Source organism: Labeo rohita, chromosome 1 (genome assembly GCF_022985175.1).
Source record: "Labeo rohita strain BAU-BD-2019 chromosome 1, IGBB_LRoh.1.0, whole genome shotgun sequence".
Taxonomy (NCBI): domain Eukaryota; kingdom Metazoa; phylum Chordata; class Actinopteri; order Cypriniformes; family Cyprinidae; genus Labeo; species Labeo rohita.
This window is the reverse complement of record NC_066869.1, coordinates 31,287,084-31,401,621: the sequence shown is the minus strand read 5'-3', so window position 1 is coordinate 31,401,621 and position 114,538 is coordinate 31,287,084. Positions and strand designations below refer to the sequence as shown.

Below are 114,538 nucleotides of genomic sequence, written 5' to 3'. Positions count from 1 at the left end.
TGCTGTACCGACGTGATCTGATAATTCGTATGTATTTTACGTAAAAAATGGTTCTATAAAACGTTTTACTTACGGTTATCCAGACACTAAAACGTACAATACTGACGTATTTACAGCATTTAAACGTGAAATACTGACGTTGACGACACCTAAAAACGAATCCTTATGAATATTAAAATTGCGGTATTAATTTCATTATTATTATTGTTTTTAGTTGTCATATCAATGGCCTTATGTTTTCAGTTTCATTATTAAATTGTTTAATCTTTTACTCAATAAATAATAAATTTTGCTATATGTTCTGTGTGATTTCTGCTACCAGCTTGTTTCCAAGATGCATGACACTTAAAAACCTTAAAATAAATAACATTTCTGCAATCGTTTAACCATTCATGTAATATTTACTTTGTTTTCCGTGGGGTGACACAAAAGGCGTTTTCTCCGACATGCTGTGACTATAGAACCATACAATACACCAAAACGCAACATAATTACAAAATTAAGCGATTTTATTTGGGGATTATTTTGGGTATTAGCGACTATAAATATATTTTATGTTATATTGTTACTAAAATTTCCGTGCATATTTTGGTCAGTTTTGTTTTATATAATTTTATATTAGCTATAAAATGGGTAGGTTTGGGGGTAGGCTGAGGGGGCTAAAAATCTAAATCGCTCATTGATAAAATGATTTAATAAAAAAAAAGAGAAGGAGAGATGACTGAAAGACCATGCTGGAGGATTTGCTGCTCAGTCTTGTGCTCAACGACAAACATCCTTTACACAGAGTGCGCGTTAATCACGAAAGCAAAAGTGAAAGTAAACAGCGATTTCAATACCCTGCGTATTGATAGCGCGAAAACTATATACAATATTAAAATGTTGCGGGGCGCGACCGGTAAGAAAAAAAAAGACAAATTAAAATCTAGCTCAACTGAATATCGCTCCAATTTTGTGATTGGCTGATAGGCTATGTAGTGTGCCAGGGTGGGCCAAGCTTCTGATTGGGTGGGCCAGGCCCACCCTGCCAGCCAAAGCACAAAGTAAACGCATAATGCGATCGTTATCACGCGCTCCAGATCTCAGCCTAGAGTTATCAAATTTCTGCTATTCGGTTTTAGACAGTATACGTCTTTTAAAGCCAGAGGGCTTAAGTCCAAGTCTCGAGTCATTTTTGTCAAAGTCTAAGTCGAGTCGCAAGTCTCTTTTATTAACTCTTTCCCCGCCAAACACAGAATTTACCGTTGTCATCCCTGGTGAAAAAACCAGCTATGTTTTGATGCTGGGATGCTGGTTGAGTATGTTTTGATGCTGGTTTAAGCTGGTCCTTTGCTGGTCTATGGTGGTCCTTAGCTGGTTTAGACTGGTCCTTAGCTGGTTTATACTGGTCCTTTGCTGGTTTATGCTGGTCCTTGACCAGCAACATGACCAGCTTAAACCAGCAAAGGACCAGCATAAACCAGCAAAGGACCAGCATAAACTAGCTAAGGACCAGCTTAAACCAGCATCAAAACATACCTAGCCAGCATCCCAGCATCAAAACATACCTAACTTTTTTTCACCAGGGATGAGACAACGCTTCTCAGCCAAACACGGAACGCAAATTGTAGCGCAATTGTTTTACCGTTTACTACACTTTATGCGTGTCACACATTACCAACGTGAATGGCTGTGCAGCAGCTAATGAACTGAAGTCTCGCAAGGATACAAGTCTTTCTTTACAAGAAAACTGAATTTAAAACCAGAATATATATAGAATATATTGAAATAAATTAGGTTAAATATTTCAATCGGGTTTCCAATGTTAAGGGTATGTTGGTTAGGACAATAATTAAGTGTATACAATTAACCAACTATATATTTCTTTAAAATATAATAACATACACAATAGCAAGCGCTATTAAAATAATACATACATATATACAATAAATAAATAAAATAATAATAATAAAAAAATAAAAAATAAAAAAGTATAGGGTCCTAGAAATGCGGTCCTAGAACTGCAGCCTCCGGTTGTGCAGGAATACCCTTCTCCAATTTTCCGGGTTTCCGCGTTCTCGCTATTATACACTCGGGGGCGCTGTTACACATCCCCTGAAAAACTCTGGAATGTGCCGATAAAAAACACAAATGAGGAAGACGCAGAAACAAGCGGGTTTCTGAGCTTTTTGCTCAAAATGTTGCTTTTTTATGAAACTACCTACATTCAAGTGTTTATTAAAAAAAAAAAAAACATGCTTGAAGCTAAAATAAAACAGTTTTTTTGTTTGTTTCTTTAAAAGAAGAGGGCCTGTTATTTATTTTGATACATTGCATGTTCAAATATTCATACAACAAAATATTCTTGTGGCCATGAAATTTTAGTGAAAATCCTCAAAAGTGCTGGCGGTGGCTGGCAACTTTTTTTCAAAAACGCTGGCGGGGAACGAATTAATACATATGAAAAAGAAAGGAAAAAGTTTGCACAAGAACCTATAGGATAAATATGATACAAAATCTAATTTGTTCCCCTGGGCAAGAAAAAATATTACATTATAGAAAATATATAATAGAAAATATTACGCTATCTTAACACAATCAGTTAAAAGGACTTCAGTAGGATGAATTCAAATTGAATAAGGTTTATATTTTCTCTCCTCTCTATCAACGCTTCACACTCCTGTCCAGTTGGTGGCGGTAATGCGCCGATTTAGCTGGTTTACCAAACGCCATAAAAAAACAAAAGAAGAAACAGAATGGGCCATTATATATCATAAACCCGTTTCGAAGAGAAGAGAAGAGAAGAGAGCAGAACAGAACAGAGCAGAACAGCATCACTGGGGGAAAGCTTTCTTAGATAAACAAGGTAATTACAGTACTGACACATATTTAATTTATATGAAGGTATGTGAAGACGTATTCGAGATTCAGCACATGTGCATGCATTGTTTAGTCACGTGTTGTTTAGTGAGTTTGTATTTACTATTCTGGCACAATAATTATGTTGGTTATAGAAAGCCAGCATACTGGTATTCTACATAAGATTGTTAAAATTATTATTATTACTATGCTTACTTTTTGTTTGCGTATAAGGACTGGTAAGGATCATTATTTGCGTATACCCACTTTTTTTTTTTTTTTTTTTTTTTTTTTTTTTTTTTGCAAGTCTGTGGGTGTGCAGGTGCGCAGCAGCAAATTGAAATTATTCACCAACTTAAGAATATGATTTTTTCCCCACTGCAGCCACATACTGGTTGTAATAACCAGTGTTGGGCAAGTTACTTCCAAAATGTAATACATTATATATTGCTTATTACTGTATTTTAAAAGTTATCAGTTACATTACAATATTACTGTCTCAGATTTGTAATGTGTTACACTACTTTTGGGTTACTTTTGAGATACCAAAGTATCCACAGACTAGGCTTTCTAAAATGCTGCTCATTTGCCTATACATCCAGTGGAGGGTGATGTGGTAGGCCTACCATAGCATACAATTATAAAATCATATTTAGATACTGGTATGTTGGCCTTAATGTTACATGAATTATTATTTGTAATAACACAGTAGATGGCATAGACATGGCCTTATCTATTATGTATATCAGTGGTGTTTATTTCAAACACTTGACTGATGTTGTGAATTAAAAAGTTATAATGTTTTTTATAACTTTTGTTTTTATAACTCTTTTGTTGGACAACAGGTTTAGAAAGGCTTATCATTGAATGTCATTAGAAGGGAAGATGCTCTGCGTGTGAGGCATTTTCTCATTTTAGCATGTGAAATCACGGGCATACATACAGCAAATTCAGAGAGAAATAAAACAAAGTTATTTAAATGCAAAACTGAAAAAATGCAATTCAGAAGCCCGTATAGAACAGTGGACATCGTACTGAACGGTTTGACGTTATATTGAGAATTGTGACATTACTAAAAGTACAGTCGTGGCCTAATGGTCAAAGAGTTGGACTTTTGTTCGGGTTCGATTCCCAGGTCCGGATTGTAGGTGGAAGGAGTTAAAGACCAGTGCTCTCTTCCATCCTCAATACCACAACTGAGGTGAAACCCTTGAGCAAGGCACCGTACCTCAAACCTCCAGCATTGGCTGCCCACTGCTCCGGGTGTGTGTGTTTGTTTGCTACTCACTGCTGTGTGTGCGCTTTTGGATGGGTGAAATGCAGAGCACAAATTTTGAGTATGGGTCACCATACTTGGCCACACATCCTTTCCTTTCCTGAACTGAACTGAAGTAATACAGAATGATTACTTCAGGTTATTGCTGCTAAAAGTGGAATTACAGGCAATTGAAACATAAGGTGTCCTAACTTTGTCACACATGGTTTTTCCGTCTTGGCTTTATTTTTGCTAATTACAGTGCACAGCATAAATAAGTACACCCCCTCTAAAACTTAACAAATTCAGCAATTACTCTTTAATTAGATGACATGTTAGGATTCTTTGGAGATATAATGTTCCAACAAGCCTGCTTGATTAATTACCAAATAAGATTTGATGGTAGCACTTTACTTGAAGGGGTGTGCATAAGACTGACATGACACCTTCATAATCATGACATTACACATGAATATGAAGTAGGTTTTATGCATGTTTATGACAACTGTCATTAAGTGTCATTCGCTCAGTTATGTCATTTTTAATGCAAAGATGACATTGTTTGAGATGCCTTTATGACATCTTGACATAAACCGATACATCATAACCTGTCAGTGTCTTTGTCATGACAACTTGACATTACCAAGACAATGTTGTACTATATGACAGTAATATATGTTATATACTATATATGTATATGACAGCTTTTGTTCAGAAAAATATGAAAGTGAACCAATCTTTTGTTGTAAGGAAATAAAATGATGAAAATGGAAAAACATTAAGAAATAAAAATGCATTTGCACCTGTTGGGCAATTATTTGTTATCAGGCCAGATAAGAAGGATCAGTCTATTAACTGTTCAAGAGGAATGGATTTTAGTGATAAAAAAAAAATAAATAAATAAATAAAATAATAATACACAACAACCATGGTGAATCGCTCTGCAAATGCAATAAAATACAATTTTATCCATTTAATTATTATTATTGGATGATTGATTTTATTTCTCTAACATCTGTTCATCTTTTTTACAACATTTGAAATTGTCTATTATCTGAGCATCTGTTGGAGGAAACTAAAAAAACATTATGAAATGAAAAATATTCATGATGCTGTTGTAAAATAATTTGACTATTAACACTTAATGACATTTTAATGACAAGTTCAACTTGTACCACTGTATCTGAGGTCAAGAAAAATATTCATGACACTGTTCATAAAATTATTGACAGAGTATTAGCACTTCATGACATCTTAATGACAAATTTGACAATTTGTACCACTATAAAAAAATATTAGAAAAATATTAATGACACAGTTATAATGGCCTCATGACAGCCAGTGTCCAAACCAATCACATGACAGTTTAATGTTAACCCACAAAGCTAAGTACTTTATTGTTTGATAATTAATCTGCTATGTCATGTTTATTACAGATTTATGACAGGTTATTTTGTCTTGGTAATGTGAAGTTGTCATGACAAAGACACTGACATGTTATGATGTATTGGTTTATGTCAAGATGTCATAACAAAGGCATTTTAAACAATGTCATCTTTGCATTAAAATGACATAACTGAGCGAATGACACTTAATGACACTTGTCATAAACATGCATAAAACCTCCTTCATGTTCATGACATGTCATGTCATAATTATGAAGGTGTCATGTCAGTCTTTTGCACACCCCTTCAAGTAAAGTGTTACCGATTTGACAACGTTGTGTTGCAAAAATGAGTACACCCTCCTGAAAGTTACTAAATAAAACTAAAAAATATATATAATGTGTAGGTGTGTAGGTTTAAGGCTATTTTTGATCAACAGGTAAGTGTATGGAACCAAAACTTTTAAAGACAAGTAATTTCCTGACAATTAAAAGCGTTATATAGCCCACTGAATCATACTCTGGCCCAATGCTGGCAGTAATGGAACCACTTGGCAAAGGTGGCAGGTGACTTATTTCTTAGCATAAAATAGGACAGTGGTACAAGAGAAATACCAAATTATTTTTTTAAATGTGAAAATATAGCAGAAGTAGCACAGTAATGGACTTGTGAAAGGGCTCCTGAAATAATCAGGTATTCACTTTAAGTTTTCATTTAGTGGTGAGTTAATTTTTGCTTGAAAAAGAGCAGTAGAATACCATGCAAGTGTCTCAGAGCCGGTAAAACTATGAAAAGAGTGACGCTTTATCTCACAGAGTACAACGTAACCTGCAGAAGTGATTTGGTTGTTGTCACCACTAGAATTACCTACTGTGGCCGAAGCACAAAATTGTTTAACCTCTTGCAAGGCCCATATTTACAAAATATACATACTTCTAGGAATCCATACTCTGGTTTTAAGAGACCAAGTCAATCATTTCTTATCCAAAACCTTCCAAAATGTTCTGGTGTTGCTAGAGGAGGAGTACAGTGAGAAGCTCCTGGTAGTCACAGTGACCTTCAGTGGTAGTAAAGCTCTTATATAGGGATGTATGAGTGCTAAAGGTGTGAGGGAGTTGTGCTTTATCAATGCTGTCATGAATTCACACAACACTGTGTGATGTAATACAAAATCTTGTAACAGAAGATGCTACCCTTCCCTCATTCCCTGCATTACTGGGCATTTTTTTAGCATGACAATGAAGATATTCATTCTCCCAAGGTAAAAATCCTTCAGTGGACATGTATTTTACGCAATCTTAACGCTCTTGAGCAGCTGTGGTGGATTCTTTAGAGACGAGCTGAGCAAAACTCCCCATTAAATACCAGGGCCCGTATTTACAAAACATCTTAAGGCTAAAAGTAGCTCATAACTTGCCAATTTAGGAGAAAATCTTAAAAATAATGGGCGTGTCAGTCCTAAATCTGTGAAATGTTAGGAGTAGTGAAGAGGACTCAGTCATTAAGACCAAATCCCAACTACCCCAAAATGGCTGTTGTTAGCAATCTGCCTTTGAACTTAAACGTTTTAGAAACACTCTGCATTTATCTGCACACATATGTTTTCTCATGCAACTTTTTTGGTTTTGGAGGTTATACCAACTCCACATTTTCCTTTGATTGTATCCTTGTTGTCATTAACACGTAGGGCAAGAAGTAACAGTTGTTCTTGCGGCTCATTTGGTTTTTTTTTACGCTTGCATATCCTACTATCAGCCATGATTAGTCTATTCTGTTAATAAAAAGGCTGTTTATATGCATATCAGCTAATTGTTTATGAGAAGCACACATGTAAAAGGCTGACAATCAGCTGAACATATACTTGTTTAATTAGTGACACTTAGCCTGCATTAAAAAAAAAAATTTGAATGTGGCAACAAGTAGTTTTTGGCTAAGAGTTCTCTCTTAAAACCTATTCACAAAGCTGCTGAGACAAACTTTTACTAAGGAATAAAGAGAAGTCTTAAGCTAAGAGTAAGGAAGGGGTTGACCTCATTGCTACAGATGATGTTAGCATGATTACTAACTATGCCCACAGTGATTGGCTGATAGGGGATCTCTGTCAGAGATTTAGGCCTATTCATAGAAATATTGTAGAGTGCAATATTATTTTGCCACATTCAAATAAAATACAAATAGTGGGGCTGGGCAATACGGCAAAAAATTAAAATCCTGATTGTAAACATGGACACGTTTGGCTGTTGCACTCGCGTTTCTTGCAGCGTCTCATGCATGAAACGGCATTACAAAATGCTGCAGTTAAGCTAAAAGACGTTCACTCCCATCTCCTTTTGGTTTTTCCTATTCCACTGCCCGCGTCACATCTTTGTCAACACAAAAGCGCATTCTGTGTGAACGCGTTTCGCGTTCGGATGCTTCTTGATATAAGCACGTCACACGTGAGCGGTTAATCACATGCGCCGACATGCGGTTGGATCTTTCTTTTCTTTTTACGGTCACCATTGGCATATTGTCAAAGTGTCTAATTCTAAGGTTTTGTAATATTTGTATTCAAAATCACCATGTTGTGAGGCAGATAGCTGGCAACAGCCATTTTAGGATAGTTTGTGGCTTGGTCTTAGTGCCTTAGGATTCCTCTTCACTACTCCTAATGTTTCACAGACTTAGGAGCTAGTTTTAGTGCTAAAACGCTTTGTGAAATACTCTTAGAACAAAAATATAGAAGTCCTAAATTTAGGACCGACATGCTTACTATTTTTCTCCTAAATCAGCAAATTATGAGCTACTTTTAGCCTTAGGATGTATTGCTAATAGGTTTTATGGGAAAACTTTTAGCTAAAAACTTTTGCCGCTATTTAAGAGAAATCATAGTGGTAAGATAAAATGTTTAAAACAGTAATAGCTAGCATATAGGCCATGTTAGTTCTCCTCGCTTCACAACAAATCATTTAAAAGTAACGCTATTAAGAACAGAACAAGAATGACAAATATAAGTTTTTAAACAAGTCAAAACTAATTACTAATTTAAAGCGAAACTGAAAGCAAAACAGCGTTGTTCTCACACAGCCTACCTCTGTCATTTAGCACAAACCAGTAAACCAGGCTTTGTACTTTAATGTGACTTCCGCAAAAAAAAAAAAAAAAAAAAAAATCATCCTCTTCACATGAGAAATGTGAAATGAATGAATGATGGCAACAGTGCCAAAAACTGGTTATGGTTCTGTTAAAACTTATATGCTTATTTGCTATGTTATTTTGCATCACATGTGGACCCGGTAGATATTACTCATTTCTTGAAATATTTGCACGTTTGTTGTCTGACTTAAGAGGAATGACTTTATGGTAGGGCCAAATTTAAAAAAAATCTTATATTTGAGGGTGTTTTATTTATTTATTTTTTCAATGCCCCCAAGCCACAGTGACTATAGACTATTTTTTGGCAGCTTTTACAGTAACATTTAAGTATGTATTCATGTGTGTTTGCAGACATGTATTTTTGATCATAGGACTTGTCTACATTATGGGGTTCAGTCCAAAAGTCTGCACATTTGAGAAGTGATGTATTCACATGTTTACTTCATATTTCTTAAGATAAAATAATTTCTATTTGCTTTCCATTAATTATTCAGTCTGCTGAGAAGTGGCTTCAACTACTTTCTGTTCTGACTCTCTGTATGATGAGTTGCAAAAAGACTCTTCTCTGCAGGTCCTTTAATGTTGTGTGATCATAATTCCCACCTTCTGGTGACGTTAAACTTCTGTGTGCTGTTTCTTTATATAACTAACACTGTTGATACTTGAAGCTAATAAATATGATTATGATAATATATGATTTATATGGGTTTTTTTTAATGCATTTTAGTTTTGTGTTAAAAAGCTACATCTAATACATTTAAGCGTCATTATTTTACATACATAATCTACAATAGAAAGTTAATGCAAACACTTGAGTTTTGAGGTGAAACGCTGTAATAAATCTCATGCTGCCACGTGTAGCTTTCACTCTAAAATAGACATTTTGGAAAAACCCTGAATTAGGACACCTAAACCAGGATCACAAGTTCCAGACGGTGTTTTGGTCTGTTACACAAGTGGTAAGAGTAAATTGGAGGAGTTACAATACATTAACTATTGGTATGCAGAATTCAAATATAGATCAGTTAAGTAAACATTACATTAAAAAGATCAAATGAAAAGTTTGTAATACAATTAAAAAGAGAGATTACCCAAAAATGTTTTTTTTTTTTTGTTCCAAATCTATTGTAAACCTGATTTTTTTTCTTCTTCTTCTTTCTTCTTTTTTTTTTTCCATTTCTTCTGCTGTTGAATAAAAAAGATGACATTTTCAAGAATGTGCATGTAACCAAACAGTTTCTGGTAGCCACTGACTTTCGAAGTATTTTTGCCAAATATGGAAGTCAGTGGTTACCAGTGGTTGCAGTTCGGTTATCAACATTCTTCAAAGTAACATCTTTTGTGTTCAGCAGAAAAAAAGAATCTCATACAATACAATTTTTTATTTTATTTTTGGGTGAATTAACCCTTTAGAAGCAAACACATTACAGGTAACAGAACAAGTGTCAGGCTATTATACTTAAAATATATATATATATATATATATATATATATATATATATATACATATATATATATATATATAGTCACGGGGTGAAGAATCACTCGACAAGGCAGGCTTAGTGAAACAATTCCCCGGAGGGTGGATTTTTATTTGCAATGGAAAAACGTGAGAGAAGTGAAGCTGGTAAATGGTGCTTGACGTGATAGGAGCTCTTCCGTGGTCAACGTCCAGATAGTGGGTGTCCAAAACGTGCTCCAAAAGAACTGTGGGCTGTCGGTCACTCGCTGCTGTCTGGGGGAACAGAGAGATACGTTAGTCAAGCGATACATACGGCTTGAGACCAGAGTCTGTCTGATGTTCAGCGTTTGCAGTCTTTATAGCTGTGGGCTGATTGATGGCAGCTGTGACCGATCAGCCCGCGGTGAGGACGTGCAGGTGAGTTGCGTTTGTTGCCAGGGCAACGCTGATGAGTCCGGAGGCGCTTGTCACTATATATATATATATATATATATATATATATATATATATATATATATATATAGTGTATAGTTCAAATCTATTAAAATATTTACTGACATATTGCTTGAGACTTAATGGTATAAGAATTATAATTGCACATTTCTTAATATTGATTACTTAAAATTAGTTCTAATTTAGCAGACGTTGAGTACACCAGTTCAGTATACCAAAATTACAATTGCAAGGTATTGCTATTACATTGCATATACAGTGCAGCATAAATGAGTACACCCCATCTGAAACAATATAAAAGATGTATGTTCTTAGTGATCACTAATATTCAATGGAAAGATGGCAAAATTTAAATGTATTAAACATGTACTTAATAAAACTACAAAATATATGCCAATATTTTCTGTAAAATAAGTAAATTAGCCAATTTTGTTTAAATGAAGGATTGCAGAAATGAGTTCACCTTAGATGTAATTGTAACGAATAACCATTCATCCAACCGCCAGAGGGAGCCCTCTCCCGAATACTAACTGCTCCTTTTCCTCTTTGGTTACTTCCTGTTTGGCATCATATTTAAATGGGCCTGTTGCCGGTATTCCCTGCGAAGTATTGCCAGTTTACTGACTTACCAAGCGTTCTATCTTTCATGTTCTGCTGGCTTTATTGTTATGACCATTGTGCTTGTTTCCTGACTACTGTCTTGTGGATTACTGTTCTGTTTTGTTTGCTTGGTCTGGACTGCTATCCTGGTTTTGTGACCCTGCCTGTCTCACGTTTACGATTTCGCCTGCTGTTTTGGATTTGTCTGCCTTTATAAATAAACCTACCGCAATTGGATCTAACCGCTCTCATGTCGTCACCTCCGACATCGTCACAGAATACTTCGCCGCACAGCGATCCAGCGAAGGTTTCGCAATTGCAAGCAGCATTGGCCTATCAGAGCGAAATGCTTGCTGGATATCAGGAACAACTGATGCAGCTCAGGAGTGCCAACGACAGTCTCACACAATATATCCGCTCTCTCCCCGCTCCTCACAGCACGCTGGTAAGACCTGCTTTACCTGATAAGTTTGACGGTTCACCCGAGCTGTGTAGAGGATTTATTCGTCAGTGTAAAATCTTTTTTGATAGTCAGCCAGAGGCTTACGATCAAGATATAAAGAAATGTGCGGTCATGATGTCACTGTTAACCGGACGAGCTTTAGATTGGGCGTCTGCAGTTTGGGAGAGTGATGTTTGCATACGATCGTCGTTCGAACATTTCCTTGCTCAGCTCCACGAAGTCTTTGAATATCCCGAGGGGGGACAGGATATTTCAGATCAACTTCTTGATCTCAAGCAGGGAGATCGTACCGCGGCAGACTATGCCATTGAATTCAGAACGCTGGCAGCTCAAAGCAAATGGAATGAAGTAGCACTCAAGGCTGTGTTTAAAAGAGGACTCAATACTAAACTACAAGTGGAGTTGGCCTGCAGAACTGTGGATACCGCCTTAAATGAGTTCATTACGGTAGCCATTAAGATTGACAATTTGATGCGCAACACACCCAGATCACGTAAACTCATGTCAACCAGTCCTGTACAGGCCCATTCGCATCCTGATTCTTATGAGCCAATGCAAGTCGCTTCCACACGCCTCTCTTCTGAGGAGAGATATCGTTGTCAGCGAGAAAATCGATGCTACTATTGCGGAGAGGAGAATCACCGCAATGCCTCCTGTCCCCACAAGACCAAGAAGAACCCTACACCTCATTACAGTGTGAGTACCATTGAAATTCCTCATCCTAAGCAATGCAGTTTTCTTCTAGAATGTGAGCTCTCTGTTGATACTGCTATCCAATGTGTTTCAGCATTAGTAGACTCCGGATCTGCAATCAATGTCATCAACCAGGAACAACGGCATAGACAACGGCACCATCAGTTCAGGAATCACTGCTACCACACAACCAGTTACCCTTCGTGTTGGACTATTCCACAAAGAAACCATCCCTTTCTACGTTTTACCATCATGCAAATACCAGGTCATTCTGGGCCACCCTTGGCTAGCTGTACATGATCCCAACATTTCCTGGAATAGTGGTGAACTCACTAAATGGTCAACGTACTGTCTGAACAACTGTCTAACCAAAACCCTGTCATTTCCCTGCCTCTCTACCAGCATTGAAAGTCCCGACACCCGAGTCCAAACCTCACTACCCAGTGTTTACTCAGAATTCGCTGAGGTTTTCAGTAAGTCGAAGGCCACACAACTTCCTCCACATCGACCCGGTGACTGCGCTATTGAATTGTTACCTAACATGTCCCCGCCTAAAAGTAAAGTTTACCCCCTGTCACATCCGACCTTCCACTTCACCAGCTGCCGCTGGATTCTTCTTCGTAGAGAAGAGGGATGGTGGTCTACGCCCCTGTATTGACAAATCGAGGGTTAAATAACGTCACGGTTAAATACCGCTATCCTCTACCATTAGTCCCCTCAGCACTGGAACAACTACGTGAGGCCCGAATCTACTCCAAGCTCGATCTCAGAAGTGCCTATAACCTAATCCGCATCAGGGAGGGGAACGAATGGAAAACCGCCTTCCTGACCACTAGGGGTACTACGAATACCTCGTTATGCCGTATGGGCTAGCCAACTCTCCCTCTGTCTTTCAAGCCTTCATCAATGATATCTTCCGGGACCTTTTGAACAGGTGTGTGGTCGCCTACATTGACAACATTTTGATATATTCTCCTGACTTGAACCAACACATCAAGGATGTCAAGACCATTCTGGCACGTCTGCAGCAACATCAACTTTATGCCAAACTCGAGAAATGTGAGTTTCACACTAGCAAGACAACCTTCCTGGGATACATTTTCAGTCATCACGGAGTTGAGATGGACAAATCCAAGATCCAAGCAGTCACCGAATGGCCACTTCCTAAAACAGTGAAAGAACTCCAACGATTTCTTGGGTTTGCTAACTTTTATCGTCGATTCATTCGTCACTACAGTTCCATCGCAGCCCCCCTCACTTCGCTTCTCAAGAACAAACCCTCCAAGCTCAGGTGGAACCCGGCAGCAGTCAAAGCCTTTGAATGTCTCAAGACCAGTTTCACCACAGCCCCCATCTTGAAACACCCTGACCCGCAACTTCCCTTTGTCGTAGAAGTGGACGCCTCAGATTGTGGGATAGGTGCTGTACTATCACAACGTCATGGCAACCCTGGTAAGCTACACCCATGTGCATTCTTCTCTCGCAAGCTAACAGCAGCAGAAAGAAATTATGATGTGGGCAATAAGGAATTACTCTCTATGAAGGCAGCATTAGAGGAGTGGCGCCACTGGCTCGAAGGAGCCACTCACCCCTTCCAGATAATCACTGATCACAAGAACCTTGAGTACATCAAAGGAGCCAAACGAATGAACCCAAGGCAGGCTCGTTGGTCTCTGTTCTTCACCCGTTTCAATTTTTCAGTCACTTTCCGACCAGGCAGTAAAAATCTCAAAGCGGATGCACTCTCCCGTCGACATGACACGAATCCAAGTGAGCAAACTGATGTTCCCATCCTCCCACCCTCAGTAGTCGTTGCCCAGATCAGCTGGGATCTTATGGAAGAGATCCAACGAGCACAACAAGACGAACCAACCCCTCCAGAATGCCCCGCTAACCGACAATATGTCCCCCAAGCCCTCCGCCATCGGACCCTCCAATGGATCCACACCTCTCTGGGTTCAGGCCACCCAAGAATCCATCGGACCACAACTTTGGTATGTAATGCTTTCTGGTGGCCATCCATGAACAGAGACATTGCCAACTTTGTGAAATCATGTACCATTTGTGCCCAAACTAAGACCCCACGAGAACTTCCCGCCGGGCTGTTACAACCTCTACCCATTACACACCGCCCCTGGTCACACTTATCCATCGATTTCATTATGGACTTGCCTAATTCTCAAGGTCACACAGCCATCCTGGTTATCGTAGATCGCTTCTCAAAGGCTTGTAAACTAGTACCATTGAAGGGGCTCCCCACGGCTATGGACACGGCTCTCGAATTATTTCAACATGTATTCAGAAACTACGGTATTCCACAGGATATTGTATCTGACCGGGGCCCCCAGTTCACCTCCAGGGTATGGCAGGCTTTTTGCAAACAGCTAGACATAAATATCAGCTTAACTTCTGGTTATCATCCTGAGGCGAATGGTCAGGTCGAGAGGCTAAATCAGGAGATTGGACGTTACCTCAGATCCTACTGCAGCAGGGAACAAGACAAATGGAGTGATTTCCTCCCATGGGCGGAATACGCTCAGAACTCCCTCACGCATTCCTCCACAGGTCTCACCCCCTTCCAGTGTGTGCTGGGTTTCCAACCCCCTATGTTTCCTTGGTCAGGAGAACCTTCCACGGTGCCGTCGGTGGACGAATGGATCAGGCGCAGCGAACGGGTGTAGGACAGCGCTCATGTGAGGCTACAAAGAGCAATACGATCCCAACGGATCCAAGCAGATTGCAGGAGACGTCCCCACCTCAACTATCAACCCGGCCAGAGAGTCTGGCTTGCCACCCGAGATCTCCGATTATGACTGCCGAGCAAGAAACTTGCTCTAAGGTATGTCGGACCTTTCAGAATTCTTAAACAAATCAATGCAGTCACATATCGCCTTGAACTGCCTGCTGATTATAGCATCTCTCCTTCATTTCATATCTCCCTCCTGAAACCGGTCCACCTGGCAACTGACCCCGGCACCACGGTTCCCGAGCCTCCTCCACCCTTGGAGATTGATAGCGCCCCAGCCTACTCGGTCAACGAGATCTTGGACTCTCACCGCCGTGGGGGTCAGTTGCAGTATTTGGTGGACTGGGAGGGCTACGGACCTGAGGAGAGATCTTGGGAGGCCGCCAAGGATATACTGGACCCTTCTTTGATCCAAGAGTTTCACCAACGGCATCCTAACCGCCCAGCACCACGTCCAAGGGGTAGATCCAGGAGGAGAACGCCCGGAGGCGTTCGTAGAGGGGGGGGTTCTGTAACGAATAACCATTCATCCAACCGCCAGAGGGAGCCCTCTCCCGAATACTAACTGCTCCTTTTCCTCTTTGGTTACTTCCTGTTTGGCATCATATTTAAATGGGCCTGTTGCCAGTATTGCCAGTTCACTGACTTACCAAGCGTTCTATCTCTCATGTTCTGCCGGCTTTATTGTTATGACCATTGTGCTTGTTTCCTGACTACCGTCTTGTGAATTACTGTTCTATTTTGTTTGCTTGGTCTGGACTGCTATCCTGGTTTTGTGACCCTGCCTGTCTCACGTTTACGATTTCGCCTGCTGTTTTGGATTTGTCTGCCTTTCTAAATAAACCTACCGCAATTGGATCTAACCGCTCTCATGTCGTCACCTCCGACATCGTCACAGTAATTTAGTAAATGTATAATATTCTAGTACTTAGTAAGGGTGCTCCGATCAGGATTTTTGAGGCCGATCGCCGATTTGCCGAGCCGATCACCGATACCGATCTTTTTAAAGCCCTCTATTAATCATGTAGAATTATTTATAGAAATACTCCAATCAGGATTTTTAGACATTTATTCAGGGCTTGATGTTTTTTTTTTTTTTTTTTTTTTTTTTTTTTTGAGAGAGGAGTTTTCATTCTGTGTTCATATTTACCGCAAACGATGCGCTGTCACTTTAAATTACGTGTGAAATTACGGCTCACATAAAAATGTTTTGAAATGACTTTATATGTTATTTAATGAAGAACTATTAATTGTACCTCACCTTCAGCATTATAATTGTTTTGCCCGTGCCGAAGTGAGACTGAGAAGGTGCCGCTGCATGTTGAACCAAACCTCTCACAGCAGGCACCGCCGATTAAACATCCCCAAGCGATTATCGGCCGATAGTAGGGATGTGACGTGATCTCGTGACGATATCCTCGCAAAACATTTTGCAGCGTTTATGTTAGAGCTGCACGATTGATCCTTAAAATATTGAGATCTCGATTCAAACACCCACGCGATCTTATTCCTGAATGACAACGATTTAGCTATGTCTATTAGGACTGTTTCACATGCCAGTGTCAGTGGAGCATGAGAAACACATTTTGTTGCTGCCCATGTTAATGAATTAGAGGGTTGGGGTAAATGTGAACACAGAAATAGCAACATAAACAGTTTTTTCAACCAAATTATAATCATTGTTTCTGTGTTAGAGACATTTAAATAATAGAAGTACTGGGATAAAAGTTTATAGTTTTGGTATAAACACTTATTATCTACAGTAGCGATCAAAACGGAAGTATCTTAACACTTGTATGTATTGTAATGCTTATCCTCTTCCTTCAGGTGATTTCAATAGTCAAACAAGTCTTAATGAAGTGAGACACTGACTCCTTCATTGAATATTTTTTTGTTGTTGTTGTTGTTGTTGTTGTTTTTGTTTAAATGAGTAATATGTTTTTAAAAAAACACTAGTAAATTGTTATTTTGTTTAGTTTTCTTTCTTTTTTTTCTCTCCAGAATCGTGAGAGAATCATGGTCTCCAATTTATTAAAAACAACTGGGATTCTCAATTTATCCAGAATCATGAAGCTCTTGTTTAAATGTTGTTTATTACTGCATATAATTCATTACATTGGAAGTTTAATGTCATAAAGTTCAAAATGCACCGACATTTTTTTGCATTTTGTCTTTTTCAGTTGAATAAAAGACTATTTTCCCTATATATTTCATCATTTGAGGATTTCTTAGGAAAAGTTTAAAAATCTTGTCTCGTCTCGTTCTCGTGAACCCAGTCTTCATTGTCATGCTGAAAAAATGCCCAATAATGCAGGGAATGAGGGGAGAGTAGCATCTGCCGTTTCAGTTTTTTGTACACACAGTGGTGTGTGAATTCATGACAGCATTGATAAAGCGCAACTCCCTCACTCATACATCCCTGTAGAAGAGCTTCACTACCACTGAACGTCACTGTTGGTAACGGGCACTTCTCACTGCACTCCACCTCTAGCAACACCAGAACATTTTGGATGCTTTTCGATCTGAAGTTATTGACTTGGTTTCTTGAGACCGGAGTATGGATTCCCAGGAGTCTATATTTTGTGAATATGGGCCTTGGAAGAGGTTAAATGAGCTTATTGTGCTTTGGCTACAGTAGGTAATTCTAGTGGTGACAACAACCACGCATGTCACTTCTGCAGGCTGTGTCATACTCTGTGAGATAAAGTGACACTCTTTTCATAGCTTTTGCCGGCTCGGAGACACTTGCATGGTATTTCTCCAGCTCTTTTTGTAGAAAAAAATTCACTCATCACTAAATGAAAACATTAAGTGAAGACCTGATAATTTCAGGAGCCTTGTCACAAGTCCATTGTTTTGGAATGTTGGTGCTACTTCTGTTATATTTTCACACTTAAAACAATAATTTGGTGTTCCTCTTGTACCACATTAAGTCTGAGTATGATTTAGTAGGCTATAAAACACCTTTAACTTCAGGAAATTACTTGTATTTAAAAGGTTTGGTTTAATATACTTACCCGTTGATCAAAAATAGCCTTCAACTTTGTTTTTTGTTTTTTTAGTAACTCTCAGGAGGGTGTACTCATTTTTGCAACACAACTTTTTATCACTTTGATAAGAAAATCTTATTTTGCTGAATAATTTTGACATTCTTCTTTGGTAATTGATAAAGCAGGCTTGTTGGAACATGATATCTGCAAAGAACCTTAACATGTCTTCTAAGTAAAGAGTAATTGCTGAATTTGTTACGTTTTAGAGGGGGTGTATTCATTTATGCTGTGCTCTGTACATACGTAAATGTATTTGTACTTAGCATAAAATAAATGTATTTCAAATACATTTTAGTACATTTATTTTTCACTAGGGTAGGTGTTTATCTAGGTGTTTGTGGGGAGTGTGAAGGCTATAGTGCCTTTTTTCCCCCACGTTTTATGTTGTTGGCTTATTTTAAACTACTTTTAAGTTACCTGTTGTCATATCAATCTACATAAGAAAGGGGGGGGAAATAGAAAGAAAAGAAAGGGGTATGAATACTTTCACAAGACATGATTACAAGATGCATGGTTACTGCATGACATGGAGGCTGAATCATTCGAAATATGTTATTCAAAACTATAAAGGATTTAGTTTTACTTTTGTAAAATACTGAAAATAAATATCATTCACTTTCTGCCATCTGCGGTTTCCATGAACAAAATGAATTGAAACTCAGCATATAGCCAACTTGCCTCACAAACATGAGAAATATATATAAATATATATATATATATATATATATATATATATATATAATAAACTACATTTTGGAAGTTCAAAATCAGGGACACTATTGAAGTCCCTTATATGAAGAAAAATCCTAAAATGTTTTCCTCAAAAACCATAATTTCTTTACGACTGAAGACCAAAAGACATGAACATCTTGGATGACAAGGGGGTGAGTAAATTATTTGTAAATTGTTGTTCTGGAAGTGGAGTTCTCCTTTAATCAAACACAACTGATTCAGATTATCAGCTCATTAGTAGAGACTCCAAGACCTGAAATGGGTGTGTCAGACAAAGGAGAAATGCAGAATGTGCAGTGTTGGGGGGGCCTCCAGGAACGTGGTTGTGAACCAGTGGTCTATGGCATCAACAAATTTCTGCGTCTGAGGCTATATTAGGGCTGGGCGATATGATATGACCTAAAATCAAAACCTTGATTAATTGAAAACTTTACCTTGATTACAATTATTTTTGTATTTATTTATTTATGGTCTCATAGTTCATTAAAGGTTTGTACTGTAAATATACTCAGCTTTTAAAGGTGATTTTTTTTTTTTCTAATGAAAGAGTGTGTTTCTTTGTGATTTTAAAATAATTGAAGAAAACAAACTATTTATGGTTATTTGTTGAATATTCAGAACAATTAAAATCAAAGCCTGCTTGAAAAGAAGACATCTTATGGGGGAAAAAAAAAAAAAAGCAAGTTTCCTAAAAAATAGAAAAGGCTTTCATTTTTTGCAAACAAAATAAATGAATATTGCCTTGTCAAAAGTAGAAAATAACCAGCATCTCTTGCAAACAAAATACATTTTAAATATTGTCATGTGAAGTAGAAAATAACTTTTATTTTACATTTCTTGTAAATGAATATTATTTTAAATAATGCAGTGTGAAAAGTAGCAAAGAATAACTTGCAAATATTTTAAATAATGAAAATACAAGCACTGTTGATTAGGAGAAAGAACATGGCACCATCTCAGTGATTTTGTCCTGTCACTCTATATGTGCAAGAATTTACTCTAGATACGAATATAGACAGCGCTGTGCTTCTATTCTGGTGTGCGACCGCCTTTTAAAACGCGAGACGTAGCGCTCTGGAATGTTTAAAAATAAAAAATAAAAAAATGCAGTACCTTCACCACGTTGCAGTCAAATACAAAAGTTGCTATGCCAACCTGCTACTGTAAACAAAAGCTCGCAACGCTTGCCCTGCCGCCGGGGTCTTTGGATTGGTCTACTGTTTTGGAACTGACATTAATGAGCAGCACTGCTCGTAAAAGTTTAAATTCTATTAATGCACCACTCACATGCAAGACGGCAGATGGTAGTGAATGCCGTGATTGACATTTGGTCGTTTTTGGCTAGCCTCTAAGCTAATGCCTACAACGTGCCTGTTATGCATCGCTCCAGTACAGTTATTGTAAGCCAGTTTGATATTACACCGTTTACACACAACTCTTCCGATTCCTTCTATTTCAAAATAATCCCACACCTTGCTAGTCTTTCGCGTGGTCATGAGGTCTCTATAAGGGCATGCGAGGTCTGAGGTAAAATCGTAGTTTTCGCCCAGATACACTTTTAGAACAATGTGTTAATTTTAACTTATTTAAAGTGCATATTGCAGGTTAGTTGATGTATAGAAAAATAATGTAGTAACTAGATTTTCTTGAAACTATATTTTAAAATACGATATTAAGGCTTCTGGAGTCGTTTTTGTGAGAGAATTTTAGTTCCGCATCTGAAAACCACCAAAACCGGAAGTGACGTAACGAGAGGGAGTGCAGTCAATGTAAACGATAGAAAAAAAATGGATTGCAATGATCGTGCCGGACACGGAGGAAATTTTTATTTTTTATTTACACTCGTATGACGGACCACACATACAATTATGAGTCTGCTATGTGGCCAAGAGAGCAGGGACAGCCCAGGATTAGACAGAACAACGGTCAGATGAGACAAATTGAGTTGTGGTGTGAGGAGAACAGGGAAGATGTTTTGGTGAGAGACCAGTGTTAGCTTAGATATAACGTTACACACGTTAGCAAACGATATGTAATCAGGCTAAAGCAAAGCTAATATTGGTCATCTACGAGTATTGATACTACTTACCCGTAACAGAAACTAATAATCGTTAATCAAGCGCATCAAACTCGTTAATATCCACTAACGTTACGTGATGTAGCAGTTTCTCGTCAAAGCAGGAAAGAGAGAGAGAGATGAACACGTTTCTGTTTCATTATATTCTTGTGTGGGAAACCCTTACCTTCTTGTGTTGTGTCAGTCATGAGTAGACAGTTTAAAGAGGAAGGGAGACTTTATAAAGGTTTTGAATGGTCCCATTTTGGTGACAATCAATAAACAATAATCACAATCACAAATTGTCTTACTGTATAAAAACCTGTTTATGAAGTTCATATCACATATATATATAAAGCAGATTTGCATTTACGGTTCAATTCAGTTTTATTTATACAGCACTAAATCATAAATATTGTTTCATAGCACTGTTAATACCCAACTCAAAACACAACATTGCAACTGTTAATATATACACACACACACACACACACACACATATATATATATATAGATATAGATATATATAGATATATATAATATACACACACACACATATATATAACACATGTAGATGTACCAAACTATACTACTGAAACAAAAATATACCATCTGACCCATTTAAAACATTTAATCTTTCAGTGTGGGTATCACACTAATGTGTTGTTAACATGTTAAATTGTGAATGCTGTGCTAGATACACGCCAACAGCTTCATTTTGTTGATCCTCTGGAGGGATCTGGAACGGGGAAGCAGGTGTAGTGGAAGACAAGACAGTGCTGCGTTCTCGTAGAGCCTTTGGTGACCTGCAGTATTCCACTATCATTCATTGCTGACCATGCTTTTCCACTTGGCCTCCATCACATCTGCATCTCCAATAGGAGTGGAAGCTGCAGTCCAGTAGAGGTGGTTAATAACAGCTGGCCTCCACTACTTCAGATCTTCACACACCGTCATGTCTTGCAATGTCTCCCAAAGCCTGATAAACACACCACATGAGAATAAATGACCAATTAGTTGTGCAAACAATGTCACTAAGCTGTAAACTAGACCTGATGGTTACAATATTAAAATAAGGTTAACTTACCAGTTATGCCTTCTCAAATGGTAACGTTTTTACACGGTTTTATTATATTGCTAATGCTTGCAAGCTAGCCGCAGTGTTTTACAACAACTTATACACATCCCATGTTGAACTCCATCATATCGCTGGGACAATAATCCTCTGTAAAGATGTAAACTGAACGCTACACACCACCGCGTTTTTCTAAGCAAATGCATTAGTAAAGGCCTGTCTATTCACCTTTTTTTTTCCTGCTGTTGTTTTCAGTCGACTAGTAGGAGCTGTTCAGTTTAGTCGACTGGCGGGGGGGTTGGGGTTGGGGTGCATTCCCTTCAAAAACAAAAGTAGGGGAGCACCGATACCAATAATGGTATCAGTATCAGGCCCAATACAGCACTCCTGTACTTTTACTCATACTTGTTAAAATGTGCCAATACCACACACCGTGTAAACAGTGCCATGTTCAGACTAAGAAACACAGAATGGAATTATTAGAGATTAAGGATGTCTACAAGATATGTAATTAATATAATGTTAAACATTCAATATTTACACCTGTATAGCTGATGTGCGTGAGCTGATAAGCAAAGCAGACTGAGTGGATTGAGCTGGCTTGTCGAGTGAATATCCCTTTCTCACAGACATCACTATAAAGTTTGTAATTTGATCAGATATGTCAAAAACAAGTGAGTAAAACAATGCACAAGTTACTAAACAATAAGGAAGGAGAGAGAGAGCGCACTTCTGTTGTGTGATCTTTATTGCTGTTCATTTTAGCACACAAATCATTTAGATTAAAACCAAGTCATAAAAATAAAACAAAATTTTTAGGGGCATTCACTATAAACATTTATTTTAAACATCAAGCATACACAACTTTATGGCGAAAATGAAATGCGCTAGACTATAACCTCTCATTCTGCACCAGTACAAATGTGTGTGCTTGTTGCACATTTTGCTTGCTTCATGAGTGTTCTGCATTACATAAATTGCTCTGGAATATAATTCGCAGCATGTTTCAGATGAAAAAAAAACATGACTTACATTTCTGATGTTCAGTTATTTTTCTGAATATGTTAATCACAGTTACAAGCTTTATATATATAATGAGTGGTTCCCTGCATTATTACAGCAAAGCGTCTTGTGATTACAGTAATCTAATGCTATTAAATTAAAGATGATGTACCATAGAGAAAAAAAGAACAGTGAAAGTAACAAAAACTTGTAAAACACATTGTAATGCACATAATGAACTGAAAATAACTGAGGGAAATATTCTTTTTCTATATGAGCTAAGCCAACTAACATTATACATGTTCTTTTGGGTTCTGTACCCAATATTTTTAAAAATTACAAATGCAATGAAAATACTGGTATCGGAACTCCGTATTGGCAAGTACCCAAAAATGAACATATGGCTACCTGCCTAGTTCTGGAAAAAGTGGTAAAAGTGGTTTGGGTAAACTATCCCTTTAAGGAATGCTGCTGTGTTGTGATGAGGTTAACGTGATGAAGCTAAATGGATGAGTGGTATCTTTATGGAAGAAAATTAATGACAAATGTCTTTTAAAAAAAATAGCATGTTGAGTTGCACTAACTGAAAAAATAATGCATTAAATTAACGGTGCAGAGTTGTTTATGTGTGAATATTTCAATTCAAAATATTTTCATTTTAAAAAAAAAAAAAAAAAAAAAATCATAATCACCGTCCAGAATTCACTTCCCAAATATTCAATCTGTTTAAAAATACAATGTATTATATTCGACAGGCAAATTTCGGTCCATTTTATTTCACTTTACAAATTTGCTTCCACAAATTCAGTGGTTAAAATTCGGCAGAAAATTTGGCATTTCACATCCGGGAGCTGCAGGAATAGCAGTAGAGCACTGATGCACAATCTCCAGCTGCTATCAGTTGCTCACCAGCAGGTGGTGCAAGCGGCTGTTGGTGAAGGCCAAAGCAGTAGTAGTCAAGTTGAGCTTTATTGTCATTCTGCTACATGTTTGGACATATAGTGGAACGAGATGTCGTGTCTCACAGGACCACGGTGCTACATACTAGTCAAGCATAATATAAACATACAACAGTACACGAATAAGAAAAGCAACTATAGACTTATGCAACAGTTAACCATCTGACTATACATATACTATAAATATTATAACTATAATAAATAGTTGACTACACATTCAAAACTGAGACAACAAAAACTTTACATAAGTACTGTACATGACGTTTTACAAAACACATTTGTCAATGAAATTGTGCAAAAGAGATATTTTGTGCATTAAATTGTGCAGAAGAGAGATTTTAAGGGAAGCAGCACATAGTGCAAAATGATTCATAGTGCAATGCACAAATAAACATAATCCTATTGAGTCTTTGTAGCAGCAAGTGTTTATAGAAAGTGTCTAATGGACATAAGTGTGTTACTACAGGTGGTTTGTGTAGCCCACTCATCTGTGTGTAACACACTCAGAATTGCACTTTGGAAGATTGTCAGCAGTTTTAATGAGTTGGGGAGAAGGGGCTGAGGTTTTCATGGTTTCATAGGGGGACAGGGAGATTGGAGTTAAGGACTCTCACAGCCTGGGGAAAAAACGCTGTTGAAAATCTGACAGAGCGAGCTTTGAAACTCCGATACCTTCTACCGGATGGCAGGATCTGGAAGAGATTGTGGGAGGGATGGGTGGGGTCCTTCATGATGCTGGAGGCCTTGCTGGAGCATTGTGCAAGGAAAATATCCAGGATGGAGGGGAGAGGGGCACCGACGATCTTTGCAGCTGTGTTCACTGTCCGCTGTAGGGTCTTGCGGTCAGCAGCACTGCAGTTCCCGTACCAGACAGTGATGCAGCTGGTCAGCAGACTCTCAATGGTGCCCCTATAGAAAGTGGTGAGAATGGGTGGAGGGAGACTTGCCCTTTTCAGCCGGTGGAGAAAGTGAAGGCGCTGTTGGCCCTTCTTGTTGAGCGACGTGACGTTGGTGGTCCAGGTGAGATCCTCTGTAATGTGCACCCCCAGGAATTTAGTGCCGCTGATTCTCTCCACAGTCGAGCTGTCGATGGTCAGTGGGGGGGTGGTCAACAGAGTTTCTTCTGAAGTCCATCACAACCTCTTTTGTCTTACCCACGTTGAGGGACAGGTTGTTAGCGCGACACCATTTAGCCAGCTGTGCCACTTCCTCTCTGTACTGTGTTTCATCGTTGTTGCTGATGAGGCCTACCACAGTCGTGTCATCAGCGAACTTGATGATGTGGTTGGAGCTGAACTTGGCAGTGCAGTCGTGGGTCAGCAGCGTAAAGAGCAGTGGGCTGAGAACACAGCACTGTGGGGCACCTGTGCTCAGTGTGGTAGTGCTCGAGGTGTTGCGGCTGACACGGACTGACTGGGGTCTACCAGTTAAGAAGTCCAGGATCCAATTACAGAGGGAGGTGTTTAGGCCCAGCAAGTTTAGTTTGTGATGAGCTGCTGAGGGATTATTGTGTTGAATGCTGAGCTGAAGTCAATGAACAGCATTCTAACATAAGAGTCTTTCTGTTCCAGGTGAGTGAGAGCTAGGTGGAGAGTGCTGGATATTATTGCATCGTCCGTAGAGCGGTTTGGACGGTATGCAAACTGGAATGGGTCCAGCGTGTGTGGGAGACTGGACTTGATGTGATGCATGACTAACCTCTCAAAGCACTTAATCATGATTGGAGTCAGTGCTATGGGACGGTAGTCATTCAGACAGGACACAGGTGACTTCTTTGGAACTGGAATTATGGATGTGGATTTGAGACACGTGGGGATGACTGCCTGGCTCAGCGAGGTGTTGAAGATGTCTGTTAGGACATCTGTCAGCTGTGCAGCACGGTCTCTTAGTACACGGCCAGGTATGTTGTCAGGGCCCGCAGCCTTTCGGTGGTTCATCCTGGATAGGGTCTTCCTTGATAAAGTCAGAGTACCTGGTCGTTTGAAGATGTGTGGAGTTTCTGTGCAGGAGGGTTGTTCTGTATCTCAAATCGCGAGTAGAAGTGGTTGAGTGTGTCTGGCAGGGATGTATCATCGTCACTGGCCTGTGGCAGGGGCTTGCAGTCAGTGATGGTCTGAATGGCTTGCCACAGGGACTGAGTGTCTTTACTGTCGCTGAAGTTATTGTTGATTTTCTGAGCATATAGATGTTTTACATGTGCAAGTCATTGCAGCATTGCAGCTTTCTCTAAAGCAAAGGAGATTATAATGTTGTTTTACCTGACGCTGTTGTACACAACTAACATCAAATCTGATAAAGACATAAATTGTTTTCGGTTACTTAGTTTCCTTAACTTTGTATCATGGCTTGTGTGACGCTGTGCTAAATACTGTAAAGTGTTTCCCTCATACGTCTCACTCCCCCCCCCAACGACGCGGAACGCGCCTCAGTGAACTAATGCAGTGGTAAGACCTTAGATCTCAGAGTACACTTTATTGATGATATGACCTATGTCATATCATCAGACTACAGTTAAGCAGATGTAGAGCATGAATGAACGCGCAAGGTTTCATGCTGTTTCTGTAAAAAAATAAATAAAATAAAATAAATTAAATGCTTCACGCGGCTCAGTGGGCTCACACAATGATAGCCATTAAAAGATCAAATTCATAATACACCAACCTCACTGATGATGCAAACTATATACAGGCAGATGAAATCAGAATATGAACACAAGTTATGCAATGTGCACGTTAAACACATTTCCCATAAAGGACCCGTAATTTTTTTTTTTCCTCTGACACCTGGACGCATAGGCGGATTAACAATTGGGCAGGTGCCCAGGGGCACCACGCAAATAAATTTTCTCATGTAAGACAAGCACTGTATTCTCAAAAGCAAGCGATGTATTCTCAAATGTCTATCTAGCTATGGCCTATACCCTTTCGCCAGAAAGTAGCCTACCCTGAATGTTTTGTTAAAAGTTTTTTTTTTGTTTCCTCCTCACTGTAAAATGTGATTTGTTAGGTATACTTAATTAAATTGTGCAAACTCGTTGCCTTAATTCAATTAAGTAATCTTAACTCAGTAGGATTAAATGTAATTTAAGTCGTAGTTACTAATATAGGACAAGTATTCCTTACTTATTTTGAGTCCTGTCTACTTAATCCATTTAAGTTTAGTTAACTTAATTTAATCTGTGATCTGAGGAACACTATACCTAGTTAAAATTCACTGCACTAAAAAACAGCTCTGCATTCATTGCATTTCAAACATTTATTTTTTTTAAATGCATAAAACAAATGTAAATCAGCATTGTAATTTTAATAGATGTTCATTTTAATACAAATTTTTTTCAAAAAAAAGTTAAGAATTAAGAACATTTAAGAAGAATATTTTGAGCAATACACCAATACTCAATTATCAGTTAAAGGCAGTTCATCATTGAATTCAGTGTTGTCATCCAGTTCAGTCGGATATCGCTGGAACTTGTGTCCCCAATAAGCAAGCCAGAGACGACGGCGGCAAGGAACCAAAACTCCACTGGTGACAGAAATGGAGAAAAAAAACCTTGGGAAAAACCAGGCTCACTCAGGGGGCCAGTTCTCCTCTGGCAGCACAAACCAGCAGTTTAATCCCAGGCTGCAGCAAAGTCAGACTGTGCAGAGGACTCATCTGTGGTCTTGTGCCGATGGCCATCTAGGTGATGAGGTCCCCACTGGGGATCTGTTTCTGGGGCTCCTCTAGTTGACATGGTCTCCACTTGACATTCAGGGCTGTAGAGGTCATCTCTAGATCCTGATCCACCATCTGGACTGGATACGAACTGGATCTGGGTGGCTGTGGTGACCTTGGAATATGAAACAAAACAGACTAATATTACATACAGTTCTTCTTATGATGTAGCAAGTGTGTTAGTGTGTTATGTGTAAGCCAGGTTTAAAGAGATGGGTCTTTATGAGATAAGATGAGTTTGTCTGCCTCCCGAACAATGTTAGGTAGAAAACAACAAAAAAGAATGCATACTCAATATACTTAGTTACAAAAACATTTGTTGCTCATATTGTCTAACTTCCTTGACATGTTTTGCGATGTTAACTTGCATCAACAAGTAAACAAAACAGCAGAACCAAGAGAAAACAAGAAAATAAACAAGGCAGACCTTTCCTCTCACTGTTGTGCCCAAGCAGGACAGAAATCCCATGGAGAACTACAGTGTGTTGAAGAGTAACCTTATTTTCCTGAAAAGAGAGTATAGTATAAAAAATGAGATTCCATGTTATTCTGTATATGTAAAGAATGTCTATTCATTGTTTTTAATTTGATGTGTATTTCTTTCTTTCTTCAGATAAATACAAAAAATATTTTTAAGAAAATCTCAGGGAGTCCATATTTGATGCTTAAAAAACACACACACAGCAATTGTGACAGTAATTCATATTAGCCCAGTGGATGAATAAATGTCTACTGAATCTTCACAATGTTTCTCTCATTAATTGTTTATAAAAAAAAGTAGACCCAAAACCATTGATTTTTGGTTACAAAAAGTGAAAGATACTAGTATTTAAATGGCTTTTAACTTTTAAGCATTAACTTTGAGGGTCCCATCCTCTTGCATTATATGGATTATTTTTTTTTCTAAAAAAAAAAAAAAAGTTGGTTTCTGTCGATCTGAAGAAAAAAAAAAAAAAAAAAAAAAAAATATATATATATATATATATATATATAATAATAATAATAATAATAATAATAATAATAATAATACTACATTACATATATATATATATATATCTCACATACATCTGGGACAGTATAAGAATTATTAAATGATCAGATAATTTTCATTTTTTGGGAGGAGTATCTCTTTAAAACACCCTTTTTCTACCAAGCAGAGTCATCACATACCTTCTCCAACTGCCTTGTCTGTTTTTCCTGGCAGGATTAAGAGATTTTGAGAAAAAGAACAGTGATTAGTGATTCAAAAAACACATGTCTGAGATTATCATCTTTAACATAATTTTCACTCATGCAGTTTGTAGTATATATTAAAAAAAAATAAAAAAATAAATACTAACCTCATATATTGCTTTGGAATCACCATTCGTATCTCCCCAAGTGCATATTAAACCAGCAGGTACTGATCTGTAATATAATGGTGAAAAAAAACTCAAACTCATAAACAATTCATGAACAACAGCAGATACAAATCTAACTGAACATAAATAGCCTATATAACAATATACAAAATTGTAAGCACTTACTGTTGTGAGGTGCAACATCTCTGTTGTGCAAAGTCGTTTGAAAAATCTCTTTCCTAAAAAAGACAAGGATAGCCATAACTAACTGGACAGAGGGAAATAATTTGGTCCACAACCAAATTTGTTTGCGTTCATTTTAGACATAACCGAATGGCAAGATTGGTATTTTACATAACTGTGGGTTTATTTAAACATAAAAATGCCGCGAAACAGAACACATTTCTGTTCTTTAATGCCGACAGGCGTCTAAGTGCGCGAGTGCCGAACTTTCATGTCTTTTAAAGTTAGTTATCAGTCAAGCACGTCCTGTTCTGTTTTCTCATTCATCCGTGCTTCATCACTGTAATGTGTCATTAATTCGACTGCTGAAAACTGTGCGGATATATTTTCGTGGCATGACATAGACGGTATAACAAAATATAATATACAATGACACTTTATATTACCTCAAGAATATACTATATGAACGATGGCTTGTTATTACAAGACTTATATTTTAAATAAGAAGGTGTACATTAGTGACTTTATTCTTAATTTACTGCTAAGTATAATCTCTGCCGATGTCTCTGACTATCCTTTAAAAAACAAATATTCGACAAAACACATGCACTAATCCATTAATTTGACTTTAATATCTTACCATAAAGTTCCTTAACATTAAACACTAAAAGAATATGTATAAACACTCACCAGTTCTATCATTTATCAGCCGAGGTCTTCAACCAAACAAGATGGCCGTTGATCAGAAAATTCTCAATCCAAACCTTGATGACGTCAGTGGTCACATGACTTTCACAACACTCAAACAAATCATGTAACCTTAACTAAGGACATTTGAGTAACTAGTACTTTTAACACAAATTGTAAGCTTTAATAGATTTACATCAGTAAAGTAAACAAACACTTTAAGTAAAGTCATCAAAAATAATTAAATTAGCACATTTGTTAGATTTTACAGCGCTGCGTGAATCAGTGGATGTGCGATCTATCGCCGGATGTAGACATAGTAGGTGAACCAGTGCGCTTTCATTTTGACGCCCATATATTACTCAAACAGATTCTAGGAGCATGGTGTGCGGTGTTACGCAATTCCGATCTCTGCAGCTGAAATGAAACTGCCTCACTCATAGATGTGTGAATCTGAATCTGCTACAGAGCGTCAGCCTTGCGCTTTTTCAAGTTGTAGTTTGTAGCCGTCTCACCCATCCGTGCCCTGTAAAGGAGGCCTAGGAAGAGACCAGAATCAGATATGACAGGGAGCCACCTCTAAAAGACTGCACAGAGAGCAGTAGCGTCCCCAGCCCTCGGGCTGTGTTTCAGGTATTCTCTTAAGGAGGCAAAAAGCCATTCTCACCCCACACAGACCTGTGCCCATCTCAATGGAAAGCATAGGGCCCCGCTCTATCAAGGCCCGCAGAACCTCGAGAACAAGGGCCAAAAATGTAGCCAAAGGCTCCTCGGAGCCCCCCAGAGAGTTTCCACAGAAACAACTCTGACTCGTGAGATGGTGAAACATAGCGTGATCAAGCCCACTCTTTGGAGGGGCGACTCGCTAGATCACCAAAATGGCATGAGAATAAGTCTGTATGATAAAGGTGGAAATCCAGAAACAGAAGGCCCCTCAGGGCGGGATGCAGATAGAGGGCCTCAGCCTAGGTCCATGTGTCTATCCAAGGATGTCCAGGAGCTTCCTGCAAGAAAAGATTTCCGAAGAGCTTACCTAGAGGTAGGACCATAGCCCTAGATGTAGTGCTGTAGTGGGGACCTGAAAGTTTCCCAATCGATATGCCGAAGGCAGATCCAGGCAAGCAGGCCATAACCATGGTCAAAGACCAGAGGGGGGTGCTCGAAGAGGACCTACCAAAGGAAACACACAAGACAGGTCCCAGAAATACAGCATGGTTAGACATATAATAAGGGATCGTACTCACCCACCGTGGTTCCCACGCCCGACAGCAGGCAATGGAGACCCATGTGGAAGGGACAGGTTAACACACAGCTAGCCTCAGAGAGCTGCACTTAACCAAATAATAGATGCAAAACTATAATCATCCTCAGATGGATCCTTTTTATTTTCTGTCCATACCCCCGAGTATGGTATGGGATTATTTTTGTGCCAATAAGAATGAACGTAACTTTGTAAAACTGAACGTAACTTTCCAAGAAACCATCAAAAATATGCCACTGCAAAAGAAGAAAAACACAATGAAAATGAAAAAATGAACTCAGTCGCACGAATTTAACATGCTCTTCAAATATGCTTCATTCTTTGTTAATGATTTTCAAAGAATCGTTTTCGCGAATCATGGATTCTGAATGCGTTGCCACAGCTTTCGCTTACACTTCGCAAATTTTCGTTTGCTGTTTTGGCACAACCCTCTCGTGGGGGCGGGCTTAACAGCGATCTACTCTGATTGGCTAATGAGCTTTTGATGGACAGTTGCCGTCTGACCTGGAATCACAGACGGTGACGTCAGTGGCGCGCATATTGCGGTGTGCAATACGTCGTGCTTTGTTTATATTAAGTATTAATGTTATTAGTATTTCACCTACGGTCATCTCTTGGTTTCTAAAGATGAGCTCCCAGGAGAGACACGGAGTGGCATCATCTTCCACCTCAGCTTGTCCCTCAGGGCAGCTTGAAGTTCGTTCGTGTTGCTAAAGTAATGTTAATCAATAACATCGATAAAAGTTTTATTCATGTACAGTGTGCAACAGTTCTGATAGTTTCTATAAACAAAGCACGACGTATTGCACACCGCAACAACTTTTCAATATGTGCGCCACTGACGTCACCTTCTGTGCTTCCAGGTCAGAGAGCAACTGTCCATCAAAAGCTCATTAGCCAATCAGAGTAGATCGCTGTTAAGCCCGCCCCCACGAGAGGTTTGTGCCAAAACAGCAAACGAAAATTTGCGAAGCGAAAGCTGTGGCAACGCATTCAGAATCCATGATTCGCGAAAACGATTCTTTGAAAATCATTAACAAAGAATGAAGCATATTTGAAGAGCATGTTAATTTCGTGCGACTGAGTTCATTTTTATTGTGTTTTTCTTCTTTTGCAGTGGCATATTTTTGATGGTTTCTTGGAAAGTTACGTTCAGTTTTATAAAGTTACGTTCATTCTTATTGGCACAAAAATAATCCCATAGTATGGCAGAAAATTAACACCACAATCACAACGTGCAGCATATGTTCAACCCCCTCGGGAGCTGAACACGCTCCGCCCACGCGCCAGATTCCCGCAGGAATCAAGCGGAACGGAGCCGCTGCCGCCGCGAATTTGCCCGAGAGGCGAACACACTCATGCAAATTCGGGTATAGAGAAGACTCACCTCCCTCCTTTGCGAATGCATCGTGATTAGCACATCCAGTTCTCTCCCGAGCTGGACGCGCTGCTCCCGACCACACACAAACAGCCCGCGAGCTTCGTGCAAGCAGCTACGAGAGCACGCCAATTCATCGCAAGAAATAAGCACTGAATGCGACGACCGCATTCAACTCCCTCGAGAGCTGAAGGCGCAGCTGGCTACCGCACACACGGCCCGCGAGCCCTGTGTAACTGTGCGTTCACACCGCCGCCGGCGAGAGCGTCAAAATTCGCTCTGGCAGCTCTGCCAACAACGCTGTAGAAAGATTCGTTGACGCTCTGACGATCGAACGCTTGGTCTTGTATTTAAAGCGGCTGCAAAGCAAACAAGCATGTTGATCTTGTGCAGACTGACCACAAAATTTAAGAAATTGTAAGAAAGTAAGAAATTGAATTGAATTGTAGTTACATGCAGTGGTGTAGTGATACCTGGAGAAGTGGGTATATGCATTAGTTATACACATGTATATACGCAAGCTTTTAATTTCCTGACATCTGGACGCAACTCTCCGCAATCCCTGACATGAACAGGCAGCATCTGGGGTGGAGGAGGACTGAGCGGGCGCGGGCGCAGCAGGCTCAACACCGGCGTCTTTACTGGGTGTTTTTAGCGAATACTTGGATTTATTCACATATGACTGGATGTGCCGGACTGTCATGGTTTTGGCTAATGCAGGACACTAGCTTACTGAATGATGCGCAGAGGGATTTCAAAGGTATACGCACAGCCGACTAATAAAATGGATATATGCCGTATAGCTGCGTGTACCCTCCACTACGCCACATGTTTGCTAACAAAATAAACCAATTAACTATACAGCCACTGTCTGTATATATTTAAGCCTAATGACATTTATCATTATTTTTTTTCCGCTATTGACAATACCACCGGGGAGACCAGCTATAGAACACTTGTTTTTACTTGCAGAAAAAAAAAAAAATTAGGCAGAGGTGACTGCTTTTATTTTAAAATATGTGACATACACCTCGTCTCCATCAGATGTCACAATTTTCGCCGCAGCTCTCTACAACACCTATTTTTCGTTTAATCCAACATGTATAGATATGTCAGAAATATTTTTCAGCAGCGACACTGTTTTGCATGCTCTGGCACTAAAGTTAGCATATGCAATTCTCGCTTATTTACCGAAAATATATAACGTTAATGCACATCAGGAACATCAACAATCTCAGACACCTTGGTCCACGCATCATTTTGCTTGGGAACTAATGTGGTCGGAACCAAAGTTTTACAGGACCGCGTTCTCTGGAATCCTCTCAAGTGGTGGACTTTTACATTCCGATTGGTTGCCGCCGAACCGCGTCATAGCTCATTACCATAAAGTTGACCTGACTTCAACTCTTCCTGACGCCCACACCGTCCAAAACGCGCCGCGCCGCGCCGCTTCTCACCGGAGCTCGCCGCCGACTCACATTGAAAATGAATGACTTCCGGCCACTTTGACACTCTGGCCAGCGGCGGCGTGAACGCACAGTGACGCCGTATTTCCACTACAGCGTAGCGAGTTGAGCGGAGCGGAGCGTTTTCCATTCATTCCTATGGAATCTAAGCTTAAACGCTTGCGCAGTGCATTATGGGATTGAAAGCGGCGCGGAGAAAGCGTCGAGAGCGGCTTTTTACCAGCAATTTTACACGCCCCAAAGCAGCGGCGTTATAGCGTTGCCGGCGGCGCTGAGCGTGGATTTGACGCTGTAATGGAAATACACCGTAACGCTGTATTTCCACTACAGCGTCAAATCTACGCTCAGTGCCGCCGGCAACGCTACAACGTCGCTGCTTTTTTTAATTGTTTTCTATGAGCAGTGAGCGCTCCAACGCTTTCTCCGCGCCGCTTTCAATCCCATAATGCACTGCGCAAGCGTTTAAGCTTAGCTTCCATAGGAATGAATGGAAAACGCTTCGCTCCGCTCAACTCGCTACGCTGTAGTGGAAATACACCGTAACGCTGTGTTTCCACTGGCACGTAGCGAGCAGAGCGGAGCGGGTGTTTTCAATTAATTCCTATGGAAGCTGAGTTTAAACGCTTGCGCAGTGCATTATGGGATTGAAAGCGGCGCGGAGAAAGCGTTGGAGCGCTCACTGCTCATAGAAAACAATTCAAAAAAGCAGCGACGTTGTAGCGTTGCCGGCGGCGCTGAGCGTAGATTTGACGCTGTAGTGGAAATACACCGTTACGGTGTATTTCCACTACAGCGTCAAATCCACGCTCAGCGCCGCCGGCAACGCTATAACGCCACTGCTTTGGGGCGTGTAAAATTGCTGGTAAAAAGCCGCTCTCGACGCTTTCTCCGCGCCGCTTTCAATCCCATAATGCACTGCGCAAGCGTTTAAGCTTAGATTCCATAGGAATGAATGGAAAACGCTCCGCTCCGCTCAACTCGCTACGCTGTAGTGGAAATACGGCGTAAGCGGGTATGAGAGCGTGTCTACCTCTCGCTGGAAGTGACGTCATAGGCTGTCGCCGGCCAACACTGTTGTAGTTTTTGTATATAAGCTTCAGACACGGGTGGGGTGTCATTGCCCAGGTGCACCAAAGAGTCTTAATCCGCCACTGCCTGGACGTGACTCTCCGCATTCTCTTCTGAAATTGGTCGGGTTTTCTCTGTATTAGAGTCCTTTTGAAGTTACTATTTGAGTGCATTCGTCTACTGGATCCGTGGACTGAAAAGTTTACAGCGGTTCACCGGTTTAAGAAATTAATTATCTGATCCTAAAAACCTGTTTCCTATTAAGGTATTGTTTTCGTTACTGATTTAAATCAGTAATCAATAATAATTATTATTCTACAACTCTGCGCGGATCCCCCTTTTTGCGAGTGAACAGACAGCATCTGTCGGCAGGCGCGTTTCCATTAGGCCTATTTTCAGTTCGCAATTTAAATTTGCGCATCTTGAAGGGTAATGGAAACGCAGCTACTGTCGGTGTCCTCTCTGACTGGAGTGCGGGAGATGGAGTGGGCGCGGGCGCTTCAGGCGCAATCATAAAACATTTCTCAAATCCCTGACCGCATCATTACTGTCTTTACTGGGTGTTCTAGCGCATATTTGCATTTATTCACATATGACTGGATGTGGTGTAATTTTTGAATTTTTAGTAATGAAAATGTTTGTGAAACATTTTGAATTGAAATATTCACAGCTTAAATAAACAACTCAAAATCACAAAAAAACTTAAATTTCAGAGCCTAGAAGTGCAAGCCCTGAAAATACAAGGCATTAAAATGCAAGCACTGGTAATTGAATGCATTATTTTTTTCAGTAAGTGCAATTCAACATGCTTTTTTGTTTCAAAGACATTTGTCATTAATTTTCTTCCATATATTTTAAGGTACAGAGAAAGACAATTAATGGATTTTTTTTTTGATATGTCTCAAAGGAGGTGATCCATCTGTCTTGACATGGCTCGGGATTTCAAACCTGGCGATCTGATTTTTGCTAAAATGAAGGGTTATCCCCACTGGCCAGCAAGGGTAAGAAAACACTAATTAGTGAACTTTATCATTATTATTATTATTGTTATTATTATTATTATTATTATTATTACACTCAAATGCTACTGTCTGATTAATGTTTAGTGCTTTGTTATTTATTGTTTATGTGTGCTGCTGTTTCATGTTCAATATATTTTGCTGTGCCATTTCAGATTGATGAGATTCCTTATGGAGCTGTCAAACCGTCAAATATAAAGTTTCCTATCTTCTTTTTTGGCACTCATGAAACGTAAGTAGAGATTCGTCAAAATCTTTACTTTAGTGATTAATTGTTGTGGAGCTTCAAATGGCCAAAATCCAAATGGCAGGCTCATTCAAGTCTTGATTCTGTAGTTGAGTTGTGGTTAAGTAGATGCAATGGTTATGTATTATATGCTTTCTGTTTAACATTTTAGAGCATTTTTGGGTCCTAAAGACATCTTTCCCTATTTGCCTAATAAAGACAAGTATGGCAAACCTAACAAAAGGAAGGGCTTTAATGAAGGCTTGTGGGAGATTGAAAACAACCCTAAAGTGGAGCTTAACGGACATAAGGTACTGTTGTCTTGCTGTGTTGTTTGTTTGTTTGTTTGTTTGTTTTTTCCCACATGGAGTGAAAGCTGTCAAAACCTCTCACAAATGCAATAGACTCACATCTGTGTAAAGCAGTGCACAAATGCATGCAAGAAATCCACATACACACTATGTGTGTCACCGTATGAAAATTTTCATGATAATTGCTGATGCTTTTATCATGCCTTTTATGATGCTAATGCATTATCAGATGCCCATTTTTTACAAGGTGATATGATTCTTTAGGGTCTTAATGAAAAGTCTATAACATACAGGTACATCTCAATAAATTTGAATGTTGTGGAAAAGTTCATTTATTTCAGTAATTCAACTCAGATCGTGAAACTGGTGTATTAAATAAATTCAGTGCATACAGACTGAAGTAGTTTAAGTCTTTGGTTCTTTTAATTGTGATGATTTTGGCTCACATTTAACAAAAACAAATGAGAAAATTAGAATATTTCCTAAGACCAATAAAAAAAAACATTTTTAGTGAATTGGAAAGTATGTTCATTTACTGTATATGTACTCAATGCTTGGAAGGGGCTCCTTTTGCTTTAATTACTGCCTAAATTCGGCGTGGCATGGAGGTGATCAGTCTGTGGCACTGCTGAGGTGGTATGGAAGCCCAGGTTTCTTTGACAGTGGCCTTCAGCTCATCTGAATTTTTTGGTCTCTTGTTTCTCATTTTCCTCTTGACAATACCTCTATGGGGTTCAGGTCTGGTGAGTTTGTTGGCCAGTCAAGCACACCAACGCCAACGGTCATTTAACCAACTTTTGGTACTTTTGGCAGTGTGGGCAGGTGCCAAAGCCCTTTAAAAAGCTGGTCAGCAGAAGGAAGCATGAAGTGCTCTAAAAATTTTTGTTAAACGGGTACAGTGACTTTTTTTCAAAAAACACAGTGGACCAACACCAGCTGATGACATTGCACCCCAAATCATCACCCACTGTGGAAACATAACACTGGACTTCAAGTAACTTGGGCTATGAGCTTCTCCACCCTTCCTCCAGACTTTAGGACCTTGGTTTCCAAATGAAATACAAAACTTGCTCTTATCTGAAAAGAGGACTTTGGACCACTGGGCAACAGTCCATTTCTTCTTCTCCTTAGCCCAGGTAAGATGCCTCTGACGTTGTCTGTGGCTCAGGAGTGGCTTAACAAGAGGAATACGACAACTGTAGCCAAATTCCTTGACACGTCTGTGTGCGGTGGCTCTTGATGCCTTGACCCCAGCCTCAGTCCATTCTTTGTGAAGTTCACCCAAATTCTTGAATCGATTTTGCTTGACAAGTCTCTCAAGGCTGTGGTTCTCTTGGTTGGTTGTGCATCTTTTTCTTCCACACTTTTTCCTTCCACTCAACTTTCTGTTAACATGCTTGGATGCAGCACTCTGTGAACAGCTAGCTTCTTTGGCAATGAATGTTTGTGGCTTACCCTCCTTGTGAAGGGTGTCAATGATTGTCTTCTGGACAACTGTCAGATCAGCGGTCTTCCCCATGATTGTGTAGCCAAACTGAGAGACCATTTTGAAGGCTCAGGAATTTTCTAATTTGTTGAGATAGTGAATTGGTGGGTTTTTGTTAAATGTGAGCCAAAATCATCACAATTAAAAGAACCAAAAACTTAAACTACTTCAGTCTGTGTGCATTGGATTTATTTAATACAGGAGTTTCACAATTTGAGTTGAATTACTGAAATAAATTAACTTTTCCTCGACATTCTAATTTATTGAGATGCACCTGTACTTTGGTTAAAATTTCTCAATGGTAGTGTAAAGAAAACACCCTTTTTGCCTTGTCAAAATCGGCTCTGCACACAGCAACCTGTTTTGTTGCATGCCTCTTTAAATGCTAATGAGCTCTGCTCACCCCGCCCCTTTCTTCTGTGGGGTTACGAGCCGTTCTGTTTACTTTAACTGCATTTAGCCACAAAACCTGCTAACTAGCACATTATTAGGAAATTGCAAAGATTCATAAAAAAACCTTATACTTACTACTTCTGTAGGCGAAGCTGGATCAGGAATGATTTGCACAAACATAGATGCATTTATGTAGAATGCCCCCGCACATTCCCTTCAAAAGCAAATGTAATCCACTGCATCTTCAGTTCAGATGTCAGGAATAAATGATGACCGCTATGCTCATTATTACATCCAGCAACAGAACACCTCAGTCGCTTAGGAGACATTCTTGTCTTCCCCTGCACCGGCATCATCACAATGGCGTACTGTTCACAGCTCATTCAGGGTTGGTCTAAGGTAAAACACCAGTGTGACTCAACTATCATGGGAGCCGCCTTGGCCTGTGTAATGTACTTCTTGCCAGAGTCTGGGAATGGCTTGATTTAAGAAAGGGATAATGGTTTTGGTGAATTTAAAAAAAAAAAAAAAAAAAAAAAAAAATGGATTTTTGTCATTATAGGGTGGTTGTGTACACACACTGCCAACACACATTTATGTTCAAACACCATGAAAAAGTGAATTTTACATCTGATCTCCCCTTTAACAATGAGAAATAGCTATATTGGCTGGCTGGAACTTTATAAATGTTGTGCATTGTGGTGACTGACATGTCACCACATGATATGATAGCATGTCTGAGATACAGTGTAGTGTTTATTGGGCATATTCTTCACTTAAAGCAAATTATTGGCATATCGTTTACTATTCACTACTGAGTTTTGGACTCAAGCAAAATGATGACTTCTAGATCTCCTCGATCAAATAATGTTTTTTCTCACTGAGATATGGGAGATCATGTAGCTGTCATAGTCTCTCTGCTTGATTGCAAAGGTCAGTGGATGGCTGTAGAATTGAAGAGAGACTACTATTCTGAAAGGCAATGCTTAATCGCTCAAATGAGGTCTTGCATCTCTGGATTTTGATTGTAGGGCTGTTTGGAGGGCCTAATCAAACTGGTTTAACTGATGTAATGAGGTGTGGATAGAATTAATCTGTTGCAGAGGTAAGCCCTGTAGATTTGCTCTGTAACTCACCAACTGGATGTCTGGCCAACCCTAGTGGTTCAGCTGTAAAAGCTTTGTGGATTTTAAAAATCTTTGTTTATAAGGCAGCAGAAACTGTTAAAGACACTGCAGCATCTTGTAGAGTGTGAAGGTCTTGTCAGACAGTACACAGAACTAGTCCCTCAGGCTGACCAATTCACCCAAGCTACTGAGCTGCAGACTGAAAGGAGTATTGTATATTCAGCCCCATCATCTAATATGTCATAATTCTCCAAGCAGTGGTCTTGATTTCTCAAGAGCACTTTATGAATCTTTAGAAGGATTTGTGGCTTTCTGGGGGATGATCTAGGTACAGAGTCTCTGTGGTAGTGTTTGTGAGGCAGCTCTCCGAGGGTTCAGTATTTGGATGCTTACTGTCTTTGTGGAGGCTCGATGGTTAACCTAATAGAGAATAAAGTGTCTGTGATTTACCGCTCTCACAAAGAGATCTGAGATTGAACTGCTGTTTGGTGACCTCTCCCACAATGCCAACAGCGAATGAATCCACTTCACTTTCTGATCTCTGTTCAGCTGCATAAAACTGGGACGGACATTCAAAAAGTGATGAAGTGATTGTCAATGTTCAGTAACCTTTACTGGCACATCACTTGTGTCAGTGCATTTCATTGTACCAAGGAATATATTTATTGCTGTTTTTTGTTTTGTTTTCTTTGCATCTTTGTTCATGTATTGGATTTTTTTTTTTATTTTATAATAGCTCATAAAAATCAGGATTTACCTGATAAAACAATTATTGTAACAATTTGTGGTAGTAAATTTTAAGTAAGTTGTAATGCTCTAATATGAAGTACAACTTGCTTGTTATGATCACGTAAAATTTACTTAATGTTGAACTTTACATTAATACATGTAAAAGTAAAAAATTAATTAATTAAATGTAATTTAGAAGTTATATTTAAAGAAATTAAGTAAAGTTCATTATTTTATAGACGGGAAATTTATAATTTAAAGTGGATTCAAACCTCTTTTTTTAGTTGATAGTGTCTCAGTCTACATTACTTCACACTCTGTTTCCTGTAAGTGGTTTTACTATGATTACATAGAGCAGCAGCAAGCGCATTAGGTCGCCATTGCAGCCAGATACATTCCACTTTGCACTGTCTAATTTTGCTGCACTAGCAATAAACATGTCAAATAGAATGCACTATAAACATGTTTGTCAACAGAATTGCAAAGTAGACTTTGAACCAATCAATAAGTGAATTATCTGCTGCTTTAAAACCGATATTGTTGGACATGTTTCAAGTTAAATGCACAAGATCAGGCACTCAAACATTTAGTAATATTAAATCTTACTGAAAATGGGTGATTAAGCAGTTCATATTCTGAAATTTCTAGATTTTGTTCAAGAAATTGCCTTTGGATGTAAATGGTCCTTTTCCTGACATGAATGTAAAACACTAAACTGCTACGATGGAGCATCTTGCAGATCACCCTTTTGAGATTGTCTGGGTCTGGAGTCATCAGGCATCTTAATCTGATTTTTATTTTGGTTAGGCCCAGATTCCTCTGTAGTTGTTGTATGTTGTAAAAACACGACCCATTTACACCATGCAACAGGCAAACAGTATATAACATGCTATTATCCGCCAAAATGTAGATTCATCATGCGACAACTGCTTAGGCAAATAAAACCTTTTAGTGAGGTTGATTTTTATTCATTAATTTATTTACGAAATAAAAATTTAAAATGTATTAAAATATCTACATTATGTACATATTTACTTTTGAGTTTAAAACATTAATAATTTAAAACATATTTAGTAAAATCTTTCTTTGGGCAATGTTCTGTTGGGAAACCTTGGGTCCTGCCATCCATGTTACTGATGTTACTTTCACACGTACCACCACCTACCGAGTTTGAGGTGTTTACTTGGCCTCCAAATTTTCCCAGATCTCAATCCAGTCGAGCACCTGTGGGATGTGCTGAACAAACAAGTCGAAGGCCCCACCTTGCAACTTACAGGACTTATGGGATCTACTGCTAACATCTTGGTGCCAGAAACCACAGCGCACCTTCAGGGAGTGCTCATGGGTCAGGGTCAGGGCTGTTTTGGCAGCAAAAAGGGGACCAACACAATTTTAGGAAGGTGGTCATAAAGTTATGCCTGATGGTGTATTAAAAACACATTTCATAAACAGACAGAGCTAGACAGTATTGATATAACCCAGTGGTTCCCAAACCAGTGGTCCCTCCACCAACAAAGCGGGGAAGATGCATGTGCATTACTGGGGTCAAAAAACTGCTTTTTTTTATTATTTTGAACTCTTTTTTTGAGGTCTCCTTATACAGTTATCAATTTTACACCAAAAAACATCATTTAAAAGTCATATTTTCTGTCCTGTTTTTAACCCCCCTTATCAGAATGCACCGTTTGAATGGGCATGGCAGAGTGTAAGCACTACTATCATTGGCTAACAGGTTTGTATGTTTGACAACTGACATTCTTAAAGGGGTCATCCACAAGTTGATATGTTTCTTTAGGGTCTTAATGAAAAGTCTATAATATACTTTGGTCAAAATGAGCTCTGCAATAATCATCCCATTCTGAGGGATTGTTCCTTTAAATGCAAATGAGCTCTGCTTGCCCCACCCCTCTCTTCTCTCTGCTGCTCTGAGAGATTGTTTACTTTAGCCGCATTTAGTGTGTTTAGCCACGAAACTTGCTAACTAGCACGTTATTAGGAAAGGTATGAAAAAATCCATGTTCTGTTTAGCACTTAACAAAAAGCGTGTGAATAGGTTTGACCATAGATATAGATATATAAATTTATATATGTCTATGGGTTTGACAAGCGCGTATGCTAGCTCTCTTCTTTTTCTGTGTGACAAGCAAGTGTGCCATCTTGTGTACAGAGGTATTTCTGTTGTTTATTAAGCGCCATGCAAGTGAATTCGCCAGTGAAAATCGCATGGGTATCCTGGCGAAAAACGTCTCAAAAAACGCTGACGAAATGCGCGCACGATATTCGTCCCGGTGTGTACAGGCCTTGAGACTGATTGTTTTGCTTCATAAGACCTCGATATCATCAGGATCCACGGTATTTGCATTTTAAGAATCACCAAGGACCATGGTTTTAGCTAAAAAACTTCTTTGCTATTGTACTGAAAAAAAATTTGGTAGCGTTAGCTTGCTAGCAGTTACAATGTTAAATAATTTCCAGTCGCTTTTTATGTTGCTGTCTGAATAACAGTATTTTGTAAGCTTATATGACAAAATTGTCATTTTTGGGTGAACTATCCCTTTAATGCTCATATTAATCATCTTAAAAATCTTGTTTACTCGCCCCTATGTCTTTCCAAACCTGTAAGACCTTTGTTTATCTTCAGAACACAAGATATTTTATGAAATTCGAGAGCTTTCTAACCTTCCACAGACAGCAATGCAAGTGAAATGTTCCCAGATCCAGAAACGCAAGGACATCAGGGGAGAAGAATTGTTAAATAAAGTTTAGGGCCCGAACCCTAAAAGGGGCGAAGGCCCTATTGTTTTTCTAAGGATTATTATTAGGGCCTGAGCCCTAAAAGGGCGAATTGGGGATGCTAAATTGCGGAGGGATTTCTGATATCTCGAGCAGTTTGGCCATGGCAGGGCGACAAAATTATGGTGAGAAATGAAAAACAGGAAATGGCTAATAACTATTGCACACATTGTCTGATTCTGATGAAACTTTAATTTTACTCTATTTGCTTCAAACTTCATTAGAATAATGTCAAAACACGGCCGATGAGAATCTGTAAAGGGGTAGTTGATACATTAAATGCTGTTGCCATGACAACGTGTCAAATTTTAAAGGGGTCATCGGATACCCATTTTCCACAAGTTGATATGATTCTTTGGGGTCTTAATAAAAGGTCTATAATATACTTTGGTTAAATTCTCAATGGTTGTGTAAAACAACACTCTTTTTACCTTACCAAAATCAGCTCTGCAAAAATCATCCTGTTCTGGTCGAGGCTGCTTTAAATGTTAATGTGCTCTGCTCGCCCCGCCCCTCTCTTCTCTCTGTGGAGTGACGAGCCTGTTTCCTTTAGCCGCATTTAGTCTCGTTTAGCCGCTAAACTTGCTAACTGGCATGTTATTAGGAAAGGTGAATGCAGAGATTTATAAAAAAAAAAAAAACCTTATACTCACTTCTGCTGTAGGTAAAGCTGGATCACGAATGATTTGCGCGAACATAGACGCATTTATGTAGATCGGGAGGCGCATTCCCTTCACAAACACACTTAATCCACTGCATCTCCAGCGGCTCAGATGTCAGGAGTAAATGACGACCACTATGTTCATTATTACATCCAGCAGCACAACACCTCAATCGCTCAATCTGAGATATTCTTGTCTAACTTACATCCCTGCTCCAGCATCGAAACAATGGAGGTCAGACTATTACAGCTGATCTGAGGTAAGACGCTCATGTCAATCGACTATAGTGGGAGCGGCCTCTGTCGGAGTGACGCCACACCAACAGGCATCTGAGAATGGCTCGATTTGAAAAAAGGGGATATTATTTTTACAGATTAATTAAAAACCACTGCATGGATTTTTATCATTATAAGGTAGATTTGTACATACACTGTCAACACACAATTAATGTTCAAACAACATGAGTTGCAAAAGTGAACTTTGCATCCGATGACCCCTTTAACAATAGTTATAGCTACAGACACCAAACTCGGAATGTATATTGTTCTCATCAAGCCGGACAACTTTCTAATTTACACCCATTAGCTGCGATCAACAGGAAGTCTGCTATTTTTATTTGAATGTGGATTTTTGGAAGACTATAGCTGTGAATTAATGAATACTACTCCTACAAAAAACAATGAATTTACAACAAACTTCATCAGCATGTTGCCAAGATAGGAAAGATGCTAAATTGCGGATATTGGGAAATCTTGAATGGTTTTGACGTGGTGATTTATTAAAGTATCAGTAATTTTCTTATATCTTTAAAGTTCAGCATCCAAACACTTGAAAACTTTTTACATATACAGAACTAGTCATTCTGAGAAATAAATACTTCGTTCCATCGATATAAAACAGTCTACTAAAAATAGAAAATTTAAAAAAAACTAATAAACATCTGATCTCACTCGAACTCTCTGACTCTCTGTGTGTGGGGAGGAGGGGTGCTGGTGTGTGTTAAGTGTGTGTGTTTAGAGTGTTAGTGTTGAGAGTGGGTGTGGGTGGGTATGTGTGTGTGAGAGAGTGTGCATTTAAAGTACATTATCCTAACTCTTCACAACTTTTCACATATGAAAAACAAGTCATTCTTAGGAAATATGTTTATTGTGTTTTCAGGGACCGCAAAAACATTTAAAATATCACACATGTAAACTGGCAGATGAAGACTGTAATACCGAGGATGAACACAAGATGACCTCATAGGATAAGGAAACATTTTTTAACTAATCCTATCCGCTAGTCTCATTATATCAGAATGACTTAAAACCATTTTGCTTTTAACCCTTTCATAGCTGTAACTTTTCAATCCAATCTGCCACAGGGTTACTGTAAATGCATGTGCCCGCTGGGCACAGTTTCTTGACGGCACCAGGGTGGCGGTTGCGCTGGTGCAAGGGCCGTCATCGCTGCTTGCAGCTATATTTATTTTTGTTTTCTTTGCACACACAAAGTATTCTCGTAGCTTCATCACATTATGATTGAACTACTGATGTCACATGGATTTTTTTTATTGATGCCCTTACTACGTTTCTGGCTCTGGGAATATTTCAGTTGCATTGCTGTCTATTGAGGGTCAGAAAGCTTTTGGATTTCATCCAAAATATCTTAATTTGTGACATGAGGATAATTAATGACAGAATTATTTTTGGGTGAGCTATCCTATTAATGTATATTGAGTCAAGTAAACAAAAATCAAACTGTCAAAATGCACATGAACTTACAGTGGTTAATTTAATATATAATTCACTGCACCACAAAGTTTTTTTCTTTTTTTCCTTTCAATGTGGCTTCCTGCTTGTTAACAGGATAAGAGTATTTTCTTGGATCTGCAGCTCAAAATCTAACCAGGCTGATAAATCAAGCAAAGAAGGAATTGGAACTCTGTGAGGATGGATAAACCGTCTGAAGCTAATTGCAGATCAAGCTTACACTGTGTGCAGAATTATTAGGCATGTTGATATTCTGGTCATATTTTTTTTCCAAACACATTTTACCAATTCCAAACCACATCAGTCTTAGTAACTACTGTTAATTTTGTATTTAATCATTTATATGTGATGTATAATTGTCCGTGAAGGCTGGAAGTGAAAAACTCCTTATATTCAGGTGTGCAGGATTATTAGGCATGTTTTCGTTTACAGCTAAAATGAGCCAAAAAAGAGATTTAACCCAGACTGAAAAGTCCAAATTATTAAATGCCCATGAGAAGAATGCAATACTAATGCATTACAAGAATTTGCAAAGTTAAGGCTTGACCATTGGACAGAGAAATGCTTGTTGAGTCTGCATGGTCAGAAAAAACAGGTGGAGAAGAAAAGATGCATGTTAACTGCAAAAGAATTAGGAATTAAGGGAAGAATTAGGTGTGACACCATCAGGAACCGTTTAGTCTCCAGCGCCACCATTTTCCAGAACTGCAACCTACCTGGAGTCTTCAGAAGTGCAATGTGTCAGGTTCTCAGAGACTTTGCTTGGTAAAAAATCCTAAAAAATGCCCCTTACTTAATAAGAATAACAAGCTGACGTGTTGTGAAATACATGAAGACAGTTTTTTTATATGCTTTAGAGACAGATAAGTTGAGAGTGACTCTTGAAGGACAAGCATCACATCCTCTTGTACCTCTGATTCAAGAATTTATCTTCTAAAATCTGGCAGTAAGTTTTGGGAGTTCATTTTAGTCCATCTCTGCAAGTCAGACTTTTCAGGATAAGAGACTAAACATGAACTCCCAAAACTTACTGCCAGATTTTGGAAGATAAATTCTTGAATCAGAGGTACAAGAGGATGTGATGCTTGTCCTTCAAGAGTCACTCTCAACTTATCTGTCTCTAAAGCATATAAAAAAACTGTCTTCATGTATTTCACAACACGTCAGCTTGTTATTCTTATTAAGTAAGGGGCATTTTTTAGGATTTTTTACCAAGCAAAGTCTCTGAGAACCTGACACATTGCACTTCTGAAGACTCCAGGTAGGTTGCAGTTCTGGAAAATGGTGGCGCTGGAGAACTGGAAACGGTTCCTGATGGTGTCACACCTAATTCTTCACCTTAATTCCTAATTCTTTTTGCAGTTAACATGCATCTTTTCTTCTCCACCTGTTTTTTCTGACCATGCAGACTCAACAAGCATTTCACTGTCCAATGGTCAAGCCTTAACTTTGCAAATTCTTGTAATGCATTAGTATTGCATTCTTCTCATGGGCATTTAATAATTTGGACTTTTCAGTCTGGGTTAAATCTCTTTTTTGGCTCATTTTAGCTGTAAACAAAAACATGCCTAAAAATTCTGCACACCTGAATATAAGGAGTTTTTCACTTCCAGCCTTCACGGACAATTATATATCACATATAAATGATTAAACACAAAATTAACAGTAGTTATTAAGACTGATGTGGTTTGGAATTGGTAAAATGTGTTTGGAAAAAAAAATATGACCAGAATATCAACATGCCTAATAATTCTGCACACAGTGTATATAGCAGCCTTGACACATGGGGACTGCATCCTTAATTCCACGTAACATTTCCTTCCCAGCTACTGAAGCATATTGACTAAAGATGCACTGTAAAAAACAAAACAAAAAAAAAAGCAGTGACATTTACAGTAAAATACAGGCATCTGTGGTTGCTAGAACTTTTCCTGTAAAAAATATGGTAATAACATTTTTGGTTTTACAGACTCAGCACAAGCTGAGGAGGGAATGCCAGTGTTATTCAATGAAATAGTAAACACCATCATGGTAACACACATGACACTGAAATACTGCAATAAACATTCATTTATCAACAATATGTCAGATAAGATAAAACCCTAATGTACATGTTAGGGAGAGTTAAAAGGGCTGTATATAAGTTCTGTTGCCGGGTCTTATTTGTTTGGCAATCACTCCCAGATGGCGATCAGGACACAGATTCTGGGAATGTCAATTGACTTTTTTTCACTACACATTATACAATGACTTGTTCTTTTTCACTGCCAAAAGCCATGATTTTAACAGCACTTTACTGTAAAATTACATTAAATGTAATCACAGTTGTGGTTCTTATATAGTACAGAAACTTAGTGTTAACCAATTAACAGGTTTTTATGGTAGCATTTTTACTGTTAAAATCATGCTCATTTGCAGATTCTTAATGTCTGCTGCTGATGTTCAGGCAATCCATAAGCTCCACTATTCTCTGAAGGGCCAGCTGGTGGGTTGTCCATACTGTTGATTAAGTTCTTCCACAGTATATACGAATGGGTTTCTGTAATTAAGCAGGGCTTCTTCTAATTTCAGGTGGTCAACAAGAATTTGACATTTGAATCTCTCTGTAATGTCACCTGGCACAGTGTTCTCTAAAGAGGTTTGTAGCCTAGGAAATACTCTTGGTTCTGGCTTTACAAAGTTTGAGATAGTGGGAGCAGGTTCCCCTCTAAGTGCTGTTGTGGAGGGATCATCTCAGTCATCTCTAGCCGTTTCAGCCTCTGATCTAAGTCAAAAAGGAAGTCATGTCTGGGCTGATCTTCAGCACTTTTTCAGTCACTCAATTTCTCAGGCAGCTTTGGTTATATATATATTCTAAAATGTATTTAAAATACATTAATTCTGTGCGAAGTATACTACAAATACATTTACAAATTTATGGGCTTAATACAAATACCCTGCAAATGTACTTTTGGTATACTAAACTGGTATACTTAAAATCTGCTAAATTGAAACAACTTATTTTGTGCTTAATGCACTTTAATTGTGTAGAAGTAGTGCTGAGGTCCAACTAAAGATATACTTAAGTATATTTGATTGTGTGTGTTGATGCAGATTGTCTGTCGTTCTTACTACCTTGAGTAATAATATGCGTTGAGCAGGATTTTGATTTACAAACTGTAATGTTATATGAGTAATTCACGGTAGTTAGATGGTGGTTATGTTTTTACATAAATGAAAGTTGGTTTGAGCTAAACCTGTAACAAGGATAGACTAATGACACACTGCGGGAACTACAAGCCTAATGCTCTAATGCTAGAATGCTCTGGTTGTGTTCTGGAGCCATCTGGACCAGCTCACAGGTACTTAACATCATACATCAGTTTCTGAACAATAATGATTTTCTCATAATACTGCAGCCCTATCCTGTGATTCTTTCTTTTTTTCAATTTCATGATTTATATACTCTATTTTGGCCATTTATATAACGCAATGTTATGTGCAGTCCAGACAGGTGATCCATTTTGAACCACGAAACGTGTTTTCTTTTGTCACCCTTTTTGTAGAATGCTAGCACATTTTTTATAGCACAGTAACATGTAGTTAACATGAAATAAAACATAATTTGCCACTAATGTAAAGTGCTGGAAAAGCTTGAAAAGTAGTTGAATTTGACTTAAAAGGTGTAAGAACCCTGGGTCAGGCCTAAGGAAATACTAGACACCACCCCCTTGATATGTAGAGAATCAACAGCTGGCTGAGGACCTAAATGTGTTTTAATACAGGTTTGAAAATCCCAGGCTCACACCCCACCCCCACTTCACATTTCGCACTTCTGGTGTTGGCTCACCTGTAGGATATCACTGGATCCCCTTCAAAAATAGGTCTGTGAATGATGCAATCAACATGACTACATCCTGCATCCTACAACATCTTAGCAGACCTAGGACTTACACAAAGATCTTATTTGTGGATTTCAGTTTAGCTTTTACTACAGTCATGCCTGATCTTTTCTCAACCAAACTGACCCAGATCTCGGTGCCATCCCAATCTGTCAGTGGATTACCAGCTTTCTGACAGATGGTCTTCTCTCTCAATATATGAACAACTGCACTGCAAAGGATCCCTCTGCCAAGCTCCTAAAATTTGCAGATGACACTGCAGTCATTGGCGAATGACGAATCTGCATGCAGAGATAACAAAGTGATAATCTCACTATCGTGAGCAGCACTTTAGTAACAGTGGAGCAATTTGAGTTCCTGGAAACTGCCAGGACCTGAAGTGGAACTATCACATAGGCTGCGTTCCAGTTCATGTTTGTATGGCCTTCACTTGCTAACTTCCCTTCATCTTGTTTACTTGGATGCAGTGATTGATTACATTGCATGAGTGCCCACTACTGGAAAAACTTTCGCATTGGGCTGAATTAGAACATCTTAAGCACTTGATCACTTTAAATCCGACATGGAGTTGATTAATTTTTCCCGTTTTTTCCCTTACAAATTTGTTTGATTTTATATGTACAGTTGAGATCAAAAGTTTACACCCCCCTTTCAGAAGCATTAAAAATGTTAATTATTTTACCAAAATAAGAAGGATCGTAATATCATTGCGCCTGGTGCACCCATGGTACGGCAGCAAAGTTCCTTGATTATTACAGCGGAATGAGAGTGTAGTTCCTAGCCATATCAGCCTAGAAAATCAAAACTTTTCATTTTCTGTCAGTCTTAGTACACAATGTAACTACAGAAGTGTCAAGTTTTAAACAGGAAAAATATTGTCATTATATAGTCATTTTTGAGCGAGATGTTATCTGTCTAATCAGATTCAATGATCTATGCTAAGCTATGCTAAAAGTGCTACCGCCAGACCTGGAGATCAGCTGAATGGATTTGAAAATGGTAAAACTCAACTGTTTAACTCTAGGGGGAGTTGGACAATGAGCCTGTTTTAAAAAAAAAGTGGAGTATTCCTGATTGACTAATGTTTTTTATACTTTAATGTTTAGCTTCTTTTGCATGTCTTTGCCTGTGGGATATTAGGAAAATTAATATTAGTTCAGTAAAGTTATGCATTGATTTGAAAAATCCTTGAATGAACCATTAAATCCTTGAACGAACCATTCAGACACTAAGAATTGTTGCAATGTATTATTTAAAAAAAAAAAAAAGTTTTTTTTTTTTTTTTTTTTTTTTTTTTTTTTTTTTTTACCTTGGATGCACATAAACCAATTGTAGGAGACCTCAAAAACAAAATTAGAAACCTTTAAAACAGCTTAATGAAACAACATTGTATGTGGAATTAAAGCTACAGACACAGTATTTATAGATTCACTTGTGAACAAAGACAGTATTGTTTATGTATATGCATTCTGATTGAGTGTGTTTGTGAGTGGAGTGAATTTTTGCCTGCATTTGTGTATTGCTTGTGTGGTTGTAGACTGCCTTGTGTGTTCTCTTGCAGGAATTTGTGGACTGCAGTGTGCAAATTTGTGTGAGGTTTCTTATTGTGTTTATTACATATTTGTGTACAAATTGTTGTAAAAAAATGGTTCATATTTTATTTCCAAAACTCTTATCTAGATAATGAATGCTGGAGCAGGTTCTGTTAAGGACTTAAGCAGCAGCCAAGAGGGGGATGATGAGAAGAGGAGAAAGTCTGCTCAAGTATGTCTCTGTCAATTTCTTTAAAAATTGTGTCCTCTTAGTCCATCACATGTGGACTGGGCTGTCTTAATGGCACAAACTGGCATGTTAATTTATGCATGGTGAGGCCCTGTGTGTTTGACCTTATGCAGGTGGCTGGAAGTGAGGTCGAGGTGGAGGAGGACGAGGAGGGGGAGGAGGAGAAGGAGGAGAAGGAGAAGGATGATTGTGGTGACATGGAGGTTTCTGATCAGGGTCATATGAAAGATGAAGTATGTACTCTTACAGTGTCGATGAGGTGCAGACTCCCTGTAGTGGGAGTGTTTTACATGCAAAAAAGAGATGCTTGCTGCAATGGAAAAAAAGTACAAGATAAATTCTTTAGTCAGCATATTGTTTATACACACTTAATGCCCACTTTATTAGGTACATCTGTTCAACAGATCGATAACTGAAATATCTAAACAGCCAATCACATGACAGCAACTCATTGTATTTAGGCATGCAGACATGATCAGTATGATCTGCTGATGTTCAAATCAGAATGGGAAATAATGGTGATTTAAAGTCTGTGTAAAGAGTGTAAACAATTCAGTGAATTGTTTCTAAACACATTATAAATGTTAGAAATGTATTGCAATCATGTCGACAATACTGCCGGAAATTAAGCATCCCCAGCTAAGCAAGCTAGAGGTGACAGTGGCAAGGAACCAAAACGGTGAAAGAATCGGTGACAGAAATTGAGAAAAAAAAAAAACCTTGGAAGAAACCAGGCTCAGTTCTTATCTGGCCAGGCAAAATTAGCAGTTTAATTCCAGGCTGCAACAAAGTCATATTTTGCAGAAAACTCATCTCATTCCCGTGGTCTTGTCCCGATGTTCGTCTAGGTGATGAGTTCTTCACCGGGGATCTGTCTCTGGGTCTCATCTAGTTTGCATGGTCTCCTGGTGGCTGTAGAGGTCGTCTCTAGGTCCTGATCCACTATTACTGCTTTTCCACTGGGGCTGGTATCAGAGCTGGAGCCCGATTGGGAACCGGGGCACGCTTTTCCATATTTTGCCAAGAAACCTTGCTGGTCTCGAACAAGGGAACCTATGACGTCAGTAGGTGGACCTTCCACAACAGACCACCACTTGAAAGGAACCATTAGGCTTGTTTGAGATGCATCGGTGCTGTGCAGATCAATCAGCATATGAAATCAATGCACCGCATGAGCAATTAGAGAGCAGATGACTCTTTATGCTTTTGTTTTGACTCTTTATGCTTTTGTCTTTATTGCTCTCACGGTTCTTTGATTTGATACACTAATCAGTTTGCACGGCGCCGATGCATCTTGAACAAGCCTATTTTTAAAAGCCTTCAGAGTTCAGTTAAATTAACAACATTAAAACAATGTTGGCAGAAGAGAAAAATTTTAATTAAGATATAAATAGATTAGTTGTACATTAAATATTTTAAAACACTAATACAAAAAGGAAACAATAGGCATTGACTTTGGTGTAGGCCGAATGTTCACACAAAGTTCATTCTGACTATCTGACAATTAAAATGCATACTGTGTCACAAACACACTCACACTGAGAAGGAGACGAGAGGTGAGTGGCGATCCAATCCAATGTTTTATTAAACAGCTTGAGTGGTGAACAACATGGTAAAAAGCAGAATAAAGAGTTCTTAACTGAATGGTTATGTAGCGTTGAGATGACACAGTCCAAGTATTGAGCCATGCCAATCTCCAGAACACAATGTAGCAGTCCACGTGGGAACAGCATAGAGACATGAAAGTTAGCATGTGAACAGTAGATCAGACAATGAGAGTGTGCGTGAGTGTCTCTTAAATAGGGCGTGGCTCAATGAGGTCCAGGTGCAACAGATTAGAATTCGGGTGATGATGAACGAGTGGGCGGTGCTACCGGAGGTGTGGCAGATGGAGGTGGCTGTGGTGAATGCCTGACACTACCCCCTCCTCCAGGGGCGGCTCCCAACGCCCTTACACAACGCCGAGGGCAACCACGACCGCGAGGGGCAGGACGATCCGGGTGACTCCTATGGAAATCCAGAAGTAAGGTGGGATCAAGGATGTCATCTCTGGGTACCCAGGACCGTTCCTTGGGTCCGTTCCCCTCCCAGTCTACGAGGTATTCTAGGTGGCCCCCTCGATGCTGTGAGTCCAAGATCTCGTGAACCGTGTAGATGGAGGGTTGGTCCAGGACTTCTGGAGGAGGAGGTTCCGCTTCAGCTCTCGGGGTTTCTGTGGCAGAGGGATAGAAGGGTTTAAGGAGTGATACATGGAACGTGGGGTGTATGCGGTACCTGGGAGGGAGCTGAAGCTGGAATGTGACATTGTTGGTTTGCCTCAGGATCTTGAACGGACCAATATAGCGGGGACTCAGCTTGTGGCAGGGCTGACGCAGACGAAGGTCACGAGTCGATAACCAGACCTGATCCCCATGTTGGTACGCGGAGGTCTTCTTCGGACGTCAGCAAACCTCTTATGTTGTCAAACAGCCCGCTGGAGATGGTGATGAGCTGAGTCCCACACGCTCTCCCGAAACCAGTGGTCAACAGCTGGAACATGGGAAGTTTCCTCCGTTCAGGGGAACAGCGGAGGCTGGTAACAGAGTACGCACTGGAAGGGTGTTAAGCCGGTGGTATCTTGGCGTAGAGAGTTCTGTGCGTACTTGGCCCACGGGAGGAACCTGCTTCAGCTGTGCTGGTCCTCGTGACAATATGCCCGGAGGTAACGTCCCAGCTCTTGGATCTTTCTCTCTGTCTGGCCGTTGGTCTGTGGATGATAACCGGAGGAGAGATTAACAGAAACACCAAGCAGCCTGAAGAAAGCTTTCCATACATGAGAGATGAATTGAGGTCCCCAGTCCGACACGATCTCCTCAGGCAAGCCGAAGTGACGAAACAACTGTTGGAACAGCAGTTCAGCAGTCTCCATTGCCGTGGGCAACCCCCTTAAAGGGAAAAACTTGCACATCTTAGAGAAATGATCCACCATAACTAGGACACAGGTATTACCTTCGGAGCCCGGGAGATCGGTCACAAAGTCCACTCCAATATGGGACCAGGGCCTCTGTGGAATGGGTAATGGTACCAGTTTACCTGTGGGAAGTTGATGGGGAGAGGTAGACATAGCACAGACAGAGCAGCTCTGGACGTACCTGATGGTATCCCGGCGCATACTGGGCCACCAGTATTGGGTTTGAAGGAGCGAGAGGGTCCATTGGCTACTTGGGTGTCCAGAGCCTGGAGACTGGTGAGCTGTGCCCAGAAGGGCGAGTCGTTGGGATTGAGGAACAAAGATTTTACCTTCTGGGCATTCCGGCAGAGCAGGCTCCTGGAGGGTGGCTTGCCTGATGTTGTTGTCCTGCTCCCAGAGGATGGGGCTGATGATTAGGTTGGAGGGTATGATGGGTTCCAGTTAAGCATGGTGGTCAGCAGAGAACTGTCGTGAGAGAGCGTCTGCAGAGATGTTCTTGGAATCGGGTCGGTAGGTGATCTTAAAGTTGAAGCGTCTGAAGAATAATGCCCATCGTGCTTGTCTGGGGTTGAGCCGTCTTGCCTCTCGAAGGTATTGGAGGTTTTTATGATCCATGATAATGGTAAATGGATGATTTGAACCCTCCAACCAGTGCCGCCACTCCTCCAGGGCTAGTCTGATGGCCAGGAGTTCTCTATTGCCGACGTCATAATTCTGCTCCGCCGGAGACAGCTTCCGAGAATAGAAAGCACAGGGATGGAGGAGAGGAGGCTCGCCGACCGCTTGAGACAGCACCCACTCCAGTGGTGGAAGCGTCGACCTCTACCGTAAAGGGGAGTTTGGGATCTGGGTGGTGTAATAAGGGTGCGGTGCTGAAAATCTCCTTGAGCCGCTGGAATGCTTTGTGAGCAGAGGGGTTCCAGATGGGAGCTTTTCCGACGGAAACATTTGTGGTTGCATCTGCATGAATAAGTTGATTTGAAGAAGGAAACCGCTACACTCAGCTGCCTCGCCCGCAAACGTAGCGGACATGGCCATGGGAGATCCTGAGGCAGATGGCGGCGCGGGTGTGGGTTGAAATGCCGCCTTCAAGGCATTCACCAACTCGGTGAGAGGGTTCGCTGCAGCGGGTGTTTCGGTGCTCATCTTTCATTGTTTTAGCGGTCTGGTCTTCTGTCACAAACACACACACACTGAGAAGGAGGAGACGAGAGGTGAGTGGCAATCCAATCCAATGTTTTATTAAACAGCTTGAGTGGTGAACAGCATGGTAAAAAGCAGAATAAAGAGTTCTTAACTGAATGATTATGTAGCGTTGAGATGACACAGAGTCCAAGTATTGAGCCACACCAATCTCCAGAACACAATGTAGCAGTCCACGTGGAAACAGCATAGAGACAAGGAAGTTAGCATGTGAACGGTAGACCAGACAATGAGAGTGTGCGTGAGTGTCTCTTAAATAGGGCGTGGCTCAATGAGGTCCAGGTGCAACAGATTAGAATTCGGGTGATGATGCTAGTGGGCGGTGCTACCGGAGGTGTGGCAGATGGAGGTGGCTGTGGTGAATGCCTGACATACTGCATACGCACTCGCACACTGGGCTGAAATGCAGAACTTTCATATAGGCTTATAACTTGCCATTTTGGTTTGTTTCTAAAACCAAATGCTACAATTTGCATAGGATTGTTTTACAACACATTAAAAAAGGTGAAAGTTATGATTCTCTGCCATTTAAAGTGCAAGCAGGACATTTTTTTTATTTCCTTTCTTTCTTTTTTTTTTTTTTTTTTTGTTCAACCAAATAAATAAATAAACAAATAAAGCAGATGTGTAAAGTGAGTAGCCTATAGTTCATATAGTTCCAATAAGTTGCAATGGGTTAAATAAACTCTAAGCAGATAAATGTGCCTTGTGAAGTGCAAACCAGTAGTGAAGTGTAAATAACACAGCAGTCATAACTTAACATAACTTCAGGCTTGACTGGTTCTGGAACTAATGGAATGGCCTTAATTGGCTCTGGAGTGACTGGAGCGGTCTTAACTGGCTTTCGAGTGACTGAAGTTAGCTTGACTGGCTTTGAAGTGACTGGAGCAGACTTAATTAGCTCTGAAAAGACCAGAGCAGGCTTAGCTGGCTCTGGAGTGACCGGAGCAAGCTGGACTGGCTTTGAAGTGACTGGAGTGGGCTTGACTGGTTCTGGAGTGACTGGAGTGGGCTTGACTGGTTCAAGAATGACTGAAGCGGGCTTGACTGGTTCTGGAGTGACTGGGATGGCCTTAACTAGCTCTGGAGTGACCGGAGCGAGCTGGACTGGCTTTGAAGTGACTGGACTGGGCTTGACTAGTTCTGGAGAGGGCTTGACTGGTTCAAGAATGACTGAAGCGGGCTTGACTGGTTCTGGAGTGACTGGGATGGCCTTATCTGGCTCTGGAGTGACCAGAGCAAGCTTGACTGGCTTTGAAGTGACTGGAGCAGTCTTGACTGGTTCTAAAGTGACTGGAGTGGGCTTGACTGGTTCAAAAATGGCTGAAGCGGGCTTGACTGGTTCTGGAGTGACTGGGATGGCCTTAACTAGCTCTAGAGTCACTGGAGCGGGCTTACTGAAGCTGGTGGGATAGCGTGCACTGGGTTTGGGATACTAGCAGATTGTGCCGACATAAGAGGTAGATCCGCCACGCTGGCTTTTCCACCTTAAAATGGATCTAGTAGTATGCAGGATAGTTGATACAGGGTTGGTGGCTTTATTGGGTGATGACGCAGATGAAGGACCACTTGGAGCAGATCGACTCAGCTGCAGGACATAATACATACACTCCGTGAGCGAGCTTGTGAAAAGGTACTGGTACCACCAATCATCTAAGGCTCCTAGAAACCAAGCTTTCAGCGCTGAATCGCCCAGTGAGGAAGTCTTGGCCAGCTCCCAGTACTTCAACACATAGTCCTCCATTGGTCAGCCATCTTGAGCAAAGGAGTATAGAGGGTAGTGATGCGCGGATGGCGGTTATATCCGCGGGCGCTGCAGATAATCCGCGAGTCGGGTGGGTCGGGTAATAAAAAAATGCATTCTGATTATTTGCGGGTGGATGAGATAAATCAATAATGACGCAAATATTCACTACATTTTCTAAAATATGAAATATGAAAGTATTTTAAATACTTTGTGTGTGTGTCTGTTCTCCTGTTCGAAAAGTTGTGACAGAAAATGTGACATTCCAGATAAAGTTTGAAGGGAGTTACGCCTGTGTTAATGCTATTGAGCAGGGTAATATACAGTGGTGTAGTGCAGTACCTGCGTATACGCATTTCTTTATCAGTCGGCTTTGCGTATACCCACTTCTAAATCCCCTCTGATGTGCATCATTTAGTAGTGTCCTGCATTAGCCAAAATCAAGACAGGCCACCATTTCTAATTAAATCATATATGAATAAATGCAAATATTCACTCAAATCACCCAGTAAAGACGGTAAGGACTGTGGCGCCGGCTTCCTTTGAAATATGTTTGATGATTGTGCCTGATGCGCCCGCGCCCGCACCAGATTTGCTGCCTGTTCATACGCGAGAGCAGGTCAAGGGAGGCACGCCGAGTATTAAAATAAGAATTATTATTGATTACTAATTTGAATCAGTACATTATAATGAAAACAATACATTAAAAAGGAAAATAATTTTTTATTTTTACGATCAGATATTTCTTAAACTGGGTGAAACCCTGTAAATTTTAGTCCAAGGATCCAGTAGGCGTTCAAACACCCAACCGATTTAATCAGAGATTGCGGAGAGTCACGTCCAGATGTCAGTTAACGTTATTCTTTTTAGCGTGAATTTGGCTTAAAAGCACGAGTGATTAAGGCTATATAAGTGTGCAGCGATGTGCAGATCAGCTGAATCTGCTGTTAAAATTAACCATTTATCATATCATCATGCAAAACTAAGAATTAGAATAATTGTAAATGACGATCGGGTTCGGGTCGGGTGCGGTTATCTAAATAAGAGAAAAATACAGGTGCGGGTGGGTGGCGGGCGGATAATTTATTTAAAGCTGCGGATTCGGGTGATGTTTGAGCTCATCCGTGCATCTCTAATAGAGGGTCACCCATAGTGCCCAAATTCTCCTTATTTTTAAATGGTTTGGTCTTCTGTCACGGACTCGAGGATAAACGAGAGCAGGTAAATCAGCTAAAGAGTGATTTATTCAGGATTTCACAAGCTAAAGAAAAAGTAGTGTGTAAATCAGGAGATAGATTTGTGACAGAAGGCTTCTTTAGTCGGGTCCCAATTACACAGCTGACGCATTTTCTTTTAAAAGTCTACATGAAGATTATTTGACATTAAATGCATTATACTTTGGAATAAATCACAGCATGTTCTGATAAACATGAAGTGTGGTTGTTTGGTGAGAAAAAGATTGAATGTAGTTGACTAAACATTGAATGTAGCACTAAACATGTTAAATTATCCATGCAACTGCAGCAGCGGCGGACTATTATTCTACGCAAAACTGCGGAAGAACTGACGGCGACAGGGTTTGAACCTCGGCTGACCAATCAGCAGAAAGGGGCGTTTCGTTCCCACCCACATGTAGAAATAGAATATTCAAGCTGTTTATCCATTTTTGCACCCCTGAACTAAAAAACAAAAAAATCAAGCTTAATTATTGTTTTTCGTTTTTCTGGAAAAAAAGAAAAAAAAAAAAAACGAAAAAGGAGCCGTTTTCTAATTTTTCTTCTTTCAACATTAAATAAAAAAACGAACGGACGAATGATTTAAAACGCTTAATGCGAAAAATGCTTAACGTGGCTTAATGCATTAAAATGCATTAAAACTTAAACTTTAAATGACCAAACTCAATAAACACTAGAAAACACAGTTTTAATGCATTAAGCCACATTAAGGAAAACATTTAATGCGTAATAAAATGCGTTGCGATTGTATTATGGCTCATATTTGCTTGTCTGTGTATAGTATGATTTATTAATAATGTTTATTGAGTTTGCTCATTTAAGAAACACTGTTTTAATGCATCAAGCCATAATTGAACACATTGCATTCTTATTCTGGACTCATCTGCTTAACCGTACATGGTATGCTTTATTAACAGGGGTGAAACGGTTCTCGGTAAAAAATGGAACCGTACGGTTCTCTACACACAGTTCGCCACAAACTAGGACCGCGGTTCAATTTAAATCTGACAACGCATCTGTAATATGGTTTGTTATAAATAACACGTAAAACAAACATGGTTTGGCTAATGTATGTTTCTGTTGATGGATGCGCTTTCTGGCTTCCCAGTACATTACAGCAACAGTGATGGGGGACAGAATAAAAGTGGACAAACCATTAACTCTTGTTCAATTCGAATGCTGTATGAGCAGTCATTTATTTCGTCATTGTGCTGATAGCGCATGTGCACAGGTGAGACCTGAACAGCACGTTACGCTATCTGCGTTTAAGCTCATTTAAGCTTTGCCAGTGTAAACATTTAAGAGCCAGAACACTCGAGCTCGTGCGCGCAGTGAGAAGATTTGTGCCTGCGTTTATCCGAAGCATGCAAGCCCTTGCCTCTGTGCTCAGAACACGCAGAATCATTAAGCTCTCTCTGAAGTGTTGTGTTCGAATTGACAAATTCATGCAAAAATTATGTCAAAATGCTGTCTTTGAAAGTATCCTATAGCAGACATAGCTGGCTAAACATACTGTATCAGTGCATTCTCTTGTGTGACAGCACCTTCTTAATATTAATCATACAGTAACAAGGAAATCACCCACTGCTCTTGAATGAATAGCTTTTGTAACTTTAATAAATATGAATTTTTAATTTATACGGTAAAATATGCAATGCTATTTTACATTTGATTACTTTATTCAGTTTATGTACCTAAAAACTGTTAGACCTACCTAAAAAAACCCTGAAAATCACTGTTTGTTTTATTTGTATCTTTACTCTATTGTATTTGTTTGTGCTGTTGGTTATAGTTAGATTATTCTTATTTTCTTTATCTTTATTTGACATTATAGTTTTCCCTAAACATAGCACATATCGAACCATACTGAAACTGTGACTCTAAAACGGTGACTCTAAAACCGTGATACAAACCGAACCGTGAGTAAGTTGAACCACCCCTATTTATTAATAATGTGTTTATTAAGTTTGGTCTTTTAAGAACACTGTTTTTAATGCATTAAGCCACGTTAAGAGGTTTTCACGTTAAGCGTTTTAGAATTTCCCCTTTAAAACACATGCACATTGCTTGACTGTGTGCTTCCACCCCTGTTATTTCAGTGTTATGTTTTCAGGACGGGACAAAACATCTGATATATCGAAATGGATCTGTGCATTAGTGTGAATGCAGCCTATTAAAGCTGCTACAGTCTGTAAACTCATTAGCAATAATCAAACGGCAGTAATGCTGAGGAAAAAAAGAAAAACCCATAACTATGATTGTCTGTAAACTTTCGGATACTTAAAGCATTCTCAGATACTGAAAGTACTTTTTGTTTATCATTTGTAATTGTCTTTTTCCTCCCCTTCATTACTTTATATTTGCGTTTATGTATAGTATATCCAGTGTATCCATAGCACTAATAGAGAGATACAACTACAATCAGATGATAAGAGCAGGTCATTTGTAACTGACATTTGTAACTGGTGGCTGCATCGTTGTAATTTTATCTGTACCTTGTATCGACCTTGGTAGTAAAGTAGTTCATAAAGTCATTACTACTGTGCTGCTGGGTAATGTCAATGCTGGTTGATGCTTTATTTTTCGTTAAGTTAGTCACTGTACTGATAAATACCTGGGGTTGTGTTTGTTTTCTTCTAAAAGAGATGAAAAGTAATCAGATCGAGCCGAAGTACTTTCCTTCTTTCAAATAAAAAAAAAACAAATAGGTTTTTTTTCCTCCAGCTGTGCTCTATTTTCCAGGCGGCTCTATTTAGTGCACATGTGTGCTCGTTATAGCACGGTGTTGGACTGTTTTCCTTAATCTTCAAGCGTAAAGGAGCAACCGTACCTAAAGTGCTAGAAAAGAGAGAGTCCATAGTTTGTTACATCAGGTTTTTCTGAGCTATTGGATATGCTGAGTAATTTAGACAAGTCAGGAAGATTATTTACAAAGCAGTCTTTTGTGGTAGAAGTGATGGCTCTACCATATTTGTAACAAGGAGTTGAATTTACAGCTTTAGCTATATGGAGTGTACACGAGACTAGATAATAATTTGAGATATCATAGGTTGCTGCAGAATTTCAATGCCATTAACATCGATTCCATGGAACAGTATTAAATCTAGAGTATGATTTCGACAATGACTAGGTCCTGACACATGTTGTCTAACCCGAATAGAGTTCATTCTATGCCTTCGTCGCGTAAATGCATTTTACAGGGTTGCAATAATTTACAAAACAGCTTAGTTATCTATTCAGGTTGTAGCGGTATTTGACAGTTGAGAGAGACATCAGCTTTCCCGCGATTGGTTCCAGCACTGATAGTGACAAACTCAGAACACATATTTAATATTGCTTTACACAGACTTTAAATGACTTTAAACATGGCATGGTTGTTGGTGCCAGTCTTCCAAGTATTTCATGAACTGCTTTTATAAACTGTTCTACTAGGATTTTCATATGCAACCATCTCTAGGGTTTACAGAGAATGACCCAAAAAAGAAAATATCAGGTGAGCAGCAGTTCTGGGTTCTCAGTTACACCAAAATCAGAATTTGGAGTAAACAGCATGAAAGCATGTGTGATTTATTTATTTATTTATTTTTCCTGTACTGTTTACAGTACTTCACACTTGAAAGTCAACAAAATTATGTCAAATTGGACAGAAACTAAAGCACCAGTCAGAAAACAGAATAGGGTTTTTTGTTCTTACCACAGTCAAAGTATAAGTTTATAAATAAATGCTTAATCAATGTCTCCACCTTCATGAGTAAGTAACATCAGGTCTCTACATTTCCTTTCCGAGGGAACTTCGAACTGCATCCTCTAACGTTCACTATAGGGAATGCCTTCAGCGTGACCGGTGTCTGAAGCATACATGTAAACGCAACACATAAGGAATTGTACAATGTGGATATTTATCTGCAGTAGTTGGACATATGTTTTATATAATGTCTTTATCAAACAAACACATTATACTCCAGGAGCCCTCTTTCTGCACCTTATGTTCACTCAGGGTGGTATGGCTCTCTGTGAGCTTCCTCTGTCTGGGAGATGTATTTCCTTTCCCATAAAGGCCCTTGATAAATGTATTTGCTCTGAGGAGCAACCGAATCAGAGAGGATGAGACTGTGTACAGCTGTAACACAGTTAAGAAGTCTCTCATTGGCACCCTGTTAGTCTGCCTCCCCTAGTCTAGCGCTGCCTCTTGGTCAAGCTAGGAACTGCTCCCCTCATTGCGAGGGCCAACTCTTTAAGTTGGTTCAGGCTCTGGTTTTCATCTTGGGCTCCACTCTACTTAGGTATCCTTAATTATACCTCTTGAGAAGGGCATCTACTACCGAGGACCTGTCGAGTTCCTCGGCTAGGCTCTCCCCTTAAGTAACAGTATTTCTTAAATCCATTTTATGGCAAGTGCACACACTGAGCTTCTGTGCACTTTCTAAAATCCACGTTATGGAAAGTGTGCACCCTAGGCACCTTGTGCACCTTTCTCTGAGTTGGTTCAGGCCCCGGTTTTACCACTCCACTTATGTATCCTTGCTGATACCTTCCTGAGCAGGGTGTTGCTACCAAGGATCTGTCAAATCAGTCCCTTTGAGCATGCTCATCCAGAGCTGACAGTAGCCCCCTGGGTGAGGGTCTAGGTATGGTCCTAGATGCTTAACCATATCCTCTTAAAGGAATCTCTTTTTTTTCTGATTCCAAGCCTTGAGCTTTGCCCTGGGTTCAGGCTTCCTCAAGCCCAGCCCTTAACAGGTAAGTTCTTCTATGCAGCTCAGGCCTTTGGCCGAAGGTGATAATGTCACTGACAGCATCCCAGGGCAAACTCCTAATATGTTAGTAGAGTTGGTACTTAGTGCTCGCCTTGATGCTTGGCATGCATTCCCTTCAGCATGGCAGCATGGGTATACCTTTCCCCATTACAGCCGCAAGAGGACGCAGTTCAAAGTTCACTCAGAAGGGAACGTCTCAGGTAACATATATAACCATGGTTCCCTGAAAAGGGAACAAGACACTTCATCCTCTAGAAGCCTCGCCGTGCTTTGGACGTGAGCTTCAGACAAAGAAGTGGATGATGTCATAGGCTGTCGCCGGTCAATGTTATTGTCGTGTTTAGATGTATGCTTCAGACACCAGTCACGCTGAAGGCGGTCCCCATAGAGACCACTAGAGGACGCAGTGTCTCGTTCACTTCTTAGGGAACCATAGCTACATACGTAACCTGAGATGTTTTATTGCATTTTCTTTTTAATTAGAACATGTAGATTACTACATTTTGCTTTGAAGGTTTTTTTTTTTTTTTTTTTTTTTTTTTTGGAAACCAATATTCCAAATAATCCAAAAAAATACTCTGAGTGTACCTTCAGGCAGTTGGTCCTCTCTTTCTGTGGTGAAACAGAAAGAGAATACTTCACTCAAAAATGAAACTTTGCTCACCCTCAGGCCTTCAAAATGTACACTGATGTTCAAAAGTTTGGGATCGGTATGATTGTTCGTGTTTTTTTAAAAGGAATCTCTTCTGCTCATCAAGGCTCCATTTATTTGATAAAAAAAAACAGTAATATTGTGAAATATTATTGTAAATTATATTTATTTTGTATTTTAATATACTTTAATATATAATTTATTTTTGTGATACAAAGCTGAATTTGCATCACTACTCCAGTCTTCAGTGTCACATGATGCTTCAGAAATCACTCTAATATGCTGATCAATGTTGAAACAGTTGTGCTGCTTAAAGGGGTCATGACATGTTTTTTTTGTTTTGTTTTGTTTTTTAATATATTATTTTAAGGTTTACTTACGATGTTAATGAAGTTTTTTGCACAAAAAATAAAATAAATATGTGGAAAGATTATTTGATCCCTCATTTTTAACCTTTTTCAAAAAATTTGATTAAATAAATGCTTTGTTTATAATGAGGAGGACATCTTAAGCTATGCAATGCTTGTTTTGATGGTACAAAGACCTCGTATATGCCGAAAGGCAAATTTGATTTCTCATGTCATCACCCCTTTTTTATCAGTGACAGAAAAATCTGAAGGTGAAGGTCGTCTGTCACTTTGACAGATTACACTGTGGGTAATCTATTGTAACTTGTAACTGTAATTCCCACCTCTGTCCAGTTGGTAGTGAGTGCGCTCCAGTGTGGCAGCAGAGCATGGGATCCAGAACAAAAATGAAACTGTCACGAATCTTTCGCTATGTGTTTGATTATGCACAGGCGAGTACCCAGTTTAAGCTACAGCGATCACGCCACATTAAAGAGTGCCAAAACGGTATTTATTGCTTGAATTTCCTAACGAAATGGACAGAATTTGAAATCTGAGTTTTTGTTTCATATCAAACGTAACAAAACACAGAGCTTAGCCTATTGCGATTCATTGGATAGGAGGCGCACTATGTATTGTTTATTCATCAGCTGAAAACAACATAGACCAAAAAGATTGATTGGAATTTAAGTATCGATGTTGGTTCATTTTAAATGAGAATCTATTAAAATCGAGAATTTTATTTTATTTTATTTTTTTCCGGAACCTGTGATTCCTGTGATTTCAGGATTTTTTTGATGAATAAAAAGTTTAAAAGTACAGCATTTATTTAAAAAAGACATCTTTTCTAACAATCACTTTTTATCAATTTAATATGCCCTTGCTGAATCAAAGTATTCATTTCTATCAAAAAAAGAAAGGAAAAAAAACTTACTGACTCCAAACCTTTGAACAGTAGTGTATATTGTATTTTTTTTTTTTTTTTTTAATTAAAAAAAGTAATTTCTATTTTAAATAAATGCTGTTCCCCTTCAGTCGTTCTTTGCGACGTTAAGTCAATACTGACGTATTTGGGGTCCTACTTGGGGGCCCAATCACAAATACGTCAGTATTGACATAACGTCTCCGTTCCCTCCTTCAGGGAACGAGGGTTACAGTTGTAACCGAGACGTTCGCCTTCAGTTGTTCTCTACGGCGTTACGTCAATACTGACATATTTGTGATTGGGCCCCCAAGTAGGACCCCAAATACATCAGTATTGACGTAACATCTCCGTTCCCTCCTTCAGTTGTAACCGAGATGTTCTTTTTAACATTTTATTCATAAAAGAATGCTGGAAAAAAGTACAACTGTTTTCAACATTGTAATAGTAAATCAGCATATCAGAATGATTTCTGAAGGATCTGAAGGGAAATTAACTTTTTCACTCAGTTTGTCTACTAAATTTTTACTGGCCATTCATAACTTCTACTAGCCCAAAAAAAAAATATTTTTAAAGAATCGCTTGAATAAATGACTCAGTGACTCACTTATTTTGTCAAATGAATAAATACCTATATATATATATATATATATATATATATATATATGTTAACTAAAAGGGCCGGCCTTAAGGTAGTCACTGATGTGCTGTTTTTAAGCCACATGACATTTGAATTTTCTTCCAAACACTTTTTTTCCACTGTCACCCCAACATGGAGGACACCTGTTGAAGTGCTCCAGAAATTGCTCTGTAAACCTAATTTATGAATGTCTTTTCTCAGTGGAGATTTTTTTGCATCATCTTTGGTTAGTACATAAAAATAGTACACATTTTTATTCAGAAATCAATATTATCTAACATAGTTTTTCTGTAAAATGAGAAAATGTCAATGATGCCATATGGCAACACTGTACCACAGTGGAAATGAAGCAATGTATTTCCCCACTGGGATTTTTTATAGATAGTAAAATTCAATAATTTGATTGTAATTATTTATTTATTTGAAGTTTTTATTGTAGTATATGTGTATTTATGTATAAATAAGGAAATTATTTAGTCTTTGCAAAAAATGAATACAACAATATTTTACGGAAAGGGCAATAACTCATCCTCATTGTCATCACATGGAAGAGGCAACTCACATGTGTGTGTGGGAGATTTTGACTGGATACATCAATTTCTAAAAGAAATGTGCATTTGAATTGAACAGTGAATCATAATTCAATAGAAAAAGTAATTTTGGGCCATTTTCCATTGTTGCCACATTGTTGCCATATGGCAACATTTTCCTAAACACCCCCCTAAAAAAATTTTCACAAATGTTTTTTTTTTTTTATTATTATTATTTGTATATATAATTATATATTAGTATTTATTAATTTGTCATAAGTGAGTCACTGAGTCATTTATTCAATCGATTCTTTCAAAACAAATTATTTGAATGGCTTTGTAGATGACTTTTTTCAGTAGAACCGTAAAGAAGATTTTTAGCTGGAACCATGGTCCATGGGGTTTCATGAAATGCAAGTCAATGGCTACTGGTTTTTAAAGAAAGAAAAACATATCACGGAACACAAAATTAATACCTGAGGCTCCTGACGATACATTGAGGTCCTTAAAGGGAAGCAATCAGTCTGTACAAGAAACTGAGCAGTATTTACAAAATTATCACCTGTATGCATAGCCTCAGGCAAACTGGTCTTTCGGGCTGTTTGTTTCAGTAAACAAATTCACTAGTTTATTTACGTAAACATGCAATGACATAACATAGTTGCAGTTACATTATTAAAGCACCCAATAATGATGTGAAATGTGCTTATTTTATATGTATAAAGCAGTGGTTCTTATTTCTTGTCCTCGCGTACCACCGCTCTGTACATTTGTATGTATCTCTTATCACTTCAGACGTTTGTTCTTTTCAATCGCAAATGCCCTACAACGTGGATATCACGGAATATTGCACTTCGAAGGGAGTGTATATATTCCATTCAATGCGTGAAATTTAATTGTATTTGTTTACAGAGGTATATTATGTCAAACTTCACACTTCTCTAGTAAGTTTTGTCTGTGTGTGAATACGCTGCAGGCCATAGCGTACCCCAGATCCATCAATGAATGTTCTGAAGTGAAATAAACTTTGCCATTTTCAGGGAGTACGGAGCAAAGAACACTGTGTAGGTACCATGTCAATCAGAACACAGTTCATGCATGGAGCTCTCTTCTGATGAGCTGGTTATCTGAATCAGGGCCCATATTCACAAAACATCTTAAAGCTAAAAGTAGCTCATAACTTGCCGATTTAGAAGAAAATCTTAAAAATGGGTGTGTCAATTTTAGGTTAAGGACTCCTACATTTTTATACACATGCTGACATCGTTCATAGCAACGAGGTCAACCCTGCCCTTACTCTTAACTTAAGACTTCTCTCTGCTCCTTAGTAAAAGTTTGTCTCAGCAGCCTTGTGAATAGCTTTTAAGAGAAAACTCTTAGCTTAAAACTTTTACTGCTGTTTAGGAGAGCTCATAGTGGTAAGATAAAGTGTTTTGTGAATGCGGGCCCAGGTGTGTAAAATAAGAGAGACGTGCAAAATATGCAGAGCACTGGTACACAAGGACTGGAATTGAGAACCACTTGTCTAAAGCAAGGGTCACCAGATCCGGTCCTGGAGGGCCGGTGTCGCTGCAGAGTTTAGCTCCAACCCTAATCAAACACACCTGAACCAGCTAATCAAGGTCTTACTAGGTATACTTGAAACTTCCAGGCAGGTGTGTTGAGGAAAGTTGGAGGTAAACTGTGCAGGACACTGGCCCTCCAGGAACAAGTTTTGTGACCCCTGGTCTAAAGCATACAAAGTGAATAAACTAGTCTTTATCAACTCACCTTTTTACATAAACAATGAGAAACAATGCATTCATCATGCTCTCTGTTCCAGCTAGTTAGGTGCCAAAAACTATAGACCTTTTTCCTGAGTAAACAATGAACGCCGCCATTACGCTAACTTCTGATTGGATGCTCTTCTGTTCCGGTCTCCATAGGAACCCAATCAAATAGCACCCATCTGTTTTTTAATATGCCTAACGTCGGCAGCTTCGTGTCATCTACACACTCATTAACCTTTGAGGAGTGAGGCACTGACAAATTAGAGTCATTGCGACATTGCAAAGTGATGGCACTATAGAGCCACGTGCTTTTTAAAAACATTTCAATAGGTTTATCATTAGATTATCAGCTCGGAATATACACTAATTTGACTTTCGATACTGGTCTTCACTCAACAAATCAACATTTAAATTTTCTGCCTTTATCAGTGTAGCAATTCTTTGTTTCTCAGTGATTATAAAGAAAATGAAAAACATCAGGTGATTGTAATTAATCCACAGACTCGTTATACATCTGAAGAACAATAACACATCAGACAAAAAATTACATTCATAAACATTGTGCCTGCAAAAACGAAGAAAAAAAACAAAACAAAACATGAGATCAAAATCATTGTCTGTATATAAAACATCCAAAATAGCTCTCTTTGTAGTTTTTTTGTTGTTGTCAATATCTGATGCCTATGCATTTAAGTTCTTCAATATCATGAATCGATGAAGTGTCTGGCAATTGGAGAGATAAAATCATGTCATCATGGTTGATTTATGTTCACTAACTCTGGTCCTCAGTGGTCTTGATGCTTTCCCAACATACATCAGTGGATATGGACATTGAAGTAAATAACTTCAAAAGTAGAACAATGTTAAGCATGTTATGCAAGATTTGATATGATACAATTTTTTTTTTTGTGGAAAGACATGTAAAGTTTTTACATGTAGTACAGAAGAGCAAGATGTAAAATTCCAACAGGTTCTTTCACTACATACAACATTTCATCTAACTTAGCATGTTCGGCAAATTTTGAGATTTCTTGTAAGTGAACATCAGAGGATATTTGAAAACATAATTTAATAAAGAATCTGAAGTTAAAATAAACCATTATTTATAAACAATGGATTTAATCTGATGACTATTCTTCATACAAGTGAGAATATAAGGTTACACTTAAAATAATGTGTTACTAAATATAGTTAGCATATTTTGTTATTTAAACATTACTTAAAGCTGCAGTCCGTAATGATCCAAAATAAATTTTTGTGCAAATACATAACCAGCCAGTGTTATGTTATCTCCTTATGTTAGCCCGATTCACAACGGTAAGCTTATAGTAATGTTTTCTAATTTGAGTGGTACTGGTAGGTTTTTGAGGGACATACAAGCATGCTGCCATTCATCTTTACATAATTAATAACGAACAATTTCTTTGTATGAAGTTCTAATGGTATAAAAAGTTAAAGATTAGACTGTACAGAAATTTAAATCTACCGGTACTCATGAGCTGGTTAGAGATCGTTAGATTTAATCACCATAATGTGATTTATTAAAATGCTTTTTTTATTTCTCAGCTCGTCAGAACAAAAGTAGGATGTTACTTACTTGTTCAGATGACAATGTCTGGTGAAAATTCTTGTTTGGGTCATACTTCCAAGATGTAGAATCTGTGATTCCTGAGTACAGTATCCACACTGGTGCGGTGACTGACAGCCACACATAAACTCAAAACATTGGATTCATCTGTGCTGAGGAGCCATGCCAACACACAACCCAGGTTACACTGTAGTGGAGATAATGTCATTGGTTTCAGATATCAAGAGATCTAAAAAAAAAAAAAAATTAATAGATTTTTTTTTACTGAAAACGTAATAGAATCTAGAGTTTAATAATGTCACAAATTCATGTAGGTTTGAGAAGTTTTAAGAAAAAAATCCGGAGACTCTAAGCTGCCTTTATGTGGAATAGAATTGATTATGATCATCTGATATTTGTCATTTTCTATATATTCACTGAAAAAAATTAAGAATTGTTAAACTACTGAAGGCAGATAACCAAAATGTCTGTTGTTGAATTTTATCTCTTACTTTAATGTCCAGACCACTTTCTGTAATTCATAAACAATGAGAACTCATACAAACTTTTAATTCACCATTTTTATTCAAGTGTTTGGTTCACACTTGCACATATTACCAGCTCATCGGTCTTCGGTCTGCGTCAGTTTCCTCAGTTCAGTGTTGAGTTGGAGGAACTGGTGCGTTGAATGAGTTGGCTAAAACCAGCATCATTTGATGTTGTATGCTGGATTTGGAGTGGCTGTCGGCATGTTTTGTTTGCACGTTATGGTTTTTGATTGAGTAACTTGTAGATCTGTTCTACTCATCCCACAAACTGTGTCAGATGGTGCAGTCTGATTTGGTGAACTGGTTCATCCAGTTTACCAAAAATAAGTGGTTAAAAAGAATGATTCATCTGCGAACCAGACATCACTCTGGACCGTTTGTCTGCGGTTATGGATTACAGGTAGTGATGTTGTAAATAATGTTCAGTTTCTTACACAGACCGATCACTTCCCTTCATAAGACCTTAATATATTGTCAGGAGCCAGGGTTATAAATTTTGTGTTCCTTGTGTTACTTCTTTTTTTTATTCTCAAAAACCATTAGCCACTAACTTGCATTTTATAAATCACCAAGGACCGCAGTTTCAGCGAAAAAATATTCTTTACTGTTCTACTGAAGAAAAAAGTCACCTACTTCTTGGATGGCCTGAGGGTGAGTAAATTAACAGCAAATGTTATTTTTTTGAGTGAACTATCCTTTTAAGTGTAATATCACTGGAGTGACAATGTGGATTTGAATTTAGTATGATATGCCTTAAAAATGGGTCATGTCGTATATACTTTATAATTTTTTGTGGTCCCCAGGACCCATCACAGAAAGATACCACAAATGTCTCTGCCAAAGTTAAAAGAGGAAGGAAGAGAAAGGTAATCACTCTGCCAACTTTGCTGGTGGTTCTTGTGATTAGGTTACATGACCAAAACATAACTGCCAGAAATTAAATATTTGATTTGGTTTTCACAGATTGAAGCTGAACAAGACTCTGATACAGAAAACTCAAGCCCCACTTCAAGTGCTCCTGGGTTAGATTTATTATCAGCAGGTGAAAATTGCTCTTTCAAACTTTGTAGATGTTTTATGTTTAGTGAAGCAATACTTCTATAAATATGTACTGTATGTGGTGTCTTTTTTTCTTATTTAGGTGGACCAGTTCCATTACTAAAGCGCAGAGGAAGGAAACCTAAAATGGAGAAATCACTACTACTTCAACGGGCTTCAAAAGAGCCACTGAGGTTAGGTGGTAATAATTTACAAATGTTTGTGTAAATTATATTACAGATGAATTATATTATAGATGCACTAGTGTAACTATGGGCCGGAAGAATGAAAAGGTAAGATTAGAAGGGATTGTTTATGATTAATTAGTGAACCATAATTAGGTGCATTCATTGTGTTGCATACAATCTACCGTCAATTCTGTCTTGTAATAAGTAAATACCTACCTAAATGATTGAATCATGCAAAACAATCATATTGGATGTTTTGGTATGCATCCACTGTGCATTAGCTGTGGCCATTGCGTCTTGCTTTATTTTCAGTGTTCCATGGCAAGACATGCAGTCTAACCAGCAGATTGACTCTTATTTCATTTCCTCTTCCTCCCCTACTTAGTCTATGGCAGCCCATAGAACCATATGGTAAAAAAATTCTGAAATCTGGCACACAGATTGAGGACAGTCTGAACATTAAACACAGCAGTTTTTCTAACTCAATCACTCTAGTGCCACCAACTGTCCAAATTTGCCCTCATATTTATTAGAAACTTCTATTAGAATTTTTTTTCTCTGATTACTTGGCTCAATTGAATGAAATATTTTTTTAATTAATTAAATAAAATTAATTAATAAAATAAATACATAAATGTTTGAACTCCTCCTAGACCAGGTGTGCTCAACCCTGTTCCTGAAGATCTACTTTCCTGCAGAGTTCAGCTCAAACACCCCTGAGTTTAGTTTAGTTCCAACCCTGATCAAACACACCTGTCTGTAATTATCAAGTGCTCCTTCAGATCCTAATTAGTTATAATTAGGATCTGAAAGAACGCTTGATAATTACAGACAGGTGCGTTTGATCAGGGTTGGAACTAAACTCGGCAGGAAGGTAGTTGTCCAGGAACAGGGTTGGGCACCCCTGTCCTAGACCATTAGTTAAATTTTCATGAAAATCAAACCAGATCATGAATAATTAAGGCATTAATATAGTGGTTTATTGTGTACTGCTGTACACCCAAACCGCTTTACAATCATTTTAGGGGGTCTCTCCTCAACCACCACCAGTGTGCAGCATCCACAGGACAACGTTACCAGTGCGCTCTCCACACACAAGCTTTAAGGCCTTTCCACACTGAGCGTGAAAAACCGAAACAAATATGGGACACAATGACGCGCTGGAATAAAACAATAAATTTCTATGGATGCTTCCACTTAGACCGCAAACATTCACGCACTGAAGAAGCGTATGTTTTTTTTTTTTTTCAACAAGTCCGACAAATTTTTTCATTTTCGAAAAGCCACAACACAGCCCCCCTTACAGCTGACATGAAGGGCAAAATTAGTTATATAGACCAAAAACACTTTTTGTACCAGGCTGTAAACGTATTTTTTTCTGCTGTAAATTTGGGCATTTTAACATGGAGAGTCTATGGGATTGACTCCCTTTTGCAGCCAGTCTCTAGCGGCCAGTCGATGAATTGCAGTTTTAGTCACTTCCGTGTTGGCTTCAAGAGGGAGACCGGGAGGTTGCCGCTTGGTTGTGTTTAGCGAACAGCTTAGACGGTATTTCAGTGCTGCCACGCCCCTTGTCAAAGAAGCAAGTTTCGTGTACAACTGTTAGCGCAAACTAGATTAAAGTGATTCTTACATTTTAAATATGGATATTTTCTGCGCTGCATCGCTAAAGTTACGCTAATCCCCCACCTCGTCCCTGCCCTCCCTCCAACAATTCGAATTTCCATGGGCAGGATTTATTTTAATGATATTCTAATGGACCACGTTGTGACATCATTGCATGGGAAAAACAAACGTTGTAGTCCAAAGGAGCCGTTCGTTGTAGTTCTTGAAAAGGGATTTTTTTTTTTTTAAACGAAATATCTCCTTTTGGAGTGGACTTTGAGATTTGTAACTTTGTAGATCTTTTTTATGCCCAAAGATACACACCAGATACTTACTAAAGTTCAAAAAGCGAAAAAGCATAATATCACCCCTTTAAATAGTAGAAATAGTAGATCAGCAATTAATCCTAGACTACAGGCTTTCATAGACAACCTAGGAACCTAGCAACTGGGGAAGGTCTTATTTTGTAAGTTTTGTTACAAGTTGTTCATGCACTATCAATAAAAAGTAATTCATTTAAAAAAAAAAGTATTTTTTAATTTAGTTATTTATTTGCAGGTTAGGAAAAGATGGAAAGAGAGATGACAGAAAAGGAGACAAGAGAAAGGGTAAGACAGTAAATAGTGCTTAGATATGCACTAATTATCTATTTGTAGTGACACTTATTGGAACATTGTTTTTGTTTTTGTTTTTTTCAAATCAAGAAGTTTCTACAGAGTCCAGACTACAGAAGTTGCATGGGGATATTAAAACATCTTTGAAGATTGATAACCTTGTAAGTCCAGGCTCCAATTAATTTTTTGGAGCTTTTATATATAGCTTTTAAACCTTATTTCAGTAATGTCATCAGTTGACACTGATAAACTGATATTGATGTTGGGCTTACAAGAGTTTGCTTATTCTCTCTTTGAAATTAATGTATTAACCTTCTTGTTTATGTAATTCTGGTTGTGTAAGTAAATGTTCACTCTCTCCATTTTTAGGATGTGAGGAAATGTTTAGTTGCATTGGATGAGTTAAGTTCATTGCATGTTACAACTCAGCATCTTCAGAGACACTGTGAACTCATAGCTACTCTAAAAAAGGTATGATTAAAACATTTTGGGCAACTCTGGAAAATTGTCATGTTTATAAATTATTATTGCATACCACCTGCAACAAAAACAACAACAACAAAAATGTTAACTGAAAATGAATTAGTTTTATGCTGTCTTTACAGATCCGCAGGTTCAAAGCCAGCCAGGATGTGATGGACAAAGCCACAATGCTTTATAATAAGTTTAAAAGCATGTTTTTGATGGGAGAAGGAGAATCAGTACTCAGTCAGGTGCTCAATAAAAGTCTAACTGAACAGAGACAGTTTGAAGAGGCCAAGAGGGGAGTGCTAAAAAACACAGAACAGACCAAAGAGCAGAAAGGTAAAGAACTGACTACCACATGCTTGTTTTACAGCTTACATTTTCATTTTACATATGTATGAAGGTGGGGTGTTACGATGGTACAAAATGCAATTATATGCATCGTGGATGTTAAACAATGCATCACAATTAGTATTAAGATGCTTTTTCAATGATCCAGTCACTTATGGTCAGCCGAGACACATATTTACTGTCCCCTGAAAATTACTCAACATAACAGTCATTATTGTCAAAATAGTTGGCAACAAAAGTGAGTACATCCTAAGTGATAACAGCACTATGTCATTTAACCATGTAAAGCCACATGTCCTATTCATCATGTTCATGTTTTTGTCTGCTTGACAGGACCATACAAAGTTGTGTATCTTGTATTAGAGCAGTTAAAATTTGGTGCTTTGAGTACAATTCTCTCATACTGACCACTGGATGTTCAACAAGGCACCTCATGACAAAGAAATCTCTGAAGATTTGAGAATTAGAATTGTTGCTCTCCACAAAGATGGCCTAGGCTATAAGAGGTTCAGTAACAACCTGAAACTGAGTTACAATACTGTGGCTAGGGTCATACAGAGGTTTTCCAAGATGGGTTCCATTTGGAATAGGCCTTGCAAGTGTCGATCAACAAAGTTGAGTACTCGTTCTGTGCGTCAGGTGCAGAACCTGGCTTAAAAAAATGGATGCATGAGTGCTGCCAGCATTGCTTTAGAGGTTGCAGAAGTAGAAAGTCAGCTTGTCAGTGCTCAGACCATATGCTGCACACTGCAACAAGTCGGTTTGCATTGGTGTCATCCGAGAAGGAAGCCTCTTCTGAAGCTGGTTTACAAGAAAGACTGTAAACAGTTTGCTGAAGACAGCCTGTCCAAGAGCATGAATTACTGGATCCATGTCCTATGGTCTGATGAGACTAAGATAAACTTGTGTCCAGCACGTGTGGTGATGCCCTGGCGAGGAGTACCAAAAAATTGTGTCTCTCCCACAGTCAAGCATGGTGGTGGTAGCATCATGGTCTGGGGCTGCACGAGTGCTGCTGGTACTGGGGAGCTGCAGTTCATTGAGGGAAACATGGATTCCATTATGTACTGTACATTTCTGAAGCAGAACATGATGCCTTCCCTTCAGAAACTGGGTAGAACGGCAGTTTTCCAACATGATAATGACCCCAAACACACCACCAAGATGACAATTGCCTTGCTGAGAAAGGTGCGGGTGAAGGTGATCTGACCTGAAACCCTATTGAACACCTATGGGGCATCCTCAAGTGGAAGATGGAGAAGCACCATGTGTCTAACATCCAGCAGCTCCATGATGTCATTATAGAGGATTTGAAGAGGATCCCAGCAACAACTTGTGCAGCTCTGGTGAATTCCATGCCTAGAATGATTAAGGCAATGCTAGATAACAATGGTGCTAACACAAAATATTGACACTTTGGACACAGTTTTGACAAGTTCACTTAGGGTGTACTCACTTTTGTTGCCAGCTGTTTTGACAATAATGGCTATATGTTGAGTTATTTTTAGGGGACAGTAAATATACAGTGCTATACAAGCTGCACATTGACTACTCTAAAATATATTGAAGTTTTATTTCTATAGTATTGTCCCTTGAGAAGATATACTAAAATGATTGCTGAAATGTGAGAGGTGTACTCACTTTTGTTGCCAGCTTTTTACACAATAATGGCTGTATGGTGAGTTATTTTTAGGGGACAGTAAATATACACTGCTATACAAGCTGCACATTGACTACTCTAAAACATATCCAAGTTTCAGTCCCTTGAGAAGATATACTAGTATTGTCCCTTGAGAAGATATACTAAAATGATTGCTGAAATGTGAGGGGTGTACTCACTTTTGTGAGATACTGTATATATGTTCCATGTGCAGCAGCAGTATTTCTTACATGCTCACAGCAGTATGTTGTGGATGTATTGGCAGTAGCAAGTCCTGGTATTTGCTCTGCCGCAGCAGCAGCACAGATCTATTCCGCCAAAACCAAATACATTAACATTGTCATGTACATTACCATGCCAATCCCTCTGAGAGTTGTCCGATACGTCTAACTCAATCTCACCTAATGACATCATCACATGATTTGTTTTCTCCTGTATGGGTAGCCAGTGAGCTCACTTCTCAATGTTCAGATATATGACTAGTGCTTTCTGTAGCAGTTTGCAGCGTGCTGCAGCGTAGCAGATCTATTCCACCAAGACCAAATACATTAAAGTTGTCATGTACATTACCATGCCAATCCATTCGAGAGTTGTCATGACAGAAATACACATATTTTGGTACATTTACATTGTTTCCACACACACATTTAGGATAATGCATTGATTTCATGTGCATGTTGCTGTGTCATTCTGAATAGATCTGTGTACTGTAGTAGGTATGTGCAGGTCCAGGTGGTTAGTTTAGAGGGATTTTTTTTTTCCTCCATGTAGTCCTATTCATTATTGCACCTTGGCTTATCTAAATGAAAACAAGCTCTTTGCTGTTGCACTGTACACATACAAGTTTTTTTTTTGTATGGACTTTATATATCATTTGGTGTCCAAATGTCCTTTTTTGAAATGACCTAAATTTACCTAAATTTAAAAAAAAAAAAAAAAAAACTTACAGAAAATGCAGTTTTGTGTCACTCTTCAATCTGATGGTTTACTTTGCTGGATATATAGTCAGTGAAGACAAAATGAGTGTGCTAAACATACGAAATGATTGCGAATAATGCAATTAAAGATTTAATCTATTGAAATTCAATCTATTAATAGCACTAATGCTAAAACAATAACCAATGAAAACCAATTTTCTTTCACATTTCTCTTGTCATAAACACTATATACTTCTAAGACAATGAAATCATAATCCAAGTGGAAAAACATCCAGTCATTTTACATTAAGCGTTTTCTCCACTACAGAAAACAGTAAAGATAATGGTAGATATAGTGACATACAGTGATGATAAAAAAGCAAACTCAATATACACCTTACTGATGTTTCAAAATATATACATATATATAACAGGAGATGTGCCCAGAACACGAACGCAATGCGCTAAATTGCACATTAACATTTTTCCTCCTATTATAAAGAAGGACAAAGGCTTAAAGAACAAAGTCAGTGGCATAAAAAGGCCAAATTCGGTATACACTTATACCATGTCCTAAATCCCTGCATAAAAATGCAAAACAAGCCCTACAATTAATAAAGAAATAGATATTATACAGACATTTCTTATTTAGTAGTACAGTGTTACAGGACTTGTAGATTATATTCAATAGATTACACTTACACTGTATAAACATTTGTAGTTGGTTTGTTAAAGGTATTACATGTTTGGGCTGTGTATTCATTGCAGTTACTTTTCTGACCAGCATGTGTACCATTTGTCACCATTTGTATGTATTTTGTCATGTCTTGCATGTGTTTCTGGATCTGTCACATGTTGTGTAAGTGCGGTAGGTTATGTAGTAGGTTATTTTTAGACAGTTTACATTAAAACCTGGATAATTTTAACAGATGTTATGTTAACAGAGCTTTATCCATATCAAAGTTTGTTACTGCAACTGTTAAAGTAACAGTTTCTGTTCAGATTTTCATGAAAAAAAAAATCACAGTTCATCCCAGATAATTTACCTTAAGATTTACAACGGCTTCTACGTATGTGTGTCTGTCCAAGAGAGCACAGGGTGTCACAGTTTTCAGAATGGTAGTGCCCCCTTTTTGGCCTGTGTTCTTTTTTAATGTACCCTGAGGCGAGCTCCACAGGAGACTTATACCAAATAGTTAAAGCCTTATTATGTCACAAAAGTGTAAAAGCATGAATTTGTGTTTCCTGACCTGCATTTTGAAACACTTGTTTTGCATTTGGTGTTTTGCTTTTTCTCATCATGTATGTTGTGAAAAGGCACAAGAAATTAATTTAAAAAAAAAAAGGCACATAGATGCATGGATCTTCATTTGAAGGGATCATGTAAAATAATAATGAAATAATTATGTATATTTATTCATATGGATTTGTGCTGCTAAATTTGCGGTATTTTTTTCAGCCAAAGAGCCTCTGATTCATGTCCATGATCAGTTAAATCCAAAATGTCTTTTGGAAAATTATTTTTGTTTAGCCAAAATCTCAGACTTTGCATGTTTACAGATACCAATATTTTGAATGGAGACTTCAATCCTGAAGAGGATGCTGAGACAGGAAAGGACAGATCAGGAGAGAATGTCTTATCTGTGGTGAAAAACAAGTAATATAAAATATTTTCACATTTTCATAAGTCCAAAGCTGTTTACATGATTTGCCCCAGCAGTCTGACAAAAATCTTGTTTGTAGTGTGACCAGTCCTTCAGAAGAGTCTGTCTGAAGATGTTTGTTCACCGAAGAGCCACCAGCTTTAGCTGCCCAGCGAAAGATTGTTCCCATATTGCAAGCGTCCTACAGATCATTATTTTTGCACACTTATTTTTTCCAGTCATTGTAAATACATTAGTAATTTTAATCTCAATATATTTTTGTTTACAATACCTACTTACATTTAAGTTTAGCTTTATTCTGCTGTTGCATCTTTAAAATTGTCTCCCAAGTTTATTTTAATAGTCAAGTTTAGTTGATTTTTGCTTGATTCAACATTCATGCTCATAACCCTGCTGTTATAAAACTTGTTTTAGCCTTAATAAAGTTTACCTCAGAACATTTTCTCAGAAAATTGTACTTCTTTTTACTTTATCAGAATGGTATAAGCACCCACAGAAATATAGAACATGAAAAGCTAAATGCTCTTTAAATGGTAGTCAATCTTATTGTTTGTGGCCTAAAAGAACTGCCGTAGGAAATTAATTGGAAATATAAAAATACAGAACAATTTTTGGTGCACATACAAGCCCATCATGATGTAGAAAAAAGGCATGTGAAAAGATTTAAAACTGGTTATCACAACAATAACTGTGCAAGTACGCTATTATACACACAAATGAACTAATGTGACTATAACAAAGTAAATTTCTAACAGTTTGTGAAATCACCAATTCAGCCGTAATGCAAAAAACAGCACACAGCAATGTTAAAGCGTTGAACTATAATATCAAGACGTATGTCTCTGCAGGTCCAAAATGAGAACAAATTGAGTAAAGCCTTTGAAAGTGCCCATCGGTTTAAAAAAATTACCAACACTTTTTTTTAATTACTTATTCAGCATACTGCTGAAACATATACATCAACATATACTATCTCACACAGAGTGAGATCAAAAGCTGTTTTTAAGACTAAGACCGACCCAATTGGCCCAACGAAGGTACCTTTAGTCTGTTTCTTGTAAGATTGAGACCATTGTACCAGTGAAAATAAGATGATACCAAACATCAGTGTGATTATCACGTTTATGTGGAACATTATATATTTTTTCGGGGGTTTTTTATTTATTTATTTTTTTATTAATTTTTAAAGCAGTACATAAGAAAACATACTTAAACGATACAATAAATACAAAACACCAAGTAAGATGTACATGTAGTTAAGTGAAGTGTATCACAATTGTTGAGTATGTGTATATCTCTATTATGCATTTCCTAATATATATGTAGAACAGTCTCTTTGTAGAGGCTTCGTCAGAGCAGTTTATATAGAAAAAGGAAGAGGGAAAAAATAAATAAAATAAGACAGAGAAAAGGAAATAATTAATTAAGTAGATACATAAAAAAGAGAAATAATTGAACACATAAGTAGAAATTAAATAAGGAATTCATTTAAAGAAAAACTCCACTTCCAGAACAACAATTTCCTAATAATTTACTCACCTCCTTGTCATCCAAGATGTTCATGTCTTTCTGTCTTCAGTTGTGAAGAAATTATGGTTTTTGAGGAAAGCATTTCAGGATTTTTCTCCATATAATGGACTTCAGTGGTGCCCCGATTTTGAACTTCCAAAATGTAGTTTAAATGCAGCTTCAAAGGGCTCTAAATGATCCCAGCCGAGGAAGAAGGGTCTTATCTAGCTAGACGATTGGTCTTTTTTTTTAAAAAAAAAAAAAAAAAAAAAAAAAATCAAATTTGTATACTTTTTAAGCACAAAAGCTCATGTAGCACTAGCTGTGGGATGCACGTCCACAACACTACGAATCACGTCTAAGTTCATCGTCTGTGTACTCTGGCTCAAAAAGGTAGAGTATGGCAAAAAAACTTCAGAATCGTCCGACATTGCTGTACCTTTTTGTTTGTAAACAGCGTTTGACTTACTTCAGGGTTCCCACTCTTTCATGAACACCAGATTTAAGGACTTTCAAGGACTTTTTAAAGCACCATTTATTTTATATCAAATTCATATGCCAGCATATGTAGTGTCATGAAAGACCTCTTACAGTAGTTAACATTTCACTTACACTTAACATTTACATTAAAATTTTCAGAGTAACATGGTTTTGAATGTGTAGGTTTCATAAATTTAGACCATTTTGAGCAGTCATGTTCAAAGGAATTTTGAATTTCTCAAATATTAATAAAAATGTATATTCTTGCATCAAACTGTTTTTTGCTGTAATTCTTGTAAAAGATTTAAATTTGAAAGAATTTCTCAATTTTTAAATTAATTAAAAAAAATGTTAAACAGGGCTCCACACTTACTTTTCTTTTTAGTAGCACTTGTGCTCCTAATTCTAAAAAAAATTAGGAGCACAGTTAAAAATTTCAGGAGCACCTTCTAATCAGCAATCAAATTCTGATCAAATAGTAGCCTTCCCATTACGAGACGATATTTGACTCCTTAAAGGGGTCATCGGATGCCCATTTTCCACAAGTTGATATGATTCTTTAGGGTCTTAATGAAAAGTCTCTAATATACTTTGATTAAAAATTCTCAATGGTTTTGTAAAACAACTTTTTACCTTGTCAAAATGAGCTCTGCAAAAATCATCTCAATCTAAGGGGTTGTTCCTTTAAATGCAAATGAGCTCTGCTTGCCCCGCCCCTCTCTTCTCTCTGTGGAATGACGCTCTTGTTTACTTTCTCCACATTTAGCTGCTAAACTTCCTAACTACCACTTTATAAGGAAAGGCGATCAAAAATATTCATAAAAAACGCTTATACACACTTCTGCTGTAAGTGAAGCTGGATCACAAATGATTCACCCGAACATAGACGGATATATGTAGATCGGGAGGCGCATTCCCTTCACAAACAAATGTAATCCACTGCATCTTCAGCGGCTCAGATGTCGGAAGTAAGTGACGACCACTATGTTCATTATTACATCTAACAACACAACACCTCAGCTGGTCTGAGGTAAGAGCTCATGTCAATCAACTATTGTGGGAGTGGCCTCTGTCGGTGTGACGGCACACTCAGCCAACTGAGAATGGGGATATTATTTTTACAGATTAATTAAAAATCACTGCATGGTTTTTTATCATTATAGGGTAGATTTGTACATACACTGCCAACACACATTAATGTTCAAACAAATGAAAAAGTGAAGTTTGCATCCGATGACCCCTTTAAAGTGATTTACAGGAAATTGTGTTTTTACCTTTATAATGGCATTTTTCTTACTTTATTAAAAGTATGTAATCTTTTGTCAAAGTCAAAAATGTATATATATATATTTTTTAAATTTCTAATTAAAACAACAGAATAAAAACAAGTAGAATAAAAATAAGTTACCAATCAAATGAAATCAGTATTAAAAAAAAAAAAAAAAACATTGTCTGGTGGCACAGAAGAACACAAAAGTGGCTTGTAGGTGTATTTTCAAACCATCTGAAAAAACACCTACAAGCCACTTTTGTGTTCTTCTGTGCCACCAGACAATGTTTTTTTTTTTTTTTTTTGCACTCAGCGGTCGCATGAGTGCAGTGAAATTCAAAAGTTCGTGTTGAGGTTTATGTTTTATATATAAAATTTTAAATATAGAAATATTATATGATTTAAATAACAGAAAAGATACTTTAAAATGAAAGTAAACCTGACAGTACGTGGCGGCAAGTCACTGATTTTATCACTGAATCGTTCATTGAATTAATTCCTTCGAACAGCTGATTCATTCATGAACGAAGCAAGTGACTGACTATATGAATGGGTAATTAAATCAGGTTCGTTTAAAAACACCCATTTATGCATAAACTAAACAACGCTGTGTTTAAATGGAGATGCGCAGCAGTTCAGCTGTTACTTTGTTTGAAACAATTTTCGTTGACGAAATAGAGCAAAATCAGGCAATAGTGTTCAGACAATGCAAGTCACTTAATATATACTTGTTGTTTAGTGAACTGTTGTATTAAATCAATATCATTTACAAACTCCCTTAATCAATAAATCTGTCTATCTCCTTCGTTTATCGCGATCTTCCATTATAATCAATGCAGCTCATCCACAGACAATCGGTTATAGGCGCGGGGAGGGGATATTTTTACTGCATGACTAATATAAGCAGCACCACAGCAGTTTATATGTAATATTTATCCAGAAATGGATAAATATTAATTCTGCTGTTAAAAATAAATAAAGAAAGTGTAGAAGAGTGGGTATTATGTGCAAACAATGGGAAACAATATATTTGTGCAGTGTGCGCATGTCAAAAAAAAAAAAAAAAAATCTATTCCAATTTGAAGCTTGTGACAAATGCGCACATCAACCCGATCACTTTATTTAGCGTTCATGTAAACACTACATTCAGATTCATCAGTCGGAATTAATTCAGTCAGACTGAACCAAAAATTGTGCATGTTAACGTAGTTGTGTTTAAGGAATCAACATATGTCTGTGATACATTACTCACCGCTACAAAAACACGTTGTAAGTACGTTAGAAACCTTTGAAGCTCCCCTCAGCGCAAGCACAAATATGCTGATAAGGTCATTTGCACTGATGCTCTTAAATATTTTTTCATAGTCGCACGCAGTAGTTTTCAGTCACAAATGCACTGCTTCTCCATATGTTCATGCAGGGCTGCGCAATGTGCGCATCAGTTCACATGCTAAGATTTTTTTCTCACGCTACCCCATCTCCACCCCAATTATTAACGCTGTTTCATTTAGTCTTTGACTGCGCATATAGGAAAATATTTTAAATAGCACCATTTTACTAAACAAAATGTATTTTAAATTTATTTCAGGCACTTTCAAGGACCTATATTTGTTTTCAAGTACTTTCCAGGCCTTGAATCCATGTGTCTGATATTCAAGTACTTTTAAGAAGTGTGGGAACCCTGTTCACTTTATAAACACTGGGTCTGTAGTTCCACCTACGTTCTACGTGACCTTTCGACGTGATTCAATAGTATGTAGCATCGCGGACGCACATCCCAGAACTAGTGCTACACGAGATTTTGTGCTTAAAAAGTAAACTAATTTTTATTTTCTGAAAAAAAAAAAAAAGAGAGACTGCATTTAAAGTCCATTATATGGAGAAAAATCCTGAAATGCTTTCCTCAAAAACCATAATTTCTGAAGACAGAAAGACATGAATATGATTATTATAATAGTAGAAAAATATATATATAACAATAAAACTATACATTATGTCAATAGTATACATCAGTACATGTAGACATATATACAAATGCATAAACATATACACATACATACAAATGTCTGTATATCTACCCATAGGTCTATATCAGGGGTGCCCAACCCTGTTCCTGATCGACCTGCAGAGTTTAGTTCCAACCCTAATCAAACATACCTGTCTGTAATTATCAAGTGCTCCTTGAGATCCTAATTAGCTGGTTCAGGTGTGTTTGGTCAGGGTTGGAGCTGAACTCTGCAGGAAAGCCAATCTCCAGGACCAGGGTTGAGCACCCCTGGTCTATATATTCATTTCCCATATTCACCTTTTCCATTTATATGTTTGTAAAGATGTTGTTGGGAGAGTGTGTGGGTCCGGTGCCAGGTTTCTGATGTATATTGAAATAAGTCAGAAACTGATTACAGATGTCCGTAAATATACATATATTTTTCTTGTATGAGTGTTATTCTTTCTAATGAAATCTATTATATAAGGTTAGTCCAGTGATTGATATGTATGCATTTTTTTTTAGATTTCCAGTTTAATAGAACTATTTTTGGTGATAGTCAGAGAGATGAGGAGTGGATTTTTATATTTAATTGAAAGATTATCAATTTCTGTGGTATTACCCTGTAAACAGAGTGATGGAGACAGAGGAATCCCACAGCCCATAATGATAGAAAGTTAATCTGTCACTTATATCCAAAACGAATCAACAGGTTGGCAAGTCCATGTGGCATGCAAATAGTCTTCAGTGCTACCCAGTGTACATTGTGAGCACATTACATTTTGCTATTGAACATTAAATTTTGCTATTGACTATTTTGAGTGAACTGAGTGAAGGATGGGTGAAGGGAAAAAAATGTATAGGTGAGAAAAAAGCTTTCCTGCATCTTCTCTCAGTGAGATGTGGAAATAGATGCCTGTGGTAATCCACTGTGTTTGCATTGATCATATCTCAGGAGATTAAAGTGTCTGATGTTCTTCCAGTCTTAAAACTGTTTACCAAAGGTTGAGTTTACATCAGAATAGTTGAGATCAAGGGCCTCATTTATAAAATACTGCCTAGAAACCATTGTACAACTGACCAGAAATAATTAAAATAAAAATAAAGTTAAACGTTTCCTTTAATAAATGGTGCAGAACTTAGAGGTTAATATTGTACAGTAGCTTTAAAATGAAATAAAGTACATTTATTTCATTCATTGACCCTTGAATAATCGTGGAGCAACTGTGAAATTAAACTAAACACATCTTATTTACTGTAATGATGAGAATTTGGAGAATGTGGTTAAGTGTCATTTCAATTCAATTTCAGAGTACATAGCTTTTAACATTATAATTGTTGACACTCAAGTGTTAACCATGAGGAAATATTTTTTTTATTGTTAAACTTCTATACTGTGGCCATAAATGTAAGCGAGATATATTTGATTAAAACTTTAATGTTAGCAAATTGAGTAGAAACAGATATTGGGGAAAAAAACAACTGCATGGAAAGGTTGAAATGTTTATTGTGGTAACTACTGATTTGTTACACATGAAATACTTTTTAGAATCAGATCCAAAAAAAAAAAAAAAAAAAAAAAAAAAGTGTATATATGGAAAATGTCATTTACCAACACTATAATAGTGGTATATTTTCAGTTTAAGATCAATTAAATGTGCCTGGATCAACATAGGCATATGCCAGGAAATCTCCTAGTTTATTCCCTTCATCATCATAATGAAACATTCGAAAGCACTGGTCACAAAACAGGCAGGGCTCCGTAGGGGCAAAAGCATCATTGGTTGTTATCCATCTGCCATGCAAAGATAAAAAAATTTCCTTTCAATATACAAAACAATATTTAATTATTGATAGTACATTATTGCTTTCTTAATTAGTATTTACAACCCCAATTCCAGAAAAGTTGGGACGTTTTGTGAAATGCCATAAAATCAAGAATATGTTATTTGTTCATTTTCTTTAACCTTTATTAAATTGATTACAATTTATTACTTCATTAAATTGAGTACAAAAAAAGAATTCCAATGTTTTCACTGGCCAACTTAACTGTATTTTGTAAATATGAACAAATTTTGATTTTGAAAGCTGCAACACACTCCGAAAAAAGTTTGGACCAGGCAATGTTTAACATGGTGTCACATAAACTTTCCTTTTAAATACAATATTTAATTGTTTGGGAATTGAGAATACTTTGTAACATGACCATATGACAGCTTAAAATGTTCTCTGATCTATTGAAAAATATATACAAGACAAACTAAAATATTTTGTCAATAAAATAAAATTATTCAAACTTTTTCAAATAAGTAATGCTTTTTTTTTTTTTTTTTTTTAAGAATTAAAAATAATCTTTTAATCTAATTTTGGAGTTTGACAATGAACACATCACAACACTGCTTGGGATGGCCCTGATCGCAAGACACAGCTATACAGTATAGTTCAAAACAATGTGGGCAAGATGAAACATTCAGAAAAACACAGAGATATCCACCTCCACCTCCCTCCACGCACAGCTCTCATAGAACAAGAGACACAAAACAAGCCAAAATGCTTTACATTTCTTGAAATTTTTAATTTCTGAACATTAAACATCGATTGTCAGTCTTTATTCACCTGTTTCTTGTGGTTTCTCACTAAAATCCATAGAAGTAAATGGTGTAAATTACATTGCTATCATTGAATAGCATAGTTTAATACTAGCGCAACTATAACGCAGTGTCACAACCTTCCCCAGCTGTGTAACTGGAATGTAAAACTGGTTAGTGTCTTCTGCTGGTTTGCGAATCATTAAACTATCTAAACAGATAAATAACAGATTGGAGATTAAAATAACAGCAGATATGTCTCATTTTCAATAAATAACTAAAAACTGAGATCAAAAATGTACTTAAAGACAGAAGTTTACTTAAATAAATAAATATTCAGCAATATCTTCAAAAGAATTTTGGCGCACCTTTTTCCTCTATATAGTGTTGATATAGCAACTAGTAAATACCGTAAATTTGGTTTTGCTACTCCTACATTTTCAATAGGAGACAGATCTGGACTGCAGGTAGGGCAATTTATCACATTCACTCTGTGTCTGCGAAACCACAATGTTGTAGCACATGCAGAATGAGGCCTGGTATTGTCTTGATCTAAAAGCCATGGACTTCCTATGAAAGACAACATCTTGATGACAGTATATGTTCAAAACTCCAATATATGCCTCCATGTCAATGGTACCTTAATGCTATTTGCTCTGCTGAAAGCCCAATACCATGACACGCATTTACTTTTGCATGTGTCGCTAGTGAAAGTCTGGATGGTGCCAGGGCTAGCAAAATCGCTAGGCTCGACGTCCTTGGGCGATTGTGTCTACCAGTCAATCTACCAAAATGTATCACTCCCTGCCCGATGGGCTATCTTCAATACAGAGTTCCCGTCAGTCCTGAAAATGTCTTCTATTTAGTTGTTTAAATTGAAGACCATAAAAAGTCTCAAATACTTTAAATTGTATAGTAATATAAATTATATAATACTTTCAAGAGGTCTTGCATTTGAGGATGGAAAGACGAGAATTCATATGGCTTAATGTGATGATTAAGGCTATGACTTCATTGAATAAATATGGGTATGGCGTGTTCCAAAGTCAAATGCGGCGCAGGTGTTTTTATATGAATGTATTTCCGACTGTCTTCAGCCTATAATGCTATAATCCTCTCTCATCTTTTTATAAAGCTTTCTCATCGTTTTAAACATCTTATATATATCTTATATGAAGCCAGTCTGCCAAAACGACAGGTTGTGGAACGTGCCATTTTATGACTGAGCTTGTTCATTTGATCAAACAGCCAAGTAAACAGCTACGCTGCGTTTATAGCAGGTAAAATTCCTTTTTACCACATTTATTGACAATATTATTGCATGAGCTGTGTCCATCTCTATTGGCATGCATATCCCCTCAGCATTTGTTGGTAATGTTATACCTGTCGTCTCTGTTACGGAGTGAGCGATGAAGCATGAAGCGGGCGGATCCAATTTCAAACTTTTATTCAAACGACGAGACAAAGACATGGTCAAGGCAGGCAAGGTCAGACAGTGGCAAACAGGTATATAGACAGCAAGACAAAGAGTAATCCGTAACACAGGCGAGGGTCAATCCACGGCGAAAATTATCCGGAGGGCGAGACAATAGAATAATCCAGACAGGCGAGGGTTGCAAAAGGCAGGCAGCGAGACAGACAAGACGATATAACTATGCAAAGGTTCAAGACTCGGATAACTAGGAACAAGACAAGACTAGACTAGACTAGAAAACAAACTGACTAGGGCTCCGTACAGTTGCTAACACACAAATAAGTGCTAAACGCAAACCAATACTCGGCAGTGACTGCCAGGAAGACCGGGGTTTAAATAGTGTCTCTGATTGGACACAGGTGATAGCCACAATGGCTGATGGGAAACGTAGTCCGGGGTGTGGTGTAACAGTCGGTGAGATGTGAATGTCAAAGCAACCTCTGGTGGCAAGCAGACTGACGTTCAGGAGTGGGTTCATGACAGTCTCCTTCTGTTTATTTTATTTTTTGCGCCAAGAGTTGTGTCCTTTTTTCTGTCATTTAAAAAAGTAAATATCATATACTTTTTTTTAAATAAATCATATATCATACAAAAAAATATATCATATAAATATATCATATAAAAAATATTGCTGTTTACATTACAATTGCGTTACCAAGGCAACGACTGAGGCATTTTTATTTACATTCCAAAGAGTTCCATTATCAGCACCACAGTGAAAAATGAAACCGTATCCGTGCTGACTGGCCCAGATCGGCATGGAATGGAACGGTTAAGCAAAGAGAACGGTTCGGCCTGATAGTGGAAAAGCGGCTAAAGTACCACGAGAGCAATTCAAAAGCATAAACAGTCATCTGCCCTCCATGCTCTTGCAGTAGTTTAATACACCGTCATGCACTGCCTGTTTAGCCCCACCCACCGATTTGCGCACGTACTGGGTAAATAACAAGAAGGGTGTTATTTACCCGCTATTTACCCAAAATGGCTCCAAAGACAACAAGGTGCTACACTGTGCCAAGTTTTTGAAAAACAGTCCTAGCATTGCATTGCTTCTGATCCCAATATTAGGAAAGAGTGGATGAACTTTTTTTTTATGAAGTTCCAGACTGCATTCGTATGAACTTGATCCTTTGTTCACTTAATTTTACAATAAATTCATTTACAAACACGGCACAATTTGATGCAAGATTTTCAGCAAGACTGAAACTAAAAGACAATGCTGTGTCGAATATACTGGATCCGACAGTACTGCTGCACCACACACATGAGAGTAACTATTTTTATTGTATGGTCACTATTTCTTTGTCTGTTATTACATATCGTTTAATATGTACTGAACATTTAGGTTTTTTTATTCTAAATAAAACAGCGGCAATCGGTGAAGAATGTAGGCTATCAAATATGCACAATTGTTAGCCAATCATACCAGTGGGCATTTACTTCCGAGTCTACAATCCGCCAAGCCTATTCAAATGAAGAGTTCCAATGAGTGGGGTCAAATCAGGACAGAAAATAGACTGTTACTTCTATATTTTGTTTTTTGATGTAAAAATCTTGATAATATTACAAGTGGACCTTAGAGAACAGTACAAAATATTTTTATGACCCATTTAAATGGATTTTTAAAAATCCCGGAGATACCCTGTAAATAGTAAAATAAAATTCCTTTCTTGATATTGTCAATATTTGTTTTGGAAATGTTTTAAATTGACATTTCGGGCTACCATTTTGAAATTTTGCGAACACTGGGTCCATTTGGTCTTTGGGACTGAGAACTCGATGTCCGTTTTTACCAGAACCAAGTTAAAATGTGGATTCATCTGACTACAGCACACATTTCCACTGTCTTTCTGACTATCTAAGATGAGCTCTGGCCTCTGGTTTCTCCTGACGTAACAGAGATTCAATTTGCATTTATTGATGCAGCGGCAGACTGTTAAGTGACAGTGGTTTTCTGAAGTATTCCTGAGCTCATCTGGCTATAATTAACACCGCAGAATGACGGCTTCTTATGCAAAGCCATGTGAAGGCTCAAAGGTCATGCACATTCAACTAAGGTTTCTTGCCTTACCCTGTACAGACTGAGACTCTGGATTCCCTGAATCTTTTTTCACAATATTATGTTTGGATATTCTATAACCTTTTCACTTTTATTTTGCCTTTGTCCCAACTTTTTTGGAGTGTGTAGCAACCATCTTTTCTTTGTACTGTTTTTTTAAGGAAAAAAAAAGCATTTTACAAAACGTCTCAACTTTTCTGGAATTGGGGTTGTATTTAAACCCCAATGTTTTCAATGTTAGAAGGTAAAATATGGTCTCATAACAAATCTTGATGAGACTTAAGCCAGGCATACACTGCACTAGTGTTGCACGATATACCGGTACTTAAAATGTATCGCGATACCCTGCTTTTAAAAATGGTACGATTCCGCATTTTACTAGTACCGGTACTTTAAGAATGTATTTTAATAAAAGCCGTATTTCTACGTGTCTGTGTTAGTGGATGGCTCAGTCACAGTTTTGTTTACAACACACAAACGTGTGACGTGTTTTAGCCTCTGCCACCTCAATATATGAGTACATGAACATAATGTCTAGAACTGCTCTGAAAGTGACTTAATTAACATTTTGCCATTTCTTTTGCAGAAAAGTATTGTCTATAATAAAGACCCTAAAGGTCTCCACAGCAACGCGTCAAAATCAAAGTTTGTTTTAACTTGACAGTCAGAAAAATAAAACAATATTAACCACAGAAACCTAAGAATATAAGTTATAAATTGAAAACTGTTATTGTAAAAACCCAGACAGAAATTTCAAAAGGGAAAGTAAGTTTGAATTTTTGGAAAACCTATAAATTGGCATTAAAGCTGAACATCTCTATATAAGCTTACTGTTTACCTGCTGATATAGAGATGGCACACAGAACACTTCCGAGTCACGACTCTATGCTTGTGAGTGATGAGTGGGTAGAGCTTGATGTCCAAACAGTCATCCCGATGGACCAGTCTAACACCATATAAGACAGAAACAAATCAAATCAACTCCACTTTTCATACACTATTAAACCCATGACTGATTATATATTATATATTACATATATATATTGATAGTCCACTTTAGACATCCTACTACATATAAGTAACTTTGCAACTACATGTCAACTAATTCTCAGAGCAGACTGTTAGGTTAGGTTTAGGGTTAGTAGAATAAGTTGACATATACTTGCAATGTTTAGAAGAGTGTTAGAAGATATTAAGCAGACAGTCTACTAATACTCTAATGACTAGTTGACATGCAGTTGCAAAGTTACTTACTGTTAGTAGAATGTCTAAAGTGGACTATCAAAATAAAGTGTTACCATATATATATATATATATATATATATATGAGCAATATCACACTCATAAACATGAGATATGTAGGCTGTAGGTAATTACAGCATGCCGATATACAGCCATATCTCACGTCTACAAGTGTGATATTGTGTTTATACAACAGTTTGACGGCACAAGTATGTAAATAAGAACAACGGAATGTCTTTAAAAACTTTTGTGCAGTACTACTTCCTTCAGCCACGGATTCAAATCGAAGTTTGACAGTTTAACAGCTAAGCCTAAGCCTCCGTTACTAATTCTAAAACGTCACTTCAGAACTAGTAACGAAGGAACGTTGAGTTGCTTCACTGAAATCTTATTGTATTACTGTATTAAAAGCTCAGAGTATTAAGCGGAGTAGAGTACTATGAGAGGTAGATGGACTGAGTGATCGTGATTACCTGCATCCGATCCAGCACTCATTCTTCATATTCATGATGAAACAGTTTAAATGTCCACTGAGGAACGCGTTATCTTTGTCGTAATGTTAATATTCTTTCATCTGTTAAGGGTGATCTCTGAAGACAGTGCTGCTCAGAGCATTTTTTTTAGCTGTGTCAAGCTGTTGTTGAAACTAAAAATAACTCCAGTTCCCCTTCAGTCGTACTCTACGATGTTATGTCATAACTGACGTATTTGGGGTCTCACTTGGGAGCCATATCACCTCTGAACTTAAGAAAACAGGCCAATGAACACTGGTAAGTGGAATTTGCATGGCTGGGATGCAATCCCACAGGTCTGGGATGTAAACAAATGCATGTTGAGATGGCGTTTGTGAATGGGTTATGCCAGCAATGGATGGGCATGCAGTCCGAAGCTAAGTTGACGGCCATGTTCCCCCAGGCAACCTTGACCGCCAGGTTGGAGGCTGGGTTTCCCACCTTCCCCTGGGTGTTCGCAGTTTGACAATTGGTTTCTGGCTACGGACGCGGCTTCTAGCTGTGCCCCCCCTGCTGCCCTTCCTCCCGGAGGTTCATGAAGAGCTCAACTACATGTTCAGCTCTTCCCCCCCGCACTACCCTCGCGGGTGGGGGTGGCCTTGTGGAGTGTGCGATTACGGGCTTTCGTGCCCTCAAAACGCCGCCACCTGGCGGGGCTGTCCATGCTTCCCGCCTAAGCCTGTAAGCATTGCCAGCCCTGGCTGTAAAGCGGGGCTCACAGCGCTGCAGGCCATGCCACATCCGCCCTGCACGCATGGCCCTCCTGCATTATTTCAGGCCATGATTCTGACGTTGCACAAGGATAGTTCTGACTCGAGGTTGATGCAGGAGCTGTGTATGGTGACTGAAAAGTCTCAGGGTGGTCCCTCGGTCAGGTGATGTCCACTTTTGTGGCCTAAAAGTGCTATTCTGGCTGTACCTAGCGGAGATGTGTGACACTGACAAAGTTCGCTTTCTTGGTGTTCCGTCTCTCAGGCTGGCCTCTTCGGTAACACTGTCCAGGACTTGGCCCAGCAGTCCTGGGCAGTTCTCACGCAGCAAAACAACTGAGAGTGCCTGCGGAAGGGCAACGTTTTCATCTGCCTGTCGCCCAACAGGGCCACAGGGGCACTGAGCTGGCCACACCTACGAGGCGCAGTCTGCCATTGGGTTGCCTTGCATGAAAGCGGGGCTTCCTGGAAGTAAAGTACCCAAGGACTAACCAAGCTGGGATCGCAGGACGCGTCGCTTCTTCACACTCTAGTAGCGACAACGCAGGATCGTGGATTGTGGTAAGCGCTGCCTCAGCAGCCTGGCGCTACTTCAGGACGCTTGCTTCCCCGGTTGAGCCATCCTTTAAAAAAAAAAAAAAAAAAAACAAAAAACCTGGTTGTCCCGCCACGGAGGTGTTGGTACCGTCCCTATGACCCTATTTTTTGCAGGTAGTTACTAAACCTGTGCAGTTACTAAATCTACCTAGCCTGTCTGCTGGTCGATTTGGTCGGTCCAGACAACCTGAAAAGAGCGGTGGGTTTCGCCTTATCCTGGTTCTTGAGTCCCGATTTGGTTCCCTCTTTGGGCTATCATTCGGGTGGCTGAAACAGAAACACGTTTCTAGTTTTCAGCACTAGGTCTGGGCTACAGCTTTCAACCTGAAGGACATGTGTTGTTATGCCGATTGCCTGACACAGAGTGTTTTTTGGTCTGCTTTAGGGGTCAGACGTATCGGTACAGGTCTGGGTTGGCGTCCTCCTCAGTGTCGCCTCAAGCTGCTATCAGTGCTTTGTCCTCCGCTGTTTCCTACCAATGCTGCGGGACAAACATACACTAGTCCATAAGAACACCATAGCCATGGTAGCGTACACCTACCACCAAGGTGGTCTACGCTCCCGTCGCATGCTCCTCCTCTGGAGTCTCAAATCGCTGCGCGCCATTCACTTTTTTAAGAAAGTTGAGTTGCGCTCTTCCCGAGAATGGCGACTCTAATCCCAGGGGGTCCATCTTATCTGGAGTCGACTTGGCGAAGCTCAGGTAGACCTGTTTTGCTTCTTCTGAGTCCTCCCTCTGCCAGCTTCTTCCTGTCTGAGTCGGCATACAGCTGGACCCGGGGTCTCCTCAAGTACGGCTTCCCCACTGAGCCTCCTTGCACAAACCTGTGCGAGATCGGGGAGGATGAGGAGCAGGTTCTGCTGGTGCATCTTACTGACCCACCCCGAACCTGGTATGCTGACACTCATGCTCGGTAAAGGTGGCCCATTGGGTGGTAGATGCCTCACCTCGGCTTCTAGTGCCAAGGTGAGCTGTGTCCCCTAGGAGTCGAGTCCACTCTACGAATTGTTACTCCTCCTAGGCGTTGTGCACAGCGCCTCTCTTGCAGACATATTAGAAGCTGCGGGCCGGGCAACATCCATCACCTTCGCAAGGTTCTTATTTATTGCGTTTCCTATTCAGGTAATTTGCAAGAGGGTAGCTTGGTGTCGGCTTGCTGCGCCATTCCTTACGGATCCGTGCACTTTCTCCCAGTTGTTCCCTTTAGGGAACTCTGGGTCCTCCATTGCCCCGCAGTCCGGATTAGGACGGAGTAGTCCATGATTGTGCTCTGACAGGGGGTCTCCTTCACCCCCTGGAGGTTGTGGTATAATGTCTCAGTATTTTTCTCCACGGTTTATTCCAGCGTGTTTCCCCCAGTATCTTAACAGATATTTTATTTTACCCAGTTCCCACATGGCTTTAAAATTTCGTCATTGTGCTCTGCCCTCCAAGGGTTATTTCAGATACCTGGCACCTCTGGTGGGCCCATTATCTGGCTTACAGGGCATTGGGAAGGTTACATGTTGAGCTTCATTTGTCCTAACACGCTTTCCTGTCAGCACCTCAACTACGTAACACGGTTCAGGATTGTGGCGTTTTCCAAAGGAAACCCCAAATACGTCAGTTATGACGTAATGTCGTAGAGTATGACTGAAGGGGAACGTCTCGGTTACATCTGTAACCCTCATTCCCTGAACGAGGGAACGGAGACGTCCTCCTGCCACAATCCTGAACTATGCTGAATGCCGGGATGCGTCTCGGCTCCTCAGCATAATCCTGAACTGCCATCTTATATACCCGTTTGTACGGGGGGAGTGGCTTGGCATGCAAATTCTACTCACCATTGTTCATTGGCCTGTTTTCTTAAGCTCAGAGGTGATTGAGATCCCAAGTGAGACCCCAAATATGTCAGTTATGATGTAACGTCTCTGTTCCCTCCTTCAGGGAACAAGGGTTACAGATGTAACCGAGACATTTCTAACCGCGTTTGTTTATTTTTCAGTCTAAAAGTCTTTACTGCTGACTCTAAAAATCCGATCCAGCATTCATTCTTCATATTCATGATGAAACAGTTTAACTGTTGACTCTAAAAAAATCTAAAATCACCAGCACGAACGCATATGCCATTTCTTAATACTAAAGTCTTTTAAAAACTAAACTCTTTTAAATACTATTCTGTAAATATAAAATATTATTTATTAAATAATAATATTTAATAACAACAACAGCCATCATAAAAGTTGCAAGGCAATTCAATGAAATGTACAAAGGCAGCATTGATTATATACAGCATTGATTTTACATAACATAATGAGATTTTGTTAAAACTATTTGCTCTGGAACAAATAATAGTTTTAAGAGACCAAAGGCTACCAGTTAAATTCACCCAAAATAAATCTCTCATGTTTAACCACTATAGAGACATTAGAGTCAGCAATAAATTCCAGAAGAATTCCAAGCCTGAGTTCTGTTGGACTCTAATATCGCACTCTTATCAGCCAATCAGATTCGAGGACCAGAAAGAACTGTTGTATAAATCTGTGTAACTACTGTGAAACACTACACTCTATTATTTTTGTAAGTAGAATTAAACAATTTTTTTAGAAGCTTTGAAAATAAACGTGTATGAAATCTTGGAAAAATGAGCATAAAATGAGAAAGGGCTGACCTGACATCAGTGAGGATAACAACATGCTCACAATCACCCTGGTGAGTGTATAAATATGGAAACCCGACTTTCATCTTCAGGTCATAGAAAGACGTGTCCTCCATCTTAGCAGTCTTGAATTCTGGGAAGTCTCTGGTTCGGGCCCACTCTTGTGTTGTCCTTCAGCAAATACACAAATAATAAGTCTGTAAAAATCAACAACTAGCTCTTCCATCAACTAAATTTCTTCTATATTATTTATTGACAAAAAGATAGCAACAACATAGACAAGAACACTTCAAAGAATTGTAAAGCCATATAATAGTATTGTGATGAATAGACCAAATTTTAAAACTGTTGCCCTCTGCTGTCTGCAGCCATTAATATGGTGCTTTGCGGCCCAGTCTAGTTTTAAGATGTTTTAGGTGATCCAATCACAAGATGTCTGTACTAAACATTAAGGGTGTAATGGTTCACAAAATTCACAGTTTGGTTCAATATGACACAGTGGTCACGGTTTCTTAAATTTTCGATACAACAAAAAGAAAGAAATCGCAGAGAAATCTGACAAAAGATTTAGTTTCGAAACAAAATACAAAAGCTTTAAAAATATTGTATACTTCGGAAGGCCTTTTGACTTTTGCAGTTCATCTAAGATGATTTTGGAAGCTTTTTTAACATTTATTTCTTATTTATTTGGTTTCACTGTGTTTGCTGATTTTCAGTGTTTTATATTTATATTTTGTGTAATTTATTTGTTATTATATGATAGGATTAGCTTGGTGTGTCTGTTCATATTTTGTTAAATTAAACATTCCATGTTTTATATAAGTGAGTTTGGCGTACTGTTTTATTGTTGTCAATTCAATCAATTGATGCCGAATTGCAGCTAATTCGAAAGTGAAAGTAAAATGCATACAGCCATTTGCAAACTATTTAAAAGCGAATAAAAGTGATGAAAAGAGGGAAAACTCTAACGAACTACCTCACTGTCACAACCCTACTGTTTTGAGTTGTGTTTTTCTTTGGGGGTGGGAGGGGCAAACATCACTTTTCCTGTGACGTCGTTTGGGCACAGTGGCACTGAGAACATTATATTTCACACACTTTAAGCTCTTTTATATTCCTAATGTAATAGGATTAGTCCAACAAATCATTCGGTTTGTAATGTGTACCGAACCGAAAGCCTCGTACCGAATGGTTCAATACAAATATATGTATCGTTACACCCCTACTAAACAGGGTGGAAACAGGGTTGGTAACACGTTAGTATAGGGAATTCTCACTATTAACTAGTTACTTATTAGCATGTCCATTATTAACATATTGGCTGTTTATTAGTACTTAAAGCACCTATTCTGCATGACCATATTCTACATCCCTAATCCTACCCAATACCTGAACTTAACAACTACCTTACTAACTGTTAATAAGCAGCAAATTAGGAGTTTATTGAAACAAAAGCCTTAGTTAAAGGTTTGTTAATAGCGAGAACTGGACCTTAAAATAAATTGTGACACAGGGTCTAAAAAAATTGGATCACTCCGTCCATTTGATTGGATTTGTTCAGAGCACTTGGCCCTGCCAGCAAAAGTGATCTGGCGATGAAGGGAAGTTCTTGACAAATTCCGATCACAGGTAGGGCAGGGCGATAAATTGTTAACGTTAATTATTGTGCAATAGAAGTTTCCTTTATAAACGATAACAAGAATTTGATAAATGTTTGATATAAATGTTAATGGGGCAAAGGTGTAAAAAAAAGATATTAAAGGTGTATAAAAAGATAAAAAAGATATTTTTCTATTAAGATATTTACCTTGTTAAGGAAAAATTACCGTAAAAAGAATTCAAAAAACGTGAAGCGTTTGTCATGTTCTGACCATAAATAATAGTTTAAAGCCACAATTAACCATTTTACAACTTTCACATTGTAGCAAAAATCTGCCTTTAAGGTAGAAAGAAATAAAAACTCGATATTTATCATGATAATTATTGATATCGACTGATATGAAAAAATGATCACGATCATTTTTTTGCCTATATTGCCCAGCCCTAATCACTGGTGATTACTTGTGATTACAGGAGTCTTTGACTCAATGTCAATGAAATGTCCATGAACTTATATTTATGCAACATGACCAGTTGTCAACCTTAATGAAATTTTTAAAGGCATATAACTTTTGTTGTCCATGTTGGAGCCTGGTAGTCTGAATCCAAATTCACTTTAATTACAGTGCATTTAGAAATGTTTCAGACCCCTTCTTTTTTACATTTGAACCCATGCTATTTTTAAGTATTTAGACATGTAATTCAGTACTTAGTTGAAGAACCAAGAACCTATGGAAGTTTCTGCAGCCTAAAAAGTCTTTTTGGGTATGATGTAACAAGCAATCAGACTTGGAATCCCTGAAAGCAGCAGATTTTTTAAAGACTTTTTGGTATCTGTGCCTTGACAAATTCTGTCTCTGAAATCAGCAGGCAGTTTCTCTGACCCTGTGGCATGGTTTTTGCTCTGATATGCATCTTTAGCTGATATGCATCTTTAGACCATACGTAAAAATATTAAGATAATTGAATTTATCACAGGTGGACTTTAAAGTGTAAAAACATTCTCAAAGGAGATCCAGAGTAATGGGATGCAACTGAGCGTCATAGCAAAGGTTATGAAAATGCATGTAATGTGCTATTTTTTTTTTTTTTTTATCAAATTTGCAAATCTGTTTTTTGAACATGATGGAAGTGATGGAGTGTAGATTTATGTGGGGGAAAAAAAACATAAGGCTCTAACAAAACAAAAAGTGGAAGGAAAGGATTCTGATACTTTTAGACCACTTCTTTTCTGGCCTGTACATTTTTTAACATTTCTCCTTCTGTTCCAAGTAAGTTAAATGCCATAAGGGTTTTTAAGAACATAAAAGTGAATAATGATGATATAATCAAATCAAATATTTGGGTGAGTTATTAAATGTATTGAAGTGATAATTGTAGTGTAATTGTATTATTGATTGTAGTGAATGTACAAATTAGATGCTATGAAAAAGGACAAGTCCTGTGATTTTTGGTTTGGAGTACAGGGTGACAGATTCACAATGAGTTCTGTCCAAATCAGGTTTCAAATTCTTCTGATGAGTTTCTGTAGCAAGATTTGTCTTTCATATCTGCAGTTTTCATCTACTGTCTTTTGTAACTTGGCTTGCAAGCCTTGCATAAACATAAACATGTCTAAAAAGCTGACATATTACATTACATTATTGGTATCAACATATAGAATTAAACATTAGTATTTCATTTAGTATCAATCTACATATTAGATCTTACGTGCTGATGTCTTGACATTCTGGGAACCTTGTGTCATTGAAGAATGTTCCATTGAAGAAAAAGAAAGCAGACTTGTAATGATCCTAAGGAAAACAAACATGCACTTTTCAACTGTATGTTTGCTGTCTTTGCCAATGTCAGTTTGACCCTGCTCCAATGTGATTTATACTGAGTGTTTTTATGGAATTTTGTGTTTGCGTTTGTTTCTAACCTTGCTGATGAACTGTGGTACCATATCCGGATTGTTGCTGAACTCTCCAAACACCTGCAGGTCACTGACACAGCAGATGGCATCTCTAAGATCACTCAACTTCTGAGAGCCCAACACTTGCAGGGTCTGATATGCCCTCACATGCTTAAACTGGCACAATTAAAATAAACATTCAGTAAATGGAGAAACTTACAGAGACTACTGCTCTATGAAATTAAATCTATCTTAACATTTATACGTTACATACAGGACATACCCGTTGAAACAGAATGGGATACATAATATTAAAGGTCAATATGATTTCTCCCTCAGGAATCAGGTCTCTAAGGTTATCAGGCTTCTTACCCACAGATATCATCTCCTGCATAAATAAAGAATGAGGGTATAAATTTCATATTTAGATGATGTGTTTGTAAAGGATTTCTCACACTGAACATACCATTTCATTGGCATAGACTTCATGTCTGTCCACAGTGTCTCTGGTGAGAGTTTCTTTATAATCTTGTCTTCTCTTGCGTAATCTGAAAAAGCAGCATATTTTTACATATAATTTTGATTTTGATAATATATTTTCTGTAGTAAGACAAACAAATGTCACAGATGTGTATTTACTGAGTAATCCACTATTCTGTATAGGGGGGTCAAAATGTCAAGTTTCACCTGAAATTTGGAGCCAAATTAGAGGGGTATAAAATTACTTTAGAAAGCTGGCATCATCATATTTTATTTTTACGCACAGCTTGGTAGGTCTGTTAGTAAAATCTGCTGACTTTAGCAATCTGTATTTCATTATATGCCAACAGCGACAATTCAAAAACAGCAAAAAGCACTTTTTTTGTTTTTTTGCCTCAAGTTTGCTTTCCTATAACTCACTAAGTATTTAAGTTTACTTAATATTCTTTTAGATTCTGGTTCTTAGCTAACTTTCCTTTTGGTATCTTTATTTTAATGGTCCTCAGTGGTTCAATCCCAGAGATATGAAGATCTTAATACGACTCCAAGAGTAAATTGGTAAATTGCTCACATTTTCAGTGGTCAAAAACGATATGTAGGTCACTTTGCATATAGCTGATACTTTTTTTGTATCAAAGAGGATTATCTAAAGAACTTTTTAACCTTCTGGTAACTGTTTAAACAGCTGATAGTTATTGTGTTTAAAGAGAAATGTCTGGAGTACAAATAATACTAAAACTAGAAATGTATATTGTTTCACTCTTTCAAAACAATAGAATACAACACACCTCTCTGAGTTTACAAGTAATTGTTTACTAAGTTTACAAGTAATGTCATTTTAGATTCTTGTTCTTATTAAACTTTTCATTTGGAGCTTACTTTTTTAGGCTCTATGTGGTTCAGTCTCAAAAAATGTGGTAACTCTTGGTAGCTTCAGAAACTGTTAAAATGAACAAAATCCCATCTTCTAAATATCTCTGATAAACGAATTCAAATTTAAATTCTTATAAATACACTTTTGACAGCAAGTTAATGTGCCTCAGCTTAACCAAGTTCAGTGAATTTATGGTACTCAAAGAGTTATGTTTTATACAATTCTTTTCATAATAGCAAACAAGATAAATTTCTAGTTTAATTATTATTCATTCTTCAGATATTCTTCTTTAAATGCAGCAAGTATCAGCTGTGTGCAAAGTGAAACACATTTTGATCACTGAAAATGGGTAAAATTCAACAATTTGAACATGGAACTGCTTGAAATCCCCATATATTTAAAAGGATATTAAAATATCTAGAACACTTTTAGAGTTACAGGCATGCAGACTTTGGAAAAATAATATTTTTGGCATTCAGACAGTTATGTTCTACGCAGTTGTGTTGATAGAAAAAAAAGAGACAAAAGAGACTTTTCTAGTTCTAGTTGTTCTTGAGAAAAAAGTATCAGCTGTATGCTAAATGACCCACATTTAGTTTTTGACCACTGAAAATGTGTACAGTTTACCAATTTACTCATGGAGCCGCATTAAGATTTCCATATTTCTGGGACTGAACAATCGTAGGCATGAATGAAGATTTTACTAATAGATCTATCAACCTTTCAACCTAGCACCAAATCTCATGTAAAACTTCTCAACTTTGACCCCCCTTCTATGGGGGGATTACTCAGTACACATCTGAGTCATTAATATTTTGCCTTTCATCACTATCTATATTTGTCTTTTTACAAAAAAAAAAAAATAACAAAATAACAAAATCAAAAAATTGAGCCTGGGAAAGTTTTAAGAAATTTTGCTGATTTGACACGGAATGGTCCATATTTCATATTTTCCCAGACATTTCTACATTACCTATTTCCGTTAAAAAAAAAAACATTGTTTGCTGGTGGGAGAGATTTTAACCTACTTTAGTGTGGATAAATGAAGATCTGACGGTACATTGTCTGTGTCTTCCTGTCCACTTCTCAGAGAATCAACACTGAAAAGACAGTATATGTCATAAAATAAATAATACAGAAACAAAACACTAATTTCTGTTATACCTGCAGATGCTTTTGAGTTCCTCTAGTGTCTTTGGTTCAATGCCCATCTCTTCAATGAACCCCACGTCCTCTATCTCTGAGGCTGTGTCACTGTATGAATACACCTCCGGATTCAACACATCCAGCCATAAATCCCTAAATGTGCCGACATGAAACTCCTTAGAGTTTACATCCATAAACTCATAAACAGGCACGTTTTCATGTTGTTTTTGTTCGCTCATCAAAGTGCTGCATTTAGCCATAATGAGTTGAAAAACAACACTGACGCAAAGATTCTTCTTCTTCTATGGCGACAAACTTTTTAGGAGCACTGTCGCCACCTACTGTACTTCTTTTTCTTACTCGTTTTTATTGGCGGTTCGCATTCTTAAATAGAGCATTACCGCCATCTACTGTGGGCGATGGATCAGAGACTTGGCTGCTCGCCATTGTTCTGAAGTTCTTCAATTAGTTTCCTTCTATCCTTTGTATATCTATTGCACTGAATGAGGACTGTTTGTCTGGATGGACTGAATGTTCTACTGTTTCTCTGACTTCACACCAATCACACAGCCCTGTTGGATGTTTTCCTATTATATTTAATGTTGAATTAAGTTCTGTATGCCCCAGCCTTAGTCTTGAAAGAACACAGTCTTCATTGCTACTCCCTCTTGAATTCCTTCCTTTGCTTACCATTGATTGTATTGAGTGAAGATGCCTGCCCTTTTGTTCATTATCCCAATAAAACTGCCATATTTTAATTATCTTCTTTTTAATTATTGACTTCAGTTCGTTTTTACTATACAGAATTTGCATATCTATACTTTCCTTTCCCATTGCCTGTTTTGCTAATCGATCTGCTTCCTCATTTCCCACCACCCCTGTATGCACCGTAACCCACAAGAACTGAACTATCTTATTTGCCTGATGCAACATATACAATAACTGTAGGATCTCCAAGACAACATCTAAACACTGATATTTGATATTATTTTCCTTCCTGACACTTTTAACCTTGGGATGATGTATGCTACTCCCACCTGGCCATTTGGATCCTTAGATGCATCTGTATAAAGTTGTATATACTGTTCATAATTAGTCCCAATACTCTTTTGTCAATTCTGGTGGCTCTTGAACTTTCTCTTGTCTTTTTTCCAATAAGAATAAGTCAATTTTTGGATGAGGTAAAATCCATAAAGGTGTTGTAGGTAAAATTACTGTTGGAATAATTCTGTACTCATTTAATTCTATCTCCCGCACTAAATCCATAATTATCCAAACAAAACTATTAACTTTCTTTTTTCCATGTTCCCAACTTACCTCAAGTAATCCTTTTATTGGATGATTATCCTTTTGGCCTATTAAATTTGCCCAATACGTCAATAACAGTTGCATCCTTCTTAAATGAACTGCCAACTCCCTCATTTCGACCTGCAACACTGGAACTGGGGAGGAAGGATAAGCTCCACAACAGATTCTCATAGCTTGCGATTGAATTCTTTCTAGTCTTCTTAATTGTGTCTTAGCTGCTGATCCATAAACAATACATCCATAGTCTAATATTGCTCTTATCATTGTTGAGTAAATTGTTTTTAATGCAAATCTATCAGCTCCCCACTCATGTCCTGAAATACAGCTCATTCCATTCAAAATCTTTTTACAATTTACAATTTTTCTGCATTTACTTATTTATGTGTGTATTCCACCTAACCTTTGTATCGAACCACATACCTAAAAATCTTATCACTTTAACTTGTTCTAACTCTTTATCATATAGATTCAACTTTAAGTCTATACTTGTCCTTTTATTTGTAAAGAAAATATATTTGGTTTTATCGACAGAAAATTTAAAACCCCATTTATGAGACAATTTCTCAACATTTAATAAGGCTGACTGCATTTTATTACTGATGTACTTGACATTCCTACCTCTAAATCACAAAGCTACATCATCCGCAAACAATGATTTATTAATATTTCTCTCTATTGTTGCAAATACATCATTAATCATAATTATAAATAACAAAGGACTAATGACACTACCTTGCAGAGTACCATTCTCAATAATTCCTTTCCTTGATATATACTCCCCAACCCTTACTCTAATATTTCTTTCAATTAAAAACTCTTTAATCCAATTATATAATCTTCCACCTATTCCATATTGATCTAATGTAATCAACAAACCCTCTTTCCATAACATATCATAAGCTTTCTCAACATCAAAGAAAACCGCTACTGTTTCTTTATTAGTCTTAATTGAATCCATTGTTCCTTTTCCAAGTCTAAATACACTTTGATATGGAGAGAAAAAAAATATTTTTCTCCATATTATTGTCATAGAAGCAGACGGAACACCAGGTATGTAATCGGTAACAGTTTATTGATTTCACACAGGAGAAACACGAAGATTGAAGATGTTTGACAGGTGAGTAAACATCAACAGTCTAGAATGTTCTGAAATAGATGCTGCGCTGATTAACGATCTTTTCCTCTCGTAGATACCCAGCAAACATTTGGACGTGTAAGGACCGTTGAAATGACGTCCCTCCGACACGTCCCGTCATGGTTGAAAAATAGTTCCAAAATGAAAGTTGAACCGACGTCTTTGACGTTATCTGGACGTGAGATGCACGTCTTTTTCTGTGCGTCCCTGGACGTCTAAATGTGTCTTCTTCTGTATCTCTATACTATGTGTTAATTTATGTGTTAATATAATTTTAGTATATAAGCCTGTAAATAAAATAGTCACACACCCATTCTGTAACATCGTGAAAAGGCAATCAGTTATGTCGCGATGTTTAGACACCTTAACTTACTACAAGTTCAAAAACGGTCCAAAGTCGGTCCAGTCAGACCTGAACGTCTACAAAACGTTTTAATCACGTGTACATTACAAACAATAAAACATTGTGTGGACTTAAGCAAGAATTAGACCGTTCTAATTTACTACAACATATTTTGTGCATATTACATTTTTTTCAAGGTCTTCCATTTGTTAAACAGCTACTATTTAAACATGAAAACAGAAATAATATAATGTAGTTAATTCTAAGCATGCACCAATTTTCTCAAAGCTTGACATTAATTTTAAGTAGCCATTATTCAAACAAGAACATAACCAAGGTAACAGATAAAAGTGAACACATATGTATATTTATAATCTTTTATTTATTTATCATTATTCCAAAATGTTTACTATCATTTTGTTGCTCCACAAGCACTTGCTCTTCCAGAAGCATTATTATTGTGGCAGTACTCAATTTTTTTAATTGAAACGGTTTTGCATTAAATTTTAAACAGCTATAAATCAAACAAGTACAAAACAAAAATACTGGATTAATGTAAACACACATGTAAATGTCTCTCAAAACAGCTTATTTCTTATAACCACCGCCCCCAGCTCTTCCTGGAGCGTGTTTTAGGTGTTCCGCCATTAATGCATCAATTTCGGAGTCTGTGGCAGTTGGACTCCACCTCTTCAGAGCATCTGAGGGAAGAGAGCATGAATATTTTAAGATATTTAAGAAACAAAATGGCAAAATTGAGTTAAATGGCATGCACTTATTTTGAAAATGCCTTTAAGGTTATACAAATACATTTAAAATACAATGGAACAAGACTTTTTCCGTTTCAATAAAGAAGCATTAGTAACAAGTAAACTAAGTATTATATGTTATTTTAGTCTAGAATAATCTTGTGTCTATAAAACATTTTCTGCATTAGATGTGTGCTAGAGTACATAAAAAACAGCATTAGTCCACTGCCTCTTCAATATCTCTATGGTGCTCTTGAAATAAAGTAGATGTGTAACTGTGTAAACGTGAACAGGACATTTCTGATAAAGACAGATGGTCTTTTAAATAAATAATGGACAAGGAACATGAGATTTTTTTTTTTAAAATGTCATAAGGCCAAAATTACCTTAAATTACATAGTACAAAGCTGTAGCCTTGAAATGCTTTGAAAGTTGGCCACCACCCCTCATAAATTAATTTGGCCATTAAGCATTTGACATGACTCTGTGAAAAAAATTATTCAGTATTACTTCACTTCATGAACATTTTAACATATGGTCAGTATTACAAATTAACAGTAGTGTGCATCATGGCAATGTTAAAATACAAGAGCCACTGACCTGCTTGTTTACCAACTATCCATGCCTTACTCACTGCTGATTAGTAATGGATCAGGTGTGTTGTCAGTCAGAAGCTGGAAGGGCAGGGACAGCTGGAAAACAAGCAGTGCAGTGGCTCTCGAGGACCAGGGTTGGCTATAAGTGAAGGTAAAGTAATAAGGCTGCTGTGCAATTTTACTGCATTAGTTACTGTCAAATTAGCTGGCTGTACTTTACCTATTGTTGAGCAATGACAGACATTGTAGCCTCTATATTTTTAACTGTATGAATTCTGATTCAGAGAAATGTATGTATTTATACATTAGGCTGTGTTGGTATTAAGGTATAATGTGTATAAAATAAGATGCGACAGCAAAATTCTCACATACACTGGGGGTCCTCTGGGACTGGGATGGCAATGAAGCATTTGGGACTGGAGACAATACTATATAGACATTAAAAAGAAAAGTGTGAAAAGTAAGAATTTGAACGTAGTTACATTTTTTTTTTTTTTTTTTTTTTTTTAAAAAAAGGACATCCTCTTTATGTGAATGACATGACAAAAATTGCAATACCTTGTTTGGTTGTGGCACATGGCCTGACAGATGTTCGTTATGTGACCCTGCAAGACAAATCGCACTCTAATGTAAATTAATGAAGCACAAAAGACATAAAAATGTGTTTAAAAATTTCACAGAAGTTAATCTTTTGAAATGTCTTCTAATGTTAATCTTACATTGTGGTTAGAGACTTTAACAGAGCAAATCTGAGCCAGAGCAAACTGCCAACCAAAACTGTTTCTACTGCCCAGTGTTTGTTTTCTCTACAGTGACGAGGGGAACGATCATCTGAAAGTTTACTTAAGGTCTGATGTACTACTTACAATGACAATGGAGTCGTGACCTCAATTGCACCCTTGGAGTGTCAATAAAGTGTCATTAACCATGTAATCTTTTGATTAGTACTACAACATCTTAGAAGTGTCACTTGGACTTTCAAAATCATAACATATTCTTCAAATTTTTCTAGATGCTGTAGCTGTTATTTCAGGGCAACATGGAGTTCTTTTAACATTTATTCTGTAATTGACAGGACTGCGTTTGTCTTGCCCTGTAACGGCAAAAAAGCAACTTCGTGGTTGTACACATTCGGATCATTAATTTTTTTAAACATTAGCACTTACACCTCAACATGTGTCCACGGGTCCACGAATGTTGTTGACGCTGATGGTGTCATGTTGTGCATCCACTGTTGGAAAAAATAAAAGCAATGAAAATAAAGGACCACTTTATGAAATTTTGAAGATGTTTATAAAGAGCTTTGCAATCTCTTAAAGTTATATACACATTACCACACAGTGAAAATTAAAAGAAATTAGTAAACAATGTGTTATCTCCTAAGTTTATCTGAAATATTAGTTGGAGTAAAGTTTGGGTATTACCTACAAATATCTCATTACAAACAAAATAAAATAAAATAAGTTTCATTTAAGATATTCCACAAATTTTACCCTGATAAGCATTTGTAAACAGATTTGTTGAAAATATAGATGTAAATTGTTCATTATGTACATTATACCCAGAAACGGTACCTCATATTTTCTGGCACTGTCAATACACAAAGAGGTTACAGTGGGAGGTTTCTGGATTTATAAATGACAAAGTGGTGTGTAACTTTCTTTTATTATACGAACATGTAATATGTGGCTCAGCCGTCGAAAAATGAGGCTTAAATTATCAATCTCTTGATTAATTTACTTACTAATCGTTGCAAAATTCAGCAATTAGAAAACTTTTTTTTTTTTTCCTGTGGCACTTAAGGAAATAGATATTTATAAGAGGACCATAAAGGAGATTACAAACAAAAAAAGCTATAAAATTATGTATTTATTTGGTACTTTTAAGTTATTGTGGATTAGGAAGTCCTTTCATTTCATTGTGTTATTCTATACAAACATTCTGTGCATGCCCTTGGCACTTTAGTTATGTATTTGTTGTTCAAGCATTATTTAAAAAAATACTTTTAGCACACTAGCTAATTTTAGCCAAACTCAAACTACGTTTCATTTGAAAATGTGCACATTATTTCTTTCTTTTCCTTCCTGTCAAACAAGTACAACTCGACCACATTAATAAAAAACTACAAAATGTACTTACCCACCAGTGATTTTGTAATAAATCAACGCGTAAAGCTTTGTAACACAACGACGCGCTCTCCTCCTGGTTATGGAAAGATAAAAACGTGTTAAAGTTTTCTCGCGAGATAATGTATTGTATTGCGAGCTAATCTATCCCATCGCGAGATAATCTATCCTATCGCGAGATGATCTATCCTATCGCGAGATTTGTTACAACATCTTGGCAGCACAGTTTTGGCAATCTACACCCAACTCAGACTTCAAATGGTGACTGAAGATATTTGTTTTATATGTATATGCATAAACTTAAAATAATAAAATCGTATTGCAATTTACGGAAAACGGGCAGAATTATGACTAAAATTCAGTGGCTTTGCAATCACTTAACCACACAGCACTTTGTGAATATTCATTAAACAAGATGTAAATACAAATGACTTGTATTTCATTACAATTTCCTGTTTTTATTTATTTATTTACTTATTTATTTATTTATTTTTAATGTAATGCTTGACTGGAGGAGCCTCTTAAAACTACTTGGGGCACTTAAATAAATTATTACAGTAATAATCAAGGTGTAAGCACAATTGCTTTAGCATATTTCATACTGATTTCATAGGGTCATGATGGACTATAAATGCACGTGTAAAGGACGTCACCTTGTGGACGTCCTCTCACAACTGGTTAACAGTGTATATACTGAACTACACGAAGCTAAAACTTAAAAGTAACAATTATACATGCAACCCCAGAGAACTGTAGATATGTACAAACGTATCTGAATGCATTTTTAGGAAGTATTCTGTGTTACATATTTGTACGGATTTATGCCGTCCTACCGCGACTATTTTTGGCCAGGGACACGACGTTGCCGTCGGACCAATGTTAGCTGTATCGTGCACTCGCATAGAGAGACACAATCGGTCCGCTTCGTAGTAACAGGTATCGTGCACTCGCATAGAGAGACACAATCGGTCCGCTTCGTAGAGACGAGCCCGGACAGTGACTGTTGTGCGGTGTGTGCTTATAAAGGGTGTGGTTGATGAGGTGCAGGTGTGAGATAATTAGTACTCCGGTGAGAGGGATCGTTGGGTGTGACCGGTGTTCGAGCCTGGCCAATCCGTGACAATTATACATCAGTCGATCTGTAATCATGTTTCCATTAATTTACATAAATGTGATGTTAAAGCAATTGGTCTGAAATTTAGGGGATTACTAGGATCTTTACCTGGTTTCTTTATGGGGATAATTTTCAAAGGATTATTCTCAAAGAATCATCACTTGGAAATGAGAACAGAACATCTAATGGGCTATTTGTAGCCTTCTTTTTCCCCCTTATATATGGATACTCTATTAACAGCTTCTCTCTCATATCCTTACTTTCCTTCATCAAATTATCTGAGCTATTTACTTTTGACAATACTTTCCTGAACAATTCTGCTTTGTCCTTATCACATACTGCAATTTCTGCCCCAATACTTAACACTGGATAGTCATATTCTCTCCTGATTCCACTCATCTTTTTAATCATACTCCACACTCCAACTACTGGCGTACTTTTCCCAATTTCTTTGCTGAATAATCTCCAATACTCTTTTTTTTTTATCTCCCTTATTATTTTCCTAGTTTCTGCCTAAATTTTCTTATATATCATCATGTTTTGCCAATTATGAGTTCTCTTCAGTATTTTAAATGCCTTCCTTTTCCTTTTCCAGCTGCTACTGTACATTTCTTATTCCACCATTGGGACTATTTTTCCCACTCTCTTTCTTGTACTTTTCAGAATACATACACTTGCAGCATTATGAATGACTGATATTAGCTCTGTATATATCCTATATCTTGAAGGTGTATGTTACTGCAAATATGCGTCCAGGGTTAAGTACTAGATCTCAGGTTAGATGGAGCAAGGGGCACATCAGGTGAGATTCTAGATTTATAATAGTAGCTAAACAGAACCACTATTTAAAAAATGACAAGCATGAGGCGGTCTATTAAATAGTTAGCCATGACCTCTGACTAATGATCAGATTGGAGGGTTTGTGATCGTGGGGCCCATGTAAATCGGCCAACATGAGGCACCCTGAGCGACATAGATTCCTAATGAAAGAGTAAATATAAAGTAAAGAGTTACATAGAGTAAGCAAATGTTAGAATAATAACAATTACAAATAGAGAAACAACTCATTTGTATGACAACCTAAATTCGAGCTCATAATAAAATGGAGTCAAATTAGATGATAAAATGGAGTCAGATAGAATTTAACTTCAGTTAAATAACTTTGTGCACTGGAAAGACCCAACATGCAAGAAACCTTCATCCACCATTGGATACCTCCATTGGGCCAACTGCGTGGACCTTAAAACTCCATAGATACTTCTTTCTCCAAAACTCTATAAGACATACCCTCTTTTATAAATGTGACACAACCTTCACCTTTACCATCTTCCCTGTCCCTTCTCACACTTATATATCCCTTGACCATTAGCACAAAGGCTCCTAGCATTCCACTGTAAGATAATTAACATAAACCTGCTGTCCAACCCATAACTCCTGGCTTGACTGAAACTCTGTGCTGAGACTTTTCCTAATATCTGCACATTTCAAACCCTTTATCTCTAGAAATCTTTCTGCTGCCTTGAGAGTTATCTGTATCTTTCTGGTTCTTCTTTCTGTTTGTGCTGTACAGTTAATTACTTCTACCATAAAAAACACAAAACCTTTCTTATTTACTAACACTGTATCTTCTATTACCCCTCTTTCATCAGATCTCCCTGTACCGTCATCTCTTTTCCCATACACCATTCTTTCCGTCCCACCTGACTTACTCCTAGCATTCACTACCTTCACAGCCTCAGCATAAGTTAGGTTATTTTTTATCTTTTCCTGTTGTACCTATGTTGCCCTTTTCCTCGCCTCACATCCTCCATAAGCAGCATTATGTCTACCTCCACAATTACAACATTTCAATTCTACTCCTTCACCGCACTTCCCAAACTCATGCTCCCTCCACATTGCGCACACCTTGTTTTAGATTTACACTCTGACATGGTATGCCCATATCTCTGGCAATTGTAACACCTCAGTGGAGGAGCTTTATACTTCCTAATTGGGTAGCTGATAAAATCTTAATTCGTTCTGGCAGTTCTTCAAACTTTAGACAAACTGACATACTATCCACTCTTCTCCCTTCCCTATTCATCTGTAAACGGACTGCATCAATGAACCTACTGTTCTGAACTGTATTGTAACACCTATCCCAGAGATTGTGGCTTTGCCTATCCTGCCCCCTGCATGTTCCTGCTTGGTGCTAAGGTTTATAGGAAATGTTGTTTTAACAGTCAGTGATGACAGCATACACCAAGCAAATGAAATCAATGGCGATGCTAACACATGAGACGCAAATGTGAATTATATTCTTGCATGTTTTAAGTTAACATGCAATAATATGGTGGGACGACCAAGAGTGTGTTTCTCAGGATAACTGATAATCTAGCTCGTAAAGTTGAGTTACACACTGGCAAATAATTCAAAAGCTATTGTTTTACTATACTGCACTAACTAATAAACTTTTAGGCCGATACTGTAAGTTAATATTTTTGCTGTTGTCTGAGGATTTCTAGTGGCTTAAGTGGTTTTAGAAAATACTGATATGAGGTATGTTGAGCGTTCGAATTATGTCTCATGTCAAGTCAAGTCAAGTCACCATTATTTATATACCGCTTTTAACAATACACAATTGTGACAAAGCGGCTGTACAGTATTAAATAGGAAACAGTGCATCAATAATGCAAAAGGCAACAGTAAACACTCAATTTTCAGGTAAAGGCAGTTCATCATTGGATTCAATGATGTCATCATCTAGCTCAGTTCAGTTCAAATAGTATACAATATCGTTTGAAGAAAAAGTGTCCCCAACTAAGCAAGCCATAGGCGACAGCGGCAAGGAACCAAAACTCCATCGGTGACAGAATGGCCGTCTAGGTGACAAAGTCTTCACTGGGGATCCGTCTCTGGGGCTCATCTAGTCGATGTGGTCTCCGCTGATATTCAGGGCTGTAGAGGTCGTCTCTAGGTGCTGATCCACCGTCTGGCCTGGCTATGGACTGGATCCGGGGGACTGCAGTGACCATCTGATCTGGATACGGGCTGGATCTGGTGGTTAAGGTGACCTCAGAATAAGAAAGAAACAGAAACAGACTAATATTAGCGTAGATGCCATTCTTCTTACGATGCACTGAGTACATCGGGTGTTATGGAAAGTGTTCCCGGTTCCAGTTGACCTAATTAATGCAGCCTAACAATCCTTTAACGGATTTGAATTATAGAAATATGTTGATGTGTTATGTCTAAGCCAGGTTAAAGAGATGGGTCTTTAATCTAGCTTTAAACTGATAGAGTGTGTCTGCATCCCGAACAGTTTTGGGTAGATTGTTCCAGAGTTTGGGCGCTAGATAAGAAAATGATCTGCTGCCCGCGGTTGATTTTTATATTCTAGGTATTATCAAAATGCCAGAGTTTTGAGAACGCAGTAGATGTGAGGGACTATAATGTGATAAGAGCTCGCTCAGGTACTGAGGAGCTAAACCATTTAGGGCTTTATAAGTAATTAGCAAGATTTTAAAATCTATACGATGTTTAATAGAGAGCCACTGCAGTGTTGACAGAACCGGGCTAATATGGTCATACTTTCTGGTTCTAGTAAGAACTCTAGCTGCTGCATTTTGGACCAGATGGAGTTTGTAAGGATGGAGTATTAAGTGTGCAGAACAACCGCCCAGTAAAGCAATACAAAAAATCTAACCTTGAGGTCATAAACGCATGAATTAACGTTTCAGCATTTGACATTGAGAGCATAGGTCATAATTTAGATATATTTCTGAGATGGAAAAAAGCAGTTTTGTAAATGCTAGAGATGTGGTTTTCAAAGGAAAGATTGCTATCAGATAGCATACCTAGGTTCCTAACTGATGACAAAGAACAGCCATCAAGTATCAGACAGTGTTTTAGGTTATTACACACAGAGGTTTTAGGTCCAATAATTAACACCTGTTTTTTCAGAATATAGCAGTAAGAAATTACTTGTCATCCAGTTTTTTATCTCAACTACACAATCCGTTTTTCAAATTGGTATGTTTCGCCGGGCCGCGAAGAAATATAGACCTGAGTATTATCAGCATAACAGTGAAAGCTAACACCATGTTAATACCATAGTCATGTTTGTTTTCTTCTAAAAGAGTCGAAAAGTAATCAGATCTTGCAGTTTTTAATGCTTTTCTATAGGATAGGATACGAAAAACCTCTACTTTTGTTTTCCTCTAGTTGCGCTCCATTTTCCAGGCTGCTCTCTTTAGGGCGCGAGTGTGCTCATTATACCACGGGGACGGACTGTTTTCCTTAATCTTCCTTAGGCACAGAGGAGCGACCGTATCTAGAGTCCTAGAAAAGAGAGAGTCAATAGTTTCTGTTACATCATCCAGTTTTTCTGAGCTACATGCTGAGGAATTCAGATAAGTCAGGAAGATTACTCAGAAAGCAATCCTTTGTAGTAGAAGTGATGGTTCTACCATACTTGTAATAAGGAGTTGAACTGACAGTTTTCGTTATTTGTAGTATACAAGAGACTAGATAATGATCTGAGATATCATCACTTTGCTGCTGAATTTCAACGACAATAACATCAATTCCATGTGACAGTATTAAGTCTAGAGTATGATTTCGACAATGAGTGGGTCCTGACATGTGTTGTCTAACTCCAACAGAGTTCAGAATATCTATAAATGCTGCTCCCAGTGCATCGTTTTCATTATCAACATGGATGTTAAAGTCACCTATTAAGACCTTATCTGTAGCCAACACTAATTCAGATAGAAAATCTGCGAATTCTTTAAGAAAGTCTGTATGGTGCCCTGGTGGCCTGTATACAGTAGCAAGTACAAACGTCATGGGGGATTTATCATTAACACTTGTTTCTCTGGATAATGTTATATGAAGCACCATTACTTCAAACGAGTTATACTTGAAGCCTGCTCTCTAAGAAACAATGGAATTATTGCTATAAATTGTAGAAACACCTCCCCCTTTACCTTTTAGACGTGGCTCATGTTTATAACAGTAATCATGAGGGGTAGACTCGTTTAAGATAATGTAATCATCTGATTTAAGCCAGGGCCCGTATCCCTAAAGATTCTGAGAATCCTCTCAGAGAGCTTCTAACTTAACCTAAAAATTCCTTGCCAGGAGTTTTAGCTTAGAAGTGATTCCAGAACATTTTCAGTGAACTCTGAGCAAGGAATGGATGGAAAATCCTATCTTAGTGAGGAGGTGTGGTTGACCCCGTTGCTAGGTATGAGTCATCATTTCAAAAGCCGTGATTGGTTGATCCTACAAGTTTGATGAAAATGAACTTTTGGTGATAATGAGCAAAGGATGTACCCTCAAATCAATAAACATAATTATACACTCTAATCTTATGCAGACTGTAATTGTAAATAATATTTCACATTCAAGAAAATATCTGGAAAATGAATAGTAAGCTGTAGGGGTTATAGCATAACATTAGAATCTAAAATATGTGAAAACTTAAGCTCATTACACCCTGTTCAAATAATGATTCGTGTCTTATTTGCTCATATTAATATCCTAGCTGGAATATTTTGTACTTTCACTCCCATATGGACCCCATTGAAAACAAGATGG

At 38.1% G+C, this 114,538-nt stretch overlaps 2 protein-coding genes and 1 long non-coding RNA gene across 6 annotated transcripts; 1 reads left to right on the top strand and 2 right to left on the bottom strand.

Annotated features, from left to right (window-relative positions):
* The first annotated feature begins 2,713 nt into the window (after positions 1 to 2,713).
* psip1a (PC4 and SFRS1 interacting protein 1a) lies at positions 2,714 to 78,966 on the top strand. Of its 2 annotated transcripts, XM_051115847.1 has the most exons (15): positions 2,714 to 2,845; positions 35,909 to 36,002; positions 36,176 to 36,252; positions 36,419 to 36,557; positions 51,060 to 51,143; positions 51,275 to 51,394; positions 70,829 to 70,891; positions 70,989 to 71,067; positions 71,167 to 71,262; positions 73,420 to 73,464; positions 73,561 to 73,631; positions 73,840 to 73,941; positions 74,076 to 74,274; positions 78,424 to 78,520; positions 78,607 to 78,966. In XM_051115847.1, the coding sequence occupies exons 2-15, from the start codon at positions 35,931 to 35,933 to the stop codon at positions 78,635 to 78,637; spliced, it is 1,275 nt and encodes a 424-aa protein (XP_050971804.1). In that variant the 5' UTR covers positions 2,714 to 2,845; positions 35,909 to 35,930; the 3' UTR covers positions 78,638 to 78,966. The 2 variants fall into 2 exon arrangements, with proteins under 2 accessions (XP_050971804.1, XP_050971811.1); XM_051115854.1 differs by lacking the exon at positions 70,829 to 70,891.
* A 6,297-nt stretch (positions 78,967 to 85,263) lies between these two features.
* Positions 85,264 to 101,923, bottom strand: snapc3 (small nuclear RNA activating complex, polypeptide 3). 2 transcript variants are annotated; one of them, XM_051115876.1, is made up of 9 exons: positions 101,606 to 101,922; positions 101,470 to 101,541; positions 99,554 to 99,635; positions 99,371 to 99,475; positions 99,115 to 99,264; positions 98,904 to 98,986; positions 95,607 to 95,765; positions 90,733 to 90,840; positions 85,264 to 85,568 (listed from the first exon to the last, which is right to left on the bottom strand). In XM_051115876.1, the coding sequence occupies exons 1-9, from the start codon at positions 101,845 to 101,847 to the stop codon at positions 85,421 to 85,423; spliced, it is 1,149 nt and encodes a 382-aa protein (XP_050971833.1). In that variant the 5' UTR covers positions 101,848 to 101,922; the 3' UTR covers positions 85,264 to 85,420. The 2 variants fall into 2 exon arrangements, with proteins under 2 accessions (XP_050971833.1, XP_050971842.1); XM_051115885.1 differs by lacking the exon at positions 101,470 to 101,541 and having other exon boundaries at positions 101,606 to 101,923.
* Positions 101,924 to 104,443: 2,520 nt separating this feature from the next.
* Positions 104,444 to 108,224, bottom strand: LOC127168867 (uncharacterized). Of its 2 annotated transcripts, XR_007828151.1 has the most exons (6): positions 107,858 to 108,218; positions 106,885 to 106,949; positions 106,277 to 106,323; positions 105,723 to 106,146; positions 105,509 to 105,606; positions 104,444 to 105,074 (listed from the first exon to the last, which is right to left on the bottom strand). It is a non-coding gene; the product is annotated as an uncharacterized LOC127168867 (long non-coding RNA). The 2 variants fall into 2 exon arrangements; XR_007828152.1 differs by lacking the exon at positions 105,509 to 105,606 and having other exon boundaries at positions 107,858 to 108,224.
* Between the last annotated feature and the right edge of the window lie 6,314 nt (positions 108,225 to 114,538).

Bases quoted from the DNA above. Each gene is read 5' to 3' on its own strand.
- psip1a (XM_051115847.1), top strand. From the start codon at position 35,931: ATGGCTCGGGATTTCAAACCTGGCGATCTGATTTTTGCTAAAATGAAG. The intron at 36,558-51,059 runs GTACTGTTGTCT...ACTCTTATCTAG, and splicing joins TGGAGCTTAACGGACATAAG to ATAATGAATGCTGGAGCAGG. The intron at 73,632-73,839 runs GTAAGTCCAGGC...CTCCATTTTTAG, and splicing joins CTTTGAAGATTGATAACCTT to GATGTGAGGAAATGTTTAGT.
- snapc3 (XM_051115876.1), bottom strand. From the start codon at position 101,847: ATGGCTAAATGCAGCACTTTGATGAGCGAACAAAAACAACATGAAAAC. The intron at 99,636-101,469 runs GTAGGTTAAAAT...CTGCTTTTTCAG, and splicing joins CTTCATTTATCCACACTAAA to ATTACGCAAGAGAAGACAAG. The intron at 85,569-90,732 runs GTAAACAGTAAG...TTTGCATGGCAG, and splicing joins TGCCATCTCTATATCAGCAG to ATGGATAACAACCAATGATG.